Here is a 144179-nt window from a genome sequence, read left to right on the forward strand (position 1 = left end):
TCTATAAATCCTGTTTTGATCCTGGGGAAAATATGGTTCCATAATTTTCAGTTCATGCAGCATATTTTCCCATTAATTAAGAGGTATAATAAGTAGACTTTGTACAAACAGCTAGGAATCACTTCTTTCAAGAGAGAAAAGCAATGGGCCTTCAGAAATTCCCTGCCACTACCCTCATGGGGCTTTTCCCCAATATTTATTGCCTTTCAATATTTCAATATTTAAATGACCACTCAGAGTCATTATGATGGCTTACGTAAGTCTTTTGTAAACAGTCTAGTAAGCAACCTGCTAACAAACAAGATTCTCTTAAGTGCCTCAGTAAGGTCAAGTGACTAGGTCCAGATGCACTTATACCAGAGTACTCAAAGACAAGGTGGACACAAACTATTAGTATCATCCAGAGAGTTCTGAAAAATCATGGAAATTAAGAGAGGTCTTGATTTTCAAAAATTGAAAAGAAGTTGAATCAAGTATACATGACTGATTTATGCAAAATTCTAATCCATGGACTTGAATTTTTTTTGACAACTGTATTTCAATATAAGTGGTTTCCATTATAATCTTACGTATTTTATTGTATACATTTCAAAACATTATTCTAAGAAGCGTCCATAGGCTTCATCAGACTGCCAATGAGGTCCAAGGCACAAGACAGGTTAAGAGCCACTGGCAAAGGCTTCTTTGTGAACTCTTAGATAAGGAAGTGATAGTCCCTATCTTCAACATGGAGTTACATCAGATTAAACTCCTCTCTCTCTCTCTCTCATTATTCAACATATCTGAAGAAAGCTGTAGACATTGTAGAAATTTCCCCTTTCAGTCAACAAGTATTTATTACATTCCTGCAACTATTAAATGCCTCCTAAACACTGGGGATATGAAGAAAAGGGGTACAAATACAGACTCTGATCTCAAGGAGATCAGTTAGAAGTTATAAATAAATGGAATGGATTGCCTTAGTAGGGCAATGCTTCTAAATATTTTTGTATGTATCATGGACAACTTTGACAGGTTGGTGAAGCCTATGGATCTTTTCTCAGAATAATTCTTTTAAATGCATAAAATAAAATCCATAGGATTAAAAAAAGCCAATTATATTAAAATGCAAGAATTAAAACGATCAGTTCAGGAGCCCATGCCAAGAACCCCTCTCTCAGGAGAGTTTTTCCAGTAAGACTGATGGTCTTCAGGTAGAGCCTAGACATTCAATTTTGGATGTGGTAATTAGATTGGCCCCCACAATAGTAACAGATATCTGACTCAAGTCTGCAAAGGGTTAGATGGTCCAGAGTGCTGGACCTGGAGTTAGGAAGATCTGAGTTCAAATTGAACTTTAAATGCTTACTCGAGCTGTATGATCTTTGGCATGTCACTCTTCCTCTACCTCAGTTTTCTAATCCGTAAATAATAGCATCTACCTTCCACAGTTGTGTACATAAAATGAGATAATGTTTATAAAATATTTTTAAACCTTAAACATTATATAAATGGTAACTTATTTTTATTATTACTTATACTCAGTGGGAAGGTAGTATGTGTCCCCATTCAGTTCACTCTTTACCAATAGACAATGCAGAAATTGTTAGTCAAACTTCAAATAATCTGACAGGAATGGGATAGCAAATAAGATTATGAGGAAAAATCATTTTCAGCTCTTCCCTCATACACGAATAGGCATAAAATCTAACCAATGCATGCACCAGAAAACACGTGCTCCAAGGAGCAGAAAGGGTCCTTCCAAGAAGGGAGGAAGAAGGAAAAAGAATCATTCAGAATATAAACATGAATCATGTATAAAATTGGAAATTTTATTCCCATGCAGAAAAGGAATGCTATGTAATAAAGAGTCACAGTAGGATGATAATCAGTTGAGAAGCTAATATTCAAGCCATGTTGGGACATTTGCAACAGAGATGCTCATAATGAGTTTACCTTATTAGCTACTTCACACTTAATGAGTATAGCCTCATGGACAATAAGTGGGCTTTTTTCTTTCTCATGATTTTTACATCTGTGAGTTACTTCTTTTGTCTCTGGTGGTCTGTGATTGCCATTATTACTACTGTAACTGCTAATATTCTACTTTTTGGTTGTCTGGAAAGGGGGGGAAGGTTCTAGTCACCCTTTGGGATTTCCCAAAGCCCTGAACTAAAGGAAAGAAAATATAGACAGGGCAGACACACAGGCTTGCCTAGGAGACTTACATAGTCACAGGGTCAAGCTTGGTTAGGGAAAGGCACCCTGCCCCTAATATCTGACATTCAGAGAATCGGTCTTATAACTCAAGACCAGAAGGAAGAATAGGCATGAAGGGTGAGAGATCGTATCTTTAGCATATCCATGGATTTCCAGATTAGCAACCATATCATAGTGCTCTCATAGCAGAGGAGACTGTATATGATTGCTCTCAAGCGGAGGGGAAGGGTCCCTCCTTCAAATATCCCACAAACATGCTACATCTGCTTCCGTGGCACTGCACCCATGATCATAGCCCTCTGGAGCGCTTCTCAATTTTAACATCTTCACTCTCTCTGTAGTACACATGGGCAAAAATAAAACATCTATCATCAGGCGACCTTCAGGTTCAGTCTGGTTTTAGGGTCAAGAATAAGCCTTCTTACCCAATGTTTAATATTTTTCCACTTGTTTCCAGCTTCACGAAATTTCTTTAACTGGAGATAAACCCTTTCTCATTCCATAATTATAGAAACAAAGTTTTGAAGTGCAAATAGCCTGAATAAAGTATTAGATTGCAGAAAACAACTTGGAGGTATTAAGTCATTCCCACCAAATTCAGACGACCACAGATCTGGAGCTAGACAGAACTTTAGAGGCTATTTTAGTCAAACATCTTCATTTTAAAGACGATGAAACTGAGGCGTCAGGAAATTAAGTGATTTGTCTAAGGTCACAAAGGTAGTAATAACTGGAGGTGAGATTTGAACCCATGTCCTTTAGAGTCAATCTTTCTTTCTTTCTTTTAAACCAAATTGGGAAACATGGTAACAGAAAGAAAAATTCAGCATTGGAAAACCTGTAGGATAACAGTCATGCAACTCACTGCTGGAGAAACTGAAGCAGTTTGATAGTTTGGGAAGCAATTAGGAATTACACAAGAAATGTTACAAAATTGTTTTTACCTTTTGATCCAGAGAACCTACTCCTCGATTTACACCCCAGGGAGGATGGCAACAGGAAAAGACTCATGTGCTAAGAGATATTCATAGAAGTTCTATTTATAATAGCAAAAAGTTGGAAGTAAACAAAACACTGAACAATTGGAGAACGGCTGTGTAAATTGTGGTGTGGGAACATAATGAACTATCACTGCCTCGTAGGAGTGATGAATATGCAGAGTTCAATTAAATGTGGAAGACCCATATGAAGGGATGAGAAGTGAGGAAAACAGTGCTGAAAAGAATCATATTTATACTACATAAATGAAAACTCAAATAACATAGGATGGACATCAATGATACTAGTTTGATTTTAGCTTAAAACATATACTCTTCCTCTCTCTGAGTTAAGATCTAAGATCACGTCTTTGTTCTAACATTTTCCTTCCCCTCTCAGTGACCAAGGAAAAATGTCTAAGACTATATATTACAAAGGAATGCATATTTATACATATATGTAAAATAAATATATAGATATATAGATTATATACACTACACATAGTAGATACATATATACACATAAATAAAACAAGTATATACATGTGTATATATATTCTCTGTTCCCTGTACATACATGTGTGTGTGTATATGTTGTTTATCCTTCACTTTTGAAGAGGATCAACGACATCTGAGGGTGTTTTAATTGAATTCAAGTGAGGCAGAGTTGCACGAAGTCATCAGCCTCACTCTCTCTTCCAGAGGCATGGAAGTCCAGTGGCAAAACAAAAGTCAAGATGACTGGGGATGGCCCAAGATGCCCTTGATGACCTTGGCATCTTTGATGTCTGACTAAACTCTAAGCACTCCACAGTGCCTGCTTCAGCCGCCTTCGTGGCCATTGGAACAAATTGTTCTCATCTACCCATTCTGCCAGGAGAAGTCTTCACATGCTTAGGCAGACATCCCCTGAACTCACTGACAGGTTGGAGTCCTGTCGTTTGCCTTCAGTCTGGTTTAGCCCATGTGCTGTGCTGGTTTTACAAGAATGTGACTACTGCACATGCTACAACTTCTTGGAGCCACAGGTGAGAATCAAGTGCCAGGTGGACACCAAAGGTGGATGAACAGCCCTGAAAAAGGATCAGAAAGCCCTCACAGCAGAGGTGCTAGTCTTGAACATACATCCTACATATATGTATATACATACATGAGTGTATGTATCTATTTACACATACATACATACATACATACACGCTCTTCAGTCGTGTTCAACTCTTCATGACTCCATGGTCCACACTGTCCATGGGATTTTCTTGGCAAAGATAATGGAGCAGTTTGTTATTTCCTTCTCTAGTGAACCTTTAGCCACCTAGCTGTCCAAATACACACATATGCACACACACACATGCAATACACCTCTCTGTGTTGGTCTGCTATTCCACTGTTACCAATGCAACTGCTTAAGTACCTGATCTGATATCCCATTTCTTGGTTGTCCAGGAAGTGGGAAAGACTCTAGCCTTTTGAGATTGTACAAGGTTCTGAACCAAAAGAAACGAGATAGGAGACTGTCCTCTCTCAGACACACAGGCTTGCCTAGGAGAATATGTTTTTACAGAGTCAGACTTGGTTATAGAAAGGGATCTTCAGAATCCAGAGAATCATTCTTAAATCCTAAGGTTAGAAAAAATAGTCCTGAGAGGGCAGAAAACATATTTTCACATTCACTCACACATGCTAATACCTGCATGAGTGTGTGTATATATGTGTTTTACTTAGCTCTTTCCAGGGAATATGTTTTGTTTGAAATTTGTTTATGAGTTATTTTAGGTTTATCTGCTGTATTCACACAAAATATATAGATAGAGGCAAACACATCTGAATGAATTTCATTTTAAGTATAAATGATCTCAGATCCTTTCCTTTTTGATAGGAATGGGGGATATCAAGTCAGTAGCCAATAAACATTTATTAAGCACTGACTGTGTGTCAGGCACTGTGCTAAGTGCCAGGGATACAAATATCGAAAAGAGAGGCCCTGCCCTCAAGGAGTTTACAATGTAATGGGGAAGGCAACAGACAAAAGAGCTGAAAAGTTAGTTGTGGAGGGAGGCATAAGGAAGAAGTCAAAGAAGTCCAAAATGAATGTAGCCAGATCTACAATCTAGTTGAAGCAACTTAGCACATGGAATTAGAATAGGACCAAAGATACTGAGAAACAGGGAAAGATCCAAGGAATCTGAGTCTGGAGACATGGAATCAAGATGGTGGAGTAGAAAAGTTACCAGATTTGGAATAAAAGGACCTGGGCTCAAATAATGATTTTGCTATTTCACATCTTTGTGAAGATGTTGCCTATCTTTGCCTCAGTTTCCTGATCTGCAAAGTGAGGGATTAGACCAAATGCCTTTCTCAGGTTTCTTCCAAATCTAAATCCATATTCATGACAAATTTGCTGAAGGTCAGCTTGCTTATTTTCATCTTTCATTTACTTACCCTTGGCTTCATTTATATAAGCAAATAGAAGTGTGTACAAAGGGCATTCTTATGCTTCCCAGCACCCTGGCTTCTGCCTTAGTGGGTTATCAACATCATCATCATTATCAGAACTGATATGACACTTCAAAGTTTACTAAGGTGCTTTGCCTACATGATCTAATTTGATCTTCACAGCTACCTGCAGGTAGATGTTATTTTTAGCCTTCATTTTGTACATGAAGAAACTAGACAAGACAAGCTAAGTGACTTGTCTAGGATCACACAGGTAGAAACTATTTAAAGTAAGATTCAAATTTAGGTCTTCCTGACTTCAAGCTCAACACTCTATCCCCTGTGACACTTGGCTATCAGCTAACACTGCATGAAAGGAAGTGTTATACAGTAGAAAGAGGGCTAGATTTGAAGTTGCAGGATGTAGGTTCAGGTCCTCCATTTGCTGTCTATGTGATCTTAGGCAAATCATTTATTCTCTTTGGACTCCAGTTCTGGCAGATCAACTATTAACCTTCTAAGGTACCTTTCAGTTCTGTATCTATGATCTTAGGAACCTTGTGTGACAGAGGTGTCAAACTCATAGTCATCTGCTCCCGACACCCTGAGTGCAACAGGAATCAGATCAAAGTGTGATTGGGAAATATTTAAAGCAATAAATAAAAATGCAATAGAACATAGATGATGTAAATATGTGCTTTTCTAAGTCAACATGTGGTTAGAAGGAATTCTTATGTATGATCTAGTGGCCTCATTTCTATATGAGTTTGACACTACTAGTCAATAAGATGACTTGTATGATATAGGAAGTTGGATCCGTAAGGTCTTCCAGTCTGAAGGTTCTATAACATTGACCACAGGAATATGCTTCTCCAGGGCTACAATTGCAAGACGGTAGATAGGGGTAGTTAGTAGAGACAATAGTCTCTTGAGAACTCTTGAAAAGTCATCTCTGGCCCTGGATCTACCCTGTGTGGGACTCACCTAGCTACAGTTGTTACCTCTCAGCAGGAGGGATTGGATCATGGGAATTTTGCCATCATTTTAACTGACCTTTTTGAAAGCAACTAAGTAAATTTGCTTTACATGTTTAATAAATATAGTTAACTTCTTTCTCTTCTTGCTCTTGTATCACAGTCTTTTGTTCATAATCTTAAATGTGAAGAAATGTTGTTTCCAGCTATGCTACTAAGTAGCCATGTGACCTGAGCAAGTAATTTTCTCTTTCTGATCTGCATGATGGACAGAGTGTATTTTAGAATAGAATGAGTCCTCAGAAGTCTTCTAATGCCCTACTTCTCCATGAGACAGAGAGAAACAAGGGAGTTTCTAGAGATATTAGGTGATTCAACTTGTTCACATCGCCCAAGAAGTCCTAAGACACAAGGGCAAGATTTGATGCCAGTCTCCGAACTGAACACTTTTCTTCCTAGCATAAAACTACTACTAATAGCTAGTATGCATGTGTGTATGTATATGTATATATATATGATATGCATATATAGTATAGTCTACATGTATGAATACATGTAAAGAATATGTGCATCTAATATAGTGTAGTTTATATGTGTGTGTATATACAGAGATTATGACATATAGTGTGGAGTCTATAAGTGTATACATATATGGAATATATACTGTAGCCTATTTGTGTGTATACACATAGAATATGTGTGTATATATAGTTTAGTCTGTATGTGTATGTATGTGAAGAGAGAATATTATATATAGTGTGTAGTCTACATGTGTATACATGTATGAGAATATATATAGTGAAGTCTATATGTGTGTGTAAAATATATAGAGAAAACGTATATATATAATGTAGTCTATATGTATACATACAGAGAGAATATATAGTGTATACATAGTGTAGTCACTATGTGTGTATGTGTATGTGTGTACATCAGTTTAAGGTTTATAAAGCACTTTATGTATGTTATTTCACTTGATCCTCATAACAATCCTGGGGGGTAGGTGCTATTATTACCTCATTTTGTAGACGAGAAACTGAGGTTATAAAAGTTAAGTGATTTGCTTAAGGTCACCCAGCTAAGTATGAGTCTGAGTCAGGATTTGAATACAGGTCTTTCTGACTCTGAGTCAGCACTAACTAGTTCATGGGGTTGTTTGAAAAGACTAAATGAGATAATGTCTATGTACAGACTTCGTAATTATGAGGCACTATGTAAATGCAAATGTATGAAAATGAGTCCTTTTTCTCTGTGACCCCTTAAAACCTATCTTTTGATTCTGGGTCACAGCCCAGTTTATCAAATCTTGCCACTTTCTGAACCTCTAGTCCATTAATTGCTGACCTTCCTTATTAAGCCTTTGTCAAAAAAGTGATGTTTCCTTACTGGCTGTTTCACCAAGATAGATCATCTGTCCCTGTTGGGGTACATCCCTTTTAGCTCTGCAGCCTCATTTGAAGGAGTGTATCTCTTTGTCCCTGTGCCCTCCATTTCAGACAGTGAAGATACTTAACATAGCTTGCAATGAATTTCCTGTTAGATGCCTCAAAAGAGTGATTTATGTAACAACGACTTCTCACAAGATCTAAGGTACAAAGTTAAGATGGACAACATCTTCACCCTGGTGCTCTGCTGGAGAATTCAGTTCAATTCAATTCAAGTTAGCAAATATTTATAAAACTATTATGTGTAAAGTAGTATCAAGCACACACTGGATAAAGACAGAATGGAAAATAATTCGACTTCAAAGAGTTCACTTTTCTTCAAAGAAACTAGACATTCATGCAAATAAATTTAAAAGTGTGTGCAAACAAGAGAAGAGGGAGAAGGAGAGGAAGACAGAGAGAAAGAGAGAGAGAAGAAGGGGGAAGAGAGAGGTGAAGGAGAAAGGAGAAAAACAAGAAGGGGAAGGAGAGGGAGAGGGAGAAGGAAGAAGAGAGGAGATGGAGAAGAAGAAGAAGAAGAAGAAGAAGAAGAAGAAGAAGAAGAAGAAGAAGAAGAAGAAGAAGAAGAAGAAGAAGAAGGAGAAGAAGGAGAAAAGAAGAAGGAGAAGAAGAAGAAGAAGAAGAAGAAGAGGAGGAGGAGAAGGAGAAGAAGAAGAAGGAGAAGGAGAAGGAGAAGAAGAAGAAGGAGAAGAAGAAGAAGAAGAAGAAGAGGAGGAGGAGGAGAAGGAGAAGAAGAAGAAGGAGAAGAAGAAGAAGGAGAAGAAGAAGAAGGAGAAGAAGAAGGAGAAGAAGAAGAAGAAGAAGAAGAAGGAGAAGAAGGAGAAGAAGAAAAGAAGAAGGAGAAGAAGAAGAAGAAGAAGAAGAAGAAGAAGAAGAAGAAGAAGAGGAGGATGTATAAAAAGAGGGTGGGAGAGAATAACTGATAAGGGAGGATAGGGAATCAGGAAGTAAGATACGTTTTTCTTGTAGGAAGTAGCACCTAATCTGAGCTTCTGAGAAAACTAAGGGATTCTATAGACAAAGGGAAGGCAAAAGTTCATTCCAGAAATGGGGGTTAATGCATATAAAGGCATGGAGGTGGGAAATAGGATTTAATAATAGCTAATATTAATGTATAACATAATTGTCATTGTATTAATGTAAAAATAGCTAATACTGGATCAGAGAGTATATGGAAGGAACTAATCTGAAATAGAATATGAAGGGATTGTGAGTCATATTATGAAGGGTTTTAAACCCTGCCTTTGCCCATTAGGCAAGTGACTTAATCTCCCCAAGACTCAGTTTCTTCATGTGAACAATGAAGGAGTTACACTAGATAGTCTTTGAATAGCCTTCTAGCTTACAACTCAGGTCCTATAATTTTGGTGATGGAGTTTGCTAATTAAAAAAAATCACTCAGCATTTCTTCCATTAGTCAGGTAGATTAATTTTCAGAGTTTATTTATCATTCTCTAATCAGAATTCCACCTTAAAACACACGGATGTCAAAGACTGCCTGCTGCTATTGAGAGATGAGAAGCTCCACTTTTCCTAGATTATGAACGAGCTGCCTTAGTGGTATATCTTGTTCATATTCAAGTTTGATTATAGAGTCATTGTGTATCCTATTTTAGTAAAAGATTGTCACTGCTCCCCATTCTGAGACAAGGGAGATGATAATATGTGGCACAATTTTAGGAGAATTTGAGGAGAATGCCCATGATAGGGGACTGTCCCACTGTTCTTCACAAAAATAATTATAGTAAGCATTTTAATAGCATTTTAAGATTGGTAAAGCACTTTACATATGTTATCTCATTTCATCACAATATGCAAACAGCAAATCACACTAGGGGAGAGCCCTTTGTAATTTTTTTAAATAAAATAGTACAGTGCTTTAGGGGGCATACACACACAATGTTGAATCAGATAAGTGACTAGGTGGAAAAAATTGTCATATACGTTTCAAAAACAATTTCTGAACTAAACAGTCATTTCTCATGGATATTATTTGTTGTGGTGGGACTTCCTCCCCCTAACAATTTAATTTTTTTTTTATAACCTGAAAAAAATCGATGTGGTCCCCCTTTTGCAATGGAGGTTGCGCTCTTAGACCATCAAGCAGGCTTTCTGAAAGAGGAGGTCTTCATGTCTGATTGTGGGCTGTTGTAATGTTTATCTCTGCTTGGGTTGCTTGGCTATTGCAGAGCTAGTTGAAATGATTCATGGGTCTGACAGATGTCTGGTACAGCTGGATGTGTCCTTGATTATCCCAAAAGTCTGGACAGCACTGTCATTCACCATTGCCCAAATTATCTCTGTATTGACTGCGGAACCCTCTGTGACAGTACTGTAATGGCTAATTACCCAGGATACCTTTGGTACCTACTTTATAATGGTTTAGAAGAGAAAAGAGAGACTGAGAGGAAATGAGGAAAAACATACCAATAAAAGTCATATCGCATTTCTTAGCAAAGAATCTGTGCTTTAGTGTGTTACAGAATATAGAGATATATATCGATAGCTTACGGTCTATGCTAATGAAATCCAGGACCACAATAGAAAGCATAGATTTCTCATGAAACACATAAGGAGGAAATAAAATGTAAAGAACCTTGACAGTGATAAATTATGGACAATAGAAAGAGCTATTAGCTGAGAGAGAATTGTATGTACAACATACTTGAAAAAAGGATGATGAGTGGCCATTTGCCTACCTCATATGTTGCCAGAAAAAAAGGGACATGTTCTGTTTAGCAAATAACCTCCTCTGAAATAGAGGGGCGGGAGCCCAGGAGGGAGAGAAGGAGGGAGGAGACGATGAGTAAAGCTGCCTAAAAAATAAGGATTGAAAGCTGAGGTTTCATTTTTCCCTACCATGCTATAAATTAGCACATTTTGACAAACATAGCTCCCACAAAGCAGATATATATTAGGGGGAAAAAGGTAAGGGAATAGAGGGTACAAAATCCCATTTTGACTTTTAGTGAAGATGATGAGCTCCCAAGAGGGCAGACAAAGCAGAGTGGGAACAGCTTTTCACACAAAGAATACAGTAATTTGCCACATCCTGTCCAGGCAGCGTTTGAATGTCACTCCTGTCTTAATTACCAGACTAACAAAGCTATTCTCTGTTATTCGGGAATCTCTGCCTTCATTTCTCCAATGCAAGGGAGCAATCTAGATGAATTGCTCCCCCATCATTACTGAAAGAGTAGGCCAAAGGAGGCAGCATAATGGGCTTTGGATGACTGGGGAGATGGGAGGAGAAGCAAAACAAAGGGCGTCCCAGTGAGGGAAATAGATTCAAGGCTCGAGGAGGGAAAGTAACTGGTAGCACTAGATCTTGTGTGATGACTTCTCAGGTGTAACTCCAGAGGAAGGAATCATTCAGCTTGTATCAAGTTAGGTAATCACAGTACTTACAAGCCTGGGCTCTCACTAAGAGATAAAGTAAATTCATGATATTTTCAACACCTCTATGCCTATGTCTGTATGATACCTAATATTCAGATCAAAGTAAATAATTCCATCCAGCATCTAGAGAAGTAAAGTCCCAATGAATGAATGAAAAGGCAGGTCTGAAATGGACCAGGCGTTGGTCTAGGCACTGAAGACACAAATACCGAAGTGAGATGATCCCTGCCCTCAAAGAGCTTGCATTTCAATAGGGATTGAAAACATATAGAGAGGCCTGGTTGGCCAGGACAGAGAGTTTTGATGGAAGGAATCACAAGGTTCTTGAGAATAATCATGGAACAATACGTTGTCACAGAAACAATCTTCCAGAAACAATGGTAGTATTAATTTAAGTGTTGTTCTCAGAACAAGAGTTAAAAGGCTCGGGTAGAGATGGTACCCAAAAGTTTGCTGAACTCTATTACAATTTAACTTGATTGATTGAATTTTAGCTTTTCCTAAAGTTTTGGCAAAAAACCTATTTTGTTTCTATAATGTTTCTCTTGCCTGCACCCCCCATTGTGATGCCTGAGAATGTCTGAACCAACAAATAAGGGAGAACTTCAGGTAAAAGATCTCCACTTAGAGAAAAGGTGGAGTTATTCATTCAGAGGCTGTCCATTACCTCTAGCACAAAATGCACTCTCCTGTTTGGTATTAAAAGCCTCACACAACCTAGCTTTAGTGCACTTGATCAGACATTGTATTCCACATTTCCCTGTTTATGTTCCAGACAAGCTGGCTAACTTACTATTGCTCATTTTGACATGTCTCCCTTCCATACCTTTGCATAGGTGGCTCCCTGCCTGGAATGCACTCACTCTCTTCTCATCTCTGCTTTTGAGAATCTCTAGTATCCTTTAAGACTTATCTCTGATGTTACTTCTTATATGAGGCCTTTCATTATGCACCACTTGTTAGTGTTTTCTGACCTCTTGAAGTTATTTTGAATTTGTGTTGTATATATGACAAGTCAACATATGCACACATACTCACAGAAGTAATACACTTTGGAAATACATTTATTTGTATATCTACTATACACATACTCACATTTTATGTATGTATATATAAATAAAACTTCCATAACATCTCTTATCTGCCTTGCCCTCTCTCTAGTAATACAACCCCTACCCTAATTCAGGTCCTCATCACCTCTTCTCTGGTGCAATAGCCTCCTAATTGGTGTCCCTGCCTCAAGTCTCTTTCCATTCCAAGTCACCCTCCACAGAGCTGCCATAATGATTTTCCTAGGGTATAGGTCTGTCCATTTCACTTTCCCTACTCAATAAATTCTAGTGACTCTTTATTACCTCTAGCACCAAATAAAAATTCCTCTGGCATTTAAAGCTCTTCTCAACATACTTTTATGTCTTCTTAAACATAATTCCCTACTATATAACCTAGAGTTCAGTTATATTGGTTTACTTGTTATTCTTCACACACAATGCTCTATCTCTTGTCTCCATGACTCTATGCTCGGTGCCTAGGTTTACAAAGTCTAGGATGCCCTCCTTCCTTACCTTCTCTATTTAGAATTTCTTGCTTTCTTCAAGATTCAGCTCAAATGGCTTCTTCACAGAAAACCTTTCCTAATCCCTTCTCCCTACATCTGACCTGATACTACCTTCAACTCAAAAGTTGCCTTGTATCTCTTCTGTGTGTATTGTAGACCTATTTTATTTCTTCCTTTAGAATGTGAGCTGCTTTAAGGTAGGAATTGTTTTCATTTTTTCTTTGTGTCCCCAGTGGCTAGCACATAGCAAGTGCTTAATAATACTTATTGATTGATTAATATGCATTACAAATACAAGTATTGTTTTACATTTTTATTCATGTGTACATATCCTATTTTCATCTCCCCTGTCTTCCTTTTACCATCTTCATCTCTTCCCTTAACCTTCCCCTTATCTCCCTGACCCCCCACTATCTCCTACCACTGTTCTCTGAGAACAGGGGCAGTTGTTCCTTTTGTCTTTGTATTTTCTGCACCTAGTGCAATGCCTTGAACATAGTGGGCACTTAGTGCACACTTGTTTAATTGAATTTCATTGAATTAGGATGATTGCAATAGGTAGGGATTAGTTAGCTGAGCTATAGGGCATGCTGATTCAAGGGCCAGAGGAAGCATGAATTAGTAGCGAGAATAAATAGGGTTCATAAAACAAGTGAAAAGGCATGGTCTTAAAATCACAAGCACTTAATTGGGAGAATGGAGGTAGTTTGAATTCAACCAAGACAATATGGAACACTTGACAAGGCTAGCCTTACAGATTCTCCTAAATTGCCTTCTGCTGGACAGCTCCCTGATGCTCACAGGAAATGTCCATTCTTTAGCCGTGGTGGACACTTTTTCTCTTGCCTTTGAAACTTTTCCTGATATGCTCATTTTCTTCCCTTAACACGGTTAAGGGAAGAAAATAATAGCTTTCTCTGAAGATTCAGGAAACTCAATCATACACATAAATTTTCATTGCATTACACTGGAGATACAACTGTAGATGTTACGGGTGATTGGGCTGAATGTGTATGGACCTCAAAACTTATTCTGGAAATTATTCTTTTTCTTTTTTTAACCAGGTACTTGTTTCTTTTAGTTTGCCTGTGTCTTGACAGTGGTGCAATATCATAGAAAGGGAACTGGCTTTAGGATCAGAGGGTCTTTGTTAAATTTTGACTGTCATTTGTTTTATTAGTGACCTTGGGTGGGTAACTTGGCCTCTCTGAGTTTCAGTTTCTTTATGTGTAAAAATCAGAAAGTTGGACAAAATAACCTCTAAGGTGCCTTCTTGTTCTTTATTATGTGATAATGATGTGAGTAATGGTGGAGGGCCGTAGCACTGGATTTGGAATCAGGAAGACCTAGATTCAGTTCTCACTTCTAACACTTACTGACTATGGTGATCAGTCATTAATGCCTCAGAACCTTAGTTTCCTTATCTGTAAACTGTACAAAATAGTACCTTTCATGATAATCTTGTAGAGCTGATGAGAGGCTCAAGTGAACTAATGTAGGTAGAAGACTTTGCAAACCTTAAAGCACCGCATAAATGTGAATTATTGTTATTACAGTGTAGTGGGAATGGAAGTCCAGTTAAGTAAGGATTTGTTGAATTTTGAACAGTGGAAGCTTTCCCATGTCTTGATTTTGATATTTGCCGTATTGTGAGACTTCCAGTTGATTAAACTGAAACACTCATTTTTCATTCAGATGTTTTGGTATGTGCTGTAGTGCAACCTGTATTCGGAATGAGGATATGACACAGTGGAATGAGCTCTGGATCCAAAGTCAAAGGATCTTCAGTTGAAATCCTGGCTGTAGTAGTTACTACTTGTGTGCCTTTGGATAAGTCACTTTATCCCTCTGAGAGAAAGGACTGTCTTTTCACTTTCTTTGTATCCCAAGTGCTTAGTATAATGCCTGGCACATACTATGTGCTGGGAAGTTTACTCACTGGAGGTCAGCTTCCTTGTTGTATAATGGAGGGTGGATTAGATGGTCTCTGAGTTCCTTCAAGTCATAAATCTTTGATGTGCTGATGTTTTCAATGTCCATCCCTTCTATGATGGTAGTTAGCTTTTCCTTCAGTAGATTTCATAAAATCTGTTTGCCAAAGGCAAGATTTTATACTAGTAGTTCATATGCTGTAGTCAAAATTTCATTTGATTGATATGATGGCTTGACTGTAAGGTAAAGGTATAAACAAAGCACTAGAATAATTATATCAAAGGCTGGCTAGTCATACTTGGTAAGGAGGAAAACATTTTCTTCTGTTTCCAGTCCCTCCATTCTTTTAAAGGAGGATAAAAGGCATAGGAGCATGCAGGGCCATCACACAATACCTGAGTTGCCCTCCATAGAGTGGTGCCATTTAACCCAAGATAAATCATGACGAAGCTTGACACAATGCATTGTAATAGGCATCAATTCAAGCATGTCTTAAAATCAGCTCACAAAAATATAATAATGATATCAGGATATTGCCAGTTCTTCTATTGGCTTAAGGAAATAGAATTTGAGTTAAAGGATGAGAGAAGGATGGGCTCAGCTATAGACTTAAAAATAAAGGGCCCATAGAGAGCTTTGAGAATGTTTGTGGCTCTTGTAAACCTCATGGTTTCTATTGGAATAATCCTTTCATTTTTAAAGAAGTCTATGTAAACATAACCATAGACTATTTCCCTATAACTGCTTCAAACTTTACCTCTTTCTTCCAAAAACCATAGGAGAGAAAATTAAATTAACTGAGATAATTGGATGAGTTCTGGTTAAAAGAGGGTATACAATGATATGTATTTGCTGTATTGTAAAATTTTCACATGGTTAAAATGCCTATAGGCTAATCAGTTTAGATTTTGTAAAAAAGAAAATAAAACCATTTTTAAATGGAAGAAACAGGCCATCTCTAAGATCCTTTTTCAACAGCTATGGCAGTCTGATTCATATTAATTACCAATTCAGTCCCCATTAGTGGGAATAATAAATCCCTTGAAGTGGTTTCATTGACTGAATTTGTACTGCATATTTTCATTGAGTTAGAACCAATCACTATATTTTACATAATTATAACTTTAAATTTTTTGAATTAGAATACATGGGATAACTTTATGGGATTTATTGTTTGTGCTAATCAGACTTAGGTAAAACTTCCTTGATTTTTTAAAATTTAGTATTCACTTATTAATAACTCAAGGTACTTTATGTTAAGTGTTGAAGGAAATGAACAAAATGCAGTCTTTTCTTTAAAAGTACTTATAACCCAATAGGGGAGAATTCTTTCCCCCATCATTATGAAAAGCTCCCAATGTGGAAATTCCATCTGCTGATGCAGAATTCATGGATAATTATATTCTTGAAGAGGTTAAGTAACTTGCCCATGGTTACACAGCCAGTATATACCAAAGGCAGGACTTTGACCCAATTCTTTCTGACTCCAAATATAGATTTCTGTCTACTGTGTAAGGCTATCTGACATAGGGATAGACACACATATGTATGCATGTGTGTACATATATGTATATATATAGTCATTACTGGAATATTTGTCCTTTTATCCTCCCTTTTCTCAACCCTTTCCCATTTAACTACACTGGGAAAAATAAAGAAGGGTCCAACCTTCTACACTTGTTACCTCTACTTTCTCTCTTCTCACTTTAAAACCCCTGCAATCTGGTACCAACCTCATGCAACTGAAACTTTTCTTTCCAAAACTCACCAATGATGTCATAAATGTTATATCCAATGTCCTTTTCTCAATCCTCATCCATCTGGGCTTTTCTGTAAATTTTGATGTTACCAACTACTCACTTTCCCCATATACTCCCTTTTCTCTAGGCTCTGGTGATATTGCTCTCTCCTGATTCTTATTTTACCTCTGGCCACTCTTCCTCATCTCCTTTGCTGTAGCTCAAGTCTTCTAAGGATGAGTGTCTTCCAAAGCTCTGCTAAGGGTCTTCTCTTTTGCTTCTATGCTAGCTCAAATGGAGATCTCATCAACTCAAAGGGTTTCACTTATCACTATGCACATGATTATCTGAGCTATATATCCAGCCCTTACCCTTCTCCTGAACTTTAGTCTCCCATTACCAATTGCTTTTTAAACTGGATGTACCATAGGCATATCAAAGTCAATACATCCAAAATCTTCACCCCTTCCCCAGCTCCCTCCTTTTTTCTACCTTATTACTGGTGAAAAATACCAACATCCTCCAAGTCAACTAGACTCACAACTTTATTTTCAGCTTCAATCCCCTTTTATACTGACTCCATAGATCCAGTCTATGGTTGAATCTGTTGTTTCTACCTTTACAATATCATCTATATTTAATCTCTATTATTTATCGCTATACTTTTACCTATTCATATCCATTTCTACATATTTATTTATACATCTATATAGATCTCATCTACATTTCTACCAACCATCAATCTACTTCACCTTCTTTCCTGCACACAGCTACCACATTGATTTGTTGTTGTTAGTCAGTCATTTTTCAGTTATATCTAACTGTTTTCTCATTTGGGAATTTATTGGCAAAGATAATAACGTGGTTTGCCATTTCTTTCTCCAGCTCATTTTACAGATGAAGAAACTAAGGCAAACAGGGTTAAGTGACTTGCCCAGGCTCACACAGCAAGTGTCTGAGGCCCTCCCTACTCATTCCCTTTGGGAAGAAAGCAATTCAATATGGGCCATATCTGTGTAGTTTTGCAAATGGCTTCCATAATAGTCGTATTGTGTAAGACTAACTATATTTCCCTCCATCTTATCCTGGCCCCCATTGCTTCTGTTCTCTCTTTGGATCCTGTCCCTCCCCAAGAGTGTTGACTTCAAATTGTTCCCTCCTCCCATTGCCCTCCCTTCCATCATCCCCCCCACCCTGCTTATCCCCTTCTCCCCCACTTTCCTATATTGTAAGATAGGTTTTCATACCAAAATGAGTGTGCATTTTATTCCTTCCTTTAGTCGAATGTGATGAGAGTAAGCTTCATGTTTTTCTCTCACCTCCCCTCTTTTTCCCTCCACTAAAAAGTCTTTTGCTTGCCTCTTTTATGAGAGATAATTTACCCCATTCCATTTCTCCCTTTCTCCTCCCAATATATTTCTCTCTCACTGCTTGATTTCATTTTTTTAAGATATGATCCCATCCTATTCAATTCACTTTGTGCTCTCTGTCTCTGTGTGTGCGTGTGTGCGTGTGTGTGTATGTGTGTACGTGTGTGTGTGTGTGTGTGTGTGTGTGTGTGTGTGTGTAATCCCACCAACTACCCAGATACTGAAAAGTTTCAAGAGTTACAAATATTGTCTTTCCATGTAGGAACGTAAACAGTTCAACTTTAGTAAGTCCCTTATGACTTTTCTTTGCTGTTTACCTTTTCATGCTTCTCTTCATTCTTGTGTTTGAAAGTCAAATTTTCTTTTTAGCTCTGGTCTTTTCATCAAGAATGCTTGAAAGTCCTCTATTTCATTGAAAGACCATTTCTTCCCCTGCAATATTATACTCAGTTTTTCTGGGTAGGTGATTCTTGGTTTTAGTTCTAGTTCCTTTGACTTCTGGAATATCCTATTCCAAGCCCTTTGATCCCTTAATGTAGAAGTTGCTAGATCTTGTGTTATCCTGATTGTATTTCCACAGTACTTGAATTGTGTCTTTCTAGCTGCTTACAATATTTTCTCCTTGACTAGGGAACTCTGGAATTTGGCCACAATGTTCCTAGGAGTTTCTCTTTTTGGATCTTTTTCCAGTGGTGATTGGTGGATTCTTTCAATATTTATTTTGCCCTCTGGTTCTAGAATCTCAGGGCAGTTTTCCTTGATAATTTCATGAAAGATGATGTCTAGGCTCTTTTTTTGATCATGGCTTTCAGGTAGTCCCACAATTTTTAAGTCGTCTCTCCTGGATCTATTTTCCAGGTCAGTTGTTTTTCCGATGAGAAATTTCACATTATCTTCCATTTTTTCATTCTTTTGGTTTTGTTTTGTGATTTCTTGGTTTCTCATAAAGTTATTAGCCTCCATCTGTTCCATTCTAATTTTGAAAGAACTATTTTCTTCAGTGAGCTTTTGAACCTCCTTTTCCATTTGGCTAATTCTGCTTTTGAAAGCATTCTTCTCCTCATTGGCTTTTTGAACCTCTTTTGCCAATTGAGTTAGCCTATTTTTTGAGGTGTTATTTTCTTCAGCATTTTTTTGGGTCCCCTTTAGCAAGGTGTTGACCTGCTTTTCATACTTTTCTTGCATCTCTCTCATTTCTCTTCCCAGTTTTTCCTCCACCTCTCTAACTTGATTTTTAAAATCCTTTTTGAACTCTTTCATGACCTGAGTCCATTGAATATTTATTTTGGATGTTTGGGATACAGAAGCCTTGACTTCTATGTCTTTCCCTGATGGTAAGCATTGTTCTTCCTCATCTGAAAGGATGGGAGGAGATATCTATTCACCAAGAAAGTAACCTTCTATGGTCTTATTTTTTTTCCCTTTTTTGGGCATTTTCCCAACCAGTTACTTGACTTTTGGGTCCTTTGTCAAGAGTAGGGTATACTCTGGAAATCTGTGAGATCTCAGTTCCTCCAAGGTGGCACAATTAAGTGTGTACTGGTCTGGACACAGAGAGGGATTTTTGTGCCCAGAATCTTATCAAATACCTCTCCACAGTCAATTGGTCTCCAGTTCCGCAAAGTCAGCACTGGGGGCTGATTTTCAGATAAGCTGGATGGGCAGGGCTGCCATTCAGTGTGAGACAAAGACCAACTTGGCCAGGGCCTCCACCCAGGGCTGAGGTAAGACTCAGCTCTTCAATGCCTCCAGGGGTTTTTACACTCCGACAATGGAGCTTCCATATGGGCTGCTGTGCAGGCTCTGTGGCTGCTGCCTGAGGCTGGAGCTATGGGAAGGCCCTTCTCCCTTCCTGGCCAGCTGATAAAACTCCGTCACTGACCTTTGGCGCCTGTGTGCCAAGGGATCTGAGGCCCCGCTACTGCGACTGGAGATTCCTCCCCAGACGTGTCTTCCTCCCAGAGTCTCGTCACTCCGCTAGGCCAAGGCTGAGCTGGGTTCTGCTCTGCATCCAGAGCAACTGATGTTTCTGTGGGCCTTTCAGGTCACTGTGGGCTGGAAATCTCCTCCACTCTGTTACTCTCCACTTCTACTGCTCCAAAATTTTTTGAGAGTCCCTCTCTACAGGTATTTTATGGGCTGTGGGGAGGACCCTGTGTAAGTGTGTCTTTCTAGTCAGCCATCTTCTTCCTTTCAGTTCTTTTTACACATGATTCTTCTTCATGCAATCTACAATCCAGCTACACTCTCCTTCACACGTAATATTACAACTCTCATCGCTGTGCCTTCTCAATGGCTACTCTCCCCCACCCGCCATAACTGGAATGTGCTTCTTCCTTATATTCACATCCTGGCTTCCTTTAAGATAGAGCTCAAGTCCCAAAGTGGTATAGAAAATAGACTGCCTAGCCTGGAGGTAGGAAGACCTGAGTTCAAATCACACCTCAGACACTTACTAGTTGTGTGACTGTGCTCAAGTCACTGTTCTCCTTAGTTTCCTCATGTATAAAATGAGCCAGAGAAGAAAGTGGCAAAGCCCTGCAGCATCTTTGTCAAGAAAACCTTAACTGGGGTCACAGAGAGTAAGATATGACCAAAATGACTGCACACAAATCCCAACCTTTTGTGTCATTCCACATTCAACCCCTCCACACTCCTTCCCTAACTTACTGCTAATACCTCCCCTTTGTGACTGACTATTATTTGCATTGTATATATTATGGCTGCCCAGTTATTTGCACATTTTCTTCTTCCATTAAAATGAGTTCCTTGAAGGATTTTTACTTTCTTTTTATCTCTAAGCACCTGGCACATATCATACACTTAAATAAATGCTAGTTGATTGGGACTAAAGTTTGTTAATTAAAATGTTTCCATGTTGTTTTCCTCCTTTTCATAAAACTCTATTCTGTGATATTATGAACAATATGTTTGCAAGGTGAGGAGCTGATATCTACACATTGAGAGATATCATGCATATATTGTCCCAGGTTTCCTAGGTGGGAGACACATGACAAGAGAGTGAGAACAATCTCCCCCTCCCCCAATGTACCTGAGTTCTTCACTTCATGAGAGAGTCTCTGACATAAAAGCCCATATACAAAATTGAATATAATTGCTGGAGAGGTACAAATGAGGTATGATGAGAATTCATAGCAAATTGCTTTGGTTGGGGAGATCCAAGAAGCTTTCCTGGAGGAGGAATTTCAAGATTGACTAGAGTTTCAGCAAGAAGAGATGGAGTAGGTAGGTGTTGTTCATCCTTTATTCTCAAAGAGGACCAATGAGATCAAGAAGGTGATTTCTTGACATTCAAATGAACTGGATTTAAGTGAGGCAGAGCTGTGCAGTCATCACTCTCTCCCCCGGAGTCATCAGCATTTACCAGCAAGAGAAAAGTCAAGATGATGGCCCACATAGGTGGTAAAATGCAGTCTCAATGGATGGTATGAACAAAGGCACAGGAATGAAAGTGTATGACTTGTTCAGGTTGCATTGAAATGTAGGCTATATGAGTCAGAGTAGTATGAAATGAATCTGGAAAAGTAAAAAGGTTCTAGACTCTGGGAGTCCTTGCCAAGATATAACTTTTGATTATTTTAAATATAGAAGAGAATATTATTTACTCCTTGTCTCTACCCTTGTTTTTCCTTGCTCAAGTAGTAAGTCTCTTGGGCATTAAAAAGGTCTGATACAGTATCAGAAATATAGTCATTAAGAACAGTTAGGAAATATTCTGACTAAAATTTCCCCTTATTCTTCTAAAATTCTTTATAAACTTGATGTTCCAATGAGTTATTTCCTTTATAGAAGGAAAAAACTATGAGACATTAAGAGATTAAATTAGTTGCCAAAGTTCACAGAACAAACAGGGAAGGAACCAAAGGAAGAATTATGACCCAAGTCTCTGGGTATCTCCCTAGTTTGCTTTCTTATCCATTAGACAATGCTAACTTTACAGGAAGAGCCAAAAAGGAAGTGATACATGTACTCACATTTTTCTGTAGCTAGGCAAAGTCTCTATGCTTTCTTAAGGGAGAAAGTATTATATAGGTCAAAGAGAGTCTAGATTCATCTCCTACCTCTGATACTATCTGTGTGACCCTGGGCAAATCACTTGACCTTCATGGGGCTCAGTGTGCTCATCTATAATATGATGGAGTTAGACTAGATGGCATTAGAGGTCCCTTCCTTTCAGCTCTAGAGCTATGACTGGAAAATGGAAGATTTTGGAATATAGTATTCTAAAAATATTGATTTATGATTACTCATAAATAATCTGAAGTAGGGCTCATAGAGGGAATGATATCCACAATCAGTTGAATATAGAAATAAATCTTGCCCAACAGGAAACTAGGAAGGTAGGAGATTAAGTAAAGGGAGGAGGGAACTGACAGAAGAGAGGGCAGACCAGGAGAAGAAGTAGACAGAAGTAAAACACTGCTGAGGAGGGAAAGGGTGAAAGAAGAGAGAAGACAAACAGAAGGAAAAGTAGGATGGAGGGAAATGCACAATTAGTAATCACAACTGTGAATGTGAATGGGATAAACTCTCCCATAAAATGGAAGCAGAGAGCAGGGTGGATCAAAAACCAGAGTTGTTTATGACAAACACATCTGCAGCAGAGTTATACACACAGAGTAAAAGTAAAAGCCTGAAGCTGAATATATTATGCTTCAGCTGAACTTAAAAAAAAAATCAAGTGTAGCAATTCTGATCTCAGATAAAGCAAAAGCAAAAAGAGATCTAATTAAAAGAGATAAAGAAGGAAACTACATCATGCTAAAAGGTACAATAGACAATGAAGTAATATCAATACTAAACATATATGCACCAAGTGGTATAGCATCCAAATTCTTTTTTTCTTAATATATATTTTATTTATTTTCAATTCTTAACATTCACTTCCACAAGAATTTGAATTCAAAATTTTCACCCCATCTCTCCCCAACTCCCACCCCAGGACAGTATGTACCCATCCACTCCTTCCTCCAGACTGCCCTCCCTTCTATTACTCACCCTTCTTCCATTCCCCTTCCCTCTATTTTCCTGTAGGGCAGAATAGATTTCTATACTCCATTGCCTGTATAGCTTAATTTCCAGCTGCATAGCATTCAAATTCTTAAAGAAGTTACGTGTTACAGGTTCATGACTTAACAAGAGATAGGGAACATTACAACATGTATAATAAATAATTTTGAATATATTAAATTAAAAATGATTTGTACAAACAAAACCAATGCAACTAAGATTAGAAGGAAAACAGAAAGCTAGGAAACAATCTTTATAGCAAATATCTTTGATAAATGCTTCATTTTTCAAATATATGGAGAACTGAGTCAAATTTATAGTACAAGCCATTCCCCAACTCATGAGTGGCCAAAAGATAAGAACAGATAGTTTTCAAATGAAGAAATAAAAGTTATCTATGGACATATAAAAAGTGCTTTAAATAACTTTTGATTTGAGAAATGTAAATCAAAACAACTCTGAAGTACCACCTCACACCCACCAGATTAGCTAATATTTCAAAAAGGAAAATGATTAATGTTGAAGAGGATGTGGGAAAACAGGGACCCTAAGGAACTGTTGGTAGAGTTGAGAACTGGCCCAATCATTCTGGAGAGCAACTTGAAACTGTTCAAAGGACAATCAGACTGTATATAGCCTTTGATCTGGCAATACTACTACTAGGTCTGTATCCCAAAGAAATCATAAAAAAGGGGAAAAGAACTTACATGTGCAAAAATATTTATACCAGTCCTTTCTGTGGTGGCAAAATATTGGAAATTGAGGGGACTCCCATCAATTGGGAATGGCTGAACAAGCTACAATACATGAATGTAATGGAAATACTATTGTACTATAAGAAATGATAAACAGGCAGATTTCAGAAAAACCTGGAAAGATTCTAGGAACTGATACAAAGTGAAATGAGCAGAACTAGGAAAATATCGTACACAGTACCAGCAACATTGTGTGGTGATCAACTATGAATGATTCAACTCTTCTCAATCACACAATTATTCAAGACTACAAAGTCCACATCCAGATAAAGAACTGATGGATTCTGAATGCAGATCAAAGCATAATTTTTTCAATTATTTATTTTTTTGTGGTTTTATTTCCTTTTGATCTGTTTCTTCTTTCACAACTGTGACCAAAAAGGAAATATGTTATACATGATAGCATGTGTATAACCTATGTCAAATTGCCTATCACTTTTGGAAGAGGAGAGGGGAGGGAGGAAGAAAAACTTGGAACTCAAAATCTTGCAAAAATGAATGCTAAAAATTGTCTTGATATGTAATTGGGAAAAAATACTCTCTGTGACCCCATTTTGGGGTTTTCTTGGCAAAGATACTGGAGTGATTTGCTATTTTCTTCCTCAGCTCATTTTACAGACGAGTAACTAAGATAAACAGGATTAAGTGACTTGCCCAGGATCACACCTCTATTAAGTATCTGAGACATGATTTGAATTCACAGAGTCTTCCTGACTTGTGTACAGCACTGTATTCATTGCATCACCCAGCTGTTCTTAGAAGTAGGTATTAAGGACACTCTTTTCAGCATCTCATCTTCCACATGTCCCTACCTCCAAATCTTTACCTCTTCATAGCTGATTCATCAAAGTCCACCATTAAAAGTTTCTTCCTTTGGCCTGAGGTTCAACTATTACCTTGAGCCTAGGACTAAACATATTAGTCATACTACTCGTCATAGGCTCTTAGAAGACTAGATTGAGAGCTGGAAAGAGACTTTATTATATTGAATGCATCAAATCTTCTTGAAGCAGCTTTTAATTGGGATAAGGGTTGAGAACACATGAGGATTTGGGGTAGTCAGTGAGGCAGGAAAGGAAAGGAGGATACTAACTATTAAGGCTATGGAGAGTCTGGGGGCTCCAAAATTAAACTTCATAATTTTGCTAACAGTTGGACCTAGTTAGGCTAAACTAGAGTTTTAGAGGGGAAATTCAACTAAATTAAAAAGCATTTGTGGTGGTAAAGACCTGGAAATTCTGGTCACACTTGTTAACTGGGGAATGGCTGCACAAGTTGTGGTATATAATTGTGATGGAATAGTACTGTACTATAAGAAATGAGCTCAATGGTTTTAGAAAAACATGGAAAGATTTGCACAAAGAACAAAATGAACAGAGCCAAGACAACATTGTATATGGTAGCAGCAATACTGTTTCAAGAATAACTTTGAGTGACTGTGTCATTTTGACGATTGTAAATACCCAAGTTAACAGTAAAGAATCTATGAAGGAAGTCTCTATCTGCATTCAGAGAAAGAACTGATAAATAAAAGTGTATATAGAATGATTTTACACACATACATATATATACACACATATACACACACACCCCAATATGTATACAAATAGGTACATATATATGCTATATATATATTTATATACACATATACATACAGTATATACATACATTTACAAATAGGCATATATACATATACATACATGTACGTATGTATGTATACCTATTTGTGTCTAATGGTAGCCATTTCTAGGGTAGGGGGAAGGGAAGAAAAAAAGAAAGTTACAAGATAATTTTATTATATATTTAAAAGGAATAGTGAGTTGTACATAGTAGAGTCGGAGTTCATGTGCAATCATCTTTTTTTTATTCTACTATGTTATGGAAATACTTGTTTTATTTTATAAGTTAAATATAAATGAATAAATAAATAAAAGTTTAAAAAGGCACATGCAGCGTGTTAACTACGTGCCCAGCACCATGATAAGTGCTGGAGATAAAAAGATTTTAAAATGAATTTTCTTTCAAGTAACTACTGTTACTTTAATAATTAATTATTATATATTATAAGATATGTAATATATTAATATATTTTATATATAGAATATTATATTATGTAGTATTACATAATATAATATATTAATAATATATATTACATTATAATATAATATATAATTTAATAGTTACCGTCAAGTAACTATTCTATTGGAATCATAGGGCTTTAGAGTTGGAATCGTTTGAAAAGATCACTAGTTTCTTCCCCTCATTTTATAGATGTAAAATATTCTTTAAATATGAGTTCAGATAAGGGAAGGAATCTATTCAAGATCACACTGGGCTACTTTGATAATATACCGATTATTATTAATAGAAATGCAACAAGGATGATGAGATGATGTTAAAAACAACTGGAACAAGAAGGGTTGAGATTAGACATTAGCTGGAGTTTCCTGTTGAGGGACAAGGGATGAAAACTGCATCACACTGACGATGTGTGTGGAAGTACCTTCTCTAGAAATCTTTAATAAAATGATTGCTAAAATGCACAGTTCTTCCTTAGAGCAGAATTAAGTCCTTTACATTCCTGTGATGACATGAACACTTTTTGAACACTTTAGTAGAAGCTCTTACAATCATAGATTTAGAGTTAGAAGAGACCTTAAAGATAATCTAGTATGATCCCCTAATTTACAAATGGGGAAGCTGAGTCAGAGAGAATAATAAACTTGTTCTGGTTTACTCAGTATTACACTGGTAGCTAATAGGGGAGTTAAGATTGGAACCCATGTTTTCTGACTCCAAATCTCAGAACACCATCAAAATAATAGCTCATATTTTATAGTGCTTTCTCACAACAACCTTGGCAGGCAGGGAGTACTAATATCATCATCGCTATTTTTAAAAATTAGAAAAATATGGCTTATTGAATTAAGTGACTTGCCCCTGATCATGTAGGTAATAATATCAGAGGTAGAAATTGAACCCAGGTCTTCTGACTCCTCATCAAATGAACTCTTCCACCATTCCAGGTATCCAAGTTTGCCTTTTTCTCATTCTTTCTACATTGGCTTTATAATGAATGTTTCTTTTAGCTAAATCATGGTTGCCACAGGCTAGTAATTTTCAATGCTGAATTTCTAAATTTAAGCTGTGAGGTCATTTTTCATTTCTCCACCCCTGCTATAAGGTTCCACATTGGGGAATAGTTGAATAGTGCTTCTATGGGAAAAATGTGTTTTTGGTATTTTTCATTGATCACTTAAAACAACACCTAATATTTGCAAAGGGATTTATAATCAATTACTTTCTTATGCTGGCAACATCAATAGTCATTATTATTGGTCTCCTTTTGTATGGCATTGAAGACTTAGTCATAGAAAGGTACAGAAACTCTGAGGTGGAGCTCCCATACCTCATTGTACATCATGCCATTGTTTCTTTAACTCATTAATATCAGCTGACTCAATCTTAGTTATATTAAGTTATATTAGTTATATTAAGAAATATTATGTATTGTACTCTATTTCCCCAAAGCCAGAACTGTAACTTGCAATTTTGCACAAAGAAGGAAAGAAACAAACATTTATTAAGTGCCCCCCATGTGCCAGGCATTGTATTAAGTGTTCTACCAATTTTTAATCTCTTTTGAGCTTCATCACACCCCTGAGAGGTAGGCAGTATTGTTATCTCCATTTTACCATTGAGGAAACTGAGGCAGACAAAGGTTAAGTGACTTCCACCAGATCATAATCTATGTTGGGGTGGGAAATTGGAGGAGAAGGAGCTTCCTTGCTTTATAACAGCTGTAGGGAGTTCCTGAAGCTTCCAATTTTAACTAATTATTCTAGATAACTATGTCCCAAGCTCAGTTATTTTTGTATTGCCCAAAGAACTTCAAGTGCTACCACTTGCTTCTAAATTTTAGTGTCATGGAACACAATCCTAGTTGTCCTACCCTAATCAAGGATCTATAGAAAGCCTCCATATTTTTTTTTAGGATACAGGGAAACTCTCACCATAACCTTTGCTTCTCTAGGCTGTCTTTGAATCTAAACATTTAATTTCTAGACAAAACTGTAGTGCTTAAAAAAATTTCTTAAAAACCAAGTTCAGAAATGTTATTTTTTTTTAAAGAAACATCCTTTTCATCTGGGGTTTAAAGTTTCATTATGATTTCCATTTAATGTCTTAAATTGGTAGGACTGGCTGAAATATGTGTTTTGCTACTGAGCAAATGGAATGCTGCTAGGATTTAAATTTTGATAAATGCATGACTTTAATGTTCTTCCTAGCCGAATGTTGGTCTCCTGTAAGAAAGTATGTCTTTTAAATATTCTACTGTAATGCATAGTTAGGTAGACTATATTCTTCCAGAGCATATCTTTCCCTGTTTGCCTTTCTAGAGGTCTTTGCATGTGTATGTGTGGAGATGGGGGGGAGGCATTGAGGAGGGAGAGGAGTTATTGTACAATTCCCTAGACACATTTGGTGAAGTTGCTAATGAAGAGTTCAAAAATATATGCTAATCTAACCTCTTACTTAATCACTCCAAACTTTCCTATGGGTGTTGACAATTCCAGTGATTAAAAGTTGCAAAGGTATTAAACTTCCCTATATGATATTTTTCAATAATGCAAACGGTCTTTACAGCTTTTCTGGCAACATTTAAAAAATGGATTTTGATTACTTCTAATCTTGCAAAGAAATGGAATCATAAATGTGCTTATTTCCCTACAATGGAGGGGGGGAGCAAAATAATACATCAAATTCCTAAGTAAGCAGTCACAAAAGACCTTTAAATAACTCAACTTTCTACCATATTTTATTATCCTTTTCCAGTTTTATAGCATTATCTGCCATAGAAATGCAGGGAGATTTGTAAAACACTATAGCATTTAAGTCATTACATTTTATAGCTAATTTCTAATGTGGATTTGATTTTTTATGAGCAGAAAAAGAATCTAATTTGCATTAGTGACAGTAACTAGAGAAATTTAACACCTGGCACTGGTTATACCAGAAATTGAATATTAGCTACTTAGGTGCTAAAAACCCCATTCAGATCTTCAAGGGGGATTTTTCATTTATTTATGTGGTGCTCTCTTGTTTATCATTATAAAACTGTTCTTATATTATGAGGGAAGAAAACCCACTGAATACAAAAATCCTGGCTGTATGCTCTATCTTCTGCAAAGGAAATGGAATCATTTATCCATTAGAGATTGTGCACACCCAGGAAAAAAATCCCAGTGCAGTCTAAGAATATATCAGAGTAGTAGCAAAGCAAAGTCTGAGGTTTTTTGCAGGCCTCCTCCAATCTCTCTCTTCTGGACCCCCAGTCCTCTCCTGCAGTGTCACTATTTCCTGGGGGAGGCTGACTGGGCACCATATAGCCCAGTAAAATTAAACCACTGCTAAAGGGACGTAGCTGTTGACACAAAGAGGATGGCATTGTTGTTACAAGAGCAATCCATATGTTTATAAAGTGTAGAAAATTAGGAGCTGGGAAATAGATGAAGCTGGTGTTAAGTGATATGGGAAGTGACACTTTACATAGCCAGTTACAATTAACACATTGATGGCATTTTGCTGGGCTCCGTGCAGTGATAATGCTGTTGTCAAATGTGTTTAGCACACCAAATCTCCTGGAGCCTTCAGCTAGGCAGCAAGCTTTTGACAGATTGAAGGTTCGGAGATAGGCTATCATGACAGATGGAAACTGGCACCGATGTTCAGCTTTCGCCGATCACAGGGGACCTGCCCCCCTTATTCTTCAGGGCTCGGCTCTGCAACCTTCCCCCTTCTGATGAAAGCAGGGGATGGCATTGTTAAATAGTGCATCTGTGTGAGTTAGACTACTCTGATGAAAGCATAAGGCAGACGTTCTGTGAAGCAAAAGACAGCCTCTGCTCTAACTGCATTTTAGATAAATTCGAGGAGGACTCCAGGGAGCTGAGAGAAAACTTTGGTCAATTTCAGACAAAAAAGGAAACAAAAAAGCCCCCAGAACCATTAATGGTCCCCACCCCTACCCCTTTCAAGACCATATAGATATCCATCTACTATGATAAAATCTGCCTTAGTGACATTCCTAAATGTTAGCTAAATCTAGATTTCTTAAATGGAGTTGGCCATCTGAATTTGTATTTCCTTCTCCTCCTGGCCTCCTTCCCCCCTTCTAGGATGATGATGAGGATGATTTCCTTGTAATAAGATTCTGGCTATTGCAGAGCTCACAGTGTAAAGCCTGCACTGGACAGAGAGTTCGCATCATCAGCTTGTTCAGAAACTAATTCAATTACTCTCAGGTGCCCTTCCTGCCAATGGGGTGGGTTCTTGGATCCGGGTGTGTTACCAACCTGGGCAGGGAGTGGGGTGCATGTGTGTGTATGGGGGGCGGTGTTCCCGAGCTTCCAGTTTCTTTCACACAGCTGGGCATAAACGGGCAGATAATATAGTTAATTAACCTTTCACCTCTTCCCCCACCTTTTGACGAAAAACATTAGTCATTTTATTTTCAAAACCACAGGACGTTTCGAAGGCTCTGCTCCCAGCCATGGTGGTTCCTTTCCCCCCTCACTGATAAATTCCTCCTTAATTTCTTTAAACTAGTAGCAGAGGCTTGCTTCTTTTTTTGCTGTCTTAATCTCCCATTCTCCTCTCACGGATCCAGTGTGGGGAGCAGCGAAGACTGCAGCCCGTTGGAGGTATGATAATCAGCTGATTAGCTAGTGGAATCGTTTTCCCTGAGGCTCTTTTGTGTGCAAAATCCTCACACTCAATTGACATGTGGACATCATAAAGCTGATGAAATGCAATTGTAATGAACAAGAGGGAGAGGCATCTGCAGCCGTCTAAATGAAGGACCCTTCCCTCTCGACATGCTAATTCGGAAAATCTGCTCTTAACTTGTACTCCCCCCGGATTCCAAATGGAGGCGAATCTCCATGAATGCATATTCAAACAGTGTATTAGCCTCAGCAGCGAGTGAAATCCAAGCCTGGATGGACCAATTCTAATTTCAAGACAGATTATACTGCATCAAACGTAGTAATGATCTGACAGTTCATTTGTGACGAGAGTCCTGCAGTCAGGGCTTAATGCATGGACAGGCGCAGGTGTGCAGTGAGCAACCAACAAAACCTCTCAGACAAGACCAAGGGCTGCTGTCAAATTATTTCGGGTAAATAGCCTGATGCATGAGGAATAGAGAAATGCATTTAAGAATTAATGTACTCTCCATTGAAAACCTACTCCAATGGTGGTGAGCCATTAGATGCTTTTTCCTCTTATTATTCTCAGCAACACAGTGCTTAGGGAGCTGGAGGTGAAGTTCTCCACCCACACCCCACTTTTCAGAAATATTTGCCTAAGAAACTTCCCCCCAATGAAACTTGTCATCAAAGTTGTTGTTGTTTTAATTTAATTTCACATCAACCAGTTTGTAAAGAGAAGAGGTTTTGGAGAATTCGTAAGGGTAGGCATCCGTTTCTGCTGCCTGCACAGTGACAGTGTTAATAGCATTTGACAGGTTTGTTTATGACTATTTGGAATCACCTTTGTATTTCCTCTACTACTCTTCCTATTAATAAACATTAATTAGCAATGGTCTCCTTTATCTCCCAAAGGCTCAAAGCCTTTTCCAGACATTGATTTACCCTGTGTGACAGAGAGGGGGCAGGGAATCCCTACTGCCACATGTACTTTGGAGGAGACAGAAGCTTTGAGTTAAAGCGACTTGCCCAAGGTCACAAGGCAAGCTGAGATTCAGATTGAGGAATACAATTTTTATTTCCCTCTTCCCAGGGATTCTAAAGATAGATCTAAAAAGGTACTAGGCTAGGCAGAAAAATACTTGGCTAATCTAACCCTAAAGAGACACCCTCATAAACATGACTCATAGCTAGGCTACATAACCTAAAAGCAAATGAACAAGACAGACTTAATAAGCTACTTCATGCCATTTGACAATGTACTCACAAACCTGAATGCTTCACAGAGTCTCATCTTCAAAAGAGTGATTCATTTTTCAGATTCCAAGAGTTTGTATTATCTCAGGAATTCCTCCTTTGAGCTCTGCTCATCCGATTTTTCATATAAGGTTCTCTAAGCATCCATATTGACTGGTTCTAGCTCTGCCTTTCCCTCCTTGACCCCCAAAATATAGAACATAAAAGCTGGGGGACCTTAGAAATTCTCTAGTCCATGCCCTTCATTTTTACAGATGAGAAAATTGAAGTCCAAAGGAATGGCAGATAGTTGCCAGTGATCACTCAGCAGTAATCAGATGTGGGATTTAAATCTAGGTCTATCTCCAAATCCAGTGTTCTGGGGGTGGGAGGAGGCAGAGTCAGTTAAGGAGGTCAGCTGTTCATTCCATAGCTAACTCGTCTAGTAGTCAATCAATTATCAAATTTTACTGAAAATTTACTATGGACAAAACAGCATATTAAACCCAATAGGAACATAAAAGGAAATAGAATCATCTCTGCCTTTGAGGCACTGAAAATCTAATGGGGAAGATAGGAGAAGTTATATAAAACATTGATAAATACACCTTAAATAGACAAACTCATACAAAACTCCCAGTGGATCTTTCCACTCTCACTTTCTCCTTCTGATGTACCTTCCATAACATTTTGTCATTCATTCACTAATTCATTCTTTCATTCATTCATTTTAACAAATATTTAAAAAGACTACATCTTCCTGAGTTCAAATCTGGCCTCAGACACTTACTAGCTGCGTGACTTTGGGCAAATCACTTAACTTCTATTTACCTCAGTTTCCTCATCTGCAAAGTGGAGATAATAATAGTGCCTACCTCCCCAGTCATTGTGAAGTTTAGCAAGAGTGTAGTGTAGTGCCTGGAACATAGTAGGAACTATACAAATGTTGCTCTTGATGATGATGATGATAAAAAGTGGATGGATGTGGTACCTACAAGATCTTCCTCTAACAGTCACTAGATATGTGATCTTGCACAAGTCACTTTACTTTTGATTTGTCTTCTGAAAATGGGGATGATGATAATGATTCTGAGCCTAATACCTATCTGGAAGGGCTATTTTGAGGTTCTAATAAGGTAACAAATGCAGAAGCACTTTGTAAGGTGTAAAACACTAATAAAAACCAATGACTGTTACTATCGGATACTCCAGGTACATCACACTGCTCATCATTTCTTGAATATGTTTTTGGTTCTCTCACTTTTTCTCATTGTGCCCTATTGCATGCCAGGATAGGCATCCTTACTCTACCTGCTGAATGCCAAACCATCTAATTCAGATGCCAGGTCTTCCACAGGGTCGGGCAGTGTGATTCACTGGAAGGAACACTGGATGGGCTTACTGGAGGACCTATGTTCAAAACCCTACCTGACTGTGTATTACCTGTGTGACTCTGGGCAAGTCACTTCACCTGTCAATGCTCAGTTCTTCCTCTGTAAAAAGAAGGACATGGACAAGATGACCTGTAAAATGCCTCCTAAGCTTGAAATCTCTGATTCTCCCATAGTTCCCTTGAATTATGAATCTCAGATGACACTTACTTTTTGCTATTATCAGATGAGTTATTGACCCTTGACAGTTCATTTCCATTATCTGAGACTCAAATGCCTCATCTGTAAAGTGAGGATGATTCTTATATCAACTACTTCGTAGGGTTGTTGTGAGGAAAGTCCCTTAGAAACTTCAAGGTGCTGTGGAAAACTAAATTATGGTGATGAAGATCATCCTGCTAGGAGTCAGGTCATTTCAATCCAACAAAGATTTATTTACTGCCAACTCTATACCAGGCACTGTTGACACAAAGATGAAAACAAAATAGTCCCTGCCCTAAAGGAGCTTGAATTCTATTGAGGTGGGTGGAATAACACAAACATAGCTAAGTATTGATAGAACAAACGAAGATAATTTTAGAGATGGGGAAAAACAGCAATAACTAAGGGAATGAGGAGGAGATATTTGAATGATTCCTGTCCCCCTTCTTTTAAATAGTATTTTTTTTTCCAATCACATATAAATACAATTTTTAACATTCATTTTAAAATAAAATTTTGAATTCCAAATTTTTCCCCTCTCTCTTCCTTAAGACAATAAGCAATTTGATGTAGGTTATATATGTTGAGCTACTCATTTTAAAGAAGTTTGGGAGGTCATTGCAGTTAAGTAGACAGACTATGCAAAGGCATGGAGGCAAGATGTGGGTCATAGTAGTCCAGTTAGGTTGGAACAAAGAATGTGAAAGAGCAGGTGATATACAGTCAGTCTGGAAAGGGAGGTTAGAGCTAAATTGTGAATGGCTGTAAATGCCACAAGGAGGAGTTTGGAATTTGGCAGTTTCCTGGCTTCCTTTAAGTCCCAGTGAAAATCTCATTTTCTACAGGAAATCTTTTCTAATCCCTCTTCATTCTAATTCTTTCAATCTCTTAATTATTTACTTTTTGTCCTTTAAATAGCTTATTTATACACATTTATTTGCTTGTAGGCAATCTCATTAGATTGTAAACTCTTGAGGGCAGGGACTGTTTGCCTCTTTTTGTATCCCTAGGGCACAGTGCCTGCTTATTGACTGACAGGTTAGAGAATGGATTAGAGAAAGGGAGAGACTAAAAACCAGGAGACCAATTAAAAGGTTATTATAATAGTCCAGATGAAATGTGATGAGGAACTGAATAAAGGTGGGGATTGTGTGTGCGTGAATAGGAAGGATACTAGAGATGTGATGGCAAAATGGTCAGATCATAATAATTGATTGAACACAGGGGACTAACAGCTCCATGAGAGCAGAGACTCCCTTCATGCATTGTTGCTTTCCCTCCCCAGTGCCTGGCATAGTACTTTGCTCATAGGGGATGCTTACTAGTTTTTGTTTTAACTTGAATTAAGCTTAAGATAAATTATAACTGCCCTAAAATGACCTGAAAATACTGTTTCTCATACATTTGGTCTCATCCTATATAAATGGTTTTTGTTGTTTGCCCTTCATTCTTGAAGAGGACCTTGACATCAAGAAGATGATAACATGATTTGCAAGTGAATTGAATTTAAGTGAGGAACGATTGTAAAGTCACCAGCCTCACTTCCCCTGTAGCAAGACAACTGCAGATGGCCCCTAGATGATGATTAGACTCCCGGACTAGCTCACAAAAGCCTACTGTGTGCCAAATCAGCCACGGAACTACTGAGGTTCACAAGCTACAACCTCCTACCTGACTGAGGGAATGGAGGGAGGAATGAGGATAGGCCCCAAGGTTCAGGGCAGGTCAGAATTGCTCTGAAAATTTCCCTGGCTTTTATTAGTAGTTGGACATGGTTTTCCCCTCCAATCTGACCATTGATAACTTAAATTTATTTTCTGTGGCTACTATTACATTGGAAGAAAGCCAGTTGAAAGTCAGGGTCTAGGTGAGATTATCAAAAGGGAACATTGCACACCAAATGGTAGAAAAAGAGGATTAGAAGTCAGGAGACCTGGGTTCTATTCCAGACTCCACCACTGTCTTGTACAGCATCAAGCAAGTAGCTAAACACAGTTTCTTCCTCTATAGATGATAGGAGGGCAAGAATATTTATTCTACCTGCCTTACAGGAATTGATCAAGTATCAAATGATCCATCAAACCTTGATGGATCCTAGGCAGAGTAGCATTGACCTCCAGTGCTGGAGATGACACAATAATCTGTGAGTAGACGCAGTTGCCTGAATGGGGACCCAGCTAGCTGGGTAACTCAGCTCCTCCTCTCCTGTCTGTCTCCCCCTCCCCTTCCTTCTCCTCTCCAAAGGAAGGTAAATTTGGATGACCAAAAGATGCCCAATTAACTTGGGTTTTACTGGCTAAATTCCTCCCCTCCCCTCCCCTCCCCTCTCCTCCCCTCCCCTCTCCTCCCCTCCCCTCCTCCCCTTTCCTTTCTCCTTCCCTTCCCAAAACCTTCAACCTACTATACTCTGATGCTCATACATTGGAGAACACTAGGCCCCTGCCTAAGGGCTCTCTTCTGGACCCCTCCTGGCTTAACAGTGATTATCAATAAGGGCCAGCTAGGTGGGGCAGTGGATAGAGCACCAGTGCAGAAGTCAGGAGGACCTGAGTTCAAATCTCACCTCAGACACTTGACACTCACTAGCTGTGTGACCTTGGGCAAGTGACTTAACCCCAACTGCCTCATCCTGGGTCATCTCCAGTCATCCTGATGAATATCTGGTCACTGGATTCAGATGGATCTGGAGGAGAAGTTAGGCTGGTGACCTGCGCAGCCCTCCCTCACTCAAAACAAAGTCAAGTGCAGGTTATGTCATTATTTCTCTGATGGCATGGTCTTTTTTGGCCGCGAAGGATGAACACAATAGTAACCAGTACCACAACCTTAGACTGGGCTCTTCCTCAGGAATAAAGTTAGCTTCATGGATTCAGGCTACCTTTAGTTAAACAAAGAACAATTTCTTCTTTCCTTCCTTCCTCCTTCCCTCCCTCCCTCCCTCCTTCCTTCCCTCTCTTCCCCCTCTTTCTCTCTCTCTTTCTCTCTCTCTCTTCCGTCCTTCTTTTCTTTCTCTCTCTCTCTTTCTTTCTTTCTTTCCTTCCTTCCTTCCTTCCTTCCTTCCTTCCTTCCTTCCTTCCTTCCTTCCTTCCTTCCTTCCTTCCTTCCTTCCTTTCCTTCCTTCCTTCCTTCTTCCTTCCTTCCTTCCTTCCTTCCTTCCTTCCTTCCTTCCTTCCTTCCTTCCTTTCTTTCTTTCTTTCTTTCTTTCTTTCTTTCTTTCTTTCTTTCTTTCTTTCTTTCTTTCTTTCTTTCTTTCTTTCTTTCTTTCTTTCTTTCTTTCTTTCTTTCTCCCTTCCTTTCTTCTCTCTCAGCAGTATCAACAGACATAATAAATTTTGTTTAATTGAATTGATCTGTAATGTGGAAGAGATTAACTTGTTCTGCTTGGTTCCAGAGGGAAGAACTGGAAGCTCCAAAGAAACATATTTGGACTTGACATAGGGAGCATCTTCCTAACAATAAGGGTTGTCATAAAGTAGGCAGCTATGAGAGGTTGTGGATTCCCCTTCACCAAAACATTTTTCAACAAAGGCCAGATGACCATGAATCACATGTTATGGGGGAAGATGCTTGCTTAGTTATGAGTTATACTGGAATTCTGAAATGAACCTCATGGAATTTGTTGTAGCATTCTCTGACTCATGCTTTATCTGTCTGCCTCTTGAACCTTCCTGAACTCTGTCTTTTATTTTCTGATTCACCATCCACCAACACCAGGTTACTGTTTAAGTCCTATTTGTACTCATGTCCCAGAGTGGTCCCCAGTTGAGCCATCTTAGTTATGCTTATACCTGCCCACTGCCCTCTCCACATACACCTCAGCCCTGCCAAATGACCTGATTTCACTGAGCCTAGATTTGGATGAAGAGGTATGTGAAAGCATTTTGAAAAATGTAACACATGATTTAGGCTTACAAGTGTTGGTTTGCATGGAAATTATTAAAAGTAGGAAGTTGTTTTTCTTTGTTGTTTGTAATTTTTACAAGAGTTTTATTTTTTCCTTTTATCCATAGGCAGGTGCAGAGAAGGGTTATGAATGATCTCCAAAAAATAAGAAAAAGAAAAGGTCCTTGAAGCATTTAGAATGTATTGTGGAATATAGTGTAAAGTGTTGGTCTAAGCCTATTTTCTGCCAGACTCCTTTGCAGTTTTCTCAGAAGATTTTTTTCTTTTTGGTCAAGTATGGAGTTCTTCAGTAAGTAATTTGTTTTCAGGTTTATCAAATATTAGGTTATTGAATTTCATTGTTTCTGATTCTTCTGTCTATTCTGTTTCATTGAATTTCTCTAATTTTTTTTAACAGTACCAGATGTTTTTGATGACTGTTGTTTTGTAAAACAGTTTGGGGCTTGGAAGTAATTATTTTCATTCTTATTTTCATTATATTAATTGATTTTCTGGATCCAAACGAATTGTTATTATTTTATTGAGTTCTGTAAAGTACCCCCTTGACAATTTGATTGGTATAGCATTAAAACTGTATATTTAAAAAAAAAGAATTGTTGAAGAATAGCGCAGCTTTGAAAGTTATCATTGAATATATTACAATGTTGAATGCAACATTACATTTTGAATAGATTACAACTACAGATTGAAAGTATTTTCTTTGTAAAAAGCAAATTGTACATAATAGAAATTCACAATTTCAGGACCAGTCTTCCTTTTTTTGCTCTACTGTTCATATGAAAATTTTTTTATTTGATGTCTGTTTAAGTTCAGGATAAAATAAATTTTAAAAAGAGAACCTCAGAAATAAAGTTTGCAAAAAGCTCCAAGAAAAATCACTAATGTTTACTAACAAATATTAGTACAATATTTCAAAACATCACTGTAACATCCTCTAACAGATCACCTCAGTTGGGAATTGGATGATCTAACTATGGAATGAAGTTCCCTGGATGATAGTATTGTCCCCAGGAATTTTGCATTTATAGATATGTCTTACCCAATGCTTTGTTTTTATATGACTAACAAGGAAGGTTATACCTGTGCAAATAATGATAATCAGTTGTACAATACTTTAAAATTTACAAATCCCACGAGAAAATTGGGATACAAGTGTACTGTCGAAGTTGCAAACTGATCAATCATTCTGGAAAACAATTAGGAACTATACCCAGAGACCAAATTGTGCATCCCCTTCAATAATCCAGCAATACCACTACTAGGTCTGTACCCCAAAAATGTTTTTTTAAAAAAGACTTATTTGTGCAAAAATATTTGTAACAGCTCTTTTTGTGGTGGCAAAGAATTAGAAATTGAGTGGATGCTCATCAGTTGGGGAATGTCTAAACAAGTTGTGATATATGACTATAATGGAATACTATTGTGCTATAACAAATGATTAGCATACTGGAAAGACTTACATGAACTGAGGTGAGCAGAATCAGGAGAACATTATCCATAGTAACAACAATGTTGTATAATGATCAATTATGAATGACTTATTTCTTCTCCACATACAATGATCCAGATGATTCCAAAGGACTCATGAGGAAAAATACTATTTACGTTCAGAGAAAGAAGTGATGGAGTCTGAATGCAGATTGAAGCACACCATTTTTCGTTTTCATTATTTTTGTGGGATTCTTTGGTGTGTGTTTTCTTTCACTACATGATTAATATGGAAATGCTTTACATGATTGCATTTTTATAACCTATATGAAATTGCTTACTGCCTTAGGAAGGAAGGAGGTGAGGATGGGATGGAGAAAATTTGGAATCCAAATATTTTTTAAATTGAGTGTTAAATTTTGTCTTCACATGAAATTGAAAAAAACAAAATACTATTAAAATTTATAAATCTTCCTGCATACACAATCTTTTTCTATTTTATCAGGCTACTTCCCTATCTAGTCATCTCTGTAGACCTTGTTTATTAACCTATAAAATGAAAGGGGATGAACTAGAAGATTTCTAAAATTCCTTCCAATCTCAACATTCCATGGCTTATTATTATTATTATTATTATTATTGCTCTTTAAATGGCCCTGAAGCATGTTTGAACAAATATTCCATGAGAATGTAAGTTATGGCTTTGTGAAAAAGGTGCTAAATTAGACTGGACTCCAGAGATCTGGGTAGTAGTCCTGACTTTGTCAGATTTCTTAATGTAAGTTAATCTCCTTGGGTTTTGATTTTCTTTCCTGTAAGAGGAAGGGGTCAAACTAGAGGATCTCTAATGTCTGGCTGTAACCTTCTAATCCTAAGAGAAGTCGACTACACCTACATCGGCATAAAAGAAGAATAATGCTGTGGTAAATCAGTTACTCCCCAGGCTTTCAGACTGGGGACCACAGAGTACCTGATTCTGGGAAGCAAGAGGGCAGGATGGGAGTGTGTCTGAAGACTCTGGACTTGGACGTTTATGTATGGATTATTCATGAGCTGAATGTTCATATCAAGATCTGCCTGCCTAAAACACTCCACGTCAAGCATAGACACTATTATATTCCCCAGTGCAGCCTTAAGGCTTTATTTACCTTTCTTCTGAGCTGGTTACCTGTGTCACTTCCTCCTTCCTCTTTTTAGCTTCTTTTTACGTATTGTCTTCCCCCACTTTAATCTAAACTCCATTTTAAAAAATTAAATTAATTTATTTGTTTCCTGTTTTTAACAATCATTTCCATAAGTGTTAAATTTTCTCCCCCTCCCTCCCCAAGACAGCATGCAATCTTGCATGGGTTCTACATTTACATCCTTATTAAATACATTTTCACATCTTATGTAAACTTCTTGAGGGCAGGTACTGTCTGCTGGTATCTGAATACTCCATACTTAGCACAGCAGTCCAGTATACAGGACTAAATCTTTTCCGAAGCCAAAGTAGGCCCTTTTTTTGGTCTCTATTCTTACCTAGTCTTTAATCACTGAATGGCTGTTCCCTCAAACAAACTGAGAACTGGAAAAACCTTAGCTTAAAAATGTCAATGCCCCTGCATCCAGGACCACTGCCAGTTGTCCTGACCTATGTCTTGCCACTGGATTCTGATTCTGGATAAGAGAGTGAGGCTGATGACTTTGCACAGCTCTGATTCACTTAAATCCAATTCACTTGCAAGCAAGAAATCACCCTCCTGATGTCATTGGTCCTTTTCAAGAAGGAAGGATGACCAACAACCATCTAGTATATACTAAGCACTTAAGAAATGCTTGTTGGTTAGTAATGGAGGAGAAACAGCATCATGGCTGCTGAAAGGACAGAGTTCTGGTCATCTCACAGTGACACTCATGCAGGTAAGCTGTCAAAACAAGACCATGCAGGCTTGACAAAGCCCCATCCCTCACTATGTTCCAGTTAGCTGTCAAGACAATAAGCCAGAGGGAGAATGAAGCTGAAGGTACCTAGATGGAAAGGGGAAAACAGCTACCTTCATGACGCTGAGAAAGGTTATTCCTCAGTGAACATTTCACTTCCTTGTGATGTTAAAAAGCCAGGGACTGGAAAATCCTGAAGCTGCTGATTCCTAAGCTGGCGGTTTGTCTTGATATATATGAGGGGGCTTAGGGTGGGCAGAAGTGGTGGGCTCTTTGAGAGAAACATTTACAGGATTATGTGAAATAGGAACTCCTGTGACTTCATCTTGGGTGATCCTCTACTTCCTATGCCTCACATAAGTTAGCATTATTCTCAGGAAAAAATGTTCCCTTGGGTCTGAGGATGGTAGCAGTGTTCATTTTGATCTTTTCTGAGGAAAATAGGGATTCTGGCCAGGGTGCTGCAGTTATCCCTTCTACGTCAGTGGGATTAAGGGTACGGTTCCCTTCGAATCTGGAAAATACTAATAAAATTTCTCAACCCTCCCTTCATACCAGAGAAGAAGTCTGATTGTTTTTTCTTTTTCTTTTATGAAGTGTTTACCTTATTGGAGAATTTGGGTTATGCATTTCTGAGTCTCTAAACTTTTTCTGTGTCATCTGCTGGCCTTCATATGTCATCTGTGTCTTCTGCAAAACTCCTCCCAAAGTTCCATTTACAGTAATTTCTTATGCTGACTCACAATATATTGAAACCACAATGGGGAAAGTTGTGATGTGGAAGGGATAACTGTATTTGTCCGTATGCCTCTGCAGGGATCCAGTGACCTCTTGGAGTATGTCTCAGTGAGTCAGGTTAGGAGAGGAAGAAACTACCACTGAGAATTCATCCAAGCCTGGAGTGGTTTACCTCTTCTGCCAGGGTTCAACTATGAGCAACCTCCATACACTGGGAAGGAGAGCCAATTTAGCTGAAGCAGAGGGACACCCAGAGGGAGAGACAGGAGGCAACATGTACCAGGCAAGGCAAACCACCACAGCTACCTATCACTAGGTCCCCTCAGACTCCAATGGACCCTGAACCTAAAAAGCTCTGGAAATAATGACATTAAATAGTGATATTAATGTGACATTAAATACTGATATTAAAGAAGAGAGTTAACATATGCTTTACTGCTGCATCCTAAGAATCATGGGACTTTTCCATTTACCTTGCAGCAGAAACTTTCATATATGTTGGCTCTCTCATTAGAATGTGAACTCCTTTGAGAGCAGACATTATCTTACTTTTCTGTCTGTATCCTCAGGGCTCAGCACATAGTAAGCACTTAAATGCTTCATTTGTTCATTCATTCATCTCTGTTTTGTCACTATAACATCTGGAGAAGTCAGTATCTTCACAATCCAGGCCTACTGCCCATTGTGAAGAGAGGGAGCTTTGAAATGTCTTCTTAATTACCCTTCTTAAAAGACCAAGGAATAGTTGCCTTCCTCCTTCCCAGACTGCAGAAAATGGTACATACATCTGGTTTGGTCATTTCTTTCCTTTAGCTGATCAGCAAAAGAATTGGGCAGCACTAGCACGAATGAGCAAGTGACCCACAGATATGATGAGGGCAGATGAAAGACATCCACAGAAATGAATCATTCTCTTATTTGTGAGCCAAGTCAGACCTTGCCAAAATTATAAAATACATGAATTTTATCTTCAATGCCACCCATTTCACCTTTAGACAGCTCTAATTAGGAAGATCTTCACTTTGAGCTGGAATCTGTCTCTCAGTAATATCCACCCATTGGTTCTACTTCTTCTCTCTGGAGACACAAAAAACACATCTCAGCTACATTCCATATGACAGCCTTTCAAATATATTGAGAGTTATTACGACCCATCTATCTCTTCTCCATGCTAAACATTTCCAGTTTCTTCAGCTCTTAACAACAGCATCTTCTTTCTTTCCTTATTCTTTTCTTTATTAATTCTCTACCACATTTATAGAAGCAACTATTCCAAATCTTCTCTCCTTTCCTTGAGACCTCAGTCTTCTCCCCTTCCCATTAATCAGAAAACCTTATCTCCTAATTTATCGATCAACAAACAAGTATTTATTAATCATCTAATCAATTAGATAACTCACTGGATAGAGCACTGGGTGTGGAGTCAGAAGGACTCAAATTCAAATTTGGCTTTCAACAGATACCACTTTGTGTCACCCTGGGCAAGTCATTTAACCTCTACCTCAATTTCCTCAACTATAAAAAAGGGATAATAAAAGCATCGACCTTGTGGGGTTGTTGTGACAAATGAACTAATGTTTGTTAAGTGCTTAGAATGGTGTCTAGCACATAGTAGGCGCTATATTAATGCTTATTCCCTTCCTCCTCAACCTACTCTGTGCCGAGCACTGTGCTAATGATACAAAGACAAAAATGAAAGAATCTTTGTCCTCAGAAAGCCTGTATTCTAATTGGATAGACATGGAGGGCATGTATTAGCCACTGAGGGGGATAAAGAATGGTCTCATGGCAAAGTCTTGAGTTAAGTCTTGAAGGAAGCCATGTATTCCAAGAAGTGAAGGCAAGTATATCACAATAAAGATGATGGGTGGGACCAAGTCACAGAGAGAGGAGAAGGAATGTCCTGGGTGAGGAATGGCAAGAAGGGGGAGTAGAAAAAGGGACCTGCTTGAGTTCTTCCCCCCAAACCTCTCAAAAACCTGTAAAAATGACTCTAAACAAATTCTAGAGCAGCAGAAGCCATAAAATGGCAATCTGGAAAGTCAACAGGAAGGGTCTATTATACCAGGCTGGGAGCAGAGTGCATATATATATGTGTGTGTGTGTGTGTGTGTGTGTGTGTGTGTGTGTGTGTGTGTGTGTGTATAGACATACATATGCACACACATATATAGATGTACATATATGTGCATATATGTATGTATGTATATATACATATGCAGAGAGAGACAGCATGGGTTGAGCTGAATATGAAGGGATGATATCTAAAAAATAAATTTAAATGTTGAGAGGAATGTACTGGGAGAAAGTGAAAAGGAGAGGTAGAATATAATAAATCATCTTGCATAAGAGACAAGAAAGAGATTTTACAATGAAAGAGAAGAGGATGAAGGTGAAAGGTGAAGGTGAAAGGGAATAACATCCTTTCATTGGATTTGGCTTCAGGAGGGAATAACATACACACTCAATTGGATATAGAAGTTTATCTTACTCTACAGGAAAGCAGGGGGAAGGAGATAAGAGAGGGTGGATAATAGAAGGGACAGGTTATTGGGGGAAGGAGTAATCAGAAGCAAACACTTTTGTAGAGGAACAGGTCAAAGGACAGAATAGAATAAACGGTGGGCAGGACAAGATAGAGGAAAATATAGTTAGTTTTTTACAACATGACTATTATAGAGGTCCTTTGCATAACTATACATGTATAACCTATATAGAATTGCTTTGTCAATGAGGGTGGCTGGGGAGGAGAGAATGTGGAACTCAGAGATTTAAAAATGAATGTCAAAAATTGTTTTTACCTGCAACTGGGAAATAAAATAGATAGGCAATAGAATATAGAAATTTATCTTGTTTTACAGGAAAATAGAAGGGAATAAGGGTGTGTGTGTTTGTGCGTGCGTGCGTGCGTGCGTGCGTGTGTGTGTGTGTGTGATAGAAGGGAGGACAGATTAGAGAAAAGGGCAATCAGAATACACATTGTCCTGGGGTAGGGGGAGGGGGAAGATGGGGAGAAAATTTGAAATTAAAGATTTTGTGGAAGTGAATGTTGGAAATTGAAAATAAATAAATTTAATTAGAAAAAAAGGAATAGCAAGAAGGTTTGTTTGGCTGGACAGAGAAAATAAAGATGACCTTCCATGAGCACCTTCTTCTTCCTTCTTCCATGCTTCAAAAGCCCTTGATCATGGCCCCATTCTCTCTTCCAGGGTTCAATTATCTGATTAAAAGGGAGCCTTTGTCCTTGCCAAGGCCCATTCCTCTACTTGTGCCATTGATCCTATTTCCCCCATCCCCTTCTTTTTGTCCATCATTTCTGCTCTTATTTTCATTTTCACCTCATACAATTCTGCTGCCTGCAATTCTGTTCAACAAGCTTACAATTTATTAAGCATCTGCAATTGATAGAGACTATGAAAGCACTGGGGAATCAAAGACAAAAAGGAGACTATAGTACCTGTCCTTAAGGAGTTTATATTCTACTGGGAGACAAAACATAGGCAGCTAGGTGGTGTAATGGATAGAATGTTGTGCCTGAAGTCAGGAGGACTCATCTTCCTGAATTTAAATCTGGCCTCAGGTATAATAGATTGAAATCCACACAGAAAGTGATTAACTGGAGTCACCAACGTACCCACACATAAAAATGAGGCTAATGATGGCACCTAGAAAAGTATGGTATATAAAGTATATAGGGGCAGCTAGGTGACTCAGTGACGAGACTTGCAGGCCTGGAGTCAGGAAGATTCATCTTTCTGAGTTCAAATCTGGCCTCAGACACTTGCTGGCTATGTAACTTGGGGCAAGTCACTTAACCCTGTTTGTTTCCCTTTCCTAATCTATGAAATAAGCTGGAGAAGGAAATGGCAAACCACTCCTTTATTTCTGCCAAGAAAACCCTAAGTAGGGTCATATAGAGTTGGACACAACAATAACAAAAACATTGAACAATACATACACATACATACATGCATGCATAGTAAATGGGGAAGGGTGAAGGACAACATAACAAGCAGGAAGGGAGCAAATCAGGTAAAGACCTTGGTTTTCTGGTTCTCCCTCTTGCCAATGACACTCAACACAAAGCCAAATTGGAGGAATGTTAGGCTCTTTTAATATAACTCATGCTCCAGGGTTATAATCTCTGGGTCTTATACATACTGTGCTCAGTCTTGAGGGTTGACCCATAAAAGGTCATTTTTAGGGGAGCAGCTGATATGTTCCCACATGGAATTTTCTCTGAGAAATTTTCAAATGTGCTTCTAAGTTTCTACAAATGGTTCTACAAATAGGTTCTCTATCTCCTATACAAATAGTTAAGGTTAAGAAAATGCCTATCTGGTACAGGACAGCTTTTATTTCAACTTACAGAAAAAAGTCACAAAGGACTAAAAAATGTTCATAAATAAATACAGAAAGTACTTAAAGCACACTTACAGTACCCATACAACCTGTCCCTAGATAACTAAACTTGGAGTTGTTCTAGGGCAACATATTGATATTATAGTGAAATCCCTCTCTCCCATGAAGTTTCACCCAGTTCTTCCTGGACCCATACTGTTACTCTATGGTTTACCCCAGAAGGGAAACACACTTTGAGACTGCTGAGCTGGTATCCCCCTTATCAGTTGCTTTCTATGCTGTCTGAATATACAAATGGGGAGTATAAATGGGGAGCAAAGGACAGTTTTCTGTTCCCTGCTACGCTGGACTCATGGGTGATCCAGATTTACCTTAGGTGCTACTTCTTTGATTCTCACTTCCTCTACTCAAATTACATATTTGGGGTAATTAAAACAACAAATTATATCTGCTGAGACCTAGCCTAGTTAGAGTCATAGTTAACATGGGACCAATGGGGCTTTGTATCATGACTCCCTGTACGACATAGTGCTCCTTTACCTTTGCAGTCAATTTCCCACCCACTCTTCTGGCACAACTGCACTTGTGGGTGGATCACCCTCTGCATATCTTCACTTCTACACTACTTAGACTGCAATGCTTCTTCAACTTTGTTGGAGTTGTCTTTGGTGACTTTCCCCCATCAAACTCTACTTTTTTCCTAGGTGAAAGAATTCCTAATTATGACCTTAATCCTAGCTAAGTAGGACAAGTTTATTGTAGTAGTATTGTATTGGACACTTGGTAAGGAACTTTGTGGTCTTGGAAGTCCATGAAACAAAAAAAAAATACAAAATGAACGTTGGTCCTGGGTTGCTCCCTTACACTTCTTCAGTGATAATGGCTAATTGATATAGAAGATGAAAAGGGGTATAAAAAGAATATAGTTTTTAGACTATTTATAATCATTAAAGTAACTGTTAGTATCTAAATATGAGAATCTTCTCAAACAACCACTGAATGGCCATACTTCTGCAGGAATTGAATCATATCAATCTTGACATTCTCACTATCAATGGAACCAGAAGGTAAAGAAGTTGCAGTTAATGGCTTACAGTTTTTCCTTTGAAAGACAGACAAAGGAGTTGGAAGAGTTTGTTTTGCTCTTTCTTGAAAAGCAACATAATTACATGGGACACTTGGTCATCTTGTTCTGCAATGCTCAGGATAAACATTTGGAAAAGGACCATGATGAAGATAATTACAATTATCACCAATATCTATTATAGAGGAAATATTGCACATGAGATAGTGACATTCATTAAGAACTCAATAAAGTTCTCTAATTTACATACATATGAATATGTATATATACAGATATTACTCAAAGCAAAGTGAGGGAAGGCTATGAAAAAATATTGGAAAGCTCAGATCAAGAGTAAGAAATGGATAGCCAAAGACTTGCAGACTATATAAAAGTTTCATGCCTCTATATCACAAATTATTTCTTCAGAAAGAGGGTCACAAAATACTAGACATGACAAGCAACAAATAACATCATGCAAAAATGATTTTGATTATATTCTAAATAGAAGGAAATAACTTATCACTTTAATGATAGTCATTTCTGAATCAGTTGTCTAAGTCAGATTAATAACTTATTAAAGAAAAGATAAAATCAATATATTTACCACATAATATATCAGAAGAAAGAACAAAATTTGGAAGATATGGTATGCAATCAAGGTATCTCCATATGACCTATTTGAATATGTTGTTGCCACTGAAAATGGGAAATGGATAAAAGAACAGACATTGACATAAATTTTTAGTATTTTCTAAGGAAAAGAACAAAAAAGCCTGAAAAACACCTTAGTCAGCAAACTTATGCCTTGCCAAACAATAAAACAAGATCATCTCAAGAACTTATTTTTAAATATGTAATTTATTTATTTTTCAGTTCTTAACATTCATTTCCATGAGAATTTGAATTCAAAATTTTCTCCCCATTTCTCCCCTCCCCCCATCCCAGGAGAGCATGCATCCCATCTACCCCTTCTTCCTGTCTATTCTATTCCCTTCTATTACCCACCCTTCTTCATCCCCTTTCCCCTCTATTTTCCTTTAGGGCAAAATAGATTTCTATACTCTATTGCCTGTATATCTTAATTTCCAGTTGCATGCTAAAACAATTTTTAACATTCATTCTTAAAACTTATTTTTTTAGGTGTTCCCCTCAATGTTTAGTTCACCTTGTGTCATTCAGTTCTGGTCTTTTCAACTAGAATTCTTGGAAGTCCTCTATTTCACTGAAATTCCAATTTTCCCCCTGAGTTGTTATACTCAGTTTTGCTGGGTAGGTGATTCTTGGTTTTAATCCTACCTCTTTTGACCTCTGGAATATCATATTCCAAGCCCTTCAATCCCTTAGTGTAGAAGCTGCCAAATCCTGTTATTCTGATTGTATTTCCACAAAACTTGACTAGTTTCTTTCTGGCTGCTTGTAATATTTTCTCCTTGACATGGGAACTCTGGAATTTGGCTACAATATTCCTAGGAGTTTGCATTTTGGGATCTCTTCCAGAAGGTGTTCAGTGAATTCTTTCCACTTCTGTTTTACCCTCTGGTTCTACAAAATTAGGCCAGTTTTTCTTGATAATTTCTTGAAAGATGATGTCTAGGTTCTTTGTCTGATCGTGGTCTTCAGGTAGACCAATAGTTTTAAAATTATCTCTCCTGGATCTATTTTCCAGGTCAATTGTTTTTCCAATGAGATAGTTCACATTGTCTTCTATTTTTTCATTCTTTTGGCTTTGTTTTATAATTTCTTGGTTTTTCATAAACTCATTAGCTTCCATGTGCTCCATTCTAATTTTTAAAGAATTATTTTCTTAAATGAGCTTTGGAACCTCGTTTTCCATTTGGCCCATTCTGCTTTTTAAAGCATTCTTCTCCTCAATTGGCATTTTGGACATCTTTTCTATGTGGGTTAGTCTATTTTTAAAGAGTATTTTCTTCAGCATTTTTTGGGTCACCTTTAGCAAGCTGTTGACTTGCTTTTCATGATTTTCTTGCATTGTTTTCTCTTCCCAAGTTTTTCCTCCACCTCTCTTTCTTGAGTTTCAAAATCCTTTTTGAGCTCTTCCATGACCTGAGACCACTGCATATTTATTTTGGAGGTTTGGGATGTAGAAGCTTTGACTTTGATGTCTTCATGTGATAGTATTCTTTGTTCTTCCTCATCTGTAAGGATGGAAGAAAACACCTTTTCACCAAGAAATTAACCTTCTATAGTCTTATTTTTTCTCACTTTTGGGGGCATTTTCCCAGCAAGTTACTTGACTTTTGAGTCCTTTGTCAAGTGGAGGGTATACTCTAGGGACATGTAAGTTCTCAGTTCCTCCAAGGTGGCACAATCAAGGAAGAGGAGCTCACTACTCTCCTGACCTGCACTCTGATCTGTGAGCAGCCACAAGCACTCTTTTCTGCCCTGGAATTGCAAGTAGGATTCCCTCTCCACAGCTACCACCAACTCCACCATGCCAGCCAGTGCTCCTCCTCACCCCAGGACCACCTCTCAGGGCTGAGATTTAGATTGGCCACTCAATTCCCCCAGGGCCTTTAGGCAGAGGGTTCCAAAAACAGATGCTGCCTCTGCCTGGGGCTAGGGCCAGACCACGCTCCCCTCTCACCCAGGTGAAAGAGCTTTCTTACTGATATTTGCAGGTGCTTTTGGCATTTGTAGGTTGAGAAATCTGAGAACTACAGCTGCTACTCATGATTCCATATCCTGAAGCCTGCTTCAGTCCTGTCCTGCTGAGTGACCCAGGCTGGGCTATGCTTTGTTCTGAACCCAATGTGATAGACCTTTCCTGTTGGCCTTCCAGGCTACCTTGGACTGGAAATCGGTTTCACTCTGTCAATTTGTGGCTTCTGCTGCTCTAGAATTTATTCATTTTTTTTTCAGGTATTTTATGGGCTATGGGGGGAGAGTTAGAGCAGGTCCATCTTTCTATTCTGCCATCTTGACTCCACCCATCCCAAGAACTTTTGAGGATGAAACTAGAAGGAAGGCAACAGATAAAAATGATCTATTTATTTCACTATAGCAAACTTTCTTTTAGTGACAATGGAACTATAAGTGACAGTGGAGCTATAATGCCACAGTTCTCAATGTGCTGCATGAGAAAGTAGAAATGGCATGAAAAAATAAGATAAGATGAGTAGCTGAACTAACCCAAAAGAATCCAAATAAATTCTGTCATGGAAACAACACAATCTTGAGGACATCAAGGAATTGATTCTTAAGATATTTTAGAGGATGAAAGACTATCTTAAAGAATTCAGAATAGTGAAAACTCCCTATTACTAGAAAAAACATGAAAAGAATGTCAGTCATTCCTTCATTCCTATCCTATATACTCACTGTCTCAATTCTCCAGAATAAAAGAAATATGTACATGGGTATTCAGGTATCTTTGATGAAGGAAAGAGAAGGGGTTGCAAATAGCATCCTGTAGCAAACTGTTAGCTTTATAATCATACAATTGATGGAAAGATTTAGAGAATTCATGTTCCCCTATTTCAGTACAGTGAGCACTGCAATCATGGACACTTCAAGCATTGAGGTCTTCAGCTCCTAAGCATTGTTGTTGGCAGTCAGTGTTAGTGTGAAAAACGCTTGTACTCCGTGGCTTGAGTTTTAGAATCTTTTTTTGTTTTTGTTTCATTGTTTTGTCATGTTTGACTCTTTGCAACTCCCTTTTGGAATTTTATTGGCAGAGATACTGGAGTGGTTTTCCAATTCCTTTTCCAGCTCATTTTCAAGACGAGAAAACTGAGACAAACAAGGTTAAGTGACTTGCCCAGGGTCACACGTAAGTGTCTGAAGCTGGATTTGAACTCAGGTCTTCTTGACTCCAGGCCCAGTGCTCTATCCATTGTGCCAGCTTGCTGCCCTCCTTAGAATGTTACTGTGATCTTTATTATCCTCTGAGCCATAATTATAGATGTTCATCCACTGTGACTCCCCCTTCCCCCCAAAATAATTCTAGGTATTTGATGATTCTGACTAGGTTCTAATTAAATAGAATCTTCTTGTCTAATTATTATGACAGAACCAAAAAAGTCAAGGTAATAAAGATCTTAGAATCTTAGTGTGAGCTTTATTACCTTCTTCTTCATGGTTGTGCCATATTGGGCAGTTAGATGGTACAGTGAATAGAGTACTGTGCCTGAAGTCACGAAGACTCATCTTTTAAGTTCAAATATAATCTCAGATACTTTCTAGATATGTGACACTTAACACTGTTTGCCTCAGTTTCTTCATCTTGGAAATGAGCTGGAGAAGGGAAATGGCAAACCACTCCAGTATTTCTGTCAAGAAAACCCCAAATGAGATTGTGGAGAGCCAGACATAACTGAACAACACCACCACCTCCATAGTAATTAGACAATAAGCTTCTATTTACTTAGAAGTCAACCAGCAGCCTCAAATTCCTACAATTTTTTTCTGTTTACTTAGAACTCAGTCAGAAGCCTCAAATACCTAGAATTTTTTTGGAGGAGAGGGGAGAGTCACAATGACATGAACATCTCTAATTATGGCTCAGAAACAGTAGCATTGAGAAAGATAAAAAATGGAGTTCTTAACAATGGGCTCCAGTGCTATATAGGCAACAGGAACATTAAAGAGCCTGAGGTTCATCAAACAGCTTTCATAGCTTGTGAAGAGGAAGATTATAGATACCAAGAAGAGGAAAGGAACAGAGGGCCATAGAGAATCTGACAAAAATAACATTTCATTGAAGCTCAAAGCTGGAAGAAACTTCCAAGATTACTCCTCTCTGTGTCTGTTGTGTATTGATGTATCTTTAAAAACCGAATTAAAATGTTGGAAAAACCATTGGTTCTGAGATCACTAGGCAGTAACTAGCTGTATGACTTCATGCAAGCCATTTCCCTTCTCTGAGATTTAGTTATAAAATGAAGGAGTTGGATTAGATTAAATGGAAGAGAATGAGCATTTACATACATGTACTATGGATAAGGCACTGTGATAAATGCTTAACAAATATTACCTAATTACATCCTCATGACAACTCTGTGAAGTAAGAGCTATTATTATTCCCATTTTATAGTTGAGAAGACTGAAGCAGGCAGAGGTGAAGTGATTTACCCAAGGTCACAGAGTTAGTGTCTGAGGCCAGGTTTGAACTAAGCTCTTCCTGATTCCAGGTCCAGTGCTCTATCCACTGTGACATCCCTGCCTCTAAATAATGTAGATAGGAGATAAGCATCTGAGCCTGAAAAATGAACCCAGGTCTGCCTGACTCCAGGCATATTAGTCTAACAGTTGGTTCTCTATATTTAAGGTCCTTTTCATTTCAAAAACTATAAATATACTAATAAAGTTGCATTGCATATTGTAGTTACCTGCATATATATCTCATCCCTAGGTTATAAGCTTCATGAGGGAAGGAACTGGACCTAAGCTAAACTTTGAAATTGCCTAGAACAAGTGTTCTATTCATAGCTAGAACTAGATAAATATTCGTTGTCATCTATTTTACCTAGTTCAACTCTGATTGACAGATGAGGAAACTGAGTCCCAGGAAGTGAAGTGAGCTCAAACATAGTCTCAAGCATTTACTAACAGTGTGACCCTAGGCAAGTCATTTAACCACTGTCTGCCTCAGTTTCCTTATCTATAAAATGAAGATAATTATAATACAAACTTTCCGGGATTGTTGTGAAAATAAAATGAAATGACATTTGTTTTTTTTTTTTTAATTTTTTAATGTTTAACAATCACTGCCATACAATTGAGATTTTATCCCCCCCACCTACCCCCCACTACCCCCCTCCCTCCCCACGACTGCATACAATTCTGTATAGATTCTACATATACTTTCCTATTGAGTATATTTTCACTATAGTCATGCTATGTAGTCAGACTAAAATAAATGAAAGAAATCGTATAACAAATCAGAACATGATACACAAACACATACATATACACAAACATGATCTGCTACATTTTGTGAGTGACTTCCACATTTCTTTCTCTGAGTGTGGAAGGCATTTTGCCTTGAGACCCACCTTTGGGATTTTTTTTTTTATAAGAAGTTTTTGCGTTATTACAAAATTCCAAGTCTACCAGAAAAAACTCTCACACACTGTGGTCGTTGCTGTGCACAAAGTTCTCCTGGTTCTGCTCCTTTCACTCAGCATCAGGTCATATAAGTCCTTCCAGGCCTCCTTGAAGTCTTCTTGTTCATCATTTCTTATGGCACAATAGTACTCCATTACATTCATATACCATATTTTATTCAGCCATTCCCCAATTGATGGACATCCCCTTGACTTCCAGTTTTTGGCAACTACATAGAGTGCTGCTATAAATATTTTTGTACATGTGGGACCCTTTCCCATTTTTGTGATCTCTTGGGGATACAGTCCTAGTAGCGATATTGCTGAGTCAAAGAGTATGCACATTTTTGTAGCCCTTTGGGCATAGTTCCAAATTGCTCTCCAGAATGGTTGGATGAGCTCGCAGCTCCACCAACAATGAATTAGTGTTCCAACTCTCCCACATCCTCTCCAGCATTTATCATTTTCTTGTTCTGTCATGTTTGCCAATCTTGAAATGACATTTGTTAAGCATTTTATAAGTATCAAAGCACTATCTGAATGCTAGCTATTATGATGAAGATTGGCTCAGAATCACAAAAGAGGCAACTGCCAGAATCACCTCTAGAGTCCTGGTTCCTTAACAACCAGAGCTCTTGCCTACCACCCATTCTCCAGACTGGATAGAGGGAGTGGTGGTGAACACTATTATCCTAGAGATTAGTTTGGAGTGCGTGGGGTGTTCAGGGAAGACCAGCACTTCTAGTCTGAGGGCTTGTCAAGACTTTTTCAGGGCTGCTCATCCACCTTTGATATCTCCCTGTCACCCAATTCTCACCTGTGGCTCCAAGATGCTGTAGTATGCCTGGCAGCCACATCCTAATAAACCATCTCAGCAGATGGATTAAACCAGGTTGAAAGTAACTGATAGGCTTCAAACTCATCTGTTAGTTGGGGGATATTGACCCCAAGCATGTGAAGACTTGCCCTCCCCTTCCTCCACCCCTTGGTGGAATGGGAAGAGAAAAAATTCTTTCAACAACCTTCAAGGCAACTGAAGTAGGCACTGTGGAGTGCTTAGAGCTTGGTCAGATGTAAGAAACCAAGGTCATCCACCATCTCCTGGGCCATCACCAGTCATCTGAACTTTTGTCTTGCCACTGGATTTTGATGACTGTGGAAGAGAGAGTGAGGTTGACGATTTTGTGCAACTCTGTCTCACTTAAATCCGTTTCACCAAAGAGTTGATGTCACCCCATGATGTCATTACTCCTCTTCAAAAATGAAGGGCAAACAACAAGAGACCAGTTTTCACACAGTCATATTTATGCTACATGGGTTGATTTTTTTTCATTCCCAAAGTATATATCTGGGAGATAAAATACACCACAGTTTTCTGTTGTTATTATTCAGTTGTTTCAGATGTGCCTGATTCTTTGTAACCCCAACTGGAGTTTTCTTGGCAAAGACACTGGTGTAGTTTGCCATTTTCTTCTCTAGCTCATTTTACAGAGGAGGAAACTTAGGCAAATAGGGTTAAATATCTTACTCACACACACAGCTAGTGTGTTGCACAGCTAGCATGTGACTGAAGTCAGATTTGGACTCAAGAAGATGAACCTTCCTGACTCCAAGCCTGATTCTATCCACTGTGCCACCTAGCTGCCCCACATGCCTTACACCATACTTTTCTAGGTTGACCTCATTAGCCAACGCATTTTTGTGCATGGGTACGTTGGTGACTCCAGTTAATCACTTTCTGTATGAATTCCAATCTCCTAAATTAAGTATTTAAAAAAAGACTCATGACAAAAGTGAATTCCTGATCTAGACAACTAAGCCACAGTGAGGGAAACCCCAGCTGTCAGAAAGTGAGCTAAGCCTTCCTAATGTAGACACAACCTTAATGTGCTTATTGGTTACATGAAATACAGTTCTTGGAAATCAGCTTAAATGCGCTGCTTCTCCAAGACTGGAAAGCACTCCACTTGACTGAATTGGAAGCAGCAAACAAGGTCAATATTGATAACTTTGGCTTCAGTGGATGTATGAATTTAAGGCTTCATCAGTGATTCTCAGTTAGCTCCAGCCTCTGAGTTGCCGCTGTCTTGTAAAGGTTGAGTGGCTCTGGAACCCATTAATTATTTCACTTGGATTCTCTATCACAAGTCTGTTGTTACTGTTCCACATCAGAATGCAAGGACATACAGGCAGGTAGAAGAGTAGGACTCTCAATGAATAGTGCCCAGAGGCAGGTTTGACTCTTTCAGGCCTTAAGCAGGGGAGAAGGGAGATTACAAGTGGAACCAATTACATTGAAATAAAATGGTTATTTTTTCCTACCCAAGTTCATAGACACCCTAAAATCTACCCACAGATCCCCAAGAATGTAACTCTAACCTAAGAACCCCAACTTTAAAAGTATTTTGCCAATCTGGACTGGCTTTTTAAAAAATTCCTCCCTTCTTTGGATTCAACAAATATTCATGCCCTACTCAACCATACAAATGCTTCAGTGAATTGAATCCCTCTCTCTTTTGATGTTAAGTACAATATACGAGTTAGGACTTTCTCTGACCCCTTGCCTTTTCAAATAAACAGTTCTGTACAGAGACAGGTCACCACATCAGCACTTTAGGAAATACTTAAAAATTCAGGAAAAGCATAGCAATTTGCTCTGCAAGGGGACCTGAAGGATCACCAAGCAAATCTCCAATTTACAAAAGAAGAAACTGAGACTCAGGGAAATTAAATGCCTCTCCCAAGGTCACATAGTAAATAAGGTTAGGTGTGTCAAAGCTCAGAATGAGATGAGGATGCTGAGGAAATGGAAGAACAAATGAATTTTTTTATAGCTACGTTAGGGAAAAGAGGATCAAAGAAAGGAAAGGGCCTGTGTTTAGGGTGGGATGAGATGATAAGGAAAAAAAGAGTGAAAACATACCGGCTCAAATCTTTTTTACTTCCTGTTTTCTCTGCCTGGGAGAATAATTTTTGGATGGAGATGATAGAACAAAAATGATCATTGGAGAATTGATATCCAAGATAATGAGGTGACCATAAGAACATACCCAACTGACTATGATGAGATCAAGTTGAATTACATCCAAGAGTACTAAAAGAATGGCAAGGTTTTATTTTGGGAAGAATGTGTAGAGATGAGAGGTTTTGCAAAATTAGGGAGGGACAAAAGTTTATTTGATTTATTTAGAAAAGGAATTCATCCTGCAGTCAGGGAGCTTGACCTATTTCTGGCAAAATTCTATATCATATTATTAAGGGGATGGTTAGTGAATATCTTGATGGTCACAAAGTGTCACTCATCATGTTTTTATTTTTTATTTTTTTTATTTTTATTTATTTATTTATTTATTTATTTAACTTTTAACATTCATTTTCACAAAATTTTGGGTTCCAAATTTTCTCCCCATTTTCCCCCTCCCCCCACTCCAAAACATCGAGCATTCTAATTGCCCCTATCACCAATCTGCCCTCTCTTCTATCATCCCTCCCTTCCCTTGTCCCCATCTTCTCTTTTGTCCTGTAGGGCCAGATTACTTTCTATACCCCATTACCTGTATTTCTTATTTCCTAGTAGCAAGGACAGTACTTGATAGTTGTTCCTAAAACTTTGAGTTCCAACTTCTCTTCATCCCTCCCTCCCCACCCATTCCCTTTGGGAAGGCAAGCAATTCAATATAGGCCATATCTGTGTAGTTTTGCAAATGACTTCCATAATAGTCGTGTTGTGTAAGACTAAATATATTTCCCTTCATTCTATCCTGCCCCCCATTGCTTCTATTCTCTCTTTTGATCCTGTCCCTCCCCAAGAGTGTTGACTTCAAATTGCTCCCTCCTCCCATTGCCCTCCCTTCCATCATCCTCCCCACCCTGCTTATCCCCTTCTCCCCCACTTTCCTGTATTGTAAGATAGATTTTCCTACCAAAATGAGTGTGCATTTTATTCCTTCCTTGAGTCAAATGTGATGAGAGTAAACTTCATGTTTTTCTCTCACCTCACCTCTTTTTCCCTCCACTAAAAAGTCTTTTGCCTGCCTCTTTTATGAGAGATAATTTGCCCCCATTCCATTTCTCCCTTTCTCCTCCCAATATATTTCTCTCTCACTGCTTAATTTCATTTTTTTAAAATATGATCCCCTCCTATTCCATTCACTCTGTGCTCTCTGTCTCTGTGTGTGTGCGCATGTGTGTGTGTGTGTGTGTGTGTGTGTATGTATGTAATCGCACCCACTATCCAGATACTGAAAAGTTTCAAGAGTTACAAATATTGTCTTTCCATGTAGGAATGTAAACAGTTCAACTTTAGTAAAGTCCCTTATGACTTTTCTTTGCTGTTTACCTTTTCATGCTTCTCTTCATTCTTGTGTTTGAAAGTCAAATTTTTTTTTCAGATCTGGTCTTTTCATCAAGAATGCTTGAAAGTCCTTGATTTCATTGAAAGACCAATTTTTCCCCTGAAGTATTATACTCAGTTTTGCTGGGTAGGTGATTCTTGGTTTTAGTCCTAGTTCCTTTGACTTCTGGAATATCCTATTCCACGCCCTTCAATCACTTAATGTAGAAGCTGCTAGATCTTGTGTTATCCTGATTGTGTTTCCACAATACTTGAATTGTTTCTTTCTAGCTGCTTGCAATATTTTCTCCTTGACCTGGGAACACTGGAATTTGGCCACAATGTTCCTAGGAGTTTCTCTTTTTGGATCTCTTTCAGGAGGTGATTGGTGGATTCCTTGAATACTTATTTTGCCCTCTGGTTCTAGAATCTCAGGGCAGTTTTCCTTGATAATTTCATGAAAGATGATGTCTAGGCTCTTTTTTTGATCATGGCTTTCAGGTAGTCTCATAATTTTTAAATTGTCTCTCCTGGATCTATTTTCCAGGTCAGTTGTTTTTCCAATGAGACATTTCACATTATCTTCCATTTTTTCATTCTTTTGGTTTTGTTTTGTGATTTCTTGGTTTCTCATAAAGTCATTAGCCTCCATCTGTTCCATTCTACTTTTGAAAGAACTGTTTTCTTCAGTGAGCTTTTGAACCTCCTTTTCCATTTGGCTAATTCTGCTTTTGAAAGCATTCTTCTCCTCACTGGCTTTTTGAACCTCTTTTGCCAATTGAGTTAGCCTATTTTTCAAGGTGTTATTTTCTTCAGCATTTTTTAGGGTCTCCTTCAGCAAGTTGTTAACTCGGTTATCATGATTTTCTTGCATCACTTTCATTTCTCTTCCCAATTTTTCCTCCAGCTCTCTTAGTTGATTTTCAAAATCCTTTTTGAGCTCTTCCATGGCCTGATCCCATGGAATATTTATTTTGGATGTGCGGGATACAGAAGCCTTGACTTCTATGTCTTTTCCTGATGGTAAGCATTGTTCTTCCTCATCTGAAAGGAAGGGAGGAGATATCTGTTCACCAAGAAAGTAACCTTCTATGATCTAATTTTTTTCCCTTTTCTGCGAATTTTCCCAGCCAGATACTCAACTTCTGAGTGTCCTCTCCACACCCACCATGCCTCCAGATCCACCCAGCTGATGCTTGGGGTCTGAGATTCAAATGCTGGTTCCCAGCCTCAAGGCTTTGGGTGGAGGCAGGGCTGCTCTTCAGTGCCAGATTAAGTTCAGATGCTCAGGTGGGGGCAGGGCCGCCTCACGGGCTCTGTTCCCTCAGGGGGTTTATTGGGAGACCTTCAACAATGGATCTGAGCTACTGCCTGCTTTGGGAGCCCTTGTCTGCTGCTGCCTCCCCTGCTGCCTCCCGAGGGGGCCCGAGTTATGGGGATACCCTGCTCCCCTCTTGGCCATCCAAAAAGTCTCTCTCACTGACCTGTGGGTGGAGGGACCTGCACAGTTGCTGGAGATTCCATCCCTGAAGCCTGCTCAGATCTGCTCCTCTCCATGCTGCGTGGCCAAGGCAGGGCTGGGCTTTGCTCTGGGTCTGGTGCGCGACAGACCTTTCGCGTGGGTTTTCCAGGTCTCTCTGGAACAGAAATCTCTTCCACTCCATTGTTCTGTGGCTTCTGTTGCTCCAGAATTTGTTGGGAGTTCTTCTTTACAGGTATTTTATGTGCTGTGGGTTCAGAGTTAGCATATGTGTATCTTTCTACTCAGCCATCTTGGCTCCTCCCCTCATCATGTTTTTATTTAAAACAGGCCATGACAGACAGAAACTTTATTTCTTTTTTGGCTAGAGTTGCTACTAGACTAGTAGATCAGGGGACACTTAGAGATATAGTTCACCTAGATTTTAGGAAAGTGTTTGATGACATATCGCATGCCTCTCTTGGGGAAATGATGGAGAGAATAATGCTAGAATATAGTTAGAGTTGCATAGATTGACAACTAGATGAACCACTGAACCCATTCTTTAGTCATTAATAGCGTGATAGGTTTCTAGTAGAGCATCCAAGGGATCTGAACTTATCTCTGTGCTGTTTAGTATGCTTAATTGTATCATAGATAAAAGAATAGATGGCATGCCCATCAAATTTGCACAAAGTTGATGGGAAACCTAACACATTGGACGCTAGTATCAGGATCCAAAAAGATCTTTTTAAAATAATTTTTTTCAGTTAAGCATTTGTTTTTCTTCCTCTCCATGTTGCCACCCACTGAGGGGGGAAACAAAAACCTGTAACAAATATTCATAGGCAAGGAAAAGCAAATTCCCACACTGGTAACGTTCAAAAATGTGGGTCTCCTTCTGCACACTTAGTCTATTACCTCTCTGTCAGGAGACAGAGAGGCAGGAATCCTAAATGAAAATGTCATTGATTAGATTTCCTAAGTATTTTTAAGCTGCTTGTTTTTTTTAATAACATTACTGTTAAAGTAATGTCCTCCTGGTTGTGCCCACTTTACTTTTCATCAGTTCATGCAAGTCTTCCCAGGTTTCTCTGAAGCTGTCCAATCATTTCTTATGATAGAATAATATTTCATTATGTTGATATGCCCTACTTTGTTGAGCTGTTCCCCAAGTGATGGGTACCACCTTAATTTCTGGTTCTTTGTCATCATAAAAAGAACTGCTACAAACATTTGCATAAATGTAGGTCCTTTTTCTCTTTTTTTGACTTTTTAGGGGTATAGGCCTACTAGTGGTATTTCAGGGTTAAAGAGTATCCACAGTTATCAGTAACTTTTGGGGCATAGTTCTAAAATACTTTTCAGAGTGATTGCACTAATTCATAACTTCACCAGCAGTGTGATGATAAAAGAACAAAAAAGAGGCATGGTATATTTCTCTTAACTTCAAAGAAGGATTTTAATTAGGCCTGCTATAAGCTTTCTATTATTCATATTGACCTTGTGTTCACAAGTAGTGTAGGGAGATTATAATCTCTGCCTTGGCCAGACCACATTTGGAGTATTGTCTTCAGTTTTAGGCAATGCATTTTTAGGAAGTCTATAGAGGAACTGGGGCAGCTAGGTGGTGCAGTGGTTAGAACACCAGGCCTAGAGTCAGGAACACTCATCTTCATGAGTTCAAATCCAGCCCCACATACTTACCAGCTGTGTGACCCTGAGCAAGTCACTTAACCCTGTTTGCCTCAGTTTCCCCATCTGTAAAATGAACTGGAGAAAGAAATGGCAAACTAATTTAATGTCTTTGCCAATAAAATCCCAAATGGGGTCATGAAGAGTTGGATGTGACTGAAAAATGACTGAACAATAACAATATGATGATTTTTATGTGGTCTGCATGTATACGTGCATGTATGTATATGACTAGACTACAAGTGAGATTTCGCTACTACTTCCAACCTCTGCCAGCATGCATGGGGGGTGACCAGAGGGGCATTCATTATAAGAAGGTGCTCTGAGGTTGACCTCTGCATCATGTCCAAGATGTCCTTGGTGTAATGTGGTTGCAAATGGGGTTCTGAAGTCTGTACTTTTGGACTCCAAGTCATTATTGGCTTTCTAAAACCAACCAGGGAATGGTTCTGATTTGAAATGGGGTGAGCATGGGGATTTGAAGACACTTTTAGAATCTGGTCAGTGTAGTGTGAGGTAGAGGAAAGGATGCTGAAATTAAAATTTAAAAAATTAAGTTTCAATTCTAATTCTGATGCTTATTTCTTTTTATATGGTGGGTAAGTGAATTAAGTTGGAGCACCAATTTCTTTATCTATAAAATGAGAATAATATTATTTACAATCATAGGCTTACTATGAAGAAAGTTTTTATGATATATTTATAGAAATATGAGCTATTATTTCAGATGAACTACGCTAAGATTTTTTTCTTTTTTCTATGGCTTTCATACAAAGCCATAGTAGTTATGAATTTCGTGAAGTGTCCCTGGGATAGAAAGATAAATTAGGCATGAATTACACATCAACTCCATAACAGCAGAGGTCTCTTTTAATAATAAGCCACCCTAAAGAAAGTTGAATTTTTTTTGTAGTCTGCAGGGGTAAAAAGATTAATTTCCATATTGTTTGACTGTGTTGTTGTTGTTGTTGTGTTGGTCCTTTGTTGCCAAAGAAGACCATGCCATCAGAGAAATGATGATATGACTTGCACTTGACTTTGTTTTGAGTGAGAGAGAGATGTGCAGGTCACCAGCCTCTCTTCTCCTCTAGAGTCATCTGAATCCAGCGACCTGATATTCCTCAGGATGACTGGAGATGATCCAGGATGCATGGGAGACCTTGGCCTCTTTAGGTCAAGGTCTATTTAGGTACTCACTTGGGGTGATGTGGATCATCTGTCCAGTTTGACTGTGTAAGATCTTTACAGAAGACCTTGAAAATCTAAGGTTTATAAAGACTTTTGATAGCCCTTGACACTTTAAAAAGAGGGGGGATTGTCTAAACCCCTTTATCTATAATCAAAAATGTTCCAATCCTTCTTTTTTTGTGTGTGTGCTACACCTAAAAAACTGTTCTGTAGAAATAAAAGATCATGTGAGCTTTCCTAGTGATAGAATTTGGGAGAGATGAAAGATGAGAACAATGGAAGTCAAAGAGGTGCTTTCTCTTTGGTTCCCTAAAAAACACATTTATATCTTGAATGTGTTAGGAAAAGAGCTTGTGTTTGGGTTGGTTTCAATAAAAACAATCAGTTTCTGGATAATTCAAGGATGGACTGGATAATCCATTAATCTGCTTCCTTGTGTTAGAGTCAGGATTACACTGATACTTACTTAGTGGCAGAATCAGCAGCTGAACCATCTCCTAACTCCCAGACCAGGGTTCTTTTCCATGGAACCAGACTGACTCCCCAGGCCTAGGTAGTTTCCATTTGAGGAGTACCAGTATCAAGACAGAAGGAAAAGAGATGAAATTCAGATGTAACCCGCGGTATACTAGAGATGGCTCAAACCAGTTTGCTAAAGCTGATTATTAGACTTCTAGTGTGAACATTTATGAATCTGCAAATGCTACACAAATCAGCACCTGATTTATTGTTTTGTTGATTGTCCAGACTTAAGAAAGTGATGGAGAAAATGAGAGTAATGTTCATTAAACTTAAAAGTGTGTCCTACTTTTTTTTGGCATGGGGAGGGGAAAAGCCAGTTGGTAAATATTTCCCAGGACATCCCTGGATGAAGCTATTTCTTTGTTAACGTCTGAGTTAAGTTGTAATCATAGCAGGCCTCTGAACAATCTGAAAACTTTTCTGGACCACTGAAAACAACAGAGGGAGCCTTTTCTGTCTTAGTTGCATATTTCTTCATTATTGTAAATGGGATATTTTCAACAAGGAAGGATGATTTTTGAAATATTTTATGTGAGTGCAAATTTCTCCATGTATAAGTAACGATCATTGAGTCTAATGGAAATGGAATTAACTGTTAAGTATTTATGTCTAATTTGCATATTAAATTGGTTATTTCTATTTTGCAGGCAATCCATGGTTTTCTTCCATGTTTCTGAATAACCAAGGTTTAGCAGATGTCTTAGGGGTTTCCATTAGCTTCCGATGACCTTATCCTTCAGATTTCATACAAGATTCAGTTTTAACCTTATTGATGTGCTGATCAAGTTATGGTCTATATTATTATGGTTACAGTAGCATAGTTATTAATATAGTATATTACAGGTATAGTGTTTATGCCTCCTCCCTTTACTAGACTCTTAGCTCCACATTGACAAGGACTATATCTTATATAAAATTTGCATCTCCCCGCAATGTCTAGCAGCATGCTGTAAACACTTCTATACAGCAATGGGTCTATGATCTTTCTGAAGTGAGTGTTTTCTCATCAGAACATACAAGAATCCGTCTATGCCTTTTCTTTAAGGGTTACTCTTGTCCAAGTCTTTTCATAGACCTTCTACAGAGCATGTAGCTAATAAGCTGTAGACCTTCCTCCAGTTGTATTCATTAGGTGCTTAATATATGTTTGTTGACTGAATGAGGGAACTTTGCTCCCTGGTGTTACCATTAGAATTGTTCTTTGGAAGTTAGACTTGTAGTTAATTCATGACCATCATTACATTATCTGCAGATGCCTTTAAAAACTTACTCATGTACTGTAGGTTTTCTTATTTCTGCTGATTAACACAAACAACCTACCATACATTCCGGTATCAAGAATGTCGTAAAGTTTAAATTGGTCTATCTTGTAATTAACTATGTTTTAAGAGTTTAGAGGCAATTTTAGAGCTTGACTTTAGCATATTAATGGTTTCACAAGGAGGAAGGAGAATTTAAACAGAGGACAAAAAGGCAAACATGTTCTTTATATGATGGCAATGGAATTCGTTTCAAAGTTGTTGGATTATAACAACCTTGTTTTCATCTAGATTCGGCTCCTTTTAAAAAGCAGTAACTTAAGATGGATGCTGATTATGTTCACCTTTTTTTTTTCTTAGATTAACCTTGATAATGGGATAGATTTTTTTGTGTACGTTGTCATTTTTATTTGCACTGAATTTTTAAAATTTAATCCTTTTCTGGGCAATGATGCTGTGCTCTCTAGACTGTAGTTCATTAAGGGGCAGAAGACAATGAGCCCCGTTACTCACTGGAAGGGTTGGCAAATAGATCTATCATTGTCCTCAACTAAGGGGTTTCACTATTTACCTTATGTCTGAAATTCTGCCTCTGGCATGCCTGCTAGTCTAGAATTGCACATAAGGCTTTGCTACCTGGCAGCAACATTGGAGTATTAATAGTAAAAGCTGTGACTTACTGGGTAATAACACACTGCCTTAGAATAATCATTTTCAAATGAATCAACAGCAGCAGCTATTTGCCTGATCTAATTAGCATCACCTTTTTTATGCAGGCAGAAGAAGGTTGGCATATTCTGCATGATGCACGGCTAGCAACAAGCAGCAAATTATATAGACAAGGCAACATCACAAGGTCAGGAACTCACCTCTATGACTCGAGTCTTTGTGGCAGCCTTTTCTCTTTCTACTCTGGTGCACTAAATTGCTTGTATCATTTCAAGAAGGAAGACAGAGACGAAATTTTTAATTTGGAATTGAGTACAAATCTGGCTCCTATATTTAAGGAAACTAGAGTCATAGCAGCATTTCAAAAATAAAGTAGAATTTCTCTTTAGATCTTAAAAGTCAACCAGGATGGCATTACTACTTATCATACCTTCCTTTTATATCATCATATTTTATTTTGCATCTGAACCTGTTAATTTATTAGTCTGGGAAACTTCTGGTATAAAAACTTACTCTGCTATTTTTGATTGGCAGCTCATCTTATAGCCTTAGAAAGTTAACTGGGGCACTGAGTCTGAGGTTCTTGCCCAGGTATCATACAGTCAGGATATGTCAGAAAGGTGGCATGAACCATGATCTTCCCTCCTGTAGCCACACTGTCCCAACTGTTCTTTTATATCTTCACTGCAGTCCTCATGCCACATCAGTGGATAGAGGTCACTCTGACTTTTCAAAAGTAATGCCAGTAGATTAAAAAGCTCTGAAGGATCAACCAAGTTAAAATGATTTTGGCATGGATCCTTTGTATATAGTATATCTGTCATTTAAGGGCCACCCTACGTGAATTTGAATCACAAATTTGTCATTACAGCCCTAATCATAAGATGATTAGTTTTTGCTTTTTAAAAATGTTTCATTGATGCCTTTCACCCATCGTCTTTTTTAGCCTGCACCAACAACACCCTCAATCCTGGAACTAAGCTGTCCTTTTACATATGCTATTTTTGTGTGTGCTATGCTATCTGTTTAATTTATATTTGTACTGTGTTTCTTCTAGCTCTGACAATTGCCAAATTAGTTAATACAGCCTAGAAATGATTAAAGCTTGCCATAGTGCAGGAAAAGCTTTTAAATGAAAGTGACAGAAATAAACTCTATTTACTCAATGGCTCAAAAAAGTGTAACTGCTCTGACAATGGATCAACTTTATAGCTATGTTAAAGGCAAGATCAGAGAACCAGAGAATGCTAGCACTGTAAGAACCCTTAGTGACCCTCTAATTCCTCTCAGTTCAAAGAAGAGTAAATGCAGGGTCAGTGACATTAAGTGACAAGGACCAATAGAAGATTCATGGCAGAATTCAGGTATTCTGACTCTCAGTTTGATGCTCATTCGACAATACCACTCTGTCTTCCCCAAACCAAAAAGTTTTGCCCATGTAAGTAATGAGCTTATGCCTTCTCCAGGGATTATGATAATGCTACAACAACTACTGCTGCTGCTGCTGTTTCCACTGCTATTATCACTAGTTTGCTACTAGTTTACAATTACTACCACTGTTGCTTCTGCTGCTACTACTAGTCTACTGCTACTACTACTGCTGTTGCTGCTGTTACTACTACTCTACTCCTCCTCTTCCTCTTGCTGTTGCTACTGTTTCTGCTGCTGCTGTTACTGCCACTGCTGCTACTACTTCTCTACTACTGTTGCTGCTGCTACTGCTACTGTTACTACTGCTGGTGCTGCTGCTGCTGCTGCTGCTACTACTACTACTACTACTACTACTACTACTACTACTACTACTATTACTTGAACTTCATCAAATACATGACATAATATTTAACCATAGCTGACATCTATGTAGCATTTAGAAATTGGCTAAGTCCTTTATGTACATGATCTCTTTAGAACTCACTATAATTCTATGAGGGCATTTAGGTGGTGCTAAAGTACACAGAACTTGGAGTCAGGAAGACCTGAATTCAAATGTGGCCCCAGACACTGACTAGCTGTGTGACCCTGGGCAAGAAGAGTTGAACATAACTGAAACATAACTTAACAACAACAAAATGAAATAAGCACTGGAGAGATTATTATTCCCAGTTTAAAGATGAGGAAACTTAGAGAAGAGGTTGTGATTTTTGCATGGTCACCTGGTTAGTGAATGTCAGGGACAGGATTTGAATTCTAGTCTTCCTGGCTTCAAGTCTAATATTCCATCTACTACACCATGAAGGGATGACAAGCTCATTCTAGTAATGTATTTTTTTTTTTTTGTTTATGTGTGAATTCTGAAGAAAAGTTTCCCTGAAGTAGACCTGTAGAGGTACTTCTTACAGGTCTAGAGGACATCTTGATTAGTAACTCAGAGGAGAAGATGAAATTTTTCTTCCACAGGTAGAATGGGCACACCAACAGAATTAAAGTTCCAATGAACTTTAAAGTTTCTGAGTTGGGTAAAGAGGTTGATGCCTCCTTGTGACATTCAAGTGCCAGAGGAAAGAGCAGTAAAATGTTAAAGAGATTAAGTCCTTGGATAAGAAGTCAATCCACAGAAGATCCACACTGAATAATTAATGTAGATGGATAACTGGTTAGCAAGACTTATTTTTCTGTGTGCTTTACTTAAGACATGTGAAAATCTAAAAATTAAGAAAAAAAGTGGTTGTCTCAATGTCCAAATGTTTCAAATTGGATGTCACACAGATATCTCAAATTCAACATGTTAAAATTGAACTCATTATTTTTCTCCCTAAATTCTCCCCCCCACCCCCCTTTTCCAAACTTCTTCATTTTGCTTAAAAGCATCATTGTCCTTTTAGTGTGTCAGGTTCATAATAGTCTCAGCATCATCTGGACTCCTCTCTCTCTCTCTCCCAGTCAGTTGCCAAGTCTTGCTGTTTATATGCCACAACATCTTTCACTTCCTACCCCTTCTCCACTCACAGCTATTCAGACCCTCATCACTTTTTGCCTAGATTATTACAACAGCCCCTTAATTGGGCTCCCTGCTTCAAATCTTTCACCACGCAAGTCCATTCTGCACATTGCTGACAAAGCAATTTTTCTTAAGCACGGATCAGATCATCTGACTTCCCTTCTCAGTCAACTCTGTTGGCTACATGGTGCCTATAGAATAAAATATAAACTCCTTTTCTATGCTTTTAAAGCCTTCCACAACCCGACTATTACTCACCTTTCCTGAACTCTTCCGCCTAGCCAAGCTGACATCTTTGTTCTGTACTCATGACATTCCATCTCCCATCTCTTTATTGCTTTGCACTGGCCACCCTCCATTCTTGGAATGTGCTCACTCTGCCTTCTCCATTTCTCTCTCATAGAGTTCTTTTCTTCCATTAAGATGTAGCTCAGACACCATATTTTCGTGAAGCCTTTCCTAACTCCCCAAATGCTAAGACCTTTCCTCCTAATCTGCTCTGTAATTGTGTTTTACATACATAAATTTTATATTTATACCCTACATATTTTAATATGCATATATTGTTCCCTTATTAGAATAAAAGATTTTTGTGAATAGGGATTGTTTCATTCTTTGTGCTCAGCACCTAACATAGTGTGTGGCACATAACAGTCTCTTAATAAACACATGTTGCTTCATTGATTGATTGACATGCAACCAAAGATGATGACTGAAACCAATATGCTACTAATTTCATTTATCTTTGTAATAAAAGGAACATAGTACCACAGGAATTGATCTTTAGTTTAAAACACACCCTTTGTTTTTTGGTCCCCATCTCTTTGTGTAGGGCTGCAATGCCATCATCTGAAAATACCAGCCAATTCATATTTCTGTGTGTGTGTGTGTGTGTGTGTGTGTGTATGTGGTTACACCTCTGATTTCACAGGTATAGAGAACTCTCTCTACAAATGAGTTGTGGTTACTATTCTGCAACTTACTATTTTAGATTGTTGCCTAGGACACTGAGAGTTTGAGTGACTTACCCAGGGTCATACAGTCATTTGATGTCAAAGGCTGGATCTGAACCCAAAGCATTATCTATAAGACCTGTTACTCTTCCATTATACCAGACTGCTGCTTTTTCCTTTGTAAAATATTTTATTGTGTTCTTACTAATCATCAACCAACATAAATATGTCAACATACAAAAAAAGAATGGGAAAGGCTTAAACAAAAAATTGAGAACTTCTGTTACCTATAGTTTGTTTTGAAGAAACATGCTTGTATAATTTAATGAGGTAGAAATGAGGTAATGAGAATTGTTCTATTTGAGCAATTATGCTATTTCTTCTTTGAATTAAAAAAGTCTAACTGTTCTTTTATTTTTGCTAACATTTCTCATTCAACCGTTACCCTTCTCTCCCTCTTCCCTGAGTAGAAATCATTCCTTATGATATATATATATATATGTATGTATATACATATATATATTCCAACAAAACAAATCAACACATTGGTCATATCTGAGAATCCATGGCTGTGTATCTCTAATTGCTTACTTCTCTATCAAGAGGTGGGAGGTACATTCCATCATGCATCTTTTGAAATCTCTATTTGCTACTTTGACCAGAGACCTCTCTATTTTCAGTTGGTAATCATAATAGTAGCTGGCATTCACATAGAACTTTAAGATTTATATGTATTCTTTCATTTGATCTTCACAATAACTGTGAAGTAGGTCATGCAAGCCTTACTGTTAGCATTTTACTACTAGATAATAATAATAACATCTGGACTTTGTGTAGCAGTTTAAGGTTTAAATGGTACTTTATAAGTTATTCTCACAGCAACCTTGGGATATAGGTGCTACTATTATCCACATTTTATAAATAGGGAAACTGAGGCTCAGAGAGCAATGGCAGTTTGTACATGATTATCCATCTAGTAAATGTCAGAGGCAGGAATCAAACACAGCTCTTCCTCAATATGAGCCCAGCTTTCATTCCACCATATAACCTTGCCCCATATGTACTCAGCCTAAGGCTCCTATTAAGAGGGGCTTACCACAGACTCATGGACATCATATCCTGATGCCTGTTGGACACAAACCTCTGCAAGCCATTCCTATGCATTTCCTTTTGGTTTGTTTCCTGGGTACTTCTTTGTGATGGCCTGTAAACCCCCTGCACAATTGCAAAGTTGCAAAGGCACACAATTCTGGAGCAGAGACAGCCTGTTAAAACTGCTCCTGACAGCTGTGAACCCTTTTTAAATTCCCATTATAAGATCAACAAATTTAACTGCTCCCAGATCATTACCACCCAGAGTTCAGGGAGTTCTGGAAGCTGAGCAAGGCCACTTTTTGCCTTTCAGTCTAAGTTCCTAAAATACAGGAAGGGAGGGGAGGAGGACAATCTGGGGGAGGCATAAATGGACGAGTCTGTTCCAAGTCTCCAACCTATGTCTGAACCTGAACGATAAATTTAAAGAACAAAAATGAAAGGCACAAGTTCTTGGGGACTTAAATCATTGGGCTGGAGACTGCTGACTACGTGTTAACTGCCTTCCCAACTCTCTGACCTCAGCACAGGCTCCCTGGTTTTCTCTCACTTCACCTTACTTGAACTAAGAAGCTAAACAGCTCATTACTGATGCCAGGGGAGGTGGGGGCAGGGTAGACGTCTTGCTTCTTGCTGGATCCTGCTATAATTCCTGTGTGGCAGGTCACTGCACTTCTCCAAACACTGCATTCACAGAAGCTCAGAGTTGGAGGGGTTTCACCTCATTCTAGCTGAGCAAGGCACCCTTCTACAATGGACCTGACTAGTGGTCATTCCACCTTTGCTTGAAGACCTCTAATGAGAGCCCTAAGTTCATGTCATATGAGGATTCTTTGGAGAAACTAGAGAACATTTTACTTTCTGAGGCAGTCTATTCCATTTGGGAACATCACTGGTGGTTAGGAAGTTCTTCCTTACAGCAAACCTAAATCTTCTTCTTTGCAACATCTACTCCTACTTTGGGGCATTGTGGAATGGGTTTTCTGAATCCTTGAAGACTGCTACTGTCACCCTCTAAGTCTTCTCTTCTTTAGGATACACATTCCTAATTTCTCCATTTGGTCCTTGTATGACTTGCTCTCAAGACCTTTTCACACTCTAGTCATTTTCTAGAAGATACTCTCCAGTTTATCAATGTCCTTTCTACAATATGTCACCCAGAGTTGACTGAAATGCTCTAGAGGGGGTCAGATCAGGGCAGAGTATAGTATAATCCTGAACTAAGTGAATCCTGTTTCAATGTTCCATTTTTGTACACTGATCTGATTATTTCAAATAGTCTTAAAACTAGCTGATTCAGTGCAAATTAACTGAGATAGAGACAGGTTTGACCAAAATTAGCGTAGTGCCAAGATAAAAAAGGAAATAGATTCTAGAAATGTAGCCAAAGAACCCATTCACTTTTGTGCTTGCCATATCACTCTTTCAATTCATGTTGAACTGGCTGTCTATTAAAACTCTTAGATCTTTTCCTACTGAAAAGACTTATGCTTGTCCTTGGAAGGTCAGTGAGGCACTTAGCCTATATAAATAATTCTCGGTAAGAATGCATTATTACCATAGACCTGGCGGTAGCCCATGACATATTCCTCTCTGCATGTTCTACCACTGATGTTAAAATCATTTTTAAAAAATGCAGTTTTCTACTTTGGTCTAAAATTTGCAAAGAATTTGCAAATGTGAATATTTATGTTCCTTCTCTTGCTTAGCTTAAAGATAATCTGTCTACCTGCCAGATGTAATCAGCCAGACTCAGAATGACAAAATCTTACAAGTCAGAAAGGCTAGCACTAGTCTGATCTATGTGGGACTCAGAATCCCTTAGATAACACCCCCAACAAGTAGTTCTGGAGTGAGGGGAGCCCACCACCTCTTGTGGCAGCTCTTACTATTTTGGGATAGCTCCAATTCTTAGTAAGTTTTTCCATATATCAAGCCTAAATGTGTCTACATGTAACTTCTACCCATTTCTCTGGTTCTGCCTTTTGAGATCAAGCAGGGACAAGTGTGACCATTCACATACAAGACAGTTCAGATATCTGAGGACAACTATTTATAAAATTGTCCTTATGTATATTATGAAGATGATTATACATATATCATAGATATGTATATACACACATATATATCTTCCTTCATATATTATTTGTGGGAGATGTATATTACATATATAATGTGTATTTTATATGAATATGCATATATACATGTTATATATGTGTGTGTCCTCATATATAGTTGTCCTTATGAATAGGACAACTATTATATTATAGAACTTAAGTCTTTTCTTTGTTGGGCTAAGAATCCTCAGTTCCTTCAACCAATGTACATTGTCTTCAAATCCTTCATGAGCCTAACTACCTTCTTTTGGATGCTTTCCAGCTTACTTTTTTCTAATATCTATTCTTTTCTTACATCTTTCCTAAAAAGTAGCACCCAAATCTGTATAGAATATTTTCTAAATAGAGCTGGTATGAGCATTACAAAGTGAGAATATATACATATACATACATACATACATACACACACATATGTACATATGCTATATGCTATATAAGATGCTATATAATGTTCAATAGTTTCTATATTAAATATCAGGAAATTGGAGGGATCTAAAAAGGATGTACTATGGAAGCAGGGAAAGGATAAGAGGTAATTCTGGAAAGAATGCCTCCCCCCACCTTTTTTTTTTTTTTTTTTTTACCTTGGCACTACCCTAACTTGATAATTCAGTATTTTGGTCAGACATCTCTATATCAAGTAAATAGCACTGAATCTGTTAGTTTGAAGAACATTACAAATGATCAGATCGATATGTCTTTCTTGAACATTCTATTTTGTGAAAGAGACCATACTAGTAGGTTCTAGGGGTTCTCAAAGAATAAGACAGGTTCCTTCAAGGAGCTTAAAGTCTACTTGATTCAAAGTTTGTATCTCTGAAGTGTTGACTGCTTAAAGTCACCCAAGCTTACTTTTTCCTTATAGCTAATAATTTTTAGTAACCATACCAAATCAGAGCAGTGATAGCTGCATTCTTTCACAAGAATCCCTTCAAAGCAGAACAGGAAAATGCCCACGTGAAGGATCTTATTCATTTTAAAGAATCATTCCTACTGATGGCATGGATTTGTGGGTGATAAGGACCATTTCCATGTTTGACACACAGGAAGGGTGCAAATGTACAAAGAATTGCCACATATTTTACACATGCCTCCATAGGCTATATAATCTATTCCATGAGTCTTCTCAAAGTAAAAAAGAATATCTTTAATTTTCCTTGTTGAGTGCTTTCTGGCCAATGAAATGGTCAGTTTTTTTGAGGTTGTTTGGTACAGTGGAAATACTACAGACTATACTGATCTGAGGTTTCCAACCTGGAGTCCATGAGCTTTCAGAAAAATGTTGATAATTGTATAATTGGTTTACTTGGCAATCCTCTATATTTTATTATATGTTTTTAAAAATTGATTCTGAAAACAGGTCCATATGCTTCACCAGATTGCCAAAGGGATCTATGACACAAAAAGACTAAGCTCCCTGGCCTAACTCTGTGGAACTAAAGCCAAAAGGAAATTATTAGACCCCAAAGAAATTTGGTGATGAATGAAAAATGTTTTATGAAAGAAGCACGTAATTTTTACTGGCAATACCAGCTCCATACTTTTGTAGGCTATTGCTTATAGATACCCATTCATTCTGACACTGAAAATGGTGGTTGAAGAATAGACTGCAGAGAAATGTAGTCGCTTAATATGTTGAGGCAACATATTGCAGTGGAATGGACACAAAACTATAAGTTAGGAGACCTGGGTTTGAATCATGGTCCTGCTGTCTGACCTTGGGTAAGTCATTGTTAAGTCTCTGGGTCTCAGTTCCTACATATGAAGAATGAGGCAGGAAGGATGGGAGAGAAAACTAGATCAGTTTATAAGGTCCAGCATCTAATTTGTATTAACTTATCTGTAGGACTTATACAGCATCATTTTTCCAAAGTAAATTCGGGGAGAGTTTCATTTCTATCATGGGTACATATACTATTTTTTTTTGCTAAGTTTCTGGCAAATCACATGAACATTTTTTTTTTGTGGGAAAAAACTCTGACCAGATGTGCTGTCACAAGATGCTGCCATCATTCCTATTCCCAATTACACCAGGATGCACTTCGTGGTCTTTGAGGGAATGTTCCTTTGACTCCAAGAAATCATTTCATCCTGCTCCAAAGTGCCTCTTTCACAATGACTAAAATTTGAAACCTGAATCACTTAAGGGCTTAACTTTTGTGTGGCAAGAAAGGAAAAGCACATTCCATACAAGAAGTCTTCAGCTGGCTTTCTTTTATGTATTAATTTTCCACTGGGGAGACAAATATAAAGTAAAGAGTTTTCAAAACCAGTCTATAACCAAATAAATGATACATTGGCATGGAGCTGCTCAGGCTAGGGAGACCATTGCTCATCTGGTGGTAGATTGCCTACAGAGCTAAATTTAATAGGAATCATTCAAATGTCTATGGTACTTCAGGGATTATAAAATGCTTTCTTCACTAGTACCCTGTGGGTAGAGAGCATAAGTGTCACTAATCCCATTTGACAGATGAGGAAACTGGGATACAGAGGGATTCAGTCACTTGCCTATGATCACATAAAGACTGGAGCAAAGACTTGAATCCAAACTTTTGACTCTGGGTTCTGGATTCTTCTCATTGTTCCATGCTGCTATTAAAATGCAACAACCATTTGAAGTGCAGATTGGATGAATATTATCTATTACAGCTATTCAGTAGGTTCTTTCTATGTGGGAGACATAGCTGTTAGTCAATAATGGTGTTACTATAATGGGCTCCACTACAATTTTTCTCAAGGTCCATTTCTGGATGTTTGACAGTATGAGAAAGGTACAAATGTATAAAGAATTGACATGTACTTTACATAGACTACCACAGGCAGTGTAATCTATTCCATGAGCATTGTCAAAATTTTTAAAAATTAAAATTAATTTTCAGCTTAACTTCCTTTGACAAGTAATTCTTGGCCAATGCTATGATAAACTTTTTGGAAGAAGGTTGACACATTGGAAAGCATGCTGGTTTGGAGTCAGAGGACCTTCTTTCAAATTCTAACTTTGTCATCCATACCTGTATAGCCCTAGGCAAGTCACTAAACTTATCTGGGACTCACTTACTCATATGTCAAATGAAGGGTGTTGAACTAAATCGCATATTAGGTCGCTTCCAACTCTAAATCCTTCTTATGCCCTAAATTCCATCTCTTCTAGCTTTCTCCAGGAAGTCTTCCCTTTACTTTTCATCTCCTATGCATTCGATTGTCATCTCTATGCAAGTGACACCCAAATTTATATATCCTGCCTTAGCCTCTTTCCTGAAATTCAGTCCTATGTTACCAGCTATCTACTGGACAGCTTCACCTAGGCTGACATCTAACTGATTTCTTAAACTCAACATAATACAAAATGGAACTCCTTATCCCTCATCCCTGCCAAACCCACCCTTTTATCATCTAAAATTTCATATCTTACACCATATACCAAGATAAGGTCAAAATGGGTACATGATTTAGACATAAAATGTGATACCATAAGCAAATTAGGAGAGCAAGGAATAATTTACCTGTCAGATCTATGCAGAAGGGAAGAATTTATGACCAAATAAGAGATGAGAATGTTACAAGATATAAAATGAATAATTTTGATTATATAATATTTGATTATTGTATAATATTTGATTAAAGTAAAAAGTTTTGCACAAACAAAACCAATGCTAACAAAATTAGAAAGTAGAAATCTGAGAAATAATTTTTTGTAGCAAATGTCTCCCATAAAGACCTCATTTCTCAAATATGTAGATAACTAAATCAAATTTATAAGAATACAAGTCATTTCTAAATTGATAAATGATCAAAGGATATGAATAGGCAGTTTTCAGATGAAGAAATCAAAGGTATCTATGAATGTAAAAAAATGCTTTAAATAATTATTAATAGAGAAACAAAAATTAAAATTATGGGAGGTACCACCTCAAATCTATCATATTGGCCAATATGGCAGAAAAGGAAAATGATAAATGTTGGATAGGATGTGGGAAAATTGGGACACTAATGCAGTGTTGGTGGAGTTGTGAATTGATTCAACCGTTCTGGAAAGAAATTTGCAACTATGCCAAAAGGGCAATCAAACTATGATTTGATTTGATCCAAATCAGACTGATTTGATCCTTTTGATGCAGCTATGTCCCTACTAGGTGCCAAAAAGATCATAAAAAGGGAAAAGGACCTACATGTACAAAATGCAGCAGGTTTTTGTGAAAGAATTGGGAGTTAGGGAGATGCCCATCAATTGGGGAATGGCTGAACAAGATGTGGTATATGAATGTCATGGAATATTATTGTGCTATAAGAAATGACAAACAGGCAGGTTTCAGAAAAAACCCAGAAAGATTTACATGAACTCGTGTAAAGTGAGATGAAGACCCAGGAGTACATTGTACACAGTAATAGCAATATTGTGCAATGATCAGCCATGGTTGACTTACTTCTTTTCAGCAATACAGTGATCCAAGACAATTTTAAAAGACTCACAATGGAAAATGCTATCCATATCCAGAGAAAAAACTGATGCAATCTGAATGCAGATCAAAATGTAGTATTTTTACTTTTTTTATTTTTTCATGGTTTTTTCCTTTTGCAAACTGTAATTGTTTTGCAAACTGTTTCTTCCTTCACAATATGACTAATATAGAAACAGATTTTATATTAGTGTATACATATAACCTATATTAAATTGCTTGCTGTATTAGGGAGAGGGAAGTGTAAAGGGGAGAAAATTTAAAACTCAAAATTTTATTTAAAATGAATGTTAAAAATTATCTTTACATGTAATTAGAAAAATAAAATAATATTTAAAAAGAGAAAGTACCACCATTTTCACCTACCTTCACAATCTCAGAGGCATATGTGCTACTTTCCTCTCTGTTACTTGACCAAACTATTCAATTTCCAAGTTTCATTGAGTCTGTCTCCACAAAATATCTCACATCTGTTTCCTTCTCACCACTTGAATGACCACTATCCTATCTTGGGGCCTCTTCACCTCTAACCTTACTAGTTGCAATAGTATGGTAATTAGTCTTCCTTCTTTCAGTTTCTCTCCTCTTAAATCTATCCTCCACATAGCTCCCAAATTAATATTCTTATAATACAGGTCAAGGTATTCCATTCCCCTCCCCAGATATTTTTGGTGACTTGCATTGCCTCTAGAATAAAACACAAATTTCTTAATCTGGCAATTTAAAATCTTTTACAGTGTGGATCCCATCTACTTTTCCAAGCATTTCAAATTCATTGTCCAACCAAACTAGTCAGTTGGTCCAAACCAAGCTGTCTGTCTTTGAGATGCTGGAATGCTTAATGTGCATTCCCTTTTCACCTCTGCAGGACCCCTCACCAACTCCCATAGTGGAATTCTCATACAAGAACATTGCAAGGTCAAGATTTTCTCTGGGCCCACATCCAATAAAAGCAATAGATCATGAGCTGCTACTGATATGTTTATTTTTTTAATCATCTAAAGATTACAAATAGTTCAAATCAAAGGCATTGAATGAAATGCCACTGTTCTAAAAAGTAGCAGTAGAACATTTCCAATATAAATCTGAAATACTATTTCACCAACGTGCACACCACTGATTGGAAGAATATATGTATGTATACTGTATATATACAATATGTATGTGTCTCTGTACACACATACACACACACACATCTACAGATGTGTGTTATATAGGTGGCAATATGTAAGGAAAGGGAATGGTCACTGGCACCTCTCATGACACAAAGTAATCAAAATCATCTAGTAATGTTATGTTGCTCCTGCCAGACATAGTTTCCATTGTTCAAGTGGCATTTGGTCTCTGCCAAGCATGTAATCCCTTCTGGGCATTGTTTTCTGCTAGTGTCTCATGGCAACTGCTCAGCATTGCAATACTGTCCCTGTGGCTAATACTGGCCAATGCCAGAAGTAGCTTCATTAAGTGCAAAGTTCATTGGAATCCTTAGTTGGGATCCTAGCTCTTCATAACAACAGGAGTGGGCTTTACAATTGTTCTTTCACTTAAAGCCCATAGGAGTTTTTTTCTGTTTCTGCTTTTTTATGAAGGGATGGGGGAAGGGGGGGACTGAATCCCTAACAAAATTATTTTACAGATTAGTGAAATATTAATTTATTTCTAGTTTTCTAGACATACACTTGATTGGACAGGGCTACCATTTCTTTTTGCTTTATTTTAAATAATATTTTTTCACAATTACATGTGAAATTTTCTCCCTTTTTTGCCTCCTCCTCCGTGAGAGGGTAAACAATTTAATATAGGTTATAATTTTATAATCTTGCAAAGCATATTTCTGTATTAATCATGTTGTGAAAGAATACATGGACCCAAAAGGGAAAAAAATCATGAAGAAAATAAAGTGAAAAACAGTATGCTTCAATCTGCATTCACACTACACTAGTTCTTTCTCTGGATGTGGATAGCATTTTTCATCATGAGTCTTTTGGAATTGTCTTAGATCATTGTATTGCTGAGAAGAGCTAAGTCATCATGACACAATGTTGCCGTTACTGTGTACAATATTCTCCTGGTTCTGCTCGTTTCACTTTGCACCAGTTCTAGTAAGTCCTTCCAGGTTTTTCTGAAATCATCCTGTCCATCATTTCTTACAGAACAACAGTATTCCATTACAATTGTATGTCACATCTTGTTCGGCCATTCCCCAATTGATGGGCATCCCCTCAATGTCCAATTCTTTGCTGTTGGGGGTGTAAGCTCAGTTCCATGTGGACAGTCTCGGGCGGGTAAAGGTGAGAACTTCTAAACCTTAGAGTTCTCATGAGGCCTCCCAAGGAACAGCAGGGAATTGAGGTGTGAGACCGAGCTATCTCGTGCATTTCCGCCTCTTCCCGTGAGAAACGTGATGGGAGAGAGCATCCCTGCCCTCGAGATTGTCCCAGATCTGGGCACACCTATTGTTATCTAACAGGCACGGTATTCAGGTGCAAACTATGCGGCAGGAGAGCTTAAGTAGGGTCAGGAAAGCCTGAAGGCGCTCTTAGCGCTGAGGGGCCCTTACAGGACAGAAGGCCCCTCTTCCTTCTCTCCTCTCTTCTTTCTTCCCTCTCCCCTCTCTCCCCACTTCCATTTCTGCTTTCATTCTCTTACTGTAAGATCTTTGCCTCCTTGGGAGATTTTTCTCTCTCCTAAGGAAGAGTTCCCCCTGCACATGTAACCAAGACCCTGAATAAAGCCTAACCCTTGTTCGACTCTGGAAAGTCTCTTCTCTAATACGTTTATCCGGTTTGGCCAGCCAAAGACCTGCAATAGGTAAGGTAAGACTCGGGTAGCCCTCAGGCCTCTAGGCCTGGCACTTTGCCATCACAAAAAGAACTGCTATAAATATTTTTGTATGTCCTTTTCATTTTTCTTCAGTCTCTCTGGGATACAGACCTAGTAGTTTCAAATTGCTTGCTAGAATGACTGGATCAGTTCACAGTTCCACCAACAGTGCATAGGGCTGCCATTTCTGAGCCTTTCACAATCTACTCTTCTGTCTCTCAGTCACAAAGTACGGGATTCTGAAGCTTAGGCAAATATTTTCATATATATCCTTCCATGTTGGTCATTCTATTATACCTTATACTGACTCATATATAATATATATATACTAATATAATGCATTAACATGATAATGTAATTAAAATAAAATGTTCTTCTATCTTAAACTGACTCATCAGCCATAGATGAAAAAAGTACCTCTTGTCCCCCCTTTCCCTGAAGCCACAGCAACCTGCTCTCCAACCTCCAAACACAAAATGGCTCTTCCGTAGCTGACTTCCAAAGCTACTTATCCCAGTCAAGCTTTGATGTCTCCCTTACCTCTCATCTTTCCAACTCTATGTGGCCTTGCTTGTTAGCCATTTACTCTTATCTTGGCAAAATCCTTATCTCATATCTTGACTATCTCTCTTCTGGCTCATTTTTGGCTGGTCCCCTAAATTAAATTCTAATTGTTACATCTTGCTGACTAGTTTCCTTCTGATGGTCAGTGTTCCTCTTTTGCCTATATTACATAGAATGCTGGCCTCATGGTCAGGCCTATATTAGACGCCCTCAGAGAGCGGGTTCCTAAATCTGTTTATGGTCCTTGGTGCAAATTACTTCACTATTTACTTCTGACTTTGAGGTACTGTTGACTTTACACATACCATGCATGAGCTCACACATGCACGCACGCATGCACACACACACACACACCTGAGAACCAATGATGACTATGACTGGGGATCCAGCTACTTCTCTATTGTAGGGTTCTGGATCCTTGGTCTTGCTTGGGACTTTCCCCAATGAGAATGGATAACTGAAGCCTATATGGTGCTATAATAATTACAATAGCAAAGACTGGAATGGCCATACATATGTATGGACACATATTCTCATTCCCACCCCCATACTGTAACCATTAAGCAAGGACATTTCACATAGTTACAATATCCTCTATGTGGAGGATGGTAATGATGATGAAAATGTCCATCATCTTTCCATTAGTATGAGAGTTAATGAGATACTGGGCAAGGGTCTTAGTCCCCTTTTTCCTATTCATTTCTTTAAGAATTCCAACCAGCCGCCTTGAGCAAAACAAGCAGGGTTCTTTGGGTCCATAGTGATGGATTTTTGCCAAGCTCACCAAAATTTGAGCTAAACCTGAATAATAAGTTGACCATTTATTTTAGGAATTGGATGCACATCCTGCCATGCTCTTCAAGTGTTTATGACAACAGAATCCCTCATCTATAGTATCCATGTATGGCACTCATCTACAGTGCCTGTATTTGTTTTGAAGATAATATATGGGCCAGGGCTCCTTCAATGGCATCTCTTCCATGCTTCTCACACGAGGAAGAATTACTGCCATTCTCCTCAGAGAACATAAAATGACTGTATTTTTACATGTGTTATTTACAGTACATATTCTAATATCAAAATGGCCAATTCATTTGTAATCTTTTTAAGATGCCTTGGAGAATTAAAAGGCCTATTCTTGTGTTTTTGTTTGGGTGGGGAGTTTTGTTATGTTAAGATATAAGTTCTACTTTTTAACTCATTAACTATTCTTGGGACCATGAATATTTAACATTAATTATTCACAACTAGCATATGATAATGCACAACATACATTTCAAGCAAATGTTAGACAGCATAATTATACTCAATATTACTGTGTTCAGCTACGCAGGTCTACAAAATATGATGGATGGCATGCTCATCTTTACTGAATACATTTACCTGGCCTGGAGTGATTATTTAAAAAATGAAGACAGTCAGAAATAAGTGCACATAAGTCAAATACCATTAAGCACTGGAGAGTATCCAAGTCAAAAGGGTTGGAGGTCAGTTGACCAGTCTATTGCTTTTAGCTGGAAGATTATTTCAAATGCATATCCCTGGATTTGAGAGCTCAGCCTCACAATCCCTCAGAATTTAAAGCTGTTCCATGTAAAAATTTTTGACAGGAGGAGAGATTCCTTTTTAAGCATAATTCACCTTTGCTATTCTTCTGCTCTTGTCTGCAGCAGTAGAGAGAGCGAGTTTATCGTGCAGAACAACACGTCCATGCATAGTAGCAAAAGAGTATTTTCAGCACATGCAGTGTTTAAAGTACTTAAGAAGAGAGAAAGCCCTCTAATGCTGCAACATAGGTCCAAAAGCAAAGGATAAGAGCAAACAAGGAGAACAGGGTTTGATGGATCCTGTTAGCTATGAAAATTATTAGCAATGGTTTCTCTGTTTTTTCAAATGTTCTCTCCCTATGGCTTGCTTGTCATTCTGTATTTTCCATTTTAAGTAAAACAGTGTGTGTTGTGGGTGAACTTTGACTTTATAGTTCCAGATTCACTCCTGTGTAAATCTATTAGCCTTACTGTGACTCTGTAGAATTCTTGTGAGTTCCTAAATGAAGCTCTTTCTTTTACAATAAGCAATGAGACCATTGTCAGCCAGAATCTTGAGTTTCTTGGGCTATAAGCATTGAAAAATGATTTCTATCCTGAGTTATCAACCAAAGTCTCAATTGGTATCTGAACCTGTTCCCCTGGGTCTAGCTACCAGACTACTTTTAGGAAAAAGTTTCTTCTTTCTTCTAGACTTATCCTTCACCTGTTCAATCATATCAACATGAGGTAGCCATCTTAAAAGTTCCCAGCCAATGCATCTTAGGCATCATGATAGAATTCCAGTCCCCAGGGTCTTTTAGAGCAGTATTTTCCAACTACAGTTATCCCCTCCACAATGCTATTTTCCCCTTTATGGTTTTGATATATCATGGCCAGTATAAGAAATTAAATGGGAATTTGGGGGGAGTTTTGAGGAAACTGTGGATAATGCAGGAAAAGTTTAGAAACTCAGAAATGCATAAAACATATTTTACCTTTCAATATCATAATAATTCAGGCTTTTTCTCTAGTACAAATGGAGGGCCAAACGCTTTTACATGAATTTTCCAGATGGCACGGGGCGCCGTACTCCTTGCCCCCAACCATGCTGAAGGGATAACTATAAAGTGATATTGTAGACTGGAGCAGTACCAAAATTTTCTCTCACTTTTAATTGAAAAATTTCGCTTCAACATAGGTGATTTCTCCCCTCTTGTAACTTAGTCTTCATAACCCTCATTATTTCAGAAACTGGGAGAACTGAAAGCTAAGATATAATTTTACAATTCTCTTTTAAAATTTTACAGATCTTATAAGGTATGATTTTTGTAATTCCCTTTATTTCTTCTGATTTTGTTATGTTTTCACCTTGTTTGATATTTTGTTGATTTCATCTTAGTCCTCTTCTTTTTAATTATGGTTGGCTAAAGGTTAATTAGTTTTGACAGTCTTTTCAAGTAACCAGCTTTTAGTGTTATTCATAATTTTTGGCTTCTATATTTATAATTTTGGCTTTTAATTTATCTATTTCCATTTAATTTTTCAAGATTTCCTCCCTTGGGCTTATTTTGAATTAATTTGCTAGAATCTTTTAAAGGGATGGTTAAACATCCAGTGATTATAAGGAAATAATACGAAGACTTTTGACTCTTGCTTCAGTGTTAGAAATGAAGGAGGGTGCACATACACATAACACATTTTTACATGAGGATACAATTCTGGTGTTCTTTTGTCCCAAGGTTCAAATAATTTCACAAAATAGAGTATTTCCATTGCTGCTTTGCTCTTAATGGGAAAGTCTCTGATGGCAAAGTCTATTTGATCTTTAGATGAAATGCTGTTGAGCTTAATTCGAAGGCTGACATTTATTTCATTTTTTCACATTTCACTGTAGGTATTTGGACCACATGGTAATAGCCACTGAAAATTTAAAACCATGAGAGAAGTACCCACTTTAAAAATAATTGCGTGAATTTCTGCAGACATTCCATCATATAATGGGATTTAGAGCAATACAGAACCAACCCATAGGGCAGTCAAGGCAGCCTCTCTGAAGCATCAAGGTACCCTGAGGGAGATACAAGAGACTGAATGTGCCAGGTGGGTCAAATGGCCACCACTTTGATTTTACCTCCCCGCAGGTCCCAGAGAAGACAGTTCAGGAACCCAAGAGCCCTAAGAATAGCAGTGCTTCCAAGACTGAAAGTCTGACTTCCAGGCAAGGTCTGGCCCAACAGCCATTATCCAGTGAATCAGCTCTGTTAGAGTTGTAACAAGCAACTACCTCCATGGATATTGCAACCCTCACTTCTGCAGCAGACACAGCAACTAAAGATCCATAGCAGAAAGTTCTCACTATCAAGTCCATGGCACAGTCAAATGGCTCTACATCTGAAATTGATATGGTATTGTCAGTTAAAAAGATATGTAAAGACATGCGTTACCATCTAACATTGTACCATCCCATCTGACTTGTAGCCAAAATTTCCTATATGTGTTGTCTCCTCTTTTCAGAATGAGAAGTACTTGAGATTGGAGACTGTCTTTCCTAATTGCATCTCCAGGGACTGCACATAGTAAGTGCTTACTATATACTTTTTCATTCTTTTATCTACTCTAATCCCTCTCATTTACAGAAGAAGAAGCTGAGTCCTGGAAAGAGGTGACTTGCCCATGGTCACAATACTTGTCCTCCGTCTTTTTCTTTCTTTTTCCTCTTTCCTTCCTTCAGGTAGGAATCACAACATACATGGTGCCATGGACTTAGTGGGTGTTAATAAGTAGGTTGTGCTATTGTTCCCCATGGTTACAAAGGAAACTGAATGGAGAGCCGTAGAATTGGAGCTGAGAGGCAATTCAGTCCAGCTCCATTATTTTACAGATGAGGAAACTAGGCCCTGAGAGGTTAAGTTTCTTGCCCAAGCTTACACAGATATGTCATGATAGATCTAGAACTCAAATTCAGATTCCCTGAGTCAAGCTCCAGTGCCCTTTTCATTGTCAGCAAATGCTGCAAATCAGGGCTTGACTTAATGTTTTATTGCTTATCTAGAATTAAGAAGGTGATGGACAATATGTTAATAATGTTCATTAAATTTTATTTTTAAAATTTTGAAATATGCTGTGAATACATTTTTCCATGCACCCCACTCCCCAAGAACTGGTTGCTAAACATTTATTAGAACACTCATAGGTATATGTCTATCAACAATAAAATATGAACACTGATTTTCCATTAAGGAAAAACTCCTTAGTTAACAAGTCAATAAACAACTGTTAAATGTTTAAATAGCCAAGCACTGTGCTGAGGACTAGAGACACAAATACAGGTAAAAGATTGTTCCTACTTTCTAGGAGCTTATAGTCTAATGGGGGATACAACTCACAAACAATGCATGAATCATCTAGACAACCTTTCATTTTCTTTACAATATGGCACCCAAAACCTTAGACATAAAGAAACCCAAACCACTTTGCTCCAAAACCACCAGATCTCTTTTAATACTTGAAAAATAAGAATGTTTCTATTTTGTACTATGACTAGACCTTTGTGGAGACAGACTAGGTGACCACATACACTAGATGATTTCAGGAGTCTTGAAACGGGTGTGATGCCAAAGGAAGGAAGGCAGGAATGTTGACAAATCATTCAGAGGGCATTTTCCCCTCCTTTTTCCAGAGATTTGCATAAGGCTGGAACTGCTCCTCACCCCAAATGTCCTAGGCTGATCGCTTCCATCAAAGACGCTGTGTTGGTGAGCAACACAGGTACTAGAGAGCCTGGAAGAATGGGGACCGTGCCACTGATACTAGAGACCCAAACTCTGTCAAGGCAGAAACAAAAAGATACACATAAGAGTGAGACACTTTACTCATCTGACCCATAAAGTAGATGAGGAGTAGGATATTTGGATGTTAATGCCTTCATCACTCAGCTGGATCTCACTGAAGGCAGCCCCAACTAATTCCTACCCTCTTAAAATACAGATTGAGGACTAATTCCAACTAAATTAATGAGACAACAGGTAAGAGTGACAGTCATCCTAGTGCTGGGTGACAGGAGACTCTTCTAGGGCACTGCCTCTACAGTCACGCACACTAAGTCACCCTCTCATGCTGTCACTGAAAGCAAAGGATGATTATCAGAAAGGGTTGGCTCATGAAACCACTTCAAACAGAAGTAAATTAATTAGTAAATAAGAAGCAGCTTTAGGGATGGGGCCACACTTTGTGAGGAATAAAGTCACAATAAGACTGCAGCTACAAGTAAACAGGCAACCAAGATATCCATGGTGGTTACGAATGCATTGACTCGGTAGTTAGAGTAGGGAGGGCAACCTCTGCTTCTTTGATCATTATTATTTTTGGTAGTATCTATGCAAGTAGTGTGGCATATGCCACATTGGATCTCAACCCTACAGTGAGATGGTTTTTATAGGATGGCTGGTCTTGGAGTTAGAAAGATCTGAGTTCAAATCCTGCCCAACATTAGCTGAGTGACCCTGGGCAAGTCACTTAATTTCTCTCACCTTCTGTTTCCTCATCTGTAAAATGAAGTGAATGGAATCAGTGGCTTCTAAGTTCCCTTACAGCTCCTGGTCTATGATCTTATGGAATAAGTTATATAGATAAATTCAGAAAAATAATATTGATTGTAGACCACACAAGTTTGATTCATTTCCTCAATTTATTAATTTATTAAAGAGGAAGGGAATATAATTCAGATCAGTATGAAGTCCTGTTATCCCAATATAATTCTTTGCTGTGTTTCTGGGATGTTTTTTGATTTTATATAACATAGTGGTTCAATTATTATGTCCTTAATACCATAGATGTACATAGATACTGTATTTGATATGACTATATTTGTTTTATTCAAAGTATTCATTCATTTACTTGACAAACATTTATTAAATGTCTACAAAGTGAAATACATTGTTTTGAACTCCAGGGAAGACAGACAGATAAACTAATAAATTATGTCTGCTGACTTCAAGGAGCTTGATTGATTAGATCATTGAATTAAATGAACTCTTGCAGAGGTAACCTTTGACTTGTGAGTACTTGACTCATGAACAACCTGTACACAGCAGTAGGATGGTAGGGAAGTCTACATCCAGAGCCCCACCTGAAACTCCTGGTTGAGGCAACCAACTCTGTTTCCCAGTTCAGATCACTTAGGAAATGAACAAGAGAAGTGCCTTTTCTCATCAAGGTGCAGAGCAGAGGTGTCAAAGACCAACCAACTGTACAATACTGCCAAAACCAGATTGAAACATAATAGGAGATAGTTAACAAAATAAAAATGCAATAAAGCATAAATAATGTTAATATGTGTTTTTAAGTCATTCTCTTGCCAGTACGATTCATTTGCTCTGTTTCTATTTGAGATTGACCCCACTGGTGTAGAGAATTAAGAGGTCACTAGAGCCCAAGAGCCCTCACTCCCATTCCAATGACAAACACATGTCTCCTTCAGCCCATGGAGGTAATTAGAAGAGACCACATCTACTCTTGTTGGAACATCAAGAAAAACCTTTTGTCCCGTAGACACAAAGTTATTAACAGTACTCTTGTGTAGTTAAAACAGTACTATTTGCAGAGCTATGTTTTGAGTTCATATGATTAAATAAAGCTTTTTGAAAAGGCTGGCCCAGGAACATAACTATTATTCATCACATTGTTTCTTGACAAAATGTGTTCCAAGTTCCAAACAGCCAACATCTGAATCAAATGCTAGAATCAAACTCTTTATAAATTGAGGTATCCCCATGTTCTTGAGACTGAAAAAAATTCCAAATCTATATCCAGGTCCAGTCTTTCCCCTAAGCTTCAGGTCCACATCACCAATGCTTCCACATATTTCATATCTTAAATGGATATCTTGAAGAGCTCTTAAACTCAGCATGACTAAAAATAATGTCATTACCTTCCCCCTCTAAACCTTTACCTCTTGGGCACTTAATAAGTACTTATTAATTAATTGTTTGCAATATCCTAATGCAATTCATTGGATCTGATATTTATTTCCTAAAAGCCAACCTGAAGTATATGAGAGGCAGGTAAGTGGTATGAGCTTCAGTTCTATAAATGGGACAGAATATGAAGACAAAGGCAGATTATCTAATTCCTGACATTTTTTTTTCTGATGGGAGCAATTAGAGAGGGAAAGGATTCCCCTCCAGAGGAATTTGTTAATAATTCTGAACAGAAGTTCAGTGGTTTTAATGCTAAAGAGTATAGCATGTCTGAACTATAATGCCCCACACCTCAGATCTTTCCAGGCTGGGGCTTATTGAAGATTCCTGTCATCTAATAAGGTGTCGTCACCAGGCGAGACTCCAATGGCAATGTGCATTTTCCAACGGAGAGTGGTAAGAGAGCAAATCTGTGCTTCCAAATCGAATGGTTATGACAGGGTACCAGGCTGAGTATCTCCAAAACCTTTGACTACTTGGCTTTAAGAGGGAGGGGAAATAGCCATTTTGCCATACAGCTGAGAAGAGTTAGGGATCCCTTTGGTGACAAAGTCATTCTGAAGACAATAAAACCAATATGAAATAAAAACCCTGATTCTAAGAAAAGCACTTTTCCAGGTTCCTATGGGGAAAAAATCAATATGATTTTCGGTGTGTGTTCATCCTTCATTGCCGAAGAAGACCATGCCATCAGAGAAATGATGACATGACTTGCACTTGACTTTGTTTTGAGAGAAGGAAGGCTATGCAGGTCACCAGCCTCACTTCTCCTCCAGAGCTACCTGAATCCAGTGACCAGATATTCATCAAGATGACTGTAGATGACTCAGGATGAGGCAATTGGGGTTAAGTGACTTGCCCAAGGTTGCACAGCTAGTGAGTGTCAAGTGTCTGAAGTGACATTTGAACTCAGGTCCTCCTGACTCCTGAACTGGTGCTCTATCCACTGCATCACCTGGTTGCCTCTCAATATTATTTTAGAGTCCAAGTGTATATGAGTTCTGTTTGTAGGAGCAAAAGGCAAGTGATTTTGAGGGAGTGGCGTGTTCCTCAACTTTCCATTTCTCCTCCTGATGACAAATGTGAAAGTAAAAGATTCCCCTGTGTATCTAAGACACCAAGATAGTCATAATTTTAAATGTTTTTTGATTCTCTTTAAAGTGCATGTTCAACCTCATCTATTTCTCTTTGAAGGTTTTTTCATATGCAAACATCCATGCCTCTATGTCTCCAGGAAAGAAAGAAGGAAGAAAGGAAGAAGGGAGGAAAGAAGGAAGGAAAGGGAGAAAGGAAGGAAGGAAATGAAGGAAAGAAGGGAAAGAAGGAAAGAAAAGACGAAAGGAAGGAAGGAAGCAAGCTAGCTGTTGGAAGAGAATTTGATTTATTTTTATCACAACACAATAGGAGTATAATGTGTTTTATTTAAATAGCCTACTGCTTTTTCCTTCTTTTCCTCCCCCTCCTCAAAAACTAGGCAGTTCTGAAGTGCAGCTCCAAGTCTGTTTACACCACACAGATATCAAATTGACTTGCTAATAGTAACTTTTATTCGGTATCCATGGGTTACTGTGTCATGTGATTTGACATCAAGTACAGACAGTGCTGATTAGTAGCATCCAGTTCTGTCCATCTCTGTGCATCACTGAACCATCTGGTCATTTATTCACTAATAAGCCCCTAATGGCCCCAATATTCACCGGCCTGTCATTGTGACATGGCATAAAATGCCTACATCTCTCAGCTCGCTTTGACATATTGCTTGTTTCACATCAAAACCCGTCATTTACAGGCAAAGAGCTCAGAGGGGTAAAAACTTGACCTAATCTGCAGTGTTAACACAGAGGCAGAGGCTTTGTTATCTGCTAGCCTGACTGAAAGCATGTAAAATGGGCAGGAATTCATTTTGTACATTTTTTTTCCATTCTCATTTTACAACAATCTTTAAGTTTGGTATCATCCCTAATATGGGACTTTATATGGGCTCTGCTTGGAAATAGCTCTCCTTTATCTGTTTAGATGGCAAAGAGGGCTTTAAAGGGAACTGGATTCTTAGAGACAGCTCCTGCTTTAGATAGGTAAAAAGATAGATAGATAGATAGATAGATAGATAGATAGATAGATAGATAGATAGATAGATATAGATAGACATGTACACACATATACACACACATGTAAACACATCCACACAATGCACATGTTTGTATACACACATACACATATGTATATATTAATATATTTTGAAATGTACAGGGAGATGCAGCATGGAGCTGAAAAGCAGCTCTATATAATCCACAGAATTTATGGCCTGTTATTTTAACCCTCTCTCTTCCTATAGCTTTTACTATTTATCTGTCTCTGAGGAAGTGACTTTATAATGGGAGCCAGCTCATTGCAGTATTTTAATTTCATTGTCCATGTCTATAGTAAAAATCAAGATGGCCCCAATTTGGGGATTCATATCACGGTTAGTCCCCCAAAAAAACCAAGCATAGAGATCCATTATCTAAAGCACAAACCATCAAGATGACGACATCAAGCGATGATAGATGTTTACAAGTAGCCACATTGAGGTAGATAGGAGTGGTCAAGAGTATAAAACAGCAGTGTGAAAGGAGAGAAAACATAAAACCCCACAGAGCTAATTGCTGGTGAAGTCTTGGTCAATATGTCATTATGATGTGCTGTAAACAACCTGGACCTGATGGCGACTTGAGCATTCTGGGTTGTTGTCTAGTTATGTAGCTGCTGCCCCAAGGAACGAGGTTCCTCTTGCTTCTAAGTACTGATTTATTTGGCCATAAAGTTGCAAAATGTGAATGCTGTTGGAAATAGTTTTCAATGTATCATATGGTGCAAGCGTTATGTTTGGCACGTCATGCTTCCTTTGTATTCATCCAGGTTTCCTATTACCTCATTCTCCATTAGTCATCTGAAGTCTTTCGGTATTGTTTTTCTTTATGTTATTATGGTTTGATGATACTTTTTAGGAATTTTAAACGCTGCTGTCAGACCTCTATTTTTTCTTCTGAAGCTTTTGTTTTCTTGTGGAAGAAAATATGTGCTTCAAGAAATTTTTATCATTGGATTGTTGCCAAATAATCTTATTGGTTGAAATAAATATTTTGTCAGGATAAATGTTTTCCAACATAAGCATGACCACAAGAATTAAATATAACGTATTCCAGAGTAATAGGCCCAAAGCACCCTCATCTTCCAGCAATCTTTCTCTTCCTGAGGGTTCTGCCTTTCATACATACAGATTTGGGGAAAACTGTGCAAAAAGGAGGGTGGAAGGAAAGAGCAGAGATTTTTAATTCCATAGATCAGACGGAGGGAAGCTCATTTCTTAGGCTGTCTCACATTCTTTGGAGAACTGCAACTCTTCATGGTGCTCCCAAACTTCTCCCAGCACCCTATTGTCTCCTTTCTCATTCTCCCAAATTAAGGTCCAGATCAGGACTAGCTGATGATGAATGCAAGCCTCAGAACAACTGACCCACCTCCAAGCATTGCCTAGAGTTGAAACAATCTACGAGCCAGCTTCCTTTAGTTCCTTTTTTTTTTTTTTTTTACTTTAGCTTCCATTAAACTGGAAGTGGAAGAGCCTGCAAGGGACCCAGTGGTTGGAGAAGGTGAAATTCACGAAAGCGTGATTCCCTGAGTACTCTTATCATTTCTGACTTGTTCATGGCTGGTTTGAAACCTGAGTTCATATAAGTTTCAAATGACTTTTTTCTCCCAGAGGAAGGTCTCCTATTTTTTTTAAATTGATTTATCTTAAATTGTCTTAAGATATAAGGAAGGTAAGAAAGGATGTGTTATCCTGTGATTCATGAAGAATAGTCACAAAAATACCAGATAAAACAAAAAACTAGATTTTTTTTCTAAGTGGAAGGGCAAAATGTAACTGAATTTGAATTTATCCTGAGTGTTTTGCTCTTGCCACTGTATAGGAATCCACAAAATTCTATTTATAAAAACATGACAATGTGCCTGGGTAAGAAGATCATTTTTTTTTCAAATATTTTAGTGGTTTTACTCAATTTTATTTGTTGCAACACAGTCATAAAGACCTGCAAATGAGATATTTCATTTTTAGCCTTTGTTGTTGTTCAGTTTGATTCTTTGAGACTTCATAGACCATGCTGTCCATGGGATTTTCTTGGCAAAGATACTGGAGTAGTTTGCCATGCCCTCCTCCAGTGAATTAAGGCAAACAGATTAAGTGACTTGCCCAAGGTCACACAGCTGGTAAGTGTCTGATTTGAAATCAAATATTTTTAACTGAAGATCCAACACTCTATGCACTGAGTCACCTAGTTGTTTCCATTTTGAAAATTTTAATTTTTAACATTAGGATTTCAATTAATAATTCTTTTTAAAAATATATTTTAACTGCTACATTGTATTATTAATTACCTATATTTCCTATTGTATCTCTATTTATTTCAGAGTAGTTAATGTCTTTAATGGCCACTAAATTTTAAAACAGCATTAATCATGTTGTGTTTTTGCCCTCATACCACTCTCTCTGTAGGATGGTTAGATGTGTCTTTCCCAGAAACAAGACTATAATTCCAAGATTCCATAAATAGTGCTACATCTCCCATGATGATGAATGGAATGGACAAGTTCATAACCTCTTTCACGACTGTTTTTCTTTGTTTTAATTGTTCAGTGGCAATGTATGAAATGAATGAGTGACTTGCTTTTAAAAAGTGCAAGAAAATATTTTTAAAATTCTATTGATGAGGGATTTAACTAATCACTATACAGATAAGTATATAGATTCATATACATATACATATGTATATAAAGATTTCAAAGAATTACTAAATTTCTTACTATTGTCTTCAATCTCTCCTTTTTAAGGATAGTGGGGAATATCATTGTTGTCTTAAAGTGCAAATGCGGCTGCTCATCTAAACGTGGTGTTTTCCAGACTATTGTCATCAGGAGTGCTTTGGGAACTTTGAGGACTTGAGGAATTAGGAATCTGATTTACCATGTGTAGACACTCATACAAACATAGACATGACTAAAGGGAGAACTATCATTGACTGTTATGAACTCTTGTTGACCAATAGCTATGAGAAACAGTTCAAATTCTGAAGAACAGTTGGCAGTGTGAGCAAAGGCATGTAGAGAGGAATGAGATAGGTCCAGAGAACAGCCAACATACAAGATTGTAAGTTCCATGAGAGCAAGGATGATGTTAATCTTTGAATAATATCCAGATGCTTAGTATGGTGCTTTGTACATAATAGCTTAGTAAATGTTCCATGAATTTAATGAATTAAATAGAACAACTTAGCCAAAGTGGAGAGAATGCTTTGGGAATAATGACACATAAAGTAGGAATTATACTGTTGAAGCCTTGAATGTTAGGAAAAGGAATTTAGAATATATTTGATAGAACATGGATTTTGAGCAGGGGAGCATGTTACCTTGAGCATCATGACCTAGAAAGGTTGATCCAGCAGCAGTGTGAAGGATAGACTGGAGAAGTGGAGACAAAGGGAAAACTATTTATTATAATAATTTAGCTGAGATAGTATGGGAATATGTTTTACATGACTTCACATGCATAATCACTATCAAATGACTTGCCTTCTGAAAGAGACAGGAGGAGCAGGAGATAGGGAGAGAATTTGAAACTCAAAATTTTTGAAATTGTGTTAAAAATTTTACATGTAATTGGGAAACATTTAATAAAAGAAAAATATAGATTTTAAAAAATCTAGCTTGGAGGTACTACGAATCTGGATTAAGTGGGAATTGAAAGAAATGATGCAAACAACACGGAGATTTGATAAGACTTGTTGGCCAATAGGATTTGAACAAGGAGTCAGAGGTGACAAGTTACCATTAACGGTAATGAGGAAGTTAGGATGGGGACATTTGTGTGTGGAAAGGGAGAATATGGATGAAATCTTAGATATGCTTCATTTAAGGTCACTATGGAGCAACCCAGTGGAAATCTTCATATGTCATTGGAGATATCGTATTGGGGGTCCAGCAAGGAGATCAAGGTTAAATACATAGTCTTAAAAGTTATCCATATAGAAGGCAGGTGAAGCCAAGGGACTTAATGTGTTCTCTCAGAAACAAATAGCTTAGAAAAAATCAGAAGGCCAAGGACTGAATTCTTAGAAATGTTCACAGGTAGGAATAGAGCAGAAAAACAGAGCCAGGGAAACAACAAACAAAAAAGGAGTGCCATGTATAAAGAAAGTAGAACATTTCTATACCAGGGGAGTAATCGATGCTGTCAAATGATTGGAGAAGTGAAGGTGAATGTTGAATAAGAAAAAGTTAATTGATTTAGTGATTAGGAGATCACTATAGATCAAAGCAGAATGGCTTCAGTAGAGTGTTGGGGTTCAGATTATAAAAGTTAAGGAATATATGGTGAAATAATGTAGGCAATGTGGATAGTATTTTCATTTAAGAAGTTAATATCCCAGTTGGTAGCATTAACTAGTGAGAAATATGAAAAAAAAATGACAAGATCTTAAAAACTCAGAGTCTAATACATTATTTTGCATATGTATATGTATGTGTGTGTGTGTGTGTGTGTATATATATATATATATATATACATACTCATATACACATATACACACTAACACACATAGCTACAGTGTTATTTATCCAGATAAAAGATTTCTTCCAATTTTAATTTTTCCATGAACAAGAGGATAATTTTATATCCCTTTAATCTTATGTAGTTCTCACAAAGGTCAAGAGAACTTCATCAGCAGATTTTATACAAGCCCACTGAAATTATGTAAGGTAGGGGAAAAATACTGTACTTCAGTTCAAATAGCACATAGGGCTCTGGAACTTACTTGATCTATAACTATAAGCAGCCCTAATTTCTCTGAGCCTATTTTCTTATCTGTAAAACAGCAACAATGACACCTATACTATCTTGCTTATAGAGTTGTTGCAGAGACCAAATGTAAGATGCTTTCTCAACTTTACTATGGGATATAAATGTCCCCCCTGATATTTTAAATTTCTTGGAAAAAAACTCCTAAAAGTTTATTAAAGAGGAAAATCCAGCTACCAATTAATTTTTCTGACCATTGCCTCTTCTAAGAATATAAGCAAAGGATCATCAAGTCAGAAAGGTTTTTAAGAAGACATCTACTCAATCCCCTTGCTTCCAGAGTAGAAAATACCTGAATTAACACAAAAAAATAGAGGCCTAATATATAGTCAACATTCAATTATCTGCACCAATAGAGGAATAATATGGGAAAGTGCAAATAATGCTTAATCATAAATGTTTCTTAAATTTTATCTTTGAATGAATTATTTAACTTATTTTTGGCAGATTATTCCTAATTACACTTCTCTTAGTCTAATGATAAATTAATTTGTTTTATCCAAGTACACATTGATTGATGACAAGGAACAATGACTCCATGACAGAACAAGAAAATGATAAATGCTGGAGAGGATGTGGGAGAGTTGGAACACTAATTCATTGTTGGTGGAGCTGCGAGCGCATCCAACCATTCTGGAGAGCAATTTGGAACTATGCCCAAAGGGCTACAAAAATGTGCATACCCCTTGACCCAGCAATATCACTACTAGGACTGTATCCCCAAGAGATCACAAAAATGGGAAAGGGTCCCACATGTACAAAAATGTTTATAGCAGCACTCTTTGTAGTTGCCAAAAACTGGAAGTCAAGGGGGTGTCCATCAATTGGGAAATGGCTGAATAAATTATGGTATATGAATGCAACGGAATACTATTGTGCCATAAGAAATGATCAACAAGAAGACTTCAGAGAAGCCTGGAAGGACTTATATGACCTGATGCTGAGTGAAAGGAGCAGAACCAGGAGAACTTTGTGCATGGCAACGACCACAGTGTGCGAGAGTTTTTTCTGGTAGATTTGGAATTTCGTAATAACGCAAGAACTTCTTCTTTTTTTTTTTTAATTTTAATTTTAATTTTATTTTTGTCATTTTATTTACTTTTCTTTTTTTTATTATTATTTTTTAATGTTTAACAATCACTGCCATACAATTGAGATTTTATCCCCCCCACACCTAACCCCCAATACCCCCCTCCCTCCACACGACTGCATACAATTCTGTATAGGTTCTACATATACTTTCCTATTGAGTACATTTTCACTATAGTCATGCTATGTAGTCGAACTAAAATAAATGGAAGAAATCATATAACAAATCAAAACATGATACACAAAAACACACATATACACAAACATGATCTGCTACATTCTGCGAATGACTTCCATATTTCTTTCTCTGAGTGTGGAAGGCATTTTGCCTTAGAGAACCACCACTGGGATTTTTTTTTTTTAAGAAGTTCTTGCGTTATTACGAAATTCCAAGTCTACCAGAAAAAACTCTCGCACACTGTGGTCGTTGCTGGGCACAAAGTTCTCCTGGTTCTGCTCCTTTCACTCAGCATCAGGTCATATAAGTCCTTCCAGGCCTCTCTGAAGTCTTCTTGTTCATCATTTCTTATGGTGCAATAGTATTCCGTTACATTCATATACCATAATTTATTCAGCCATTCCCCAATTGATGGGCATCCCCTTGACTTCCAGTTTTTGGCAACTACAAATCGTGATGCTATAAATATTTTTGTACATGTGGGACCCTTTCCCATTTTTGTGATCTCTTGGGGATACAGTCCTAGTAGCGATATTGCTGGGTCAAGGGGTATGCACATTTTTGTAGCCCTTTGGGCATAGTTCCAAATTGCTCTCCAGAATGGTTGGATGCGCTCGCAGCTCCACCAACAATGAATTAGTGTTCCAACTCTCCCACATCCTCTCCAGCATTTATCATTTTCTTGTTCTGTCATGTTTGCCAATCTTATAGGTGTGATGTGGTACCTCAGAGTTGTTTTGATTTGCATCTCTCTAATCAATAGTGATTTAGAGCATTTTTTCATATGATTATAGATATCTTTAATTTCTTCTTCCAAAAATTGCCTGTTCATATCCTTTGACCATTTATCAATCGGGGAATGACTTGTATGATTATACATTTGAGTCAGTTCTCTATACATTCTAGAAATGAGGCCTTTATCCCCGAGCTTAGCTGTAAAAATTCTTTCCCAATTTACTACATCCCTCCGGATTTTGGTTGCATTGGGTTTGGTTGTGCAAAAACTTCTCAGTTTAATGTAATCAAAGTTATCCATTTTGCATTTCATAATGCTTTCTATCTCTCCTTTAGTAAAGAATTCTTCCTTTCTCCATAGATCTGATAAATACACTATTCCTTGCTTCTCCAGTTTATTCATGGTATCAATCTTTATACCTAAATCATGTACCCATTTGGACTTTATTCTTGTGTACGGTGTCAGGTATGGGTCTATGCCTAATTTCCGCCACACTGTTATCCAGTTTTCCCAGCAAGTTTTTTCAAACAGTGAGTTCTTATCCCAGAAGCTGGGGTCCTTGGGTTTATTAAACAGAAGGCTGCTACATTCCTTGTCTACTGCGTCTTGAGTGCCAAGTCTATTCCACTTGTCTACCTCTCTGTTTCTTAGCCAATACCAAGTGGTTTAGATAATAGCTGCTTTATAGTACAGTTTGAGGTCTGGTAGTGCTAGGCCACCTTCCCAAGCATTTCTTTTCATTAGTCCCTTTGATATTCTGGACCTTTTGTTTTTCCAAATGAATTTTGATATTATTTTATCCAGCTCTAGAAAATAATTGTCTGATAGTTTAATTGGTATGGCACTAAATAAGTAAATTAATTTAGGTAGAATTGTCATTTTTATTATATTAGCACAGCCTACCCATGAGCAACTAATGTTTTTCCACTTACTTAAATCTGACTTTATTTGTGCCAAAAGTGTCTTGTAATTGTGTTCATACAATCCCTGGGTTTGTTTTGGCAGGTAGACTCCTAAGTATTTTATACTGTCTACCCTAGCTTTAAATGGGATTTCTCTTTCTGTCTCTTGCTGTTGGACTTTGTTGCTAATATATAGGAATGTAGAAGATTTGTGTGGATTTATTTTGTAACCGGCAACTTTGCCAAAGTTGTTTATTATTTCAAGTAATTTTTTACTTGAATCTCTGGGATTCTCTATCATATCATCTGCAAAGAGTGATAACTTAGTTTCTTCTTTGGCTGTTCTTATTCCTTCAATATCTTTATCTTATCTAATTGCTACAGCTAACATTTCTAGTACCATATTGAATAATAGTGGTGATAATGGACATCCTTGTTTCACCCCTGATCTTATTGGGAATGCATCTAGCTTATCCCCATTGCATATAATGCTTGTTGAAGGTTTTAGATAGATACTGCTTATTATTTTATGGAAAGTTCCCTTTATTCCTGTGTTCTCCAGTGTTTTTAGTAGGAATGGGTGTTGTATTTTGTCAAAAGCATTTTCTGCATCTATTGAGATAATCATGTGGTTTTTGTTAACTTTGTTGTTGATGTGATCAATAATGCTAATAGTTTTCCTAATGTTGAACCAGCCCTGTAATCCTGGTATGAATCCTACCTGATCATAATGTATTAATCTCGTGATAAGATGCTGTATTCGTTTTGCTAAAATCTTATTTAAAATTTTTGCATCTATATTCATTAGGGAAATTGGTCTATAATTTTCTTTCTCTGTTTTGTCTCTTCCTGGTTTGAGTATCAAAACCATATTTGTATCATAGAAAGAATTTCGGAGGACTCCTTCTTCCCCAATTTTCAAAAATAGTCTATATAGTATTGGAATTAACTGTTCTTTAAATGTTTGATAGAATTCACTTGTGAATCCATCTGGCCCTGGAGATTTTTTCCTAGGAAGTTCATTGATGGCTTGTTCAATTTCTTTTTCTGAGATGGAGTTGTTTAAGTATTCAACTTCCTCTTCTGTTAATCTGGGAAATTTGTATTTTTTATAATATTCATCCATCTCGTTTAGATTATCGAATTTGTGAGCATAAAGTTGGGCAAAGTAGTTTCTAATTATTGTTTTAATTTCCTCCTCATTGGAGGTGAGTTCACCCCTTTCATTTTTAATATTAGTAATTTGATTTTCTTCTTTCTTTTTTTTAAATCAGATTGACCAAAGATTTATCAATTTTATTAGTTTTTTCATAAAACCAATTATTGGTTTTATTTATTAATTCAATAGTTTTCTTAATTTCAATTTTATTAATCTCTCCTTTGGTTTTCATTATTTCTAATTTGGTATTTACTTGGGGATTTTCAATGTGTTCTTTTTCTAGCTTTTTCAACTGCAAGCCCAAGTCATTGATCTCCTCTTTCTCTATTTTATTTATGTAAGCATTCAAAGATATAAAACTTCCCCTAATAACTGCTTTTGCAGTATCCAAAAAGATTTGGTATGTTGTCTCACTATTGTCATTCTCTTGAATGAAATTGTTGATTATTTCTATGATTTCTTCTTTAACCCAACCCTTCTTTAGGATTAGATTATTTAGTTTCCATTTGATTTTTGGTTTATCTTTCCATGGCCTTTTATTACATGTAATTTTTAATGCATTATGTTCTGAGAAAGATGCATTGATTATCTCTACCTTTCTGCACTGGATTGTGAGATTTTTATGTCCTAGTACATGGTCAATTTTTGTAAATGTTCCATGTACCGCTGAGAAAAAGGTATATTCCTTTCTATTCCCATTTAATTTTCTCCAAAGATCTATCATATCTACCTTATCCAGAGTTTTATTTATTTCCTTAACCTCTTTCTTGTTTATTTTGCAGTTAGATTTATTGAATTCAGAGAGGGGGAGGTTGAGGTCCCCCACTAGTATAGTTTTGCTGTCAATTTCTTCCTTCAACTCCCCCAACCTCTCCTCTAAGAATCTGGATGCTATACCACTTGGAGCATACATGTTTAGTAATGATATTGCTTCATTGTCTATGGTGCCTTTTAGCAGGATATAGTTTCCATCCTTATCCCTTTTGATTAGATCTATTTCTGCTTTTGCTTTGTCTGAGATTAGGATTGCTACTCCTGCCTTTCTTACATGAGCTGAAGCACAATATATTCTGCTCCATCCTTTGACCTTTATCCTATGTGTATCCCCCCATTTCAAATGTGTTTCTCGTAAGCAGCATATTGTTGGATAATGGCTTTTAATCCATTCTGCTATCCGTCTCCATTTTATGGGAGAATTCATTCCATTCACATTCACAGTTATGATTACAATCTGTGTATTTCCCTCCTCTTTCCCACCATTTGTGCTTTTAACTTTCCCATCTCCCTTCTCCTCCTCAATAGTATTCACTTTTCACCCCCCTCCTCCTGCAGCCTTCCCCTCCTTCTTTTAGCCCCTCTCCCTTTTACTCCCCTTTACTCTTATTGCTTCTTCCCTCCCTTTTAGCCTCCCTCCCCTTTCTTCCCCCTTCCCCTCCTACTACCTATAGAGCTAGTTAGGATTATCTACTTAAGATTATTGTTCCCTCCTTTGAACAAATCAGATGAGAGTACCTCTCAAACAATGCTCATCTCCCTCCCCTCCTTCCCTCTACTATAGTTTTGTACTTCTTCCTGTGATGTAATTTGCCATTTTCTGCTTCCTCCTTTTCACACCTCCTATTACAATCCCTTCTCATACTTAAATCACATTTTTGACATGACATCATTTACTTTATACCCATTCCCTCTATGTATATCCCTTTTATCATAATAGCTGCACAGTTCTCAAGATTAACAGGTATCAACTTCCCTTATAGGGAGGTAAACAGTTTGCCCTAATAGAGTAACAAGTTTTTATTTTTGTTTTTTCCCCCCTGTTTACCTTTTTATGATTCTCTTGAGACCTGCATTTGAAGATCAAATTGTCTATTGAGTTCTGGCATTTTGGTCAGGAAGCTCTGGAAATCCCTCATTTTGTTGAATGACTTTTTCCTTGCCTGAAATGTTATGCTGAACTTTGCTGGGTAGTTGATCCTTGGTTGAAGACCCAACTCCTTTGCCTTACAGAATACTGGGTTCCAATTCTTTCGATCTTTTAATGTAGAAGCTGCAAGGTCCTGTGTGATCCTGACTGTGTGTCCTTGATATTTGAATTGTTTCTTTCTGGCTGCTTGTAGTATTTTCTCCTTCACTTGATAGCTCTGGAATTTGGCAATGATATTTCTTGGGGTTTTGAGTTTGGGATCCCTTTCGGGAGGGGAACGGTGGATTCTTTCGATGACTATTTTGCCCTCTGAGTCTAGTACTTCTGGGCAGTTTTCCTTGATGATTTCCTTGAAGATATTATCCAGACTCTTTTCTTCATCATGGGTTTCTGGCAGGCCAATAATTCTTAAATTTTCTCTCCTGGATCTGTTTTCCAGGTCAGTTGTTTTTCCAATTAAATATTTTACATTTTCTTCTATCTTTTCATTCTTTAGATTTTGTTTGACTGATTCTTGTTGCCTCATTGAGTCATTAGTTTCTACTTGCCCAATTCTAATCTTCATCGTATTGTTTTCTTCAGTTAACTTTTGCATCTCCTTTTCCATCTGACCAATTTTTCCCTTTAAGGAGCTATTTTCTCCATTTAATTTTTGTACTTCCTTTTCCATTCAACCAATTTTCCCAGTTAGGTTTTGTGTTTCCTTTTCCATTTGATCAATTTTCCTAATTAGGTTTTGGGTTTCCTTTTCCGTTTGATTAACTCTTCCTTTTAGGGAATTTTTTTCTCCAGTTAATTTTTGAACTTCCTTTTCCATTTGTTCAATTTTCCTTTTCAAAGTTATGTTCTCATCAGTGATTTCTTTTTTTATAATTTTAAAATCATTGGCCAGTTTTTCTTCTATTTCCTTCTTCAGCTGTTCCAGGAAAGCTAGTTGTGCTTGCGAGAGGTTCATAGTCCCTTCTGAAGTTTCAGATGGAAGTACAGTCTCAGCTCTGACCTCTTTGGTGTTTGTGTTTTGGTCCTTATCCCCATAGAAAGATTCTATGTTTTTTTCTCCCTTCTGCTTTTTCCTATTCATGATGTTGGCTGAGTGTTGTAGCTTCTGGTTCTTTCAGTCAGAAGGTACAAAACTTTGTGTTGGGCTGATGTGTGAAAAAGCTAAAAGCAGGTTTTTTTTTTTTATTTCCCAGATCAACCCTGGGGTTAGCTTGTTAAGTGTGTGGGAAGAGTGGTCTGGTCACAGGAGATCTCCTCAGCTGAACTGAGACAAAGGCAAGCTCAGGGGATGGTGATCCCAGCTACCCTATTGTCTTCCCTTTTCCCCTGGAGGGCTGAGGCAAGCCTAGATGCTAATGCGTGTTCCCGCCCCTCCTGGGGCTCCTCTCCGGGCGCTGAGGCTTGCCTGGGTCTCAGTGCGAATTTTCTCTGCCCTGGGTCCTCTGTCCTTCTGGATCACCTCTGCCACAGTAGGAAGAATCCCCCTTTGCTATTTTCCTAGCCTCTGGTGGTATGAGACTATTTGCCCCCTTCTGCTGTTCCCGCTGATCCAGGATTTATCTGGGGAAATATTTTATGGTTCTTTCACGGCCATCAGGGGGGAGGAGAGAGCATTTACTGATCACTCCGCCATCCTGGCTCCCGGAAGTTCAAGTAGGTGACTTACTGAAGTTTAGTCTTCAGGCTGAAGGTTTCAAGGGCTGCTGCGCTGATATCTGGCGCTCAGCGGCTCTCACCGGCTCAGTTTGGCTGGTCTCCTGCTCCGATGGTTCCACCTGCCACTCTCAGGCTTCTCAGGTCCCTTCTGCCCCACTACACTGACCACGCTGCACTATGCGCTGGGGGCTCACCCCCGCGGAACAGATCCTTCCCGTGGACCTTCCAGTCTAACCTGGGCTCCGAATCCATCAAAGTATGGATTCCATACCTCCAAAGTTTGGTCAGATTCTCCTTTCAGAGGTATCCAGAGGAGTTTGTCCAGGAGCTTAGGTGAGTCATTGCTTTCACTCCACCATCTTGGCTCCTTCAAGAATTTCTTAAAAAAGAAAAAAAATCCCAATGGTGGTTCTCTGAGGCAAAATGCCTTCCATGCTCGGAGAAAGAAATATGGAAGTCATTCGCAGAATGTAGCAGATCATGTTTGTGTATGTGTATGTGTATGTGTTTGTGTATCATGTTTTGATTTGTTATATGATTTCTTCCATTTATTTTAGTCCAACTACATAGCATGACTATAGTGAAAATGTACTCAATAGGAAAGTATATGTAGAACCTATACAGAATTGTATGCAGTAGTGGGGAGGGAGGGGGGTAGTGAGGGGTAGGTGTGGGGGGGATAAAATCTCAATTGTATGGCAGTGATTGTTAAACATTAAAAAATCATAATAAAAAAAATAATTAAAAAAAAAAAAAGGAACGATGACTCCAGTGGGCATCACCACCATCATCATGATCATCACTATCATTTATATAGTAACTTAAAGATTGTAAAGCACTTTATAAATATATCAGCTTTTCTTATGGCTGTGGGAGGTAGGTGTTAGTATTGTTCTCATTTTACAAATAAAGAAACTGAGGCACACAGAGGCTAAGTGACTGACCAAGGTCACACAGCTAGTAAGTATCTAAGGCCAGATACTACCTCTAGGACCAGCTCTCTATATATTGCACTACCCAGCTAGAAAAGTTACCTTGAGATTAAATATTTCCCATGGATAATTCACAAATTTTGTAATACATATATGAGTTACAAAAATGTAGTATGACTATGTATTGTGTGTATATGTAAATAAAAATATATGAACATACACATATAGGCATGTGTGCCAATATGTGTATATATGCATAGATAGATACATACATACATAAGTGTTCATTGTTTATATATCTTGGATGCCAAACTCTTAGCAGAGAAATTTGATAAATCAACCTTTTCCCATTTAACTATTTCTCTTCTTATCCTAGGTACACAAATTTCATTTGTACAGACAGTTTCGTGCAATTAAAGTTATCTCTTTTATCCTTTGTAATTGTTTCTATTCCTTATTTGGTTAAGAATACATTTCCAAACCATAATGGTGAAGGGTACATGAAGGGGAAGGTGCTTCTCTTCTACTTTATTAATGGAGTGATCTTTAATATTTAAGTCACATATCCATTTAGAATATATTGTGGGATATGGTATAATGTATTGTTCTAAGCCTAATTTCTGCCAGACTCTTTTGCAGTTTCCCCAGCACTAAAAAAATCAAATAGTGAGTTACTTCCAAAGTAATTTATATATTTTTTTGGTTTATTGAACATCAAGTTATTGAGTTTTATTCTTTTTAATTCTCCCTTGTCTAGTCTGTTCCATTGATCTACCTGTTTTTTTAAATAACATGTCAAATGGTTTTGGTGACTGACATAGTTCGAGACATAGAAATGCTACCCTCTCTTCATCCCTAACTCTTTTTTCTCTTAATATTCTAGATGTTTTATCTTTCCAAATGAAATTCTTTTAATCAAATTCTGTAAAGAATCCCTTTGACAATTTGATTGGTATAGCATTGAAACTATAAATTAGTTTTTGTAGTATTGTCATTTTAAAAAGCTGACTCATACCTTTTTTAAGATTCTAAATGTAGCACCAACACCAGCGCAGTATTCATGCTTCTCATCTTGTATCTTACACTACTTTTTTCTATTATATATTTCTTGAATGATATCTTTTCTAATACTTCTTATACTCAAGTTGTTATTGATCATATATTGCCACATACTTATTCTTTCCTTACCTCTCTTCATCAACAATTGAGTCACTTGCAATTTTTATTCTTCAGACACCATTGTATCCTACGATTTGTAGCATTATGGAAGAATTTTGCTGTTGTTCAGTTGTTTCAGTTGTGTTCATGAGCCCATTTGGAGTTTTTTTGAAATGGTTTGCTATTTCTCCAGCTCATTTTACAGATGAGGAAACTGAGGTAAACAGGGTTAAGTGACTTGCCCAGAGTCACACAGCTAGTAAGCATCTGAAGACAGATCTGAACTCAAATCTTGGGTTCATAGAAAGCAGAATTTCCCAAATGCAGTCCAGACTGTCCCCCTACACTATTCAAATCTGTAGCATTTGGTCTATGCTCAATGGCCTGTCCATCCAGTTGTATTCTGGACAATAAATAGTTTTCATCCATTTGGATTTTCTTGTATGAATTATTAAGCTGATCCCTTTTGGGTAGTGGTAGATCTTGCTTAAGAGGCACTATGATATTCAAGGGCTTCCACTCATAAGCTGACCTGTTTCAATAAAATTATCTCTATGGTTGCATCAACCAAGTATCCTGGTATGACCTTAGAATGTGAGACAAACTTAAGGCTGAATACAGTATTTGCTCTCTTGATGCCGTGTTCATCCTCATTGAAAGCATTTGACAACATGGCTGAAAACATCATGCTAAAAATAATGGGAGCAAGCACACAGCCCTGTTTCACTCCATTAGTGTCTAGGAAGGCACGAGAGCACGGTCCACTATCCAAAACCCAGGCAAACATGCCATCATGAAATTGACATACAATACTGATGAACTTCTCAGGGCAGTCATAACTTTCCATAAGCCCTCACCACTAACAGTGTCAAAGGCCTTGGTCAGATCTACAAACGTTGTGTACAGATCTCTGTTCTGCTCTGGGCATTTCTCCTGGGGTTGTTGGGCAGCAAACATCATATCGACTGTTCCTTGACGCTTTCTGAAGCCACACTGGCTCTCAGGTATATGACCATCTTCTAGGTGAAGGATCAGCCTATTAAGGAGGACTCTAGCAAGAATCTTACCAGCAATGACTAAGAGAGAGATCCCCCTGTGATTGTCGCAGGACAGTCTATTCCCTTTACCTTTACAGAGATGGACAATGGAGGCATCCTTGAACTCTTGGGGGATAAATTCCTCTTGCCATATAACCTGGAAAATTTCGGTCAGCTTTTGTATGCTCTCCAGGTTCTATTGTCAAATTATTTATGACTAACAAATAACTGTATCCTGTACACCTTTCAGTCACTTGTATGAATGTAAAAGTGTATTCTGCTATGGAAAATCGTTTGTGAAGGCTGCCTGCTCTCTTCTCATGTTTTCATCATTTAATCGCCTTTATAAGTATAATCTTAAAAGAATCTTTACTTACTATGAGTAAATGTTACCCTAACTCTAATTCCAGTCATGTCTGCAACACTATTAGCTTGTCTCTTCCTGTTCTGTTCTCAGTGGGAAAAAAAAAAGACAAAAGGTCATTCTCTTGAACAACATAACTTTTCAGGCTTAAAGATAGTTATTAAGCACTTTTGATTCTTTTCTTTTCCAGGTAGATAAATGTAATTCTAATCATTGACCTGCTTTCTTAAAAAATTTAAGCATTTATTTTGCTACCTATCAAAAAAATTAAAACAATATGTTATTTTCTAAAAAGAAAAATAAAAATTCTGGAATCAACTGACTTTCAGTTTATTATTAGGCTACTTGACTGGATGAAAATATCACTGTCTCTTCTCCAACAGTCAATTATTTAGGGACTTTCCACAAAAGGAAAATGTACCATGAAGTTTTAAGAAAGTTTTCAAAAAGAGGTTTCCAAGTTTTACCAAGTAAGTCCCCAAGGGACTTTAACTGCTTTGAACTGACATTTTCTACTGCATGAGTTGCAGCAGAAACTCCCAACTAAAACTGGATAATCCACTATTGAACTTGGGGTAAAAAGACTTCAAAAGATCCTCAACTCAAAAGTTTATATTTTGATAAATATCTTCCTAAATGTAAGTCTTAGCAACATCAGAATATGAATCTCTTGGAGACAAAGCACTAGCCCAGGGGTGGGGAACCTACAGCCTTGAGGCTACATGTGGCCCTCTAGGTCCTCTAGGATTCAGTCCAAGGGCCACACCTAAGGACCTGGAGGGCCACACATGGCCTCAAGGCCACAGGTTCCCTATCCTTGCTAACCGTTACTTGAAAAATCAATCAAAAGATATTTATTAAAAGCCTAATCTTGGTCAGATATTGTGGTAAGTGCTGGGAATACAAAAACAAAAACAACATAGTCCCTAGCTTTAAGGAGCTCTTATTTTATGTGGGAAACAATACACATACACCAAGATACGTGTGGGTACACACATATATGGCTATACATGTATCATGTGTGCACATATAAAATATATGCTTACATATATGCAAAATAAATTGAAAGTAATTTTGGGAAGCCCTAGTAGCTAGGAGAGGATGGTTCTGAAACATTCTCACGCTGGAAGTGGTGTGGATCAAAAACCACAACTTGTACTGGAATTGTTTCTACTTGGAAGTAGAGCTTTGAAGGGACTTAGAGATTTCAGGAGGTAGACATGAAGAGGAAGTAAATTCTGGGCGTAGGAGGCACCTCGTGGGAAGTTATGAAGAGAGGAGATGTATTATTATGCAGGAAGAATACTAAGTATGCCAATTTAGCTGGATTCTAGAATGTGTGGAGGGAAACTGTGTACATAAGAGTGGTAAGTAGACTGGAATCATACTGTGAAGTTTACCTTTTGATCCTTGGGGAAATAGAGAACCAGTGGCTCCATTTTGATGTGGAGAGAGTTTGGAAAAAGAAGAGGAAGCACATAGTCAGACATACCCTTTAGGAATATTTCTCTGGAGTTGGGAGAGACTTAAGGCAGGGAAGCCAACTAGATGTTCAGGAAAGAGTCCCTGATCTAGGGTGGCAGCTGTATGAGTAGAGAGGAAGATCAAGTGGGCTGCCCCATGTAAAGGCTTTGTAGACCTTAAAGTTCGGTGCGAATGGGAGTTAATCACTATTATACAGTGATGGTTGCTATGGTGCTAATTATTTTACACCAAATATTGGAAGACGAGAAATATTAACATGTGAGATTTTGCCTAGAAACATACAGCTAACTGGGTTCATCCAGTTTTCTGAACTTTCTAGTTCATGGTGACAGTTAAGCATTTTTTAAGACCTATCACTTCCCCCCGTTCTTGGAATATTAGCATTAAAATTGATGTGTAAGATAAATATCATGGGGGGTAAGGGTAGGGGTGGAATCTCCATGGCCAAGAATTAAACATATACAAACACAATCCTTGACACATTCCCTAGTAGTTGTCTATTAATATTCCTTAACTAGTAGAGCCATAAATCTAGACTGTGCTCAGCACACTGTATGTGTTTTGCTTTATGAAGGCATAAATCACTAAGATACGATTTGTGTTTGATTTTTTGGACACTTAATTTGCTTAAATGCTCAGTAGTTCATAGACGTAAATTGTGCTGGGCAAAGCTCCAAGTGAAACAGCTGAAAGTGAGAAAGCTATATATATATTAGGGTATAATTCAGAAGAAAAATAATCTTAGCCAGTCAAGTAAGTCCTTTTTATAAGTTGCTTATAAGTAACTTTCCTCCACAGGAAGCACAAATGCTTACTGAATACTTCCAGTGGAAGCAGCTTTCAAGTAAATCTGGTTAAAAGGAACCTCACAGAAGAGATTATCCTATAATGCTTTTGTCAGTAACATCCTTGTGCTCAGGGACCATACCATGTCATATATATGTTTGATAGAGCAGGCACACTGGTCAATTGTGTGTCTTCAATCAACAGAGAAGTACTAGGTACTTATGGGTAAGGCACTGTGCTGGGTGCTGTTTAAGACACAAATAATAAAAGCTGGCATTTATACAGCCTTTTTAGGCTTCCCTGGGTCTCTGCATCATGATCTCCTCTGAGCCTCACAACAGACCCATACGATATGTACCAATGTTGTCTCCATTTTTACAGATGAGGCTCAGAGAGATTACATGATATACCTATGATGTAATGCAGCTAGTCAGAGGCAGGATTTGAACTCAGGACTTCATGATTTTAAATCTGAAACTCTGTCATCTATGGACTCCTAGTCTTCAAAAACAAGGATAAGAAATGAATACTGTCTTCATGGAGATTATAGTGTAGTCAAAGAAACAAAAATTTTTTAAAAACATTAAAAAAAAAAACTTGTTAAAAAATTACAAGAGAAAAATGACAGTCAGGGGTGGGGAATCTATAGCCTCAAAGTCAACTGTGGTCCTCTAGGTCCTCAAATGTAGCCCACTGTGTGCTCACATGTAGCCTCAAGGCTGCAGCTTCCCCACCTGCCTTCGACTGTCATTTTTCTCTTGTTCTCCACTGGAGGTTCCCCACCCATATATAGTAAGGCAATGTATCTTATTGACAGCAGGTTACCAAACCAATGGTAAAGATAGTTAAAAAAAAGAAAAGACCTCAGAGAGGAGAAAAATTGCTTGTCCAAGGTGGTAGGGGGTGTGCCCATAAAGGAGAGATTTGAGCTGGAAAATGGGAATTTTATTCAAAGGGATGTGCTCAATAGTGAGCTTGCCTCGTAATTGCTACAAACTGGGTCTATATGATGGCAGGAAGCTGTCTGAAAGTGAAAAATTCAATCAACCATTTGTTTACAAGACACGGAGCAAAATCTTTGAGGGAATTTTTCCTTCAATAGGCTAGTGGTCAGGGCAACAAGCATAACTTTGAGCAGTAACAACATATGTATTAGATCTCAAAATATTTCTGCTAGTTCAAGCTTAATTCTGACTTTTCTTATTGTTGTCATTTTATTGTCTATGTGTAACAAGAATTACCCTGGAAGATTTTGCCTTTCTGTCTGTCTTCCTCTTGGTCCTGTGATTTATAAGTGTGGGGAAGTCACAAAGTGGATCCTCCTTCCACCAATACAAATTGGAAGCTTATATGCAACTTAAGAGTCATAGAGATTTCCCTGGGAAAGAGTGGAAGTATGGTGTCATGTATAGAATGCTAGACTTAGAATGTGAATGATCTTGGATTGAATCTTCCCTCAGATATTTACTAATCTCTCTGAATCTCAGTTCCCTCATCTTTAAAATAAGGATATTGGACTGAGGTCTCTTCTAGCCTTCAAACACCATGCTAGGTCTATGATCCTCTAATCTAGAAGAGATGAAACAATTTGCCCAAGGAATAAATGTCTGAATTTGCCATGATCATTTTTGCCATGAAATAAGAGCAGGATTTACCATAATCTCATAGCTAGTGTATCAGCAGTAGGATTTGAACACAAGTCTTCCAGAATTCAAAGTTGATCTTGTATCCACTGCAGTATATTACAGTTTCTCCTGTGTTTGAATATCCTTAATATATTGGTAGTCTAAATCAAGAGACAAGCAAGGCAAACCAGTCATGTAGCACTTCCATTATGCCAAATCATCCATTGCTGCTACAGGATTCTTGTAAAAACATAGTCATTTATTTGTTTTACAATTAGCTAAGCTTGCACATTTTCCAAATTGCCACTGGAACATGAAGAAGTAACCATGTCGGCACATTTCATTCTGCTGTACTAGAATATAATGTTGGAGAATAATAAATTGTCGTAGCATTTGGAATGTAAACCCCAAGTGTTTATTTGTGGTTTTCCACAAACTTGTCATAGAAAGAGCAGTAAAACGACCCAAGCATTTCTGCATCAGAAAGCTCATTTTTTATTTCCCAGTGCCCCACAATAAGAAGTTATGCCCAGACCCCATGCAGGTAACAAATAGGAGTTTGGAAACCATTTGGCAGGGCAAGACCTGCTAAGTTGTTACTGAACAGCTACTTGGAGACAACTAATCCACCATACTAACAGTCTTGCTCAAAAACCTCTGTAATCCCTTCTGCAAAAGTCCATCAATCTGGCATTTTGATGGCATTTTCTCCACTAATCATAGGCATGAGGAAATAAAAATTAGAACTTTCTGAACTCTCCTCTAATAGTTCATTTCTGGCCAGGAACCACACCTTCACAAACTGTAATTCACTTCCATTTACACAAACCTCCTAGCTATGTAATCACTTTAAAGTTCAACCACAATTCCACTCGGTTAGTATATAAATCCAATATTCCTGTGCTGTGGGGGTGGGGAGGAAAGGAGAGAATGTTTATTAAAGGTTTTGTGATTGTTATTATACAGATCACCTACGGGATGCCTTAGGTCCAAGGGTAGTTTTACGTGATTTTGCTTGGCATTGCTGAAGTCTGGAGAGTCGCTCTTGGGCAGGTGATTACTCTCCTCATCCCAAGCATCTCAATATTCAGAATAAGATTAATTTTTTTAGAAAGCTCTTTGGATGGTTTCCAGCATTTAATGAATAAAGGTTTAAGTATGTTTAATGAAGCCCCATTGGCCTAAAAAAAGTTCATAGCTAGATGCCACCTCCTTCAAAGCAACGTGAAGCCAACACTTCTGATCTGTCATCCTGAGTGTTAGTCCCCCTTGCTCCCCCCTCCTCCCTTCCTCACCGCCTTCTCATTTCCATTAGCAACATCATTAACCCCACACCTCAAAATCCTTCCAACAATTCAGGAAAAGGGAGCCAGCAATGTCTAGGGCAGTGGCATCAAATTCAGAGAGAAACAAGACCACTAAATCCTTCATAAAAGGAGCCCTGTGGGCTATATAGTGATTTAGAGAACCACATATTAACTTTGTCTTCTATTATATTTTAATTAATTTTTTAAAATATTTACCAGTTACTTTTCTATGAAGTTGTGCTATACTCAGGAGCATGAAGCCCCATGAGATACCTGTTTGAGATGTGTTCAATCATTTTCAGTTGTGTTTGACTTTCTATGACCCCATTTGAGGTTTTCTTGGCAAAGATTCTAGAGTAAATGATTTGCCATTTCCTTCTCCAGCTCATTTACAGATGAGAAAACTCAGACAAATTGGGTTAAGGGACTTGCCCAGGGTCACACAGTAAGAGTCTGAAGTTGGATTTGAAGTCAGGTCCTCCAGGCTCAAGGGCCAGCTCTGTGTCCACTGTACCACCCAGCTGCCTTCTGATCTAGCAGATAGAGCACTAGACATAGAACCAGGAAGGCCTGGTTTCAAATGTTAGGCCACATCCTAACTAGCCATGTGACCCTGAGCAAATCCTTCAATTCCTCTGAACATCAGTTTCCCCATCTGTAACATGTAACAATATGTATCTTTAACAACCACCCCTACATCACAGGGTTGTAGCAATAAGAGCATGTGTGGAAAGCTCTTTACGAACCTTGAAACTATAAACCCAAATTGTTATGTTGTTATTATCCTATATATCCTAAGCCTGTAGACCATTTAGCACATGGAGGATGGGAGAGCTCATGGTAAGCATTTTTTCCATGAAGGGAGTTGAGGCACATTAAGCGAAGAGATTTCAATGACTTTCTCAGGTATACGCAAGGAAAGGAGTGACCAGATCTCAGTTTCTCATTTCTGCTCTAGAACTAGACTGATCCAGTCCCTGAAGTGTGGAGTCATCCTTGGAGTGCCACTATCTAGGCCATGATTTGTACATTGAATCATAGATTAATTGTTGAAAGAGACCTTGATGACCATCTAGGCCAATACACTCATTTTACAGATGAGAAAATTGAGGCTTGAGAGGTTAATTGTTACTGAAAACAAATTTAGGTACTCTGCTTCTAAAATTAATGTGAAATCCATGAGACCACAAATGGGAGGGGAGACTTCCCTAGGCTAAGAGTGGTAGATACTAAAAGTGAGTCCCTCCCTCCCCTCACAGAACCAAACCCCTCTAAATCCAATGACTTCTCCCAGCCACAGGAATCTCCTCCAACATTTCACAAAGACAATCAATGGATGAACTCTTGGTTTCCATCACCTTGGATCCAGCCAGTGATTAAATCTTGTTGATCTAGAACATAGCTCTTCTTTCTCTTCAGATCTCCTGTCATCTCTCTCACGTGGGAGGTGGCGCTTATGGCTCCAGGATGACGGCAAATCCCTTTCTCCCCACAGCCGGCATTTATTCTACCTCATCCTTTTATATAGCTACAAAGATCATCCTTAACTCTACTCAAACCCACACAAAACTCTATAATCCTTCCTCTATACCATTCTCATGAGATCTAAATACTCAAATTCAGAACACAAACTTTTCCTCCAGTTTGTTCCTTAAAACCTCCACTCCAGGAACTAACTGCCTGCTCCCCTTACTCCCCCATTTATTCAATCCATTTCAGTCAGATTCAGCTGATTCTAACATGGAAGGACTGCTACTGACCCATGGGGAGTGGTATTGCACCCTCATTCTCTTCCTGAGGGGTCTCTCTGCTCTGGACCCAGACATGTGATCTGGAACATAGTTAGTCTCAAGGGAGTCTGATGTCTAATGAAGGAGGAAAGAGGTTTCCTTTTCAAATCTCCTACGTTTGCTAAAACCCCACTCTTACTAAAATGCTAAATCCCTTTAGCACCCCATTGCTGAAAGAAGGTAGGAAGTTTGTCATCTTCTTTTTAAGAACTTTTATTTATTTATTCTGAACTTAAGAAATACAACAAGCATTTCCATCACATAATAGGATAAGAAAAAAGATGTTTCTAGATGAAACTGCAGATTTATTATGTACAACTGTTCTTCCTTTGAAATATATAATAAAGTTATCGTGTAATTTTTTTCTTTCCTCTCTTCCCCCAACCCTAAAGATGGCTACCATTAGACACAAATATGTATCAATGTGTATATACACACATATGTAAAACCATTCTAGACATACTTCTATTTATCAGTTCTTTCTCTGGATGCAGTGTCTTCCTTTATATGGTATTTGTAGTTACTTTGTGTATTTATAATAGTCAAAATGGTTTAATTATTCAAAGTTGTTCTTAAAACAATATTGTTGTTACTGTATAAAATGTCCCCTTGGTTCTCCTTCTTCTTTGTTTTTCATCTTCTAGACTTTGTTATCTTCTACCAAGTCCTGAGTCCTTGGAATCTCTGGAAGTTTCCAAGGGATGTCCAGGGTGAATATGCTCTCTGGGATGGTCCCTCTAAGTTAACTCATGGTCTGCTAAATTACGTATACCACAATTTGACTCTGGTTCTTCATCTACAAAAGGAGTTCTTAATTTGTTTTGTATCATGGACTTTTTTGGCGGTCTACTGAAGTTTTTTCATCTCAAATTAATGTTTTTAAATGAATAAAACAGAATGTGTAAGATTATGAAGGAAATCAATTATATTGAAATACATCTCTCTCTCTCTCTCTCTCTCTCTCTCTCTCTCTCTCTCTCTCTCTCTCTCTCTCTCTCTCTCTCTCTCTCTCTCTCTCACCTCAGTTTAGGGCTCCAACACTGTCTCCCTAGCATATAATGATCTACATATGGCCAAACTATTCTAGCATTCAAAAACCTCCACAGAACTTCCTCCAAAGAACTTTTTCACTGAGTGTAGTCTTGTAGGAAGCACTCAACTTGGGGTAGAAGGGATTGTCATCAGCTAGCTATAAGATATTGTGTAAACCACTACTTTTCTTGGGGCCTCAGTTTCTTCATCTGTAAAATATAGGTGCTGGAAGAGATGACCTCTAAGGTCACTCCAAGCTCTGACATTTTAGGATTCTTGGTAAAAAGAAGTATCAATGTTATCTCTAACTTAACACAGTCTCTGAGTGTGTTTTAAATCTGGGCCAGAATTTTTCCTTAGTGGAGTGAGAGAACCAGGACAAATCACTTTATATATTTGTAAACAGGTGGAACCAGGTAAAAATGAATATCATGGGCGAAATATCCCTAAAAGAGGGTGTGAAATCTGCTACAAAGGAGAAAGAGCACACAATGTGACTTGTTCATAGACTAGGGATGAGGTTAGAAGCTGAGGGGAAGAGAAGGGGATGACTATGTGAGTGTCTAAGTCTCAGAACTTTTTTTTTTTTTTGGTACTACCTGGTAATTCAAATGCCTTTTTCCTTCCTCACTACCCTAAATCACTACCCAGCACCAGCAGTCCCAGGCCTTCCAAAACATGGTGATTGGTCTGATTTGCTGTACTCTAGGGACAGTTCTGGTTATGAGGCCTATATGGAAACCTGCTCATTCACACATAGCTTTGCCTATCAGCAAACAGACACAGAGCCCTCTCAAGTGTGAAGAATTATTTAAGGCCATTCAAAACTGACAGACTCTGAAAGAGGACTGATAGTTTTGACTTGAGCTAAGTAGAATAAAAACAAAACCCCTGCCTAAGTGGGAACTTGTCCTATAATCTGCTTTTCAGAGTCATTACAGAAAGAGTACATTTATCTTATGAGTACTCTCTAATAGGATAGGGCTTTAGCTCTGTTTAGCTCAAATCAGAAGCAATTTGATGTCTATCCACCTTCTTTTATGCATTTGTAAATTTCCCTTCTCTGTTGCATAGATAGACAGATATGGGTGTATATAGATATGTGTGGGTATGAGTCTTTATATATATTTATGTATGTATGTATATATACCACCCCCATGGGGAAGTGTGATGTGGGGGGGGCTCTTCCCTCCAAATTCAGGGCAGCTGAGATATCCTCCAAACTCTTTCTATCAGTCATGATAATACCTATGATTGGCTGCTGAACTAGAATCCAGTAGAGAGACTAGAGAGGTCATTCATTTCTGTTTCTTTTCTGCATTGACCTTCTGGACCTCAGAGAATTGTCCTTGTAGTCTTAGCTAAGCCTGCAGGAAGAAAAGGTCTGAGGGACCCAGTCTCTTTGTAAACGCATGAATTTCCAGTTCAGCAGCAAATTAAAAGTGCCATCATATCAGATAAGAAGTCAGAGGATATCTGCACCTACTTTAAAGAGGGAGTGGGAGGAGGCATTGTGGATCCCCAAGAGGATACTATAAATATTTCCTACAAGAGTTTCTATATCTGGATAGATAGATATTATAGACATAAAACATAATATAGCTGGTAACATACATTATATATAGTTATGTATATTTATATATGCACACATATAAGATATATACACATATGCAAATACATACATCTATATCCTATAAGAATTATAGGAATCTGCCAAAGGTCATGGAAGTAAAGTTTGCTTATGGAAACACAGAGCATATATTCTCCTGTGCATGTCAAGAAGGGAGTAATTTTAAGTTTTGAGTTGTGGATTTCGGGGGATATTTTTTGCAGATTTTGGAATTAGAGAATTTCAGACTTATATCAGACTTCAGAAATGATCTACTGTAACACATACTCTAAAGGAATCCTCCCTATAATATACATGACAAGTATCCAGTTTTTGCTTGAAGAATTCCAATGAGAAGGAACCCCCACCGTCCAAGGTAACCCAACCCACTGCTGGACAACTCCAATGGCTAGGAAATGCCTCTTGCCATCAACCCAATTCTTTCTCCATGAAACTGTCATCCACTTATTCTGATGGATATTTATTGCAGCTCTTAAAAAACTGGAAATTGAAGGAATGTCTGGTAGGTAGTACCAGATTTCACACTATACTACAAAGCAGTAATTCTCAAAATGATTTACTATGAGTGTTCCAAACAAACTCCAAATCTTTTTAACTGTATTATCATCTAGAACACCTCTTCCCATTTTTTTCTATTAGAAAAGCACAAGAGATTTTATCATATTTCTAAAAAAAGTCCAGGTAAATTACACTGGAGGAAGTCCCCAGTTCTACCAGTTTTGTGACCCTGTCAGAAAAGGAAATGAAGTTAGTCTTCCATGCCTGGCTCTTGATAAAGTCATTTTGGCTCTTTGTGATCATCACTTCCTTCTCAATATACTCAGTAACCATCTCTTTAATGTGTTAGAAAAAAATTTGCCAGGTAGTCATAGAAGTCACTCAGTGGCTTGTGGTCTGCACACTCTATCCTCTTCCTTTCTTGAAAAATTGGGCAATCATTTACCTTTCTCTAATTCTGCTCTAAGTTTCACATCCTCAATGATCTTTCAGATATAGCTCAGCAATCAGATCTACCAATTAGCAGCATTCCCCTGAAATCCAAGGCCTAGGCATTTTAGCACTTAGTATTTAAAATGGAACAATTTAATGAGAACTTTAAAGGCCGAGAGACCCCTTAAGAATTTCAGGAAGATGTATGGTGCCAGAAGAACCCTACCCCACACCCAGAGTATAAAGGTAGAGTTGGGACATCTTAAAGCTCTGTGGATTTGGTGGCTCATGTTGCACAAGGTTTTTGTTCTGAACTTCAAAATGTACAGTAATTCAACAAGAGTATTTGAGAACTTTATTCATTGGTGGGCACTATTCTCATGCTTTAATAGAAGCACTTCTTGAGGATCAAATTTTCCAATATAATGTGAGGGTGAATTATGAGACAAGGGAGAATTGGATGTCCTTATTTGCTATAAATCCATGTGGCTGTTTAGGAAGGGTAAATAACTTACCTGAGACTGTACAAGAAAGAGCCCAAGTCCACAACCCAAGCCAAAAAACATTGAGTAAGACCATACTATATGTATTGCATAGTAGACAGTCAACTTCAGGGTCAGAAAAAGATCTGGGTTCAAGTCCTATCTCTGATACATCCTGGTTGTATGACTCAACCTGCATTGGTAGGAGTTTCCTCATCTGAGAGTTCCCTATGCCATTGGAACCAAAGGTCCATTTCCTATTCCCTGTATGTAATGCGTGGTGCTAAGGACTGTTGTTCAGTCATTTTCAGTGGTGTCTAACTTTGTGGCCCCATTTAGGGTTTTCTTGGCAGAGATGCTGGAGTGATTTGCCATTCTTTCTCCTGCTCATTTTTACAGATGAAGAAACTGAGGCAAACAGAGTTAATTGACTTGCCCAGGGTCAGAAAACTAGTAAGTGTTTGAGGCCAGATTTGAACTCAGGAGGAGGAGTTTTCCTGACTCTGGGACTCTATCCACTGGGCCTCCTAGCTTTATATGTTATATAACATATATTATACAATTTTATATGTTACATAATAGTAGAGTGTTAAAATAAAATGTTTAAATAAGCATAGGATAAGATAGGCACTGGACCTGTTATTTCCTTGGTGTAGGGAACTTCCAGGTGAGAAAATACTTTCTACCAGTGCTGATTGTATTTCATCTGCAATTTATAGTCTTGAAGTTGCTTATAGTATCGAGATTGTTATGTGACTTGCCCAGGGTCAGTATGTATCAAAGGCAGGATATGTTAAAATATCATACTATTCATCTAAAATTTCATTCTATACACTGTCCTAATATTATTTGTTGGGCTTCTATCATTTTTGGATTTGTGTTATTTTTTTTGTGTTGGGTGACTTTTCAGCAAAGGCAAGTTGAACCCTAATAACATCAACCATTCTGGCAGTATCTCTCCAGCTCCTGACCATCCCAACTGAGATGTGTCTCCCCTTTCTAGATTGCATCTATTTTAAAAGTAGAACTAAATTAGTTATCACACCAGGCCTAGTTCATTCCTAGTTCTACACCCAAGCATTCTCTGCTTGTAGCCTAATGCAGACTGGGCTAGAATCTGTGCCCCCACATGCGGTAACCCTCACTACCACTGTGCCACTCCCAAGAGGGTCAGCTAACCTGAGAATGGGTGCTTCATCAGCTTCAGAAATGGAACAGGGTTATGGAATGGCTGAGTAAATAAAAGAATTCTTAACAACCATCACTTTCAAAGCTGGTCTGATACAATCGGAAGGATAGGGTTTTCATCGGCTTATGTTTGATGCTGGAAGGTGGGTTACTTCTGGTCACTTCTGTGGTAAGATAACAAAACCCAGCTTCTTGAAAAGAGGGAAAAGTTCTACTCCCAGCCATGGTGTATTTAACAATCCTGTCGCTTTAAAGTGGTCATTCTCCCTTCCCCAACTACCCATTCACATGAAAGTTTGGGCTAGGAAAAGTGGGGGAGGGATTTTGTTTTTGAGAAGGGGCTTATTTGCAGAAGCCACTTTAATAGCGGATATAGAGTCAGTTTTCTGTCCTGGAAGAGAGTCTCCTCTGGTACAACAAACAAAGCAAGTTGTTATATTGGATTTGCCTGCACGAGGTACAATGCCAGAAGCCTGGAGGAATGAAATAAAGCAGTGGGAGGCTCTCTGCTTCCCTTCAGCAGGGAGGTGTTGGCTGACCAATTTTTAAACTGTTGTGACTCTGTCCAAAGGAAATCAATTGAAAAACTTTAAATGTCTTAATTTGTCATTTGAACACCGGGGCTCTCATCTGTTGGAGGCACCAAAGCCATTTGATCTACTCTGTATCATGCTAGAAGACCCTGAGGGGACTTTGCCACTTGAACATTTCATTTTTACTTTATTTTTTGAGGAAGCAGATTGTTTAAGACTCTTTCTTGCACCAGGTCCTCACATCAGGCTAGTGCCAAGCACAGATGACTTAAATAGGTTTGCATTGACAGTGTGGACAATGTTATTTGATGCAAAACTATGCTCTATACCAGTGAGTTTCACTCTCTTTAGTCTGAAGACCCTTTTAAACTCTTAAAAGTTATTGAGGACCCCAAAGGCCTCTTGCTTATTTGGGTTATTTCTATTGATATTTCCCATGTTAGAAATGAAAACATCTTAGTATTATTATGAGAATGATATGAGAACTGACCCCGTCACTTTAAGGACCATTGCTCTGTGGTGTAGGAGAAAGAGATAGAAGGGCCAGGATAGTATATGCTAGTGAGATACAACAGAAAAAACAGTGGAGTCAGAGGACCTTGGTTCAAATCCTGGTTTTGCCTCCTACTAACCATCTGATCTTGGGCATATCACAGGACCTCACTGGGCCCCAGTTTTCTTAGCTGTAAAAATGAAAACTTTGACCTAGATCTCTTCTAGCCCCTACAGTCCTTTGATGAGGGAGGCAGGATTCACATTTTTATTGCAAGTGTAATCTGGGGGTCCTGGCATAGGTGAAAGAACTTTGTTATGATGAGAACTTGATGAGCTATGTGAATCTAGAATCTGAGAGGAATAAAACTAGTCATTTAGATAGGTGATAGTGAGGTCTACAAGCTTGATCCCAAGAAGAAACATGGGACTGCACCTTCCTGCCTTCTTCCCCCAAATGGGAGACTATGGAAGTAGAACTTAGCATACACTATCACACCTGATTAGTGTGTTAATTAATCTTGTTAAACTGTTTTCCTTCTCTTCACCCCTTTGTTTTTCATTCTTTGTTACAGAGGATTGGTCCTCTGGGTAAGGGAAATAACATATTGGTAAATAATAAATTGGTAAATTGGTAGATACATTGGTAAGTGAAGGTGATATAAAAATAAAAGATATCAGAAAATTAAAAAAAAACTATATATCATGCTCTGGACCAGTGGTAGGGTGTTTCCTTACACAAGCATCCAGTCCCATCCACTCCAACATTCCATAACATATCAATCTACACACTGTCATTGTCCTTACCTACTTTTCCCAACATTATCCTGCTCATTCAGTCTTTTTCATCTAACTCTTTTCATATCCACATATCCAAGAGGATACAAATACTTTTTCTGTAAAAGTATTCTTAGATTCCTTTCCCAGAGACCTCCAGAAAACATGAGTGAGGATATTAAAATCTCCTTGACTCCTGCTTGCTTCATTCTCTGGAGTCTAGCCAAATTTTTCTTCTCCAGGTCAGGAATTATAACTTGTTCATCAATTTATTTCCAGTTGCCTCAAAACAGTTCATCAAACTTTGAAGAAGAGGATTCTGGGTCAATAGCTATGCCTTCCAAGTACCAAAAATCTCTGGTATAAATCATTCTACTTTATTTGGCAGAAGAGATTGTTTCTACTTTTTCTTTGGATAGCAAGGTGGCACAATGGATAGAACACTGGACCTGTAGTCCAGAGCACAACTCCAAATCTGGTCTCAGCTATGTACAACTTGGCTGTGTGATCCTGGGCAAGTCACTTAACTTGTGCATCTGCAAAGGAAAATAATAATAGCACCTTCCTTCCAGGATTGTTGTGAGAATAAAATGATATAATATTTCTAGAGCTATTTGCAAACCTTAAAGTACTATGTTTTTATTATCTGCCGAACCTAGTTCCATGTCTGGCATCTAGCCAGTGCTTGATTAGTGCTTTTTGAGTGAGTTAATGAATATTCACTCTGTGTCAGGAGCTTTACCAGACATTCAGACCCTAGAGTTGGAACCCGGAGTGAATATTCAACAAATGTTTCACGAATTGAACTGCCATTGAATTTCCCACACAGTTTTACTATTATGACTGGTTCTCCTGGTTCTGTCCCTGAATGTGCCAGTGGCACTGGACACTGTGGCAAGAACTCCTTGCCACCTGTTCTGATTTGGTCCCATCCGAGAGACACTCTGGTCGTCTGGGGGCTATGAGCAGAACTGTTCCTTGTCAATGCTCCCAGGACTGAAAGACGCTCTCAGAGCTTTACAACCAGTGAAAATCGTCACCAGCTTCGTAATTCTGGCACAACATGTCTTTGCTTTGAAGTCTGGCTGCTGCTTTTACAATTCTATTTTTAAAATGTATTAAAGATGTTTAAAAGTGGCAGAGACTTCCAATAAAAGTTGGGCTGCCCTAGAATCAGGATGCTGGTCTCAATTTAAGTGCCTGTTAAATAATAGTCCATCCATGGAAAGAGGGCTCTCAGAGATTGACCAAAAAGCTCTGACTCAACTAAGGCTTATTATCCAAATTTTTTTAAAAGACTTCAGAGGTCAGCCTTCATTCTGTGTATTCTTTTATACATAGCTTTATTCCCTTCCCTGCGACCAACATGAAAGAACAATTGTTAGCGCTCTCTCTGACTGTGATATTATTTTATATTCAGGGATAGGAATAGACTTGTGATTTTGATATAGGGGAACTTCTGGATGAGGAAACAACCTCTACCAATGAAACCTGGAGTTTTCTCTGTAGTTTTAGAGGTAAGTCAACAAGCATTTGTTAAACACTTACTTTGTGATGGGCATTTTACTGAGTGATGAGAATACAAGTTCTAGTAGAAAGAAAAACAGTCCCTACCCTCAAGGAGCTTATATTCTAATTAAGAAAAACAAGGTATAAAAGGATAAATGGGAGGGATGAGGATGAAGCAGGGAGAGGAAAAGATATGTGACTTGGCAGGCAAAGGAAGTCAAGAGTCTAGCCTGGAGGAAAAAAGATTCTTAACCTGCGGTCCATGGATCAGGTATGTGTGTGTGAGTGTGTGTGTGTGAGTGAATGTGTGAGTGTGAGTGTGTGTGAGTGTGTGTGTGTGAGTGTGTGTGTGAATGTGTGTGTATGAGTGTGTGTGTCTGTGAATGTGGATGTGAGTGTGTGTGTGTGAATGTGAGTGTGTGTGAGTGTGTGTGTGTGTGAATGTGTGTGTGTGTGAGTGTGTATATGTTGGGGAATTGGGGTCCATTAACTTGGATAGGGAAAAAATACACTTTTATTCTCATTAGCTTTTGGTTTCCTTTGTATTTTATTTTACTTAGTTAAAAAATATTATTCTAGTGATCCCTAGGCTTCACCAGGCTGTCAAAGGAGAAGAGAATAAGCTTTTATCTAGAGCCTAGTTATGTGTCATGCACTGTACTTATAAGTATTATCTCATTTTGTGTCCATTCTGCCATATAGCTGCCCCAAAGGTGTCCATGACATCAAAAAGGTCAAGAACTCTGGTCTTAAAAAATTACCTAGAGCATTTGACTAGGATCATACAGCCAGTGTGAGTATGTATGTATATACATATATGTATGTGTATATGTATGTGTTTATACACATGTACACATAAATAAAAATTTATGTATATGTTTATATACATGCACATACACATATAAGTAGATACACAAAACTTGACTGTAACTTTGTATATATTTTGCATATATTTTCTATTTATTTGACTGTAATTGCTGCCTCCTGGGGTAGAATGGAAGCCCCTGGAGGGCAGCTTTTTCTTTGTATCCTTGTCATGCAGCACAGTATCTTGTACCTAGCATCCTAGTCTTATCCTCTCCCCCTGCTAATCTCTCCACTCCACACTCTTGCCATACCTGGTCAACTCATGTATGCACTGAACTGAGCTGAAACAAAGCAATATATGCTAATGGAGCCTGTGAGTCATTCAGACTTGAGTAAACACATCAGGGATAAAGGCAAATCACAACTGATATTATGCCAAATTCTCCAAATACTTGTCCCCTAATATCTACAGCTGTGCCTCCCTGCTCTCCAAATCTTTGGTTAATTCTTTGGCCATACTTATCATCCATCTACACTAAGTTAACTTTACTAGGTTTTACAAGGGCACAAAAAAGCATTTAAAGACTTAGAAATGAACAGGACACCAAAAAACTACTTCAACACTCATTTTGTAGATGAAGAAATAGCTCTGACTGAACTAAAGCTTATTATCTAGTTTTTCTTTGAACAGACTTTAGAGGTCAGTCTTCCTTCTATCTATTCATCTATACATTGCTTTATTCCCTGAGATCAACAAAAAACAATTGCTAGCACTCTCTTTCTCTTACTAAAGGTTACATTAGGAGAAAGTAGCAGATGATTCGAATTCCATATCTCTAATTTCTGTCACATCACACTATTTCTTACGAATGACCCAGTCAAAAACAAAAATGAAATCAATTTTGTACAGATGGACTGGTGATTTTATCAGCATAGATAGCTCCTGGTATGGAAACTTCCTCTACCAATGAAGATCTGGTGTAACTTACAGTTTTAAGAGTTGACTGGATCACTTAGAGGTGAAGTGACTTGCCAATGGTCACACAGCCAGTACAAATCAGAGGCAATATCCGCATCCTGACTCAGAAGTCAGTATTTGACACACTGTTTCTCAGTAAATATTGTTAGGGTTTCCTGCCTCTCCCCCCAGAAATGTACATTGTGGCCTCTATCAAAGGCCAGCATGGCTGCCTCATCCAGACGCGAATTGGGATCCTGGATTCTCAAAGACTAGACTAGTGGATTGCAAATCCAAAAGTTCTACAAAGCTAGAAAGATTTCCAGTTAATGGTCAGTGATGAATTTAATTCTTGTTATATGAGCACCAATCTAGCCAGATTTGAAGAAGCAGATTGGCTGCATGGTGATAAATTTTTCAATGGTATCAATTTTCAAAGTTCCTAAGTCATGAGAGTGACTCAGTTCAACATAGTTCCCTATTACAATAATTAGCCCACTTTAAGCTTAGGGACAATTTAATGGTTCTGCAGGTCCCCTTCTCAAGTGACATCAAATGAGATATTTATAAAGTACTTCTCACAGTGTCTGACACATAGCTTATTTCTTTCCGTAAGATTTCTTTTTTTTTCTGTTGCTTTAAAAATTTATATTTCATGAAAAATTAAGAGTGCAGTCACCTTTTGAGCCCCCAGCTATAAAAGTGCCTAATGCAGGAACAGATTTGGTTTTCTGACTCAGTTTCCACTTGTATTTATCACTTACTTTAGGGAATTTATATTACATGAAAACTTAGGAGTATGATCACTATCACTTTGAACCCCCAGTTATGAAAATTCTTAACACATAGGCACAAATTTGGCTTTCTGGTTCATGTATTTATGTCTAGCTAACCACAGGCCTCTTTATGGTTGAGACAAAATCAGGTACCCAGAAAAATTTGGGTAAAGGAACATCAGAGTATATTACAGCACGTATTAACAGACACACAATGAGAAGGAAATAATGTCTTAGAATTTACTTCAGCCTTTGAGGAGGAGGGTACCACTGACAGCATCACTCCAAGTTGTCTGCTCCTAACGATGCTAGGGAGAATGACGCTCTTCATTCTCATCTTTCTCTGCCACAGCTCAATCCCACATTTTCTTTTCTGGTTGCTACTGAGCTATCAATTCTTCCAGATGAATACGTTACTGCCCCTCATCTTTCCTCTCTATTGCCTGACCTTCTGGATCCAGTCAGGGTTCTGAACTATCTCTTGCACTTACTTAGTCTCCTCAGGTTAAGTCCAAATCCCTCACCCATTCAAATCAGATTTCCTGTTGCACCTAGTTGAAATGTCTTTGATTGATTCAAGGTGACCAGACCTTGGGCACACCTGTTTCGGATTGGTTGACTCAATCAAGCAGTCATCTCACCTGACAAAGTTACTTACTTTTAAGTGGGATGGAATAATCAGTGCACTCTCACCCTTATGCAAGCATTTATTAAGCACTTATCAGATGACAGAGACTGAGGTATAAAAACAAAATTGAAATAGCCCCTGCCCTCAAGAAACTTATATTCTACCAAGGTCAAAACAACATGTATACAGATAAATCCATAAAAGATAATTTCGAGGGTGGGGAGAAGAACCAACATCTGAGACAATCAGGAGTGGTCTTTTGAAGGAGTTGGTGCTTGGGTTGATTTTTAAGAAATCTAAGTATTCTGGGGTTGCGGGCATGATTGGACAGATTGGCCAGTCACAGAGGCGGAAGATGAAATGTATAAAGATAGGGGAGTGCTGATTAATGTTTAACAGCTAGCTTTCAGGAAAGGAAATGTATGCACTTTAGTCTAATCTGTATTATTCGCATTTTCTCATTAATTTCTTAAATCTAGACAATTAGCAAAATAAAAAAAAATCAATCCCTATCTTTAAGCATTTGTCTGTTTCTGAGAAGTAAATGGTTACACTGAAAATTTAATAAGAGGTACACGTGAGCCATTTTGAACTGATTCCAGAATGCCACTGTGTAAAAGGGACATCAATTAAGCAGTTTGATTGTAATGTAGAATTCACATGGGGGAGTAATGTAAAGTTAGTCTGGAAGGAAGTTAGAGTCAGATTAGGAAGGGCTTTAAATGCCAAGCAAAAGAATTATGATCTGCCTTAGCAGAGAGAGCACATACACCAAGAAATCACAGATTCTTGAACTACAATGTTACAATGAATATTATACATCCTTAAAAAAAAAATATTAATACAGTGCAAAAGAGAGCAACATCCAGATGGTTGGCACTGTGTAGACAAAATATTTGGATGACTGATTGAATTTTTTACTTTCATTCATATGTTTCAGCATTTGGCAGATTCAGCTCAAGAGCCACTAAGTTTTCCTTTGTGACATTTCCTCACAATCATTCTCTTTTTTCTCAAATCACCCCTGCTTTCTTTCTTCCCTTGCTCAAAGGAAGTGGTGACCCTCCCCCCCACCAAAGCTAACCCCTTGATCCTAGATCCCCCTATATCCCCTGGGACCTTGCCCTTTTAATCATCTTTCCCCCTCTCTCATGTGTCTTGGGATCATAAGGTCATAGACTTAGATCTAAAAGGGACCTTAGAGATAATCCATTCAAATTTTCTCATTTTATAGAGGAGGAAAATGAGATCCAGAGAGATTCAGTGACTTGATCAACGTCATGCAGATAATAAGCAGTGGTTGAATTTGAATACAGGTCCTCTGGGTCAAGAGGCAGACTTTCACTTTGCCATTCCTTCAATTTCTTCCTCTTTGTTGATTCCCATACCTCCAGTGTACAGACATGTTTAAGTTTCACCTATCATGAAGAAAACCTTCCTTTGATTTTGACACCCCAACAAATGCCCCCCCTCTCCCTTTTTTTTTCTTCTTCCTCTCCCTCTCCATCCTCATGGCTAAACTTCTAAAAAAAAATCTATATACCCATTGATGCTAACTTCAAGAAAGAAAAAGCATAGCAGAGTGTAGAAAGCACTTGATTTAGAATCGAGACCTTATTCTTATCCCAAGTCCACCTCTTACCATCTTTGTGATGTCAGATAGATGACTTCATTCTTCTAGACCAGAGGTTCCCAAATTTATTTGACCCATCTCCGCCTTTTCAAAAAAAATTACTCAGAGTCTCCCGGAAATCAACTTTCTTTAACCTTTTAATGTTTTTTTTTTAAATTGCACAATTTCAAAAATATATAAAATATATATATTTTAAAATAACATCTTAAATTTAATATGTATTGTAAATTTGTGGTTTTTCTGCATTGAAATTTTGATGACTCAATATTGTGTCAATATGTATAGTATCGTATTATAAACAAGTCATTACGTGAACATATTCCTGCCAATGCATGCTGGACTTCCCAACAATGTGCAACATGTTTGCCTGCCAGCACTTGCTTGTTAAGATCTGTTAGCAGACGACCACTACTAGGTTAAGACTTGGCAATTATTTTTTTAATTTTATCATCTCTTTTTTCCTTATGCTTCCATTGCCCCCTTACTTTTATTCAATGCCCCTCAATTGTACCTGAGGCTACTACCCCTCTCTCCCCCATTGTTCTAACACCACCCAGAGGGTGAAAATGCCCACTTTGTGAACCTCTGCCTAGACCTTGGTTTCTACATTTACATGAGAAGAGATCCGAGCTAGGTGTTTTCTAGTACCACTTCGAGCTCTGCTAACTTCGTCCTCATTCTTCAGCCTTTGCTATCTGCCTTCATTTCTCACCAGGCTGTACCCTTCTGGATTTCTCCTTTAGATTGTGAATTCTCTGAGGACTGGGACAATCTTTTGCCTCTTTTTGTATACCCAGCATTTAGTACAGTGCCTGGTATGTAGTAGGCACTTTCTAAACGCTTATTGATGAACTTCTCCATCAGAGTCCAGAAATTCTTTCATCTTGGAAGATCATTTCAGCCCGGGAACTCACCTTGGAAGTATCCTTTACCCTAGAGCTCTCTAATTAGAGGGTAGAGGGCTCCCCTTAGGACTTTCATTTAAGAAGGGTACCTCAATCAGCTTTTTCTTCCTTTCTCATTGGGCTGCCCTTCTCTGGATTTCTCCATCATATCCCTGGACCCTATCCTTAAGTGCCCCAATACCATATATGCTTTTCCCTTCTTAGCTTCCTTTTGGGTGCTGTCTTCCCCATTAGGTTGCAAGCTTCTTAAAGGCAAGAACTATCTTTTTGCTTTCAAATACTTGTGTTTTCAACACAGCACAGTGCCTAGCACACAGTAAACATTTAGCACATGCTTATTTTTTTATTTCTTGGTTTTCTTTTTTGTTTTTATTTCAAAGCATTTTAACTTAAAATTTTGAGTTCCAAATTCTATCCTGCCTTCCTCCTTCCCACTGCCTTAGACAGAAAGTAGATATAGGATATACATGTACAATTATGTAAAACATTTCCATATGAGTCACTTTGTACAAAAAGACTCAAATAAAAACAAAAAAGAAAGTAAAAAATAGCATCTTCAGTATGTATTCAAATAATATCAGTTCTTTCTCTGGAGGCAGAAAATATGCTTCATCAATAGTCCTTTGGGATTGTCCTCGACCATTGTATTGCTGAGAATAGTTCAGTCATTCACAATTCTTCACTGAACAATATTGCTGTTACTGCGTACAACATTCTCCTTCTTCTGTTCACTTCACTATGCATCATTTCATGTAAGTCCAGGTTTTTCTGAAATCCTGCTGCTTGTCATTTCTTATAGCACAATCATATTCTATTACAATCATATACCATAGCTTGTCTAGACATTCCTTAATTGAGGAGTGTCCCTTTGATTTCCAGTTCTTAGCTATCACAAAAAACTGCTATAAATATTTTTATACAAATAGGTCCTTTTCCCTTTTTTGGGATGTCTTCAAGATATAGACGTTGCAATGGTCTACATTGCTGGATCAAATAGTATGCACAGCTTTATAGCCCTTTATAGCCTCAAATTGCTCTCCAGAATGGATAGATCAATTCACAACCCCACCAACTATGCATCAGTGTCTCAGATTTCCTGCATGCCCTCCAACCTCTAACATTTTCCTTTTTTGTCCTATTAGCCAATCTAACATGTGTGAGGTAGTACCTCAAAGTTGTTTTAATTTGCATTTCTTTAATCAATAAACATATTCTTCTTGACTGACCTACTCATCTCCTGTATTTAATTTGTTCACAAGTCCAGCTGATTTTACCTGTTAACACCTCTCATATATTTGTCTTTCTCTCTTCCACTGCCACCACCACCTTAGTGAAAGTTCCTCATCACCTCATACCTGACTTTTGTGATATTTCTTTGTTTGGCTTCCTTGTCTCAAGCCTTTCCCCACTTCCCATTCCTCCAGTCCATCTTCCACTCCTTTATCAAATTGACCTTCCTGAAGCATAGGTCTGATCATATCAGCAAACTCCAGTGGCTGCCTATCATCTCCAGGATGAAATATAAAAGCCTTAAAGTTTAGCATTCAAAACCTTCCAAGACCCAGGCCCCTCCTACTTGTCCACTTTCCTTGTGCCTCATCTCCGCCCCTGCCCCATCCCAATACACTCTGCAATACAATGACGTTGGCCTCCTAGTTGCTCCTTTCAGAGGACACTCCATCGTTTCTTGTCTCTGGGCGTTTTTGCTGATCACCTTCATGCATGAATTTCTCTCCTTTCTCAGCTCCACCTCCTGGCTTTTCTGGGTTCCTTCAAGTCCTAGCTAAAATGCAACTGTCTGAAAGAAACTTTACCCAAACTGGAAAAAAATTACTGCAAGTTTTTCTGATAAATGGCTTTCTCAAATATATAGGGAGCTGAGCCAAATTTGTGTGTGGGGGGGAAATGAGCCATTCCCCAATTGGTTAATGGTCAAGGGATATGAACAGATAATTTTTAGAAGAAGAAACCAAGGCTATCAATGGTCACATGAAAAAAATACTTTAAATCACTACTGAATTAGAGAAATATATATTTTAACAACTCTGAGATGCCAGCTCACACTTATCAGATTGGTTAACATGCTAGAAAAGGAAAATGACAAATGCTGGATGGCATGTGGAAAAATTGGGACACTAATACACCGTCAGTAGTAGAGTTGTGAACTGACCCAACCATTCTGGAGAACGATTTAGAGTTACTCCCAAAGGGTTATAAAACTATGCTTACTCTTTGTCTCAGACTATTAGGTCTGTATCCAAAGAGAGCAAAGAAAAGGGGAAAAGAAACTATTTGAACAAAAAAATATTTATTGTAGCTCTTTTTGTGGTAGCAAAGAATTGGAAATTGAGGGGATGCACATCAATTGGGTACGTGGTTATGATGGAATACTTTTGTGCTATAAGAAATGACAGATGCAGCCAAATGACTCAATGGATAGAATGCTGGGCTTGGAGTCAGGAAGACTCAGGTGCTCAAATCTGGCCTCAGGCACTTACTAGCTGTGTGGCTCTGAACAAGTCACTTAACCTCTGTTTTCTTTAATCCACCGGAGAAGGGAGTGCCAAACGACTCCAGTATCTTTGTCAAGAAAACCCTGTGAACAGTATGGTACATGAGGTCACAAAGAGTTGGACATGACTGCACAACTGAACAACAAAATAAGAAAGCATGAGCAGGATGGTTTCAGAAAAACCTAGGAAGACTTACATGAACTGGTAAAAGAGAAGTGAGCAGAACAAGGAGAACATTGTACAAAATAACAGCAATGTTTTCAGGATGATCAGCTATGAAAGACTTAGCTACTCTGATCAAAACAGTAATCCAAGCCAGTTCCAAAGAACCTGTTATGAAAAATGCTATCTACGTCCAGAGAGACAGCGAGCTGATGAACTTTGAATGAAAATTGAAACATACTTTTAAAAAAGACTTTATTGTTATTACTTTATTTTATTTTTGTTTTCTTTTACAACATGACTAATCTGGAAATATGTTTTGCATGACTTCATATGAATAATCCATATCAAATTGCTTGGGAAGGGAGAGAATTTAGAACTCAAAATTTAAAAAAAAAGTTGTTTAAAAAAGTTTCATGTAATTAAAAATACTTAACAGAATAAATAAAAATAAATTTTACAAAAACCTTTTCCTGATCCCCCTTAATTTGTGTCTTTTCTCTATTCATTATCTCTAATTTATCTTGAATATATGGTTTGCCTGTAGTTGTTGGTTTTACTTGTTTTGTTTTTTTTTGTTTTTTGTTTCCAACAGCCTGTTGGCTCCTTCAAAGCAAGGACTAGATTTTTTTGTTTTTTGGGGGTGGTTTTTTTTTACCTTTTCTTTGTGTTTGCAAGACTTAGCACTTAATAAATACTTTTGAGCAACTCTTTTCTTTCCCCATATCCGTATATATCTGTGGAATCCAAAATAAGTAGCAAATTGACCTAGAGACATACAGCGAAAGGGAAAGGAATATAATGGCCTAAATAATCTAGAAACTTGAATAATTTCATTAGAGTATAGACTCCTTGAGGACAGGCACTCTTTCGTTGTTGTTTTTGTATCTCCAGAGCCTCACACTTACATAGTAGGTGCTTCTATAAACTTTTAATTGACATCAAGAGTCATTTGCATCTATGTCATCTCAGCAGGCTATGCCCCTTTTGGAAACAACTTCACCGAGTCAATCTTTACAACAGATCTTTAGATTAACCATGGCACCAGGGAACCTTCAGTTGAGAGCAGAATTAGGCAACTATATGAATCAGTGCTAACTATGATGGGACTGACATATCATGTTGATGGTAAATCCTTTCATTAAAATGTTTCACAAGTATGCGTGACTTTAAATAGTTTGGGCACTATTTGTAAAATGTAACAACCAATACCCACAGAGTATAAACTCATCTGACTCATATTTCATAAGGACCCCTTTTATGGGTCTGTGTTTCAGGTTAGACAATTCCTTAGATCAAGGGCTACACTGCTTTGAGGGGTGGCTGGGTGGGGAGGTTGCATTATATTATTTTTAGTCCTGTCTTGCTCAATGTGATTTTATGTACCAATAAAAATTCATGCACGCTGAAAGCAAGGTTAGTAGTAACCCCCTGGCACTGAGCAGTAGAGAAACTCTTGCACTAATGTATCATTTCAGTGGGATCTGAAAACCCTAGAACTTCCTAAATCTCAGTGCTAGAGTGTCATCATTTCATAGCATTGAAAGAAATTCCCCTTATAGAGTAATGATAGATAAACCCAGCAAAAGATGAATGAACCAGCTGAATTGGTTTTATACCATTAAATAACTAGGATTGCTAACCATCAAGAGTTCAATTTCGGAGCTTCATTCAAAATTTGGAAGATATTTACTAACAGATTTTTAAAAGTACTTTGTATGTGTTGTTTCATTTGATCTTCATAACAGTTCTGTTTGGTAGGTGCTATTTTATTATCTCCATATTACAGATTAGAAGAGAGGTCAAGTAATCTCTTAGAGTTCTTGCTTAGGCTCACATAGTTGGTAAGCATCTGAAGCAGAATTTGAACTCAAGCCTTCCTGACTCCATGCTCAGTATTCCTTCATATATACTACCAACTAGAAACTTTTGCTTAGTTTTTGTTTTTTTCTTCAAAAACTAGCCTGTTGATTTTGTCTAACAAGCTTTTCAGAGGTATACAATCACCTCATGCCTCATTTCTGAGCAAAATGCAGAGTTGGGTACTATGAGCATGCTCTATTTACTTCATTTATGCAATATAATTTATTATATAGACACTGGGGGAGATCAAAAGACAAATGAGGTTCATCCCTTAGTACATCAGAACTCCTTAAAATTTTTTTGATATATATGCATAATGGAAAACTATACAGATGAAAAATGGTAAGTTCAGTCAATCATCTAGATGCTCTTTCTGCCCAGTGTCAAACACCATATCTTTCCAAACATCAGTGAAAAATTCAATCAATCATCCAGGTTCTTTGTCTCCCAGATGCCACTGTCAGGTTTCACTTAGGGAGTACCAGACTAGCTGGGCAAATTTCAAATGGACCTGAGAGCAAGAGAAGATAAGAGATCCCCATAGCTATGTGTTAAGAAGCCCAGGTGCTCCACTCTGGGCTGGTGATCTGACTATCTTGCCCTGACATCTTAGCCCCACTCTCCTACCTCCCCTATCATTCTTGACCCAGACTCGATAGAGTCTTATTTCGATTCTATCTGCTGCTTTTGTTCAGTCCTTTGACTTAAACCTCTGCGTTTCTAGCTTCATCTTGGTAAACAGATTGGCATCTAAGGGCGTTAGAACTGTTAAATTTTCAAAGTGAGCATTTACTTCTTGGAAATTAGCAAATGCTATAAAGAGGGCTTAATTTATTATTTTATTGATTGTCCAGACTTTAGAAAGTGATAGAGAAAATGTGAATAATGCCTACTTTTTTCAGAGAGTCAGTTATTAAACATTTACCAGTACACTACCGTCTGATTCCTAAATTATATGGGAAGTTTAACTGCTATGTTCCTGATATAACTCTGAATCAGATAAGCTCCATTATGGGTTCTCTACAGTGAGGAAAAAATCCAGGTTTTCACATCACCAGAACTTTGTACTATTTTTCCCAAATGCAATGATATGGACGTAAATTCCAAGACTCCACGCAAAACTGAGATGTCCATTACAATCCAGCTAATGGGTACAGTGAGAGACACAGTATGTAAAGTGTTTTACATATGCTATCATTTGAGATAACATGTAAAATGCTTTGCAAGCTTTTAAAGTGCTACTTAAATGCTAATTATTATAATTGTTGTTGTCATAAAACCACTTCCAGGTTTCATGTAATCTTTGTTTTCAGAGGTTAACATCTCCATTTCCTTTCCCCACCACATAGCTGGCTTTGTGGAGACAGTTATCAAACTGGCTGCATTTTTTGATATTATGGAGACATAATCTTAGTAAGTCTTCAACCCACACCTCACCACATGGAGGCGGGTTGATATTATAATCTTTGATAAATTGACTTTTATGAAATTAAGGTTTATTTTTCCTCTCCTTTTACCCATAACTTGCACGCAACCTTTAAAAGAACTTCAATTCTTAAGAAAATTACATTCAACTTCAATAGATGAGTAAAATATCTGATTCAATAGATACTTATTAAGTACAGATGATGTGCAAACCATTATGACAGATGCTGGGGATATAAAGCTGAAAAATGACATAGCCTCTGCCCTTAAGGAGCTCAAGATTTCTGAACTATTAAGGGGAACATGGCACATATACAAAGGAGCAAAATATTATTGTGACAAAGGAGAGATCCAGATAATATTCTCTGGGAAAATTTGAAGAAGGAATACCATTTTCAATTGGGGAGGGGAGAATTAAGAAAGGATTCATGGAGGAGATGGTATGTGAGCAGGGTCTTGAAGGAATTGAAAATTGTCAATGGACAAAGATAAAGGGGCAGTGAATTTCACCCACTGAGTGATGGTCTACATGAATTCTTGGAGAGAATAGACATCATGTTGAATTTAGGGAACAGCTAATTTAATTGGAATGTAGAATATGTGAAGGGACTAATGTGAGTCAAGGACTTAAAGGTAAGTTGGAGTCAGATTGGAGAGGCTCTTTAATAAATGGAGAAGGGGGTTCATATTTTTACCTACATCTAGTAAGGAGCGACTAAAAGTTTTTGAAAAAGGGAGGGACATAATGCCTTAGAAAGATTGTTTAGAAGTTATGGGAATGATTGAAAGAAAGAATGAATGGAAGAATGAAAAAGCCCATCTATTAAGCACTTACTATATACAAAGCACACAGTATGAAGAATGGATTGGAAAAGGGAGAGGTCAGAGGTTTGAGCTCAATTAGGAAATTTTGGTAGGAAAAAGCACAAATGAAAATATTTCTTATGTGTGAATCTTTAGTTTTCATATATTTAAGTAATTAGAATGCAATAAAAACAAGTTATAGAGAAACTTTGGGAAATTAAAAGCTTGATGGTGAAAATAATAATAGCTAACATTTTATATCATCCTTTATGGTTTGTAAAATATACATTATTTTTTAGCATCTATATATACATTTATAATGTACCTCACATTAAAATGTATTTTATAATATACTCCATATTAAAATCAAGGCACCTCTGCCGAAATAAAATGTGACCTGATTTCTTGTTAGTAAGTCTCATTAGGTATTTTTCTTAAAACTTGTCAATGGCATGTACATGCATTTAATCCATTTGACAACCAGTAATTGAGCTCTTGTTATATTAATATCCTATGCTAGGCCCTAAGGGTAATGTAAAGATGAGGAAAACATAGTCCCTACATTTTAAGAGGGAAGACAAGACATGGACACAATAACTAATCCAAGGTAGACCATGATATATGCCTTAATAGTGGTACTGTACTATAGTTGGTAGGGACTGGGAGGGGAGGTTAAGTTCAAAGAGAGTCTCAAGAGGCTCTTTCCCATCAAGGGAATGTATATTCTTTTGAGCTCTACCTTGAATGATGGCAGGTTTGCCATAAGTTGTTATTGTGTTGAAGAGGACCAATGACATCATGGGGTGACGTCTTGACTTGGGCATGAATTGAATTGCTCAAAGTCATCAGTTTTACTCTCTCTTCCTGAGTCATTGAAGTCTAGTGGCAAGACAAAAGTCAAGACGACTGTCAATGGCCTGAGATGCAGTGGATGACATTGATTTCTTCCATGTCTAACCAAGCTGCAAGTGCTCCATCGTGCCTGCTTTAGTCACCTTCCTGGCCATTGGAGCAAATTGTTCTCATCCACATATTCTGCTGAGGAAGTCTTCATATGCTTCGGGTAGACATTCCTCTGACTTGTCAAGGGGTTTGAGGTCTTTCAGTTACTCTCAATGAGAGCAGAGAAGGCAATTGAAGGGCTTTGCAGGGGAAGAGAATGTATGGTGTGAACAAAATCAAGAAGTCAGGAAGCAAACAAACATTTATTAAACATCCAGTATGTGCCAGGCACTGTGCTAGGCCCTTTATAAATATCATTTAACTTGATCCCGACAACAACTCTATGAGGTAGGTGTGATAATTATTCCCATTTTACAGATGATTAAATTGAGGCAGAAAGAGGTTAAATGACAGTGTGGCACAGATACTAAAAATTTGAGGCTAGATTTGAATTCAGGCCAATCCACTGTACTACCTAATAGATTCAAAATCTGGGATCTGTTTTGGTGAATTGATCTGACTGTGTAAAGGCAAGTAGTATGAGAAGTAAGTCTGAAAAGATGGATCAGGAACAAATCATGGAGGATCTTAAATGTCAGAATAAATTATTTTGACTTCATTCTGTAGGCAATGGGAGTTATGTAAGATTTTTTTTTTCTTTTTTTTAAATTTAATTTAATTATTATTATTTTTTGATGTTTTACAATCACTGCCATAAAATTAAGATTTTATCCCCCCAACACCTACCCCCCACTACTCCCCTCCCTCCCCATGACAGCATACAATTCTGTATAGGTTCTACATATACTTTCCTATTGAGTACATTTTCACTATAGTCATGCTATGTAGTCGAACTAAAATAAATGGAAGAAATCATATAACAAATCAAAACATAATACACAAAAACACACACACACAAACATGATTTGCTACATTCTGCAAATGACTTCCATATTTCTTTCTCTGAGTGTGGAAGGCATTTTGCCTTAGAAAAACCACCATTGAGATTTTTTTTTTAAATAAGTTCTTGCATTATTATGAAATTCCAAGTCTACCAGAAAAAACTCTCGCACACTGTGGTCGTTGCTGTGCACAAAGTTCTCCTGGTTCTGCTCCTTTCACTCAGCATCAGGTCATATATATCCTTCCAGGCCTCTCTGAAGTCTTCTTGTTCATCATTTCTTATGGCACAATAGTACTCCATTACATTCATATACCATAACTTATTCAGCCATTCCCCAATTGATGGACATCCCCTTGACTTCCAGTTTTTGGCAACTACATAGAGTGCTGCTATAAATATTTTTGTACATGTGGGACCCTTTTCCATTTTTATGATCTCTTGGGGATACAGTCCTAGTAGCAATATTGCTGGGTCAAAGGGTATGCACATTTTTGTAGCCCTTTGGGCATAGTTCCAAATTGCTCTCCAGAATGGTTGGATGAGCTCACAGCTCCACCAACAATGAGTTAGTGTTCCAACTCTCCCACATCCTCTCCAGCACTTATCATTTTCTTGTTCTGTCATGTTTGCCAATCTTATAGGTGTGATATGGTACCTCAGAGTTGTTTTGATTTGCATCTCTCTAATCAATAATGATTTAGAACATTTTTTATATGATTATAGATATCTTTAATTTCTTCCTCTGAAAATTGCCTGTTCATATCCTTTGACCATGTATCATTTGGGGATTATGTAAGATTTTTGAGCAGAGGATGGATCTGTTTGGAACAGTGCTTTAGGAATATATGATGTGGTAACACTGTACAAATTAGACTGCAGGAGGTAGAGACCATAAGTGGAGATCAGTTAAAAGGCAATGGAAATAGTCCAGAGAAAGCAAATGAGGGACTCAAATAGGTCATTGGCATTAATATTAATCCATAACAAAATTAAATTCTAGGCTTCCAAGAATAACTCTGTAAAGAGCCTTTTCTCTCACCCAATGCCCCAAGAATTATATTCCCTGCATTTCTAGGGATCCCATCTCTTTCAAATACCCCCACAAGAGCATTACCGTTTCCCTGGACTTACCTGTGTCAGTGGTAAAAGCCAGCTCCCAAGAGGGGAAAATGTTCTCAAAATTTCAGGTAACTTCACCAAGAGTTCTAAATAGTGAGAAAAAGGAAGTATTTAAAATAGAAATAATAGAAAATTTCTCATTAAAAATGAAATCTGATTAGCTAAAGCAAAAGTTTTAGAGAAGAAGAATAAGGTTCTTGAAATCTGAGTTCTTTGGATTTTTCACTGACATTCAAATATGGTCTTATTTATGTACATTTTGTCAAAATAATTGCTGTTGTTATTTTAAGAAGTTTAACATCCATTAAAGACTCTTGCACTCATCTGAGAATCTATGAAGAACCTAGAATATCTACTGGGCAGATAGCTACTGGTCCATGACTCAGTAGATAAATCTAAGGGTATTGACTAAACCAGTCTATCCAAAGTTTAGGAGGTACATCTCAAGAAATTGCCTGAAGTACTTCAAGGCCAGTTAAAGGACTTGTCAAGCTTTTGTTCCTTCATTCATCAATAACGTCTTTTGTAATTCAAGAGGACCAAAATGACATGACAATGAACAATGTGATCAACTGTGGCTGATCAAATCAATACGAGTTTAGAAGGCTTCATAACAGGTTGGGCACAAATAGACCATGTGAACATTTGGGAAGGAGATGTCTTGAAATTTGCATATCTCAAGTTTCTTTTAAGCTACTGCTATTCTGCAAAATGTGGGCAGTCTACCAGAGCCATGCCAGGAAACTGAATTACTTCCATCTGAACTGTCTTAGAAAGATTGTGAAGATCACCTGGCAGGAAATGGTACCAGACACTGAGGTCCTTGCTTGAACTAAACTGCCAAGCATTTAAACTATGCTTCAGAGAGCACAACTCTGATGGACTGGTCACATTGTTTGAATGCAAAATGTATGCTTGCCAAAAAGACTATTTCATGGAGAACTTGCATGGGGCAGGCAATCACATGGTGGTCAGCAGAAGTGATACAAGGACACTCTCAAGGTCTCTCTCAAGAACTTTGAATTTGACTGTGCAACATGGGAAACACTGGGACAGGACTGCTCAGCATGGCATGCCCACATCAGAAAGGGTGCAGTGCTCTGTGAGCAAAGCAGAATTGAAATAGCAGAAAGGAAACATAGGAGGTACAAATTTAGAGTAACCATCCCAAATGTTCACATGGATTATCTGTGCCCAATCTGTGGTAGAGCTTTCTGAGCTTGTACTGATCTGATCAGTCACAGTCAGACACAACGAAACTTCACTTTGTCATGGTGATGTCATTTTGGTCCTCTTCGAGAACAAAGAACAACAACCAACCAAACATTCTGCTTTGTTCATAGAGCACAGCACCTTTTTTGAAGCACAGTACCGTGCTGGGTGATCCTGTGTCTCCCATGTCTCACAAACCATTCCAAGATTCTTCAGAGAGACCTTTAGAGTGTCATTATATTGCCGTGTGAGCCCTTGGCTTGTATGAGTTCTTTGTAAAGTAATCTCTCAGGCAAATGTACTCTTGGCATTTGAACAAAGTGGCCAGCCCACTGGAGTTGTCTTTCTCTAGTAGAGTTTGAATGCTTGGCATTTTAGCTCAAGAAAGGACTTCATTGCCCAGTACCTTATCTTGCTGAGTGATCTTCAGAATCTTCCTAAGACAATTCAAACAGAAGCAATTCAGTTTCCCGGCATGGTGATGATATGCTGTCCAGGTTTCATAGGCATACAACAATGAGGAAATGACTCTATAGTCCTTTAGTTTGGCACTCAGTGTAGTACCACTTCTTTCCCACATTTTCCTTCCCAACCTCTCAAACACTGAGCTAGTTCTGTCAATACATCGACCTCATCATTGATGTGTACATCCTAGAAAGTATATAGCCAAGTTAAGTGAACTTATCCACAGCATCAAAATTTCTCCATTTGTCATAAGAAATGATTCTAAGTACTATGCCCAAAGGGCTACAAAAATGTGCATACCCTTTGACCCAGCAATAGCGCTTCTAGAACTGTATTCCCAAGAGATCATTAAAATGGGAAAGGGTCCCACATGTACAAAAATATTTATAGCAACTCTCTTTGTGGTGGCCCCAAACTGGAAATCAAGGGGATGCCCATCAATTGGGGAATGGTTGATTAAATTGTGGAATATGAATGTAGTGGAATACTATGGTGCTATAAGAAATGATGAACAGGAAGACTTCAGAGGGGCCTGGAAAGACTTATATGAACTGATGTTGAGTAAAAGGAGCAGAACCAGAAGAACTTCGTATACAGCAACAACCACAGTGTGTGAGAAATTTTCCTGGTAGACTTAGTACTTTATTGCAATGCCAGGACTTAAAAAATTCCCAATGAACTCTTGAGGCAAAATGCCTTACACATCCAGAGAAAGAACTATGGAATTGGATCATAGAATGAAGCAGGCCATTTTCTTTTGTATTATGTTTTGTTTTGTTTTATGATCTCTCATTCATTTTGAGTCTTCTGTGCAACATGACTAAGGTGAAATTATATTTAATAGGAATGTATGTGTAGAACGTATATAAAATTGCATGCTGTCTCAGGGAGGGAGTGGGGAGAGAGGGGGGAAGGAAGGAGAGGGAGGGGACAAAATCTAAGATATATGAAAGTGATTGTAGAACACTGAAAATAAATAAAAATAATTTAATTTTTAAAAAAGAAATGATTCCAAGTACGAACACCTTGGTGCTAACTGGTAGATAACCCCTGTTTTCTTGCTGTTAACTGTCAGGCCAAAATTAGTTCCAATTCTGATTACCCCTTTTCCCAATCTGCCCTCTCTTCTAACATGCCTCCTTTCCCTTATCCATGATTCACAGATATCCTGCTAATTATTCTCCAGTGGGGACATTAGTTGTGGTTAAGTCCTATCTTCAAAGTTCATGACTTTGTTGAGAAACATTACTTATGTTGTTAGATCATTTATCAGTTGGAGAATGGCTTATATATCTTGGAAATATTTTATCAAAGAGATCTCTGCAAAATTGTTTCTCTTTTAATCTTATCTTTTTTAGATTTATGCAAAATCTTTTTATTTTTATGTAATCAAAATGATAATTTTATCTTTTCTGATACTTTTTATCCCTATTTGGTCTAGATTTTTTCTTCTATTCATAGATCTAACAGATAATTTTCCATGTTTCTCTAATTTGTTTATGATATAACTTTTTATATATAGATTATATAACCGTTGGAGCTTCTCTTGGTATAAAGTGTGAGAAATTGGCTTAAATTTGATTTCCTCCCATACTGTCGAACAATTTTCCCAGTTTTTATCAAATATTGGTCTTATCCCAGTAGTTAGGGACTTTGCTGTTATCAACATTAGGATTGAAACTAGACACATTTTTTAAAAATTTATTTATTTAACTTTTAACATTCATTTTCACAAAATTTTGGGTTCCAAATTTTCTCCCCATTTCTTCCCTCTCCCACCTCAAAACACCGAGCATTCTAATTGCCCCTATCACCAACCTGCCCTCTTTTCTATCATCCTCTCTTCCCTTGTCCCCATCTTCTCTTTTTTCCTGTAGGGACAGATAACTTTCTATACCCCATTACCTGTATTTCTTATTTCCTAGTAGCAAGAACAGTACTCGAAAGTTGTTCCTAAAACTTTGAGTTCCAACTTCGCTTCATTCCTCCCTCCCCACCCATTCCCTTTGGGAAGGCAAGCAATTCAATATAGGCCATATCTGTGTCATTTTGCAAATGACTTCCATAATAGTCATGTTGTGTAAGACTAACTATATTTCCCTCCATCCTATCCTGGCCCCCATTGCTTCTGTTCTCTCTTTGGATCCTGTCCCTCTCCAAGATGGTTGACATCAAATTGCTCCCTCCTCCCATTGCCCTCCCTTCCATCATCCCCCCCACCCTGCTTATCCCCTTCTCCCCCACTTTCCTGTATTGTAAGATAAATTTTCATACCAAAATGAGTGTGCATTTTATTCCTTCCTTTAGTCGAATGTAACTAGAGTAAATTTCGTGTTTTTCTCTCATCTCCCCTCTTTTTCCCTCCACTGAAAAGTCTTTTGCTTGCCTCTTTTATGAGAGATAATTTGCCCCATTCCATTTTTCCCTTTCTCCTCCCAACATATTTCTCTCTCACTGCTTAATTTCATTTTTTTAAAGATATGATCGCTTCCTATTCAATTCACTCTGTGCTCTCTGTCTCTGTGTATATGTGTGTGTGTGTGTGTAATCCCACCAACTACCCAGATACTGAAAAGTTTCAAGAGTTACAAATATTGTCTTTCCATGTAGGAATGTAAACAGTTCAACTTTAGTAAGTCCCTTATGACTTATCTTTGCTGTTTATCTTTTCATGTTTCTCTTCATTCTTGTGTTTGAAAATCAAATTTTCTTTTCAGCTCTGGTCTTTTGATTAAGAATGCTTGAAAGTCCTTTATTTCATTGAAAGACCATTTTTTCCCCTGAAATATTATACTCAGTTTTGCTGGGTAGGTGATTCTTGGTTTTAGTCCTAGTTCCTTTGACTTCTGGAATATCATATTCCACGCCCTTTGATCTCTTAATGTAGAAGCTGCTAGATCTTGTGTTATCCTGATTGTATGTCCACAATACTTGAATTGTTTCTTTCTAGCTGCTTGCAATATTTTCTCCTTGACCAGGGAACTCTGGAATTTGGCCACAATGTTCCTAGGAGTTTCTCTTTTTGGATCTCTTTCAGGTGGTGATCAGTGGATTCCTTGAATACTTATTTTGCCCTCTGGTTCTAGAATCTCAGGGCAGTTTTCCTTGATAATTTCATGAAAGATAATGTCTAGGCTCTTTTTTTGATCATGGCTTTCAGGTAGTCCCATAATTTTTAAATTGTCTCTCCAGGATCTATTTTCCAGGTCAGTTGTTTTTCCAATGAGATATTTCACATGATCTTCCATTTTTTCATTCTTTTGGTTTTGTTTTGTGATTTCTTGGTTTCTCATAGTCATTAGCCTCCATCTGTTCCATTCTAATTTTGAAAGAACAATTTTCTTCAGTGAGCTTTTGAACCTCCTTTTCCATTTGGCTAATTCTGCTTTTGAAAGCATTCTTCTCCTCATTGGCTTTTTGAACCTCTTTTGCCAATTGAGTTAGCCTATTTTTCAAGGTGTTATTTTCTTCAGCATTTTTTTGGGTCTCCTTTAGCAAAATGTTGACCTGCTTTTCATGCTTTTCTTGCATCTCTCTCATTTCTCTTCCCAGTTTTTCCTCCACCTCTCTAACTTGATTTTCAAAATCCTTTTTGAGCTCTGCCATGGCCTGAGCCCATGGAATATTTATTTTTGATGTGTGGGATACAGAATCCTTGACTTCTATGTCTTTCCCTCACGGTAAGCATTGTTCTTCCTCATCTGAAAGGATGGGAGAAGATATCTGTTCACCAAGAAAGTAACCTTCTATGGTCTTATCTTTTTTCCCGCTTTTCTGGGCATTTTCCCAGCCAGTTACTTGACTTCTGAGTTTCCTTTCCACACCCACCTAACCTCCAGATCTGCCCAGCCAGTGGTTGGGGTCTGAGATTCAAATGCTGCTTCCCAGCCTTAGGGCTTTCAGTGGAGGCAGGGCTGCTCTTCAGTGTGAGATTAAGTTCAGGTGCTCAGGTTGGGGAAGGGCCATCACAAAGCGTTTAGTTCCCTCAGGGGGTTTATTGGGAGGCCTCCAACAATGGATCTGAGCTCCTACCTGCTTTGGGAGCCCTTGTGCACTGCTGCCTCCCCTGCTGCCTCCCGAGGGGGCCTGAGTTATGGGGACACCCCACTCCCCTCTCAGCGAGCCAAAAAGACCCTCTTGCTGACCTTTGGCACCTGTGGGTGGAGGGACCTGAGCTGCTGCTGGAGATTCTGTCCCTGAAGCCTCCTCGGATCTGCTCCTCCCAGTGCTGCGCAGCCAAGGCAGGGCTGGGCTCTGCTCCAGGTCTGCTGCATGACAGACCTTTCGTGTCAGTTTTTCAGGTCTCTCTAAAACAGAAATCTCCTCCACTCCATTGTCCTGTGGCTTCTGCTGCTCCAGAATATGTTGGGAGTTCTTCTTTACAGGTATTTTATGGGCTGAGGGTTAGGAGCTAACATATATGTATCTTTCTACTCCACCATCTTGGCTCCTCCCCCCATTTTAAAAAATATATTGCATATAATCTGTTCCACTGATTCATCTATTTTTAACTAGTACCAAATTGTTTTGAGAATCATTGCTTCCTAGTATAGACTGATGTCTGACCCTTTTGTTCCAATGGCATTTTTATTATTTCCCTTGAGATTCTTCATATTTTTGCCTCTTTCTGATGTTTTTTTAATTTTGCAAAGTAATCCTTTGGTAGGTGAGTGAGTAAATTAATTTAGGTAGTATTTAGGTAGATATAATTTTTTATATATTCTTTTCCTGATTAGTTTTATTAGTATAAGGTAAAAATGCTGGTGATTTGTGTGAATTTCTTTTATGTCCTGAAAGTTTGTTAAAGTTAATTGTATTAATTTTAGTTGACTTTTAAAGACTTTAAAGATCTGTAAAAAGTGATTATTTTTTTCTTTACCTACATTTATTCCATTAATTTGCTTTTCTTGTCTTATTGCTATATCCTATATTCTAAGTATTATATTAAATAGAAGTGAAGACAATCTACATTATTTTTTTATTCCTGATATTACTTGAAAGGACTCTACTTTGCCTCTGCCATATGTAATGATGGCTTTTGGTTTAAGATATACTATATTAATAATATCATACTATACTGTGCTATATATCTGTATATACATACTTCTCTGCTTATTTCATGTAGCAAATAGGTAGCACATAGTTATCTCAAAAATAATATTTGTTATAATTTTAACAATAAATTTAATAATTACCTTGATAACCTAGGTAAGCCTAATCAGAATCCAAGTGGATCCTTTTTTGTTTTGTTTTGTTTTGATAGTCAAAGTGGGATGGAAAACTCTGAGTCGCTAAGAGACACGATGTTGAGCTAGTGATATCCTGATGTTTGGGAACAAGTGTATAACTCACATCCATACAGCATTTTAACATTGGCAAAGTTCTTTCTCAAAGCAACCAGAGCGGTAACTAGAAATTTCTGTACATGGAGTGAGTGATGTTAGATGAGGGAATTGTGGTTTTGACTCACCTGCACGGATACTGAAGGAAGCAGGATAAGGTGAGCAAGGGCAAAAGCATTCCCCAAATGTTAGTTTTCACTTTAGGACAAAGTCCCAATTGCTCTACCTTACTTTTAGCTCTAACAATGCCTTTTTGAAGTAGATGATACCACCTTCCTCAGCATTATTATCCTTATTTTATATGTATGTATTGAGTGCAGGTAAGGCATTTACTGTTAATTATTGTACAGTATTGCTGTTACTGGAAACATATTCTTTTGGTTCTGGTCACTTTACTCTGCATCAGTTCTTGTAAGTCTTTCCAGGTTTTTCTGAAAGCATACTGTTTATCATTTTTTATATCACAATAGAATTTCATCACAATCATATGTTACAAATTGCTCAGTTAATTCCCCAATTAATGGGCATCCCCTCAGTTTTCAATTCTTTGCCTCCACCAGAAGAGGGGCTATGAATATTTTCATATATATAGTTCCATTTCCATTTGTGTTTGTTGTTGTTGTTGTTGAATCTCTTTGAGATATAGACCTAGTAGTGGTATTGCTGGATTAAAAGGTATGCACAGTTTTCTAGCCCTTTGGGCATAGTTCCAAATTGTTCTCCAGAATGGTTACATCAGCTCACAACTCCATGAGTAGTGCATTAGGATCCTAATTTTCCCATATACTCTAAAACATTAGTCATTTTCCTTTTCCGTCATATTAGCCAATCTCATCCATGTGAAGTGCTTTAATTTAGAGTTGCTTTAATTTGCATTTCTCTAGCCAATAGTGATTTAGAGCATTTATTCATGACTATAGATAGTTTTGATGATTTGTCTGAACCTGTTCATATCCTTTGATCATTTGTCAGTTTTGGAATGACTCATATTCTTAAAAAATGTGACATCTTTTTCAGTGGAGGGGAAAATGAAGGTGAGAGGGAAAAAGTGAAGCTTACTCTTACTGTCATCACATTTGGCTTAAGGAGGAAATAACATGCACACTCAATTTGGTATGAAAATCTATCTTACACTGCAGCAAAATAGGGGAGAATGGGATAAGTGGAGTATGTAGGGGAATGATAAAAGGGAGGACGAATGGGAGGAGGAAGTAATTAGAAGTAAACACTTTTGGGGAGGAACAAGGTCAAAAGAGAGAATAGAATAAATGGACAGGATAGGATGGAGGGAAATATAGTTAGTCTTTCACAACATGACTATTATGGAAATCTTTTGCATAACTACACATGTATATCCTGCATTGAATTGCTTGCCTTCTCAGTGGGGATGGGTGGGGAGGGAAGAAGGGAGAGAAGTTGGAACTCAAAGTTTTAGGAATAAATGTTGAGAATTGTTTTTGCATGCAACTGGGAAATAAGAAATACAGGTAATGGGGTATAGAAATCTATCTTGCCCTACAAGAAAAGAGAGAAAATGGGAATAAAGGAAGGGAGGGGTGTGATAGAAGGGAGGGCAGATTGGGGGAAGGGGTAATCAGAATGCATGGTGTCTTGGGGTGGGGGGAGGGGAGAGATGGGGAGAAAATTTGGAACTCAAAATCTTGTGAAAATGAGTGCAGAAAACTAAAAATAAATAAACAAACAAATGAAT

This window comes from Notamacropus eugenii, chromosome 5 (assembly GCF_028372415.1).
Source record: "Notamacropus eugenii isolate mMacEug1 chromosome 5, mMacEug1.pri_v2, whole genome shotgun sequence".
In the NCBI taxonomy this organism is placed as follows: Eukaryota; Metazoa; Chordata; class Mammalia; order Diprotodontia; family Macropodidae; genus Notamacropus; species Notamacropus eugenii.